Below are 144,179 nucleotides of genomic sequence, written 5' to 3'. Positions count from 1 at the left end.
AGGACACTTGGTGTATAGTTTTATTACATCAATATTTTGATTAAGTTCGATAATGAACACTTTTTGCTCAGAGTAAGCATTGGGATAAGCAATTGGATTGGCCGAGACTTTGGAACTCTCCTTCTAATTGAGGTAGAATGTTCAAACTTGGTGTAGGCGTTCATTAGGTGAATGGCTTGATCTAGTTCAATGATAAACATTGTCTGCTTACGGTGAGCAGAGATAAGCAATCCGATTGGTTGATGCTTTGGGGCACGATAACTTTCGTTATAATTAAGTGAGAGTGATGAAACTCCGATTATAAATTCATTATATCATTACCTTGACTAGGTTCGATGATGAGAATTTTTCTGCTTAGGCTAAGGACAGATAAGCAATTTGATGGTCAAGACTTTGGAACATAACAACTCTGCTTTTAACTGAGGTGAATGTTTAAACTTGATGTAGATGTTCATTAGGTGGATGTCTTGACTGAGTTCAATGATTAACATTTCGAGCTAAAGCTAAGCAGAGCTAGGCAATTTCACTGGTCAATGCTTTAGGACAAGATAACTTTGATTCTATCTGATAGAGAGTAATGAAAGTTAGTGTATAGTTGATAATCGGTTTGATTGCTTGATACTTTTGAAAAAAATAAATGTACGATAAATTATAATGTGTCATCTATTTATTTTGGGATTTCGGCGGGGGACATCAGCCTCACTGTTGGCTTGTTTATCCGATTTTAAAACACGTTTAAATGTTTCACCGTTACACCCTAATGACGGTTGAGTTGGAAAATCTCAAGAAGTCACAATTTTTATCCGATTTTGATGAAATTTTAAATATATCTTTATATCCCAAATATCTCTATCCATTTCGATATTCGCTCATTTCAGGCCATAACTTCCTTGATTATGGCTTCCTTGATTATTCAAGATGGCGACTGGCGAAAGCTGTTCTAAAATATGCTCCAGATAAATCTACCTTAACACGTGTAAACATGTCAACATTGAATGAAATTATTTAAACAAGAGTGACTATGGATATCTGATTGGGATATAATTATCACTGTGAAGGACGTTTATATGGTAAATATTTAGATATTCTCTATCAAACCTATTTTCCTTATGATCAGACGGTTGTCTAAACAGTGAATACGAACTCACTCTGACAAAGACGAGGTCCACAGGCTTTAAAATACTACAGTCGTCACATATAAATTGAAATGGATGTTGAAGATTCAGACAGTATAATAAACTCTTTTATAGATGAAGAATCGCTAAATGAGATCGTAGAAAGAGCTGTTAAATCGGCTGTCAAAGATATGAAAGATGGACTTGTTAAATTGATCAGTGACCGTCTAAATTCCATCACCGATAGGGTAACTGAAGTTGAACTTACGCAAAATAACATCGGACACGATGTCGATAGTTTCCATGAGAGGTTTGAATTAATTGAAAAGTCACTAAAGCAAAAGAACGAAGAATTGTCGTCCCTGAAAAACAAGATGAATAATCTCGAGTATTTGGGGTTAGTGAAAACAATGGTGAAAATTGTATTGAACTTGTAAGAAATATAATGAAAGAAAAACTTTGCATAGACAAGCAGTTGGAAATTGATGTAGCCCACAGAGTAGGAGTGGATCCGAACATTACAGATACAACTAGAAAGCACCCAAATGCAATTATTGTTCATTTTGTTAGAAGAGATGAGTGACTGTTAGTGATTTCAAACAGAAAGAAACTTAAGCATTCAGGCGTGTCTATCTCGGAAGACATGACGTTCACAAATGTTAGACTTTTAGACAAAATTCAAAAACACCCATCCGTTAAAAGCGCATGGTTTTCAAACGGCAAAGTGAGGGCCGAGGGTCACACTGGCAACAAATGCAGAATTGAACTCTTTCCAGAACTTGACCTTCAGCTAGCTAAATTATAAAACCCCATCTTTATTGTATTTAAAAAGGTGCGATTTTGTATTTCAAGTTGTCATGTAATTAAGAGTGTGATCTTTTCTAATTCAAACAACCCTACAGTAAAAGTAGCGGTATAAGTTTTCTTAGTTGATGTTTTGTTATACAAGGACTTTAATGTTGTTACGCTCGTCTTTACTTAAACACCAATCACCTAAACAGATTGGGGTTAGCCTAGGTAACTTTGGTGTAAACATATCTCACGTTACAAATGTCAAAATCAATTGCTGTTTACTCAAATATACCAGTCTTGTAGTTAAACCATAATTTTGAAAACGTCTGCATATCTCATGTATTATGGTTCGTAATATAAGCTATTAATATATTCGCTCCGATCAGGGTATAGTTTATTACGGCTCTTTTACGGGAAATCAACACATCAACGACTTATTACTATTCTATCGCTTTTATTTATTTACTGTCCTGTGTGTAAACTTATACTGTTAATTTATTATGCGATAGAATATTCACTTGATTTTTAAGTTTATTCAAAAGAAAAATCTCTCGAAGACACTATCATAACTTTCGTTTTTTTGGGTTTTTTTTTTTCGATAATTATGATATCTGAAAGTAAAAAAGATCTACTATATGATATTTTCTATGATAGTGACTCCACGTGAGGGATTTACTTCTTCTAAATTATTACTTATTCAAATAGTCGATAAATTGTGAAATACAAATCTTGTATTAAATACATTAATATTAAAGGAGCTGTACCATATTTAACACGGTATCATTTGATACAAACCAAATGGCCGAATGTATACAACACAATTTATAAATGGCAAAATCTTGTGGCTTTGTAATCGATTATCATATTTGTTTTTCTTCAACTTAAATCAATCTGATACGACCCCCTTAAATATCATACAATAACTTACACCAGTATTCAATCATGTATGCATATTGTACACTGTTTAATATCAAATAGAAAATAAATTACAAATCTAGTTCTCACTTAACCAATTTACATAAAATATAACGTCCTCCAGTAAACTTATTACTAGAAATAACCACAATCAACAATATCTTTCAAATATTATTCATCAATAGAAATCCGTAATCATAATATCCTTATACAGTTTACACATGGTTTTTTTCCCAATTCTTTTTTGTTGTTTATTAATTGTGTACTTACTTGGATTTTTTTCTTTTTGTTAGCTTAATTTTTTTTTCCTGTATACATCGACATGGCCCAAAGCACTGACTTACTTGTACATATTTTTGTTTAATGTTTACGTTTACGTTAATTTCCTTTTCCCCCTCTTTGATATCCATTACAAGTTATCAATATCATGCCGCACCACACACATTACATGACCACCCTCGCCATACCTCTCTGCTACAAACTCTAACCCCTTTTCATAGTGCAGTCACTTAAATATGTTGTACAAAAATATGGTGCAGGTGGTCTAATTTTTAGTCTCATAGTTGTCTACCTTCATTTACTTGAAAACGCATCCAGCTTCATATACTTATTTCTCTCCAGCATTTATTACTCATATGTGGAGATATTCATTCAAATCCAGGACCAGGAAAAAATCTGTCCTTAGTTCATTTAAATACCAGAAGTCTTTTAAACACAAGTTAGGTCAACTATCCTGTGAACTAAACGGTCATGATATCCTAACTTTCTCAGAAACATGGTTCGATACTACAACCTCCCCCTCAGATGTTAGTATACGTGGATATCACCCCCTTTGTTAGTGAATAGGGAAGGCTGTAGAGGTGGGGGTGTGGCAGTGTATGTTAAAGAAAGTCTGTTCTTTAAGGCACGCCAAGACCTCAAAATTAATAAACTTGAAGCTGTGTGGATCGAATTCAAACTTAACAGTAATAAGTTTCCTGTGGGCACATTCTATCGCCCTCCTGCAGCAAACACAGAGTATTGGAATCTAATTGAAGAGAGTTTTATCTCTGTGTCTGATCTTACAGATTATAACATCATAATACTGGGTGATTTTAATCAAGATTTCCTTCCATCATCAAGGATAAGTAAGTTACCAAAATAATAAATAGTTTAAACTTAGTTCAGTTAGTCAAGGATCCCACTCGCATTCAGCCAAATTCTTCATCATTAATTGACCTGGCTATTGTTAGTTGCCCTGGCGACATAAAAGAAGTTCAGGTTTTGGAATCTGGTATCAGCGACCATTGTCCTATAGTTCTCCAGCTACATGCCAGTAAACCTCATCCAAGCTGTTTTCTGAGAAAGGTTTGGAGATATGAAGAAATAAATGCTGTGGACTTCAACAATTTCATTGTTTCCTACGACTGGAATTCTTTATTCGAGACTGAATCATGTCCCCATAAGCTTACTGAAAACGTAACTGAAGTTATCTTATCCGGAATTCATCAATTTGTGCCAAATAAAGTCGTAACAGTGAGACAAAGCGATCCCAAATGGATGAATGGAAATATTTGTAGACTTATTCGTTATCGTAACAGGGCCCGTAAAAAAGCTAAAAGATCAAATCTTCCATACGATTGGCTTGAATTCAGACAAAAACGAAACCACTTGATTAGTGAAATACGAAAATCTAAAAGTCAGTATTACTCAAATCTTGATAATAAGATAAACGAAAATAAATTCGGTGATTCAAATTGGTGGTCATTGCTAAAAAATATTTCTTTCAAGAAAGGAAACTCATCAATGGAAATTCCTTCATTAAATTCAAATAATACGATATATTTTGAAAATGCAGAGAAAGCGAACGCTCTAAATGATTTAGACCGGAGGCTCAGCGCGGGGGGGGGGGGGGTGTCCATCAAATGGGCACAAAACCAGACCCAACTTTTCTAGAGTAAACTTTTGCGTAGAATACGACGCCGAGTGGTAATCAGTCCGCCGTTGGGGCGTTTTCGAGATATTCGGGGAAAAAGGTCAAATGGGTTCATTTGCACTGAAAGTGAAGCTGAAATTGATCGAAAGTAATCACACTTTTAATAAAAATGTAAACTTGCTAAATTCACCTTTAGTCTTAGTGAACCTGGAGGTCAAAAGGTGAATTTTACCGTTTTTGCACTAGGAAGATTTACAGTAATAAAATGTCAGCGTAAAATATAAAAACTAAAGCGAAACCTGTTCTAATTAATAATAGGAACATTTAAAATTTATCTTTAGGGGGTCTTAGCACCGAACTTTTACTTTGGAACGTAGAAAATGATCTTGCATAACAGAAACAAAACACTTTGAAACCGGTTTCAAAAATACGTAAAAACGGTCAAATAGAAATCTCTCCGATTTATTTTCACAACGATTGTTATACTTAATGATACTAGTTATCTGAAAAACAATTGAATAGTTTCAGTGTTGGACTCCAGCCTGCAGGCCGCGTGGATTTCCGAGAATCCCAGTCTAGGAAAACCGACGTTAATCTACGATATGAAAACAAATTTTTTATACGTTTTTATGAATTTCGCCGGAACATGGACGCAGATAAAACCGACGAATGCATTGTACATAGTAGTTCACAGGATATATATGTCGTATTTGTAAATGGCAGGTTTTGTGACACGGCCTGCAGGCTGGAGTCCAGCCATGGAACTATTCAATTGTTTTTTTTTCAGACAACTAGTATCATTATGTATAGCATTCGTTGAAAAACTAATTCGGAGAGCTTTTGATTTAACAGTTTTTACATATTTTTGTAACAGGCTCCGAAGCGTTTTGGTTCTGTTATGCAAGATCATTTTCGACATTCCAAAGTAAAACTTCGATGCTAAGATCACCTAAAGATAAATTTTAAATGTTCCTATTATTAATTAGAACAGGTTTCGCTTTAGTTTTTATATTTTACGCTGACATTTATTACTTTAAATCTTCCTAGTGCTAAAACGGAAAATGTGACATTTTGACCTCTGGGGTCACAAAGAACAAAGGTGAATTTAGCAGGTTTACTTTTTTATTGAAAGTGTGATTACTTTCGATCGTTTTTAGCTTATTTTCATGATACAAGAATGACCGCGCATTCATTTTCAGTGCAAATGAACCTATTTGACCTTTGAACCCGAATATCTCAAAAACTCCCCAACGGCGGACTGATTACCACTCGGCATCGTATTCTACGCAAAATTTTACTCTAGAAAATTGGGTCTGGTTTTGTGCCCATTTGATGGAACCCCCCCCCCCCCCCGCGCTGAGCCTCCAGACTAATTATTTCGTCTCGCTGTGTACTGACACGTTTAGTCCACATTCCTTGCCAAATTTATCTCGACGGAAATCAGAAATTTCCAACTTGGTGATCTCGCTAGTTGATGTCGAAGATACACCTCTTTCAGTTAAAAGCAAAAAATCTAGTGGGCCGGACAACATTAACAATTTTATTCTGAAATGTATAGCGCCTTCTTTGAAATATCCTCTTCATCGACTGTTTCAAACACTGTCTGATGCATCTATATATCCGGATTGCTGGAAAAAGGCCAATATTGTCCCTATCTATAAAAAAGATGATATTCACGACTGTTCCAACTACAGACCTATCTCATTGCTAAGCTCTCTGGGTAAAGTCTTTACATGAAAAATCTGGATTCACTTTCTCAGCCAATGCAGGGCTCGAAACCTGACCTCTAGGCCAGTGAGCCAGTGTCTTTCCCACTTAGCGCCATTAGACACAAAAACCGTTAAATAAATGTGGACCTATTATTTTAAATTAAAAATGACAATCTGGTATAAAGAACAGAGAGAGAGAGAGCGCGCGCACGCTAACCATTCAGCCCCCCCCCCCCCGTATAAAGAACAGCAAATATTCATATAAATTACAGTTGGTAAATAAAATTGGTATTTTTTGGGTGAATGTGATTAATAATTAATGTCAATCTATCACCCGCTAGAGAGAGAGAGAGAGACAGAGAGAGAGAGAGAGATATTCACTGTCACAAACTAGGTCATTTCGGGACTAACATATGGTTCAATTTTATTTCAATAATTCGCTTACGCATAGGGGCCTTTAGCAGTGGGAGGAAACCGGATCACCCCAAATAACAAAAAAATATCTTCTTATCAACAAAAATTACAGTGCTAGCTTTAAAATGTGCATTTTAGACTTCTCAACACCCTTAATACTGGTGAAACGAGTCGTAAAACTAGTCCTCACCTCAGGCTTATGTACTGAGGTTCTTTTTGAGCCCTCCATCGGTGAAGTTAAAAGCTGTAGATCTATACAGTCCTAAAAATAGTCCTGTGGCTATTGTTACGACCATCGATTTCTATTACTCCTCTGAATCAATGGATTTCAGGGGGGTTGGATGGCCGAATGGTTAGCCTGTGCGCGCTGTATCATAAGGCCTGTCATTGAGTCAACTGGCGTGGTTTCGAATCCCCGGTTGTACGTGACAAGGAGTAGGGTCGCCTGTCCAATCTCGTGGGTTTTCTCCGGGTCCTCCGGTTTCCTCCCACTGCTAAAGACCCCTACGCGCAAGCGAAATATTGAAATAAAATTAAACCATATGTTAGTCCCGAAATGACCTAGTTTGTGTCGAGTGGACGTTAAACCCCATTTCTCTCTCTCTGTTCTTTATACCAAATTGTCATTTTTAATTTAAAATAATAGGTCCACATTTATTTAACGGTTTTTGTGTCTAATGGCGCTAAGTGGGAAAGACAATGGCTCAGGGCCTGGAGGTCAGGTGTTCGAGCCCTGCATTGGCTGAGAGAGTGCATCCAGATTTTTCATGTGGTTCCCCCTTGTCAGTGATGCAGGATGGAGGGCCTGATATGGACAGCTGTCTAGTCGTTCAGATGGTACGAAAACCCGAGGGCCTGTGTACACATTGGCGTGCACGTAAAAGATCCCTTGACAGTTAGAATTCGATACAAGAGTAGGCCGCTGCTTTGGCAAAATTTCCCTCATAGCACACTGTATGGCATATGCCCGTCTTCATTAGCGCAGTTTGGAGCAGAACAGTAGGACGTTAAATTTCATTTCATTGTGTCTAGACTCTAATGGCCCCTCCAAATTTATTTCCAAGTAATTTGTGAAGTTCCACTTGTAACCAAATCCACTATTATTTCAACTGGTATCACAATAATTTACATGTATATCAATGTTGGATAATATAAGCTTACTGTTTTTTGTATGCCCACATTTTGGAAGTTTCTCACATTTTCATGTGACCGTACCGGTATATCATGTCATCCACCTGACTCGCCCCTGCCTGGACGTCAGTCCAGGGGGGGATCACATGACCCTGGCTCAATAGCCTGGAGGTCGGGTGTTCGGTCCTTTCATTGGCCAAGAAAGTTCATCCAGATTTTCCGGCGTGGTTTCCCCTTGTTAGTGATGCAGGACGGACGGCCTGGCAAGGACAGCTGTCTAGTCATTCGGATGAGACGTAAAACTGGGGTCCTGTGTACACATTGTTGTGCACGTAAAAAATCCCTTGACAGTTGGAATTCGATATAACAGTAGGCCGTATCGCCGCTACCCGGGCAAAAATTCCCTCATAGCACATAATAACAGTCCGATAAATTCTAAACAGGAGGTGTTTATCTCCTAATTGTATGGCGTATGCCCGTCTTCATTAGCCCAGTCAGTCCACAATTTGTTTGTGGGCGCTCGAAAGATCACACTATTATCCGAAATTTTCCAAAGATCTCGGTTCCTTTCGAAATTGGCATGTGTCGGACCACTTTATTGTTTATGGCCACTGATTGCACTGGAAATCACGTTTTTACTTTAGCTGGTGGACTGTCACAATTTTTATCTGGCTGTGATGAAACTTGAGGCTTGAAGTTTATCTTTATAACCGCAAGATCTTTGTTCCTTTCAATGTTTGTGCAAATCAGATGCAACTTCCTGAATTACGGGCCCTGATTGTTAAAGAAAATCATGTTTTTAGATTGTGGACCCTCTCGACGTCACAATTTGTATTCAGTTTAAAAAAACCGTTTTAATCCTGATGAGTTCGAATTTCATGAAAATCGGACCAAAACTGCCCGACAAAAAGGCTGCTCTGTCTACACCAATTGTGTAAAAGTATGTAATACCAAGGTTGTGAACCCTCTAGAAGTCACAATTTTTAACCAATTTTGATAAATCTTGAACTGTATGTGTATAACCCAAAGGTCTTAGTTCCTTTTGACATTTGCTCATATCAGATCGTAATTTTCTGGATAACGGTGTGGCCCCTGATTGAACAAGAAGTAGCGTTTTCAGCTTGTGGTGCCTGTAGAGGTTATAATTTTTATCCAATTGAAAAAAAAGTTTAAATATATCACGGTTACGCACAAATGATGGCGGAGTTCAAATTTTGTGAAAATTGGACTGAAATTACCCGGCAAAATGGCTGCTCCTTGTACACAAATAGTGTAATAGTATGTAGCCTAATACCAAGGTTGTTGTGAACCCTCTGTAAGTTGTAAACTTATTAAAATTTTATGTTTATATCCAAAAGATCTTGGTTCCTTAATTCCTTTTGATGTTGGTGCATATCGGGCCCTCACTTGCTGGTTTATGGTCCCAGATTGTACAAAGATCACTTGCATGTTTTAGCTTGTTCTCTGTCCATCTCTTGCAAAATGTGGGCGTATCTTGCATGGCAACCGCTTGTTATGCTAAATTGTCATTATTAAGGGCGTTGAGTTGAGTAGTCTACAATACGCACTAACTTTTCAACACCAAACTTATTAAGACTTTGCACACTTGTTCCTTGTGTAAAATAACGCAGAGGACACAGTAACAGCCCGACCGTTTGTTGTGTAATAATTGAGGTAGGCTACAAGCGGAAAGAAACATATTATTTATAGCAAACGAGAAGGTTTCCCCGACCTAGATCAGTTCTTGAATAAATCAGAAGGAATTCGCTGTAAGACGCAATTATCCAGGTCTACCATCTATGGCGACTGGAACATGGCTGAATTTCATATATTGATGATCGAAGATTACCATTTTTATACGCCCACATTGAAATGTGGTCGTATATTGTCGTCGCCTCCGTCCGCCCGTCCGTCCGTCCGTCCGTCCGTCGGTCCGGCGTCCACAATTGCTTGTGGACGCTCTAGAGGCTAAAGTTAATATCCGATTGACTTTAAATTTATATACAGTGTTTAAGGCCATGAGATGAAGAAGCCTATTGATTTTCAGCGATTTCCGATAATTACTGCCAGAGTTATGGCCCTTGATCACTTCAAAAAAATCTTGTGGACGCACTAGAGACCAAAGTTAATATCCGATTGACTTTAAATTTATACACAGTGTTTAAGGTCATGAGACGAAGAAGTCTATTCATTTTCAGTGATTTTCGATAATTACTGCCAGAGTTATGGCCCTTGATCGCTTCAAAAAACCTTGTGGATGCTCTAAAGGCTAAAGTTAATATCTGATTGACTTTAAATTTATAAACAGTGTTTGAGGTCACGAGGGGAAGAATCCTATTGATTTTCAAAGATTTCTGATAATTACTGCCAAAGTTATGGCCCTTGATCACTTTGAAAAATCTTGTGGACGCTCTAGAGGCCAAAGTTAATATCCGATTGACTTCAGATTGATACACAGAGTTTATGATCTTGAGACGAACAAGTATATTGATTTTCAATTAATTTTTATGACTTGGAACAGCTAAATCCATGATACAGTATTAAAAGTTTTGTATACAAAACGTTAGCATGGGACAGAACTTTATAAAAACCAAACAAATTCTAATGGTTTTCTGAGTTGTTGCTCTTAATCAGATTTTAGTGTATAATGTTTCATTACCGAAAAAAGTAAAAATATGCGACAACTCTTGTTGACTGCCCGGACGATTTAGCTGCTGTGGGCGTATGTTTCGTTGCCTGGCAACCTATCTTTGAATGTATAAAATGATTTTTAGAGCGGCAGAGTAGTGCACTGAAGTAAATATTTACTTTTACGTCCGAATTGTTGTATTTTAGAACTTGTTGTGGACGTATTCAACGAATCGACCGAAAATCACAAAATATTGTTTGAAGGTAAATAATGAACAAAGATTTTAAAAGACTGCGTTGATATTTTACGTTTTTGGTGTCGAAATGTCGCTTATAACCTCTACTTTCGATCTAATGGGGGGGGGGGGATTACCATTAAATCTATTTGGCATGTATGGTACTAACAGAATTTCCAAGAAATTTTAGAAAACTCATCGTTTTTTGGCATTTCCATGACAAACCGCAGTCTATAGCCCAAAATTGTCCAGTATTTTTTTTTTTTTTGGACTTGCAATTAGCATTATTCATTGTTCATACCAAATTTAATGAAAATCCATGCAGGTTTAACTGAGAAAATTTGACTTTTGTTCTCATCAACCCTCTTTATTGTCCCCCGCCTTCCAAAGAAAGCACGGGACTATTAAAATGGGTTCGTCTGTCTGTCTGTCCGTCACACTTTTTGGAAAACATTAACTCTCCTTCTAAATGAGCTATAATGTTCAAACTTGGTAAAGGTGTTTATTAGGTCAATGCCTTGATGTAGTTCGAAGATGAGCATTTTCTGTTTAGGGTAAGCAGAGATAAGCACTTTGATTGGTTAATGCTTTGGGACATGATAACATTAATTCTAATTAAGTGAGAGTGATGAAATTTGGTGCATAGTTTTATTACTAAGTTCGATATTGAACATTTTCAGCTCAGGGTAAGCAAAGCGATATTATAAGCCATTTGATTGGTCGATACTTTGGAACACAATAACTCTCATTCTAATTTAGCTAGAATGTTCAAACTTGGCGTAGATGTTTATTGGGTGATGGAGTTTGAAGATGGGAATTTTCTGCTTAGGTTAAGCAGAGAAAGCTATTTGATTGGTTGATACTTTGGGACATGATAACTTTAGTTCTAATGAAGAGAGAGTGAGGAAACTTGGTGTATAGTTTTATCACATCAATACCTTGACTAAGTTCGAATGAACATTTTCTGCTCAGGGTAAGCAGAGCATTAAGCAATTTGATTGGTCGAGACTTTGGAACACAATATCTCTCCTTCTAATTGAGGTAGAATGTCCAAACTTGGTTTGGGCGTTCATTAGGTGAATGCCTTGATGGAGTTCAGTGATAAACATTGTCTGCTTACGGTAAGCAGAAATAAGCAATCTTATTGGTTGAATTGATGCTTTGGGGCACGATGACGTTGGTTATAATTAAGTGAGTATAGATTCATCATATCATTACCTTGACTAAGTTCGATGATGAGAATTTTCTACTTAGGCTAAGTAGCGAGAAGGAATTTGATTAGTCAAGACTTTGGAACATAACAACCCTGCTTTTAATTGAGGTACAATGTTTTAACTTGGCGTAGATGTTCATTAGGTGAATGTCTTGATGGAGTTCAATGATTAACATTTCAAGCTAAAGCTAAGCAAAGCTAAGCAATTTCATTGGTCGATGCTTTGGGACAAGATAACTTTGATTCTGTCTGATATTATAGAGTGATGAAACTTAGTGTATAGTTGATAATCAGTTTGATTGCTTGATACTTTTGAAAAATGTGCGATTAATTAATATGTGTCCTCTATTTATTTTGGGATTTCGGTGGGGGACATCAGTATTTTAGACTGCTCAACGCCCTTAATGAAAATGTGTCAAAAATGCCCTTCAAAATCTTGGAGCAAGTTTGGAAGTTGTAACCAATGTACGTAAGTGGTAACTCGTGTTTTACAGGAAATCACTTGCTTGGAAATCGCATTTTGAGGGTCTTTTTTTAACACAGAAACATAACGGTTTTCAGTTAAAAATGACTATTTGGTATTAACTATTATTATCATATCCTGTATTATTGTGGTATTTTGTGCATGTACTACGTTCATGGAGATGTTAGCACATTTGTCTCACGACATTCGCTTCCCCACTGTGGTGTCACAGCTCTCCAGGTAAAATCGCTCAAAACAGACGTTGTGACTCAGCATGCATTGGCATCCATGGGAACCACAGCACGATATTTGGCGATATTGACTCGCTCTGGGGCCATTTTTTGTCGCCATTGCATTGCAGTAAGGATGCAACCTTGTTCTAATATTGGCATTATCGGTCCATAACTTGTGGCATCCGAATAATGGCCCCTTATTAAACGAATCACAATTTCTATCCGATTTTGAGAAAACTGGAAATTATTTATGTTTATAACGAAAAGATCTTGGTTCCTTGCGATAATTAAGCAAGGCAGTATGGATTACCTGGATATTTACCACTGGGTGAATGGAAAATCTTGTTTTTAGCTTTTGGTCTCTCTAAAGGTCACAATTTTTTATACGCCCACATTTTCATGTGGACGTATATTGTCGTCGCCTCTACAGGTTACAATTCTTATCCGATTTTGACGGAACTTGAAATATAGGTTTATCTCCAAAATATCTCGACTACTTTCGATATTGGCATGTATTGGATCGAAACTTCATGGATTATGGCCCCTGTTTGTACGAAAAATCACGTTTTTATCTTGTGGACACTATAGAGGTCACCCAAAGATCTCGGTTCCTTTCGATATTCGCGCATATCGGACTGTAACTTCCTGAATTATGGCCCCTGGTTGTACGAAAAATCGCGTTTTTAGCTTGTGGACCCTATAGAGGTCATGATTTTTATCCGATTTAAAAAAACGTATTATTATATCACCGTTACACAATAAGGATGGCTGAGTTCGAATTTCGTGAAAATTGGCCCAAAATTGACAGACAAAATGGCCGCCGTTCGTTCTCAAATAGCGTTAAGCGAGACTAATTTCAAAACAAGGGCACGTAACCGATCTTTTACTCAAAAGTGTCTGGATGTTATGGACGACATAATTTTAATCCGATTTAAAAAAAAAACCGTATTTTTTTATCACCGTTACATCCTAAGGACGGCTCTGTTCGAGTTTCGTGAAAATCGGCCCAAAACTGACAGATAAAATGGCCGCCCGTCGTTCTCAAATAGCGTAAAAATATGGTATATCAAGGTTGTTGACCCTATAGAGGTCACAATTTTTATCCGATTTGTTGAACCTTGAAATGTAAGTTTATAACCCAAAGATCTCGGTTCCTTTGGATATTCGCTCATTTTGGACCGTAACTTCCTGAATTATGGCCCCTGATTGTACGAAAAGTCGCGTGTTTAGCTTGTGGACCCTATAGAGGTCATGATTTTTATCCGATTTAAAAAAAAAACGTATTATTATATCACCGTTACACCCTAAGGACGGCTGAGTTCGAATTTCATGAAAATCTGCCCAAAATTGACAGACAAAATGGTCGCCGTTCGTTCTCAAATAGCGTAAAAAATATGGTATATCAAGATTGTGGACCCTACAGAGGTCACAATTTTTATCCGATTTTGTTGAAACTTGAAATATAAGTTTATAACCCAAGGATCTCGATTCCTTTCGATATTCGTGCATATCGGACCGTAACTTCCTGAATTATGGCCCCTGATTGTACGAAAAATCAGGTTTTTTGCTTGTGGACCCTATAGAGGTCATAATTTTAATCCGATTTAAAAAAAAAAAAACGTATTATTTTATCACCGTTAAATCCTAAGGACGGCTCTGTTCGAATTTTGTGAAAATCGGCCTAAAACTGACAGACAAAATGGCCGCCTTTCGTTCTCAAATAGCGTAAAAATATGGTATATCAAGGTTGTGGACCCTATAGACGTCATAATTTTTATCTGATTTTGTTTAAACTTGAAATGTAAGTTTATAACCCAAAGATCTCGGTTTCTTTCGATATTCGCACGCAACTTCCTGAATTATGGCCCCTGATTGTACGAAAAATCGCCTTTTTAGCTTGTGGGCCCTATAGAGGTCATAATTTTTATCCGATTTAAAAAACCGTATTATTATATCACCATTACACCCTAAGGATGGTTGAGTTCGAGTTTTGTGAAAATCGGCCCAAAACTGACAGATAAAATGTCCGCCCGTCGTTCTCAAATAGCGTAAAAATATGGTATATCAAGGTTGTGGACCCTATAGACGTCATAATTTTTATCTGATTTTGTTGAAACTTGAAATGTAAGTTTATAACCCAAAGATCTCGGTTCCTTTCGATATTTGTGCATATCGAATTGTAATTTTCTGAATTATTGCCCTTGATTGTAGGAAAAATCACTTCCTTTTAGCCTGGCAGCCACTGGTATAGGACTTCAGATATCGTTCAAACATATTACCATTTTTAGCTTGTGGTACCTCTAGAGATCACAATTTTTGTCCTACTTCATAAATTGTTTAAACATATCACCGTTACACCCAATTACAGTTGAGTTTGAATTTTGTGAAAATCAAACCAAAGCTGTCTGATAAAATGAAACTTGAAATGTATGTTTATAACCCAAAGATCTTGGTTCCTTGCTTGCGCATATCGTATTGCATCTTCCTGATTGTTCGAAAAATCACTTTTGTATTCAATTTTAAAAAAAAAAACATTTAAATATATTATATCACCTTTACATCCTAATGGTAGTTCCATTCAAATTTCTTGAAAATCGGACTGATATACTACATGACGAAATGGACACTGTCTCTGTGTATGCAAATTGTGTAAAAGTATTTTTTTTTATCCGATTTTGATAAAACATGAAATGTATGTGTATAACCCCAAAAAGTATTTTTTTTTTATCCGATTTTGATAAAACATGAAATGTATGTGTATAGTATAACCCCAAAGTATTGGGTCCATTTGGTTATGACCCGTCCCCTGATTGTACAAAAAATCACTTTTGTATTCAATTTTAAAAAAAAAACCATTTAAATATATTATATCACCTTTACATCCTAATGGTAGTTACATTCAAATTTCTTGAAAATCGGACTGATATACTACCTGACGAAATGGACACTGTCTCTGTGTATGCAAATTGTGTAAAAGTATTTTTTTTTATCCGATTTTGATAAAACATGAAATGTATGTGTATAACCCCAAAATATTGGTTCCATTTGGTTATGACCCGTCCCCTGATTGTACAAAAAAATCGTGTTTTTAGCTTGTGGTGCCTCTACATGTAGGTCACAGACCGAAACTGCCCGACAAAATGGCTGCTCCTTGTACACAAATGGTGTAAAAGTATGTTACAATTTTTATCTGATTTTGATAAATCTTTATATGTTTCTATACCAATGATCTTAGTTCCTTTAGTTATTAGTGCATATCGGATTGTGACTTCTGGGATTATAGCCCCTGATTGTGCGAAAAATCGCGTTTTAGGTTATTGGCCTATTGATGGTCAAAAAAATCATAATCTGATTAAGTTTATATTTATCATGCACCCTAAAACACTAACACATGTTTAACTAATCTTAAATTTGATTTCAGAAGCCTGTAGAAAATTACATATAAACAGTACTATTAAAGAGATCAATGATTTCATGGGAGATACCCTCAAATATGCTCAGGTAATCAACTTTTTCATATTTTCAATTTGAGAGAAGAATATTGTTGCCATAAAAGTCAGTCCATCAGTCTGTAAAATTCCAATATTTGTGAAACTTCATTGGGCCAGTGTAAAATTCCAATATTTGTGAAACTTTATTGGGCCAGAGAAAATCATAAGTCCAAAACTTAAACATACATTATGCAAGAGCTAAATCTGATTATTGCAAGTCTTTTTTAGGCTTCAGATGTCATAGAAATTATAATAAAATAAAACCAAGTACGAACAATCCAAACCATTAGACAAAATTCAAAGTCCTAAAAAAAGATCTTTATTTACACAACAAGCACAAAATCAACTCTGTAGACCCACGGATGACTTGGATTCAGCTTGGATTCAAACGGGATTTCGTTGACTGATTTAATTTTAAATGGCGTCGTGAGCGGAGATTAACCGTTACGTTGACGTCATACTCCCGGATCGAGGCTAAATGTTAGAGTGTACGAAGCGAGGCCGCTGTTGAGCGATGCCTTAACAAATGACATCTAAACTATTTAAAGTGCAATAAACTAAACATAGATAATGACAAAATATACAATTCCTGCTGGAGACCGTGTGATGACTAATACAGACGGACAGGTCTTCCGTCTTAATAATATCAATAAAAATATATACCTATAGATCTATCATAATTGTATTATAATATTATGTCCTATATTCAATTGATTTAATGCATGCCCAAAATACAAGTAAGAATGAAAATTTACCCTTTCACTCATTTTGTCCAATTGTTATAAAAATCCAAAAAGGTAAAACACAAATTCGGAAATGATGACAGCAGATTGTGTAGGTAGAGTTAACGCCTGTCAATCAAACGATCGACCATACTAAGAATCGGTGAAGATGGAATTCAATCCCATTTCTAGTCAAAAATTACACTGGTAATAACTATGTTCAGAATAAAGTAATTTGACTGAAATTTTCAATATATTCTTTTTTCATCATCTATTTTTGAACTGTTATAGCAAAAATGGCTATAAAAATCTCCCATAATGTATCTTTAAGTGTGACTCTAGTCCAAAGTTTTGTCTTATCTACGATGAGGAGATCTAAACAGACTTGCGAAAATCTTAGCTGAGAAGTATCCAAAGCATTTATTAGGAATCATAACACATATTCAAATGTTATTGCGGCCATGGTTCTCAGTATTTTTTCGAACATGACTTGCAGAACTGCCGATCAAATGAGGTAAATTTAGGCAATTGATTAGCAATTTCCGGTTTTGATTAGCAATATTTTGGGAAAATTGTGAATAAATGATGTCTCCCTGTTGAATTTGATTAGCAATATTTTGGGAAAATTGTGATTAAATGATGTCTACCTGTTGAATTTACAATATAATGCAAAGTTTTATTTAAGTATAAATATTTCAAAAATTATTATTATAAATATAGTGAAGTGAACAGACGGACAGGGGCCCAGCTATAGCCCCTAAATGGTAGAGTAACTCTCGCTTTTCAGCGGAGGGTCAGGTAGCCAGCCAAAAGGTGGCGAAGAACAACGACTTGTACTTTTTCTTTTCTTTATTATATATTCTCTATTTACAGTGCTCGGCTCTCTCGCGAGCCCTTACTCTCTCTCTCTCCCCTCGAGCTCTCTCTTTCGAGCTCGCTCTCTCTCTTTCGAGCTCGCCCTCTCTCTTTCCAACTCTCTCTCGAGCCGACGCGCCAATCCCACGAGTCCGTCTACTGGTAGGGTGACCCACCATAAATAAATATCTCCATATATCTTGACAATTACGCCACAATATTTATATATGTTGTACTTAATAAGCTATGACCATTAATCACGTATAAATAATAGACTGAAAACTGGTTCCAAGAGTCGTCCATAACATCCAGACACTTTTGAGTAAAAGATAGGTTACGTGCCCTTGTTTTGAAATTAGTCTCGCTTAACCAGTCTATCGACCATTCTACGTCTGATTGACAGGTCGGGATAATCAAGACTACGCTTTTACGAAACATAACAGAAAGCTAGAACAAGAAATTGAATTTAGAAATAAGCACGTTAGGTAGCTCAACAATCGTTTTAAGAACCTTGTAAAAGTAAAATGAAACTACTGCTAGTATCATGTTCCTGTCTAACCCGAGTGATTCAGAGATATTATTTGTACTAAACCAAAAGATGCCGCTCTTAACGGTACAGTTAATGATAAAGCGATTTAAAAAATGAAACGAACGTAATTTCTAAATCTGCTGTAATAACCAAGAAGCTTAATTTTACTGCTATTCAAAATCGTCAACAATAAATTTTTTACGGCTGTAATAGTTGATAGATTTGTAGAGAATTGTACGTGCCATGGCTATTTATAGTATCATACTGTCAGAAAGTTGGTCTCCTCACGGCGAATGTGCACGCTTCAGTGGTAGTCTCGAACTATCAGCGGTGGACTGTATTTCTGTGAGTACATGGGTCACCCTACTACTGGCAAGGTGTTACTGCCACAGACGCATGATGACTTCTGTTCATTTCCCGACTAAACGTACTTTTATAAGCTAGTGAGTCACGTGACAGCTCAACCACGCCTACTACCTGTCAGTCATATGATTTCCGAAGCATGTTATAAATGACAAGTCAAATAAATAGTACATATTAGATAATAATTATGAAATGGAACAATAATTAACTTAGATACATTATGACATTAAAATATTACAACAGAATAATCTATAAATCTTACTACGAGCAGCGGAACTGGCTTCCATTGTATTCGACATGATGTGAGGTTACTAACTAGTTCAAAAAGTGGACATGGATCATAACGGTTCATAACAATAGCTTTCAAAATTTGCCCACTGCTGTCTATACTTGCATTTCTTACAAATACTTTCTTCAAAGCAGTGCCAGTTGATACACTGGTTGTAAACATATTGGAATAGTTTTGATATGATATTTCGGGGGTTGATTGGTACATGTATTTTGGAAATGACATGAAATGTTATGGGGTTTAATGTCCTACTGTTCTGCTCCGAATTGGGCAAATGAAGACAGTTATATTTTGGACACAATAAGCACAACCATATTATGTACTGTCATCCACTCATTAGTTTACTGGATGTTTGTATAGACATTTCATGCCAAAGCTAACTTGCCTCATTTTGACTTGTTTTATAATTACAGAAGAGTTACCTTACAAGATACAAATGATAGTGATGAGTCATAATTATATACTGATTCTTTGATACTGCATGATTATATGCTGATTGTGTGAAACTATATGACAATATATAAACTGATTCTGTGATACTGTATGACAATATATATACTGATTTTGTGGTTCTGAATAGTTCTGATACTGTGATATATGATTGTATACAGATTTTGTGATTCTGATTACTTTGATACTGCATGATTATATACTGGTTCTGTGGTACTATATGATGATTATATACTGGTTCTGTGATACTATATGATGATTATATGTACTGATTCTGTGATACTAGATGATTATATACTTATTCTGTGGTTCTGATTACTGTGATACTGTATGATTATATACTGATTCTGTGATTCCAATTTCAGTGATACTGTATGAGTATAATAAAATTCTGTGATTAAATATGATAATACACTTATACTGTGGTACTGTATGATAAGATAGTGATTAGAGAGATACTATGATAATATACTGATTCTGTGACAATATCTGATAATATACTAATTATGTGATACTTTGTGATTATATACTGATACTGTGATACTTTGTGATTATATACCGATACGCTATGATGATGTACTGATTATCTGATACTTTATGATAATATACTGATTCTGTGAGACTGTGATACTATATGATTATAATACTGATACTATATGATTATAATGCTGATACTGCATGACTATAATACTGATTCTGCATGATTATACATGTATACGGATTCTGTGATACTGTAGTATTATACAATGATGCTGTGATGCACTGATACTGTATGACAATATACGGATTCTGTGATACTATATGATTATATACTGATTCTGTGATTCTGATTACTGTAGGATTATTTACTGTTTCTGTGATATTGATGTATGATTTCTGTGATATTGATTTAGGCCTATACTTTTTAATTTATTGTTATCGTTACTTATTAAATTTATTTTTAAACCAGCGGCTGCCAGGCAGGATACGCCCACATTTTCGAGAGATGGATAGAGAACAAGCTAAAAAAAAGTGATTTTTCCTACAATCAAGGGCCATAATTCAGGAAATTTCAATTCGATATGCGCAAATATCGAAAGGAACCGAGATCTTTGTGTTATAAACTTACATTTCAAGTTTCAACAAAATCGGATAAAAATTGTGACCTCTATAGGGTCCACAACCTTGATATACCATATTTTTACGCTATTTGAGAACGAACGGCGGCCATTTTGTCTGTCAGTTTTGGGTCGATTTTCACGAAATTCGAACTCAGCCGTCCTTAGGGTGTAACGGTGATATAATAATACGTTTTTTTTAAATCGGAATAAAATTATGACCTCTATAGGGTCCACAAGCTAAAAACGCGATTTTTCGTACAATCAGGGGCCATAACTCAGGAAGTTACGGTCCGATATGCGCGAATATCGAAAGGAACCGAGATCTTTGGGTTATAAACTTACATTTCAAGTTTCAACAAAATCGGATTAAAATTGTGACCTCTATAGGGTCCACAAGCTAAAAACGTGATTTTTCGTACAAACAGGGGCCATAATCCATGAAGTTTCGATCCAATACATGCCAATATCGAAAGGAACCAAGGTCTTTTGGAGATAAACCTATATTTCAAGTTTCGTCAAAAGCGATAAGAATTGTGACCTGTTGAGTGTCCACAAACAAATTGTGGACGGACGGAAAGGGCGACGACAATATTTCATGTGGACGTATAAAAAAATTCTGGTTAATATTCATATTTTTGATGATAGAATTAAGCTGACCTTTGAAGAAATGATATTACAGGTTATACTTGAGTTACACGTTATCTGTAACGTTTAGGGGGGGGGGGGTATTTAATGCATGCTATAGACGTTATAGATAACATTTCAGGGGGAGCATTGAACACCTGCTATAGACGTTATCGGTAACGTATTAGCGTGGGGATTTAACATATGCTATTGACGTTACAGAGAACGTTTCATGGGGAGAATTGAACACCTGCTATAGACGTTATCGGTAACGTTTTAGGGTTGGGAATAAAGACGTGCTATTGACGTTATCGGTAATGTTCGGGGGGGGGGGGGTATTTAACACATGCTATAGACGTTATCGACAACGTTTATGGAGGGGGATTTCATGCATGCTGTAGACGTTAGCGGGAACGTTTACGGAGAGGAATTTTACAAATGATGTAGACGTATGTAACGTATTGCGGTTAGAAATTAACACATGCTTTAGACGTTATAGGGAACGTTTACCGAGAGGATTTTAACACCTGCACTAGATGTTATCTGTAACGTTGAAGGAGGGAAATAAAACACATGCTATAGACGTTATCTGAAACCTTACAAGGGAGAGATTTAACACGTTCTCCAGAGGTTATCTGTAACGTTTAGGTTAGGAGAATTTAACACATGTTATTGACGTTATCCGGAACGTTAAAGAGGTGAAGTGTAATACATGCTGTAGACGTTACCGGTACCTTCCCCATAACAGAAAGCGAACCGAAATAAAGGTTTAGATAACGTCCTGGGATCATTTTATGAAAACATTTTTAATCCGTACCACAAGTATATTTTATAACGTTCTTTTAGAAAGTTGGGAGAAAATGTTTCTGAAACGTTCCCGGAACACCAAGGTTCGCTTGACGTGAACCGGGCCGTCTGCTTAACGTATCCGATAACATATGTAAATAACGTGGAGCTGACGACAACAAAACTTTCCTGGCTTACGTCAGATGAACATTCAAAACTAACGTGAAATAACCATAATAACTAATGTTTTCAAAACATTAACATTAATGTTCAGTAAACGTATCCTGTAAAGTTTGTAAAAACGTTAACGTTACGACAACAAAACTTTCCTGGGACACGTGCTACAAACATTCACAACGAACGTGAAATAACAGAATAACTAATATTTTCAAAACGTTAACATTAATGTTCAGTTAACTTTTCCAGTTACGTTTGTAAAAAAACGTTGTCCTTACGACAACAAAACTTTCCTGGCTTACGTCAGATGAACATTCAAAACTAACGTGAAATAATCATAATAACTAATGTTTTCAAAACGTTAACGTTAACGCTTTCAATACGTTAACATTAATGTTCAGTAAACGTATCCTGTAACGTTTGTAAAAACGTTAACGTTACGACAACAAAACTTTCCTGGGTCCGTGAGTTATGGCCCTTGTTTGACTTGGCTGTACCTTTTGAATGCTCTAACGACATATAGAGTTATGGCCCTTGTTTCACTTTGTTGAATCTTGTGAACGCTCTAATGACAACAGTTATCATCCGATCTGTTTGAAATTGATATGCATTATTTAGATTAGTTCAACGAAGAATGCTATTTCAGCAATTTCCGTTAATTACGCCATGAGTTATAGCCCTTGTTTCACTTTGTTGTACCTTGTGAATGCTCTAACGACAAAAGTTATTATCTAATCTGTATGAAATTTATATGTATCGTTTAAATTAGTAAAATGAACAAGCCTATTGAGTTTCAGCAAATTTCCGTAAATTACATCTAGACTTATGGCCCTTGTTTCACTTTGTTGAATCTTGTGAACGCTTGAACGACAAAAGTTATCACCTAATCTGTATGAAATTCATATGCACCATTTAAATAAATGAAATAAAGAAGCCTATTAAATGTCAGCAATTTTCGTCAATTACTTCTAGAGTTCTGACCCTTGTTTTATTTTGTTGAACCTTGTGAACGTTCGAGCGACAAAAGTTATCATCCGATCTGTATGACATTTATATGCATTATTTGAATTAGTGAAACGAAAAATCCTGTCGAATTTCAACAATTTCTGTAGATTACTTCCAAAGTTACGGTCCTTGTTTTAGTTTTTACAATCTTGTGAACCGTCAATCGTTTTACTAATTGAAATAATGCATATAAATTTCATACAGATCGGATAAACTCCATCTATCTCTCTCTGTAGGCGATCCACAGACACACACACACAGTGGCGACGGCAATATACGCCCACATTATGAATGTGAAAGTATAAATACCATAGTAGTGTGGTATAACATGTCATCCCGTAGGATCTGTATGCTAAAATTGATTTTTTTTTTTTGTTGTTTTGCGTTGGTCTTGGACCAAGCTATCCAAAAATGTTGGGGTTCAAATTTTCCGACCCCTTGACCCCCCCACCTGGGAGAGGCAGGATATGCTATTGAAGGAGCAAAGGCTCAACCAGTGTCATATGCTAGTCTGGTTGATACAGCACAGGCTACACCACCCAAAGTTCTATGCCTGTACGTCAAGAGTATGAAGAAAACATAAAAAAAATGTAGAAACTCCCTGGCTTACAAGTGGCATTCACAATGCGAATCGACTCAGAAGCCACAAAAAGTGGTACTGCGTGATAGATTTCTCTAAACTGAAATCGATCCGAGTTTGACACCGGATATTGGTATTTCCAACCGGAAGTCAATAAAAAATACTTCCATTCGCTTGAAGTGTATCATACAAGGGGGCGGCATGATGAAGAAAAACACCCAGAATGAACTTCAGATCCTGAAAATCCTAAGATTATTGGCTGAAATCAATCCGAGTTTGACACCGGAAATTGGTATTTCCCACCGGAAGTCAATGGAAACTACTTCCATTCGCTTTAAGTGTATCATAGATGGGGTCGGCCTGATGAAATAAAAACCATGAAAATCCAAAGATTATTGGCTGAAATCAATCCAAGTTTGACACCGGAAATTGGTATTCCTCACCGGAAGTCAATGAAAACAACTTCCAATCGCTATAAGTGTATCATAAATGGGATCGGCATGATGAAAACACACGATAATGGACTTCAGATCATGAAAATCCAACCATTATTGGCAGAGATAGCCATGTTCTCGTTCAGAGGGGTCCCGATAGGTTGCCAGGCAACGAAACATACGCCCACAGCAGCTAAATCGTCCGGGCAGTCAACAAGAGTTGTCGCATATTTTTACTTTTTTCGGTAATGAAACATTTATAATACACTAAAATCTGATTAAGAGCAACAACTCAGAAAACCATTAGAATTTGTTTGGTTTTTATAAAGTTCTGCCCCATGCTAACGTTTTGTATACAAAACTTTTAATACTGTATCATGAATTTAGCTGTTCCAAGTCTTAAAAATTCATTAAAAATCAATATACTTGTTTGTCTCAAGATCTTAAACTCTGTGTATTGGCAATAATTATCAGAAATCTTTGAAAATCAATAGGATTCTTCGCCTCGTGACCTCAAACACTGTGTATAAATTTAAAGTCAATCAGCAGATATTAACTTTAGCCTTTAGAGCATCCACAAGGTTTTTTGAAGTGATCAAGGGCCATAACTCTGGCAGTAATTATCGAAAATCACTGAAAATGAATAGACTTCTTCGTCTCATGACCTTAAACACTGTGTATAAATTTAAAGTCAATCGGATATTAACTTTACACTCTAGAGCGTCCACAAGATTTTTTGAAGTGATCAAGGGCCATAACTCTGGCAGTAATTATCGGAAATCGCTGAAAATCAATAGGATTCTTCGTCTCATGACCTTAAACACTGTGTATAAATTTAAAATCAATCGGATATTAACTTTGGCCTCTAGAGCGTCCACAAGATTTTTTTAAAGTGATCAAGGGCCATAACTCTGGCAGTAATTATCGAAAATCACTGAAAATGACTAGACTTCTTCGTCTCATGACCTTAAACACTGTGTATAAATTTAAAGTCAATCGGATATTAATTTTAGCCTCTAGAGCGTCCACAAGCAATTGTGGACGCCGGACGGACGGACGGACGGGGGCGACGACAATATACGACCACATTTCAATGTGGGCGTATAAAAATGCCTCTCCCAGAGGGGTCAAGGGGTCAGAAAATTTGAACCCCAACATTTTTGGATAGCTTGGTCCCTAATCAAACCTAAACAACAAAAAAGTCAGTTTTAGCATACAAATCCTACGGGGGCCGTTTTGATGACATGTCATACCACACTATAGTATCTATTGCATTCATAAGGTTTTTGGCAATGGGGAGGCAATCCCGGAACATAGTGTTCATACTCTCATCACCCCAATATTTCCCACCAAATTTTAAAAAGTTTGAAAAAATATAGCTTCTATCCCGTTCCCAAGGTTTTCTGGAACAAAGCTGTGGAACATTGAATTCTTCACACCACATTTGAACCAAATTCGGTAAAAACTATATCCTCTGTCGCTTTCACAAGCGTCTATAAATCTAATTAAAATCCAACAGACCAAACAGCAGCGATGACGTAATACACCCACTCTTAAAAGTGGGTGTATAAATGTGCGCATATAAATCGAAATGCAATATCAAACTAAAATCAGAATATGATGTTATATCAATTATGCATTGTACAAATTCACTTTATAGCACAGAACTACTTCATTGGTCGGGTCTTATAAGAAATACCATTTATTAATACTAATACAACTTATGGTATCATGTTTCTTCTATAAAATTCTGATTGAACATGGCCTATTCTAACATGTTTTCTGTCTCTCTTCTCTAAATGATGATTTAAACGATGTCCATATTCTGTTGATGCTAAACTTGGCACAGCCTTGTCTTTTTCCTACAAAAAATAAAGATGGGTCGCCAGGTAAACCTTACGCCCACAACAGCTAAGTCGTCCGTGAAATGAAATGGGGTTTAACACCCTACTGTTTCTGCTCCGAACTGGGCTAATGAAGACGGGCATACGCCATACAGTTTGCTATGTGGGAAATTTTGCCTGGACAGCGCCACTACGGCCTACTCTTATACTGAATTCCAACAACAGGGGTTGTACTTAAACTAAAGGACAATATTGGTGCCAGTCATTATCATATATGTGATAGAACTGGTTAAACACATTCCAAATATAATTTTAACACAGAAATCATTGCTACGATAGCTGTGGAATCAATGTTTCAACAATCGGAAGTGACGACCGCAAAATTAAAACACGAGTGATTGAAGTGACGGGTGATAACAGGTACATGGGCGAATTTCTGCCCACTAATAATTCCTTCGAAGACCAAACGTTGTTGTGTGAGACTGTGAAAGCATATCTGACAATTCATAAAAAAAATTGACTGTTACTAGATAAGAGAACATGTAAGAAAAATAGAAAAAGTCCGTGCATTACTATGTTTTTATAAGGATAGAATGAATAAACACGCGTGAATGTACGGACTGTTTCTATTTTATTCGTGTTCTCTTATCTAATGACATTCAATTACTTTTTTGAATCGTCATATATACTCTTACAATCTCATATAACAACTTTTGGTCTTCGAAGGAATTATAAGTGGGCATAAATTCGCCCATGTACCTGTTATCACCCGTCACTTCAATCAGTTATATAGAGAGATAACTCGTGTTTTCCTTTTGCGTTCGTCATTTCCGATCGTTGAAGTATTGATTACGCCTCTATCGTAGCAATGATCTCTGTGATAAAATAATATTTGGAATGTGTTTAACCAGTTCTATCAGTTCTATCACATATGTGATAATGACTGGCACCAATATTGCCCTTTAATGGGGGCATTTACAAGACACTAAAAACTGATCAAAAGTAACAACCCATTGAGTAATTATCGAAAATAATTACCATTACCACCCCGATGCCAAAATTGATTACGCAACACATGTGTCAAATGTACCGATAATCAGATAATAAGTTTAGCTGTTTAAGTTATCGGAAACCGTTGAAAATAAATTAAGCTTCGTATCATGTCGTTAACTTTGCATAAATTCGGATTTTTCAAATTGATTGCAGAGTTTATTCTATATAAACAGATATTGCGCAGAAGTAGGCGTCTAATTAAAATAGGCATACTTCAATAATTTCTTTGATAAGAACACAAAATATTCATAAGAACAATATCTTCAAAATCTATGACATACCTACTAACTTGCACATATACCTACTAAGTTGTGGGGTTTTCACAAGGCAATCAAAATATAAATTCACATGAACTTTTTACTGACAGTCACTATAGTCACTATTTGATCAGTACATGAACATTTAAGCGGTGACGTGAAACCGCACACTGTTACATAGCTAGCTATGAGAACGTCGCGAAAAGCGCTGAGATATACTGATGTGTTTGTATTTAGCTACGATTAGGTGCCTTTAGTTTCACCTGGAAAACTTATTTTCTTTATCAATGCAAGTAACAGTATTTTTAAACTATTTAGACTAATTAAACATACCCAGCCCAATATAGTGACACAGATTTCGCTTATCTGCAAACATTCTCATTAAAGTTATTCAAGCGGTGTTTTTAACAAAACTGGATCGCCCATTCATAATTACGATGCATTAGTCATGTGCGACCCACAAAGGTTCCCTACTTGTAGTTTTAAGTCACATATTTTGAGTGGCTGTTGTACACCCTTATTAGCCCTGCCTTCGTGACGTTAAGACGTCAAACCTATTCCGTTTTAAAATGTCGGGCAAAGCCAGTTTTTGACACTTCAATTTAAAAGAGATGATTTGTACCCATGTCAGGTAGGATTATATGCTTAATTGTCGTTGAATGTGGCAGAAATGTAATATATAACAAGAATCAATCGTTGTTTTGAATTTTTTTTTTTTCTAAAGTTTTATTTATTAAAGTCCGATGTGATCCACATTTCATAGTACCATCTCAATCTGAGTGCGCAAGTCTGACAGATGACTGAAAATACTCAGATTCTTGACACAATAGATACAATCCTATGATGGCCATGGATCATGCCGAATTGGATCCACATCTGTTAAAAATTAGATTATTTACCGACAATATATTAACAAAAACTGGGTGTGGCATCGCCCAAGCGGGGCGGATCATGCACCAAAATCAATAGTTGTCGTCATTAGGGTATAAGGAATAAGTATACCAAGTTTCAAGATAATCAATATACCATCTCAATCTGAGTGCGCAAGTCTGACAGATGACTAAAATACTCATAACACAATAGATACAATCCAATGATGGACTCTTGACACGTGTTTTTTGAGATTTCCGAGACAAACGGAGGAATACATTATCATAAAGTGCATCATAATGTATTATGATGGCTGTATGAAGTATAAGATTCGTGCATGTCTGGAACAACTTATGGTAGTTATTATTACATGTGTTTTCTGTAGTCGCGAATATGCTCAATTTGTGTATGCTATCTCCATTCCCATTAGTCCCATCAACTTGGAAATAGCATATTCGTGTTCCGAGTCCCCCAAAACCAATGAAACGACATGTCACCTGTATTTATATTGTTATTGGTATTAAAAGAATACTTTCTTTCGCACTAATTGCTGCGACCATTTTGGATATTAGTTCAACGGTTTGTGAGATGAATAAATAACTGTCGAAAAATGAGTCGTCCAGGGAGTCAACAAAGGTTGTCTCATATTTTTACTTTTGTCAGAAATGAACAGCGGCTGCCAGGCAGAATACGCCCACATTTTGCAAGAGATGATAAAGAACAAGCTAAAAACAAACAGGATTTTTTGTACAATCAGGAGCAATAATCCAGAAAGTTATGGCCTGAAATGTGCAAATATCAAAAGGGACAGAGATCTTTGGGATATAAAGATATGTTTTAAGTTTCATCAAAATCGGATAAAAATTGTGACCTCTAGAGGGTCCACAACCTTCGGATTACACACTTCTACACAATTTGCGTACAAAGAGCGGCCATTTTGTTGGACAGTTTCATTTTGATTTTTCCGAAATACGAATTCAACCTTCATTATGCCAGAATGGTGATGTATTTAAACGGTTTTTAAATTTGGAAAATAATTGTGACCTCTAGAGAAGTTAAGTTTGGGTATCCGCGATTATCAAAAGGAACCAAGATCTGTGGGTTATAAACATGCATTTCAAGTTTCATCAAAATCAGATGAGAATTGTGACCTCCAGAGGGTCCACAACCCTGATGCACAATATTTTGACACTATTTGCGAACGAGGGGCGGCCATTTTGTCAGTTTCGGTCCGATTTTTACGAAATTCGAACTCAACCAATCCCTAGGGTGTAACAGTGATATATTGTAATAATAATAATAATAATAATAATAACTAGACCTGCAAGCAGCACTGAACTGGCTTTCAGGAATCAGACAGGAAGTGTGTCATACAATAGCCCATTTATCGAGTTACCAAACGATACTTTAGATGTTTTGATCCGGTCACACCCGACGGTGTATTTGCCCCACATTTGCGTTCAGACGTTTAAGTTAAACTGGTTTAACGATCCCCGGGGTTTTTAAACCAGTTCAACTTAAGCGTCTGAACGGGCTATTAGAAAAAAAATGACGAAAGGAAGGTGACAAGAACAAACGACTTGAACGAATGCAGGTATCACCTTGAAATTTTCAGGGTACCTAGGTACCAACGTGAAAAGTTGCTCGCCGGAATTTAGTACTCATGGTACCTTTGGTTCCTGTGTAGCGCATGCGCGAAATCAAAACCAGCTAAACTCGAAAACAACCTTGTCGGCACGGAAAACATCAAAGGAGAAATTCGAATTTTTGAAATATTCAAATACCAAACATTCGACCATGATCCAGGCTATCCTGAAATGCAATAATTTCGGTAATAGGAGACACATTCTCTAAGTCACGACCAATTATGTATGTTTTCAAGCCCATTAATGTGAATTTTTCACTATTTTTCATTTTCAATTCAAAATGGCGTCCATCAGTTGACCTAAATCAAAATTCTACTGCCTACATTTTATGGACTTTCCTTCAAGGATTTGGAAAATATAATCCCCTTGTCTGTAAGTAAAATATTAAAAAAGCCTTAGCGATATTTCACATTTCAAGATGGTGGCACTTCCGGTTTGGGCTACAAACTCCATTTTTTGTGTACGAATCAGTAGTGTCGTAACTAGTAAAGAAATACAATTTCAAGGAAATCGGACCTATATTTCGTCGATTTTTTTTAAAACTTTGATCCTTAATTCCATCAAGGGGAGATAATACAGAAAATTTCTAATGACATTTTTCAAGTTGTATTGGTAAGATCTACTTACATACTGAATTTCATGATAATTGTGCAACTATTAAAGAAGTTGTCAAGTTGATTTTAACTTCCCGTTCGAAATCACAGCGACAAATTTTTGAAATTCGAAAATCCGAAATTGCAGATTTGAAGTAAATGATTCAAGGTACTCAAAGAATTTTTTTTTAGTAAAATAGGTCAAAAAGTCACAAAGTTACAGCAATGTAGGTCAAATGCATTCATTCGGATGTGTAAAACGTTTTGAAAACATACCTATTCCAAAGCCACCACCCATTCTTGGGGGGGTAGGTCAAAGTTTCAGAAAGATCCCACGGTTAGATTCTGAAATATAAGATTTGCAGGAAAAACACACACAAAAAAAAAAATAATAATAACTAGATCTGCATAGCAGATATCAAAGCTTTCATATAAACTTCAAAAGATGTTATTAGAATCTATGAATCAACAACCACTCTGACGGAAGATATTCTCTGGGCTAAAAAATCTTTTTTCTCTCAGCTACGAGAGATACGTAGAATTAAACCGGCCCAGAGCCGACCGTGTTGATACGAAGCCGCTTATTTGACATTGACACATAACTGAAGGTGAATAGGCCTACCCGTCCAGTTAATACAATGGGCAATCTCACATCGGTCCACTAAAGAGAGGCACATGCTAGTCGCCCCCTACTTCCCCAAGACATTTAGTCCAAACCTTGACTCTCATACATATAAACCATTTGGTACTACATGTACATGTATTTCGTACTTATATCATATTAAACCCCTCGGCCGCCATGTTGAATCACACAGTATTTAACGTTCTATATCCTAACATCTTTATGAAATCAACGACAAATCTAAACTTGGGCACTCCAACCATTTTTATTTTTACATCATTCAGTTTTTTTTAAATAAGTAATTATATCACAAATTATAGTGAAGACTGGACCACTAAACTAGTTACCCATCAGTTTTTCTTTGTGTTAATGCGTTCTACATTTTCAAAGCAATGATTCTTATAATGTGCGAGCCGCCATGACACCGGCGGATATTATAACTTCGATAGGCGAGAAACTTCAGGTAGCAGTTGGGTTTCATCAAATCATATAATTATGCGGTACGGCTTCACCTTTATTTCAATGGGAATTGGTTTATTATATGTGCAGTGCAGTTTTAGGTCAGTTTATGTGTAAATTAAGGGAGCTATACATAGGCCAGTAACCTTTTTGTAGTCATTTGACTAAAAAAAACTTGCGGAAAGGAACTCCGTAGGACAAGCCACTACTGTGGCAGGAGTAAGGCGGAAGACATCAGTAGTGGAACCATTTCTAAGTTAATCCCGAAGTGCGTTGCTATTGTAAGAATATATAAAATCGGGTTTCCGTTCCGCTTTTTTTTTGCTGTAGTTTGAGTAATGAGTTAGAGCGTATATTTTGTAGTCAAAAAATCATTGCAAATAGAAGACCTCATCTCCACCACCACCAACCTGTAATACACTAGCTAGCTTGTGTATTTCCATATTCCATTTCCGAGAGATAGATAGAGAACACGCGAAATATAAAGTGATTTTTCTTACAATCAGGGACCATAATTCATGAAGTTACGAATCGATATGCGCAAATATCGAAAGGAACCATATCTTTGGGTTATAAACATGCATGTCAAGTTTCATCAAAATCTTTCACTGTGAAAAACCGGGGCTAAGTCATCTGAAATCAAACAAATTTTACAATGTAGGTAGTGAAAACAAAATGTTATGTTAAGCGTTGTTCGAGGGTGGGGTGGGTGCATAAAATTCCAAATGCAAAGGGTTATTTTTCGTGCACGCCAATATGCACACAGGATTTCGATTTTTCGTCCTACCTAAAAAACTGCACGCAAAGTTATTTGTCGGGCCTTCGGTCAAGAACCACAGATAAAGGGAGAGAACGGGGACCTCTGTTTTGCATACCATCCAAGCGACTAGGCACTAATCCTTGTACCATGGACGAGGGGACGGGCGTTTTTCGTCCCATCGAAACGACTAGACACAGATCCTTGCTAGGCCTTCCATACTTCACCACTGCCAACGGGGAACCACTTTGACCTCGGGTTTTCGTACCATCCAAACGACTAGACACTAATCCTTGCAAGGCCTTCCGTTCTGCAGCAAATGAGCCACGCTGGCCTCGTTTTGTCGTAACATACAAACGACTAGACAATGTTTCATAATTTAGTCATGTTCGCGTGGGTGGGTTGGCAGCAGAATTGATATGTACATGATAGTGACACGAGGAGGGGGGGGGGGGAGCGGGGTGTACACAAATCACACAAATCAGAGCTTTGTAATACACGCATATACTTGATATACTAAATACACAAATGGCTGAATTTCGAGACATTTCTGGCACTCTTTTATCACATAATGAGAACACTGCATTAATTTCTATATATCAATAAAATATGCCTCAGACCCAATGTTTATTTTTAAATTTGAATTAGACTCGTAACAAAATATATTTTCTGGCAACAAATAGCATATAAATAAAACTAGATTTACTTTCTGATTATTTTTTTTAAATGAAATCATTCCAGGGCTTTTATTGACATTTCAGAAAATGTAGAGTTGGTCCCATGCACTTGAGGCCAAGGTCCTTGAAGTTGTACAGCTGCACCCGGTGACCGATATTTATTTAACGGGGAATAAGTGATAATTCATATTATAACAGTAAATAATTAAAATATCCCATAGGGATTATAATAATATGTATATCATGTAGGTGTGCATGTAGGTTAAAATTGTGACCTCTGTAAATAGGCCCGTTCCTTGCATTTAGTTTTAGAGTTAAGAGTGCTAAAATTGAGAGAGCGAAATGGGGTTGATCGACCACTCGACACAAACTAGGTCATTTCGGGACTAACGTATGGTTCAATTTTATTTCAATAATTCGCTTGCGCGTAGGGGTCTAGCAGTGGGGGGAAACCGGGTGATCCTGAAAAAATACACAGGTTGGACGGGCGACCTACTCCTTGTCACGTACGGAAAGATACCCCAGCAGTCAAAATAGGTCAAAATAGGCGATTTCGGTTTCTAGTGTCGATGCATCGTTACGGTCAGTTTAAAAAATTGTCTTTTAAGGATAATGTGTATAGTACCAATACCTATCACATACAGGAAGAGGTGATAAAATCTCTTTGCATTTCCAATTTCAAAATTAATTAAAACCAATATTAAATTCCGAAAATCGTTTTTTTGCTAAAACTCTTTTCTTTTTAATGTGATCAAAATGGGGGTAAAGCACAGAGTCAGGGGTGGTAATGGGCGTATTGTGTCCTAATTTCATGGTTTTCGGACAATCGGTGCCGGTGTCACGGCGAAATTCCACTTTTTTCCCCTCATGGAAGCCGTAAATTGACGCAAGGAGTAGGGTCGCCTGTCCAACCTTGTGGGTTTTCTCCGGGTCCTCCGGTTTCCTCCCACTGCTAAAGACCCCTACGCGCAAGCGAATTATTGAAATAAAATTAAACCATATGTTGGTCCCGAAATGACCTAGTTTGTGTCGAGTGGACGTTAAACCCCATTTCTCTCTCTCTCTCTCCGTAAATTGACTTGAGGCCAGTGTCCTTTAAGTTGTACAGCGGCACCAGGTGACCGATATTTATTTAACGGGGAATAAGTGATAATTCATATTATAGCAGTAAATAATTAAAATATTTCATAGGGATTATAATAATATATCATGTCTGGGTATTACAGGGTTAAAACCAATATTAAATTCCGAAAATCGTTTTTTTGCTAAAACTCTTTTTTTTTAATGGGATCAAAATGGGGGTAAAGCACAGAGTCCGGGGTGGTAATGGGCGTATTGTGTCCAAATTTCATGGTTTTCGGACAATCGGTGCCGGTGTCACGGCGAAATTCCACTTTTTTCCCCTCATGGAAGCCGTAAATTGACTTAGAAAAAAAAAAACGACGAAAGGCAGGTGACAAGAACAAACGACTTGAACGAATGCAGGTATCACCTTGAAATTTTCAGGGTGCCTAGGTACCAACGTGAAAAGTTGCTCGCCGGAATTTAGTACTCATGGTACCGTTGGTTCCTGTGTAGCGCATGCGCGAAATCAAAACCAGCTAAACTCGAAAACAACCTTGTCGGCACGGAAAACATCAAAGGAGAAATTCGAATTTTTGAAATATTCAAATACCAAACATTCGACCATGATCCAGGCTATCCTCAAATGTATTAATTTCGGTAATAGGAGACAGATTCTCTAAGCCACGACCAATTGTGTATGTTTTCAAGCCCATAAATGTGGATTTTTCACTAATTTTCATTTTCATTTCAAAATGGCGTCCATCAGTTGACCTAAATCAAAATTCTAAACCGATAGATTTTTAGGCTTTCCTTCAAGCATTCAGAAAATGTAACTCTTATGTCTTTAAGTAAAATATTGCAAAAGCCGTATGGACTTTTCACATTTTGAGATGGTGGCACTTCCGGTTTCCTCGACAAACTCCATATTTTGTGTACTCATCAGTACTGTCTTAGCTAGTACAGAAAAAAAATTTCTAGGCAATCTGACCTATATTTCGACGATTTTTTTGAAAACTGTGATCCTTAATTTCACCAAGGGGAGATAATTTAGAAAATTTCCAAGGACATCATTGAAGTCGCATTGGCAAGATCTACTAACATTCTAACTTTCACGAAAATCGCACAACTATTAAAGAAGTTGTCAAATTGGTAATAACTTCCGGTTCGAAATGACAGCGACGAATTTTCGAAATGCCAAAATCCGAAATTGCAGATTTGAAGTAAATGTTTCAAGATACTCAAAGAAAAAAGAATTAGTAAAATAGGTCAAATAGTCACAGAGTTACAGCATTGTAGGTCAAATGCATTCCTTCGTAAAATTCGGTGATTTCGGATTCGTAAAACGTTTTGAAAATATATTTAATCAACAGCCACCACCCATTTTTGGGGGGATAGGTAAAAGTTTCAGAACGATCCTATGGTTAGATTCTGAGAAATCCGATTTGTGGACAAAACACAAAAAAAAAATAACAATAATAATCTTAACAGAAACAATAAGCTTTCATATGTAATATGAAAGCTTAATAATCTTAACAGAAACAATAAGCTTTCATATGTATACATATGAAAGCTTAATAATAATTTTAGTAATCTCAATAGCCTAATAATATATATTTTTTATAGACCGTTACACACAAATTGTCTCAACCGTCTTTACATGGGCGTACTACACATTGTATATACATAATAATAAATAAATAAAAACTATCAATAATTGGTAAAAAAAATAAAAAAATTAAAGATATACAAATGTATGCCTATAAAAATATTAGATTGACTAGTAGTATTATTGCCTAATTGAATAAATCTGTTTTGAGGTTGGATTTAAACAGGCTGAATTTGGTGAGTGATCTATGTCTTAGTGGCAACTCATTCCAGAGAGTAGGCGCGGCAGTACTGAAGGCGCGATCGCCATACAATTCACTGGTTTGTTTTCCATGTGTTTTGTGGGAAAAGGGTCGCAACTTCACCTCATTACTGCTTCTAGTCCGATAAGATGGAACATGAATACTAATGATATTAGTGAGGTAGCAAGGCGCTGACTCACTATGGCGTATTAACTTGAAAATTATACATGACAGTTTGAAATGAATCCGCTTCTCAACTGGGAGCCAGTGTAGTTCCCGAAGAATGGGCGTCATCTCTGCGTGACGCTCCAGCTTCCTTCGGATTACCAGTCGAGCAGCGGAATTCTGAACATGTTGTAATTTCTTTAACTTGTATTTCTGGAGACCATAAAAAGGACTGTTACAGTAATCCAGTTTTGGTGTCACAAAGCCATGCACCAATTTCTCAGTACTGGCATGGTCTAACAAATGCCGGATTCGCCCTATACGCCACAGCGAGTGAGAAGCCTTGCTACACACACTCTTGATCTGATCATCCATCAGTCCAGCCGAGTCCATCATCACCCCCAAGTCCCGTGCGGAAGCCGATGGCGAAACAAGCACCTCACCAACTCGTACATCAACAGCGACAACCTGCGGACTCGCATTTTTCCTGCACGATGAGAAACGATCAATTTCAGTCTTATCGTCATTGAGTGCAAGTAAGTTTGCACGCATCCAGAGACGAATCTCATCTATACAGGCCTCAATACGACTGGCAGAAATCGAGTCCGTTCGCGAGTCACAAGTGATGTAGAACTGGGTGTCATCAGCGTATATTACGGCATTTAGACCATGGCGGCTGATAATATCCTCGACTGGAGTCATGTATATAATGCAAACAGAACCGGTCCTAGGACCGAGCCCTGGGGAACTCCAAATTCTAGGGGATGGTCCACCGACACCGCCGATCCAACTGACACTCTTTGTGTTCTTCCTCGAAGAAAGGAACTGATCCAATCATAAGCCTGACCACAGACGCCAAAACGTTTACGCAATCTCTTCATGAGGATGTTGTGATCGATGGTGTCGAAGGCAGCAGAAAGATCCAGTAATACCAATATGACATCATGTTGCTTATCAAGAGCAAGCACAACATCGTTCAGGACTCTAAGGAGCACCGTCTCGGTGCTGTGAACCTCTCGATAAGCAGACTGAAATTTGCCATAAAGTCCACCACTGGACAAGTACTGGTGTAAGCGTGAACCAGCGGCTGCCAGGCAGGATACGCCCACATTTTCGAGAGATGGATAGAGAACAAGCTAACAAGAAAGTGATTTTTCCTACAATCAAGGGCCATAATTCAGGAAATTATAATTCGATATGCGCAAATATCGAAAGGAACTGAGATCTTTGTGTTATAAACTTACATTTCAAGTTTCAACAAAATCGGATAAAAATTGTGACCTCTATAGGGTCCACAACCTTGATATACCATATTTTTACGCTATTTGAGAAGGAACGGCAGCCATTTTGTCTGTCAATTTGGGCCGATTTTCACGAAATTCGAACTCAGTCGCCCTTAGGGTGTAAAGGTGATATAATAATAAGTTTTTTTTTAAATCGGATACAAATTATGACCTCTATAGGGTCCACAAGCTAAAAACTCGATTTTTCATACAATCAGGGGCCATAATTCATGAAGTTACGGTCCGATATGCGTGAATATCGAAAGGATCCGAGATCTTTGGGTTATAAACTTACATTTCAAGTTTCAAAAAAATTGGATAAAAATTGTGACCTCTATAGGGTCCACTAGCTAAAAACGTGATTTTTCGTACAATCAGGGGCCATAATCCATGAAGTTTCGATCCGATACATGCCAATATCGAAAGCAGCCGAAATCTTTTGGGGATAAACCTATATTTCAAGTTTCGTCAAAATCGGATAAGAATTGTGACCTGTATAGAGTCCACAAACAATTGTGGACGGACGGACGGACGGACAGGGGCGAAGGCATAATACGTCCACATGAAAATGTGGGCGTATAAAAACCACATTTCTCTAGGAATTTGTCTAGGAAACCACAATTTGACACTGGTCTGTAATTTTTGAGAGTATTGAGATCCAAACCAAGCTTTTTGATCGAATGACGCATTCACTATACGTAGTAACAGAGGGGCCAATATATCACAACAATCCTTCACAAACTGTGTTGGTATTGGATCTAATTCACATGTCTTCGCTGGCATTTTTCGAACAATGGAAATTACCTCATCCAGTGATAAGGGACTTAGTATCATGAGCTCACACTGTGGAATTGAGTCATCAACAATCGGGATGTCATGGTTGCTAAGTTTCGCTCGAATTGCAGCTATTTTCTCAGTGAAAAGGTTCGGAAATGTCTCTGGGAGCATAGAAATCTCAACATTGTTCGGAAGAATACCAGCTGATGTTTTCTTAGAGTCTGAGATACTGTCAACAATATTGAAAAGTTTCTTTGAATCAGCTGCCTAAATTCGATTGCGATGAAATGACGCCTTCGATTCCTCGAGTAGCCTGTTGTAGTTAGCCCGAGCAGCCTTGAACATTTGATGATGAACTTCCAATTTAGTGTCCAAAAATTGACAATCAAGCTTTCTGAGCGCTCGCCGTTCTGCCAACAAATCAGCAGTAAACCATTTTGCTCTGGGATTGTCTATCAGAGTCTTCCTTTTCACTGGAGCGTGTTCATTCATCACATTTGTCATTTCAGAATCATAGGCAGTCGCGAGTGAATTGACATCGACAATGGATTCCACCTACTTTAGTGAATTCACTATTGAGGCCTTCAATGCAGAAGAATCAATTTTCTTCAAAACGCGATGATCCCTGGTCACTTTCAATGGAGGGGGTCGGTGAATAATGGACGTGAAGTGAACTGCGTAATGATCTGAAGTCATTGTGCGATCGGTTACGGAATTTCCAAGCCATGTATCAGATGCACGTGTGAGGACCAAGTCCAATGTTTGGCCTGCTTGGTGCGTGCTCCCGGTCACATGTTGTACGAGGCCGAGCGAAGAAATTAAATCGAGAAACTGCTGAGCTTCAGAACACCGAGCATTGTCCATGTGTAGATTGAAGTCGCCAACAATCAATAGCTGACCCGACGACACTATGATACCTTCCATAAGTTCACCAAATTCTTGTAAGAACGTTGGGACGCCGACCGTGTGTTTTTCTGAATACCCAGGTCTGTAGATGGTTATGGCACGAATCATTGTACATGCAATGATTTGTAGCCGGCTATTGATGAAGTGAAGTCTGCGTCTAGTAGTGCACCATTTTTCTCAGTTATCCAGGACTCAGTTAACAAAAACACGTCAGTTCTATTGGTTATGATAGACGCCGACAATGCACCGATCTTCCCATTCATCGAGTGTGCATTCCATAGTGAAAAGTTCAAACAATGAGTAAGGTTATGTAACGGTTGATAAGGAATCTTAACGAGCGTAGGAATACATGTGGGCTTCGGTTGTATTCTACGGGTAAAAATGTTCACTATCGGACGAATAGGACATTGAAATTTGGAGTAACCGCCTCGCTTACCCCGCGGTCTTTTCCATCTTCTCCGCCTTGTTGATACCAAACCAGTGGAGAGAGAGAGAGAAATGGGGTTTAACGTTCACTCCACACAAACTAGGTCATTTCGGGACAAACATATGGTTTTTAATTTTATTTACATAATTCGTTTGCGCGTAGGGGTCTTTAGCAGTGGGAGGAAACCGGAGGACCCGGAGAAAACCCACGAGGTTGGACAGGCGACCCTACTCATTGCCACGTACAACTGGGGATTCGAAACCACGCCAGTCGACTCAATGGCAGACTTTATGATACAGCGCGCGCACGCTAACCATTCAGCCATCCAACCCCCTTCCCCCCCCCCAGTCCAGATTAAGTCTGATTGAGCAGTCTGAGGAAACAATTTTATTTCCATGTTTGGATTTACCACCTCTAGTTCCTCTAAAGGGTCTAAGCAGATTAAGGTCATGTAGCACAGATTGATTGACATATTTTTTTAGAGAATTTAAAAGACTGTCTCTTTAAATTCAAAAAGTTGTTGACGTGAGTACGAAATCATTTCATAGTTCAGGAAAAGCTCACTACATTGCTGAAGATGGCTCACATAACACTCAAAACAGTTCACATGATAGTGACCAACAGGCAAATTGTAACTAAAAATAGCACAGATTATCCCATTTATGATAAAGTTTACAATCCAAAATTTAAAAAACATCACAACACCAAAATTACAAAATTAGGAGACACACAATTTTCACAGTTTGGTCCAGATATCCTTATATTGATTTCATACAAATTTCACAAAAAAAGTAATTATACATAAAATTTTGAAAAAAAACAGTCAGAGCAAAAATAACACAGCTGCAGCCAACCAGGGCGCAGTAATAACTTGTAACGGTTTTTTAAATCGGATAAAAATTATGACCTCTATAGGGTCAACAAGCTAAAAACACGATTTTTCGTATAATCAGAGGCCATAATTCAGGAAGTTACAGTTTGATATGCGCGAATATCGAAAGGAACCGAGATCTTTGGGTTATAAACTTACATTTCAAGTTTACACAAAATCGGATAAAAATTGTGACCTCTATAGGGTCCACAACCTTGATATACCATATTTTTACGCTATTTGAGAACGAACGGCAGCCATTTTGTCTGTCAGTTTTGGGTCGATTTTCACGAAATTCGAACTCAGCCGTCCTTAGGGTGTAAAGGTGATATAATAATACATTTTTTTTAAATCGGAATAAAATTATGACCTCTATAAGGTCCACAAGCTTAAAACGCGATTTTTCGTACAAACAGGGGCCATAATTCAGGAAGTTACAGTCCGATATGCGCGAATATCGAAAGGAACCGAGATCTTTTGGTTATAAACTTACATTTCAAGTTTAAACAAAATCGGATAAAAATTGTGACCTCTATGGGGTCCACAACCTTGATATACCATATTTTTACGCTATTTGAGAACGAACGGCGGTTATTTTGTCTGTCAATTTTGGGTCGATTTTCACAAAATTCGAACTCAGCCGTCCTTAGGGTGTAACGGTGATATAATAATACTTTTTTTTAAATAGGATCAAAATTATGACTTCTATAGGGTCCACAAGCTAAAACCGTGATTTTCGTACAATCAGCGACCATAATTCAGGAAGTTACGGTCCGATATGCGCGAATATCGAAAGGAACCGAGATCTTTGAATTATCAACTTACATTTCAAGTTTCAACAAAATCGGATAAAAATTGTGACCTCTATAGGGTCCACAACCTTGATATACCATATTCTTACGCTATTTGAGAACGAACGGCGGCCATTTTGTCTGTCAATTTTGGGCCGATTTTCACGAAATTCGGACTCAGCCGTCCTTAGGGTGTAACGGTGATATAATAATACGTTTTTTTAAATCGGATAAAAATTGTGACCTCTACGGGGTCCACAAGCTAAAAAACCTGATTTTTCGTACAATCAGGGGCCAGAAATCAGGAAGTTATGGTCCGATATGCGCGAATATCGAAAGGAACTGAGATCTGTGGGTTATAAACATACATGTCAAGTTTAAACCAAATCGGATAAAAATTGTGACCTCTACAGTGTTCACAAGCTAAAAACGTGATTTTTCGTACAACCAGGGGCCATAATCCATGAAGTTACAGTCCGATACATGCCAATCTCGAAAGTAACCGAGATCTTAGGGTGATAAACCTATATTTCAAGTTTCATTGGAATCGGATAAAAATTGTGACCCGTAGACTGTTCACAAACAATTGTGGACGGACGGACGGAAGGACAGTAGCGACGACAATATACGTCCACATGAAAATGTGGGCGTATAAAAACATTTACAACACAGTAAAATCTGATTACGAGTAACAACCCATTTGGCTCCTAGTTTTGTACTATTCTAACATTCAGCTTACAAACAATTTAATATCAACTGCCATAATCATCGGAAATCCTTGAGAATTGGTAGGTTTCTTTGTCTCATGACCTTAAACACTGTATAAATATAAAGTCAATCGGATATTAACTTTAACCTCTAAAGCGTCCACCCGATTTTTCAAAGCGATCAAGGGCCATAATTCTGGCAGTAATTACCGGAAATAGTTGAAAATCAATAGGATTCTTCGTTTCATGAACTTAAACACTAATGCTTATTTCTGATTCACACAACTCTTTTGTGCTCATAATTTCAGCTTACATATAATGTTTCAATAAAAGTAGTGAAAATATAAGTACTCTCTTCTTTCTTAACCATTAGTTATCATTCCAAATTGAATCCATACAGTACAGATATCAAAACATGTGCCATATAAATATAAATGTAAACTAGGACTGCGAAGCAGTAATGACGGGTTTCACCGGTGCCCAGTTACCCTTCAACATATGTCACTTCCGGTACCGATGAAACCATTAAACAGGTTTCCATATAAGCATTGCACACATCAAATAAAATGTACACAGAATCAACCAAATCCAGCAATATCAATTCATTGTATACATTTGTTAGTGATCCTGACAAAATTACATTACTTCCGGTGATAATAAAAATATTAAATTAGTTTTATGATATCAGAAATGGCATAAGGCATCACAATGACATGGTGAAAAATTTTATGTAAATCGAATAATAATTGCCACTTTCATAGACCAGTGACTTGTAGAAATCGTCTATTTCTCTGCAACCGTACAAGATTGGAATCAAATATCAAAATTTTAAAAACATTACAAATCAGACTCATTTGAATAAAATATCTGTTTTAAAGGCTACAAATACAGTTTTTGCCAAAATGACGTTACTTTTATGGACCAAAAACCTTCAAAAGTTACCTGTTGAAAATCATCTATTTCTCCGCACTTGAACAAGGTAGAAACCATTTTGTGATATCTATATGATCGTATGGGTTCATGCTATTAGTTCATTTGAATCAAATATCAAAATTAAAAAAAAAAATAACAAATACGACTCATTTGAAAAAATTATTTGTTTCGAAGGCTATAAATACAGTTTTTGCCCAAATTACGTCATTTCCGGTGACACTGAAAATGTTAAATTGGTTTGACCTAGTTAAAATTGAAATTACACATCAAATGGTGTCACTTTTATGAAAATCCAATAATAATTGACTCTTTTACAGGCAAAGTAGCGTAAATAGTGACTCATGCAAAATTGTCCATTTCTCGGCAACTGCTCATATTACAAACTAATTTTCACATACATTCTCTTCGTATGGATTATTGCTACAAGTTTATGAAAGTTGCGAAGAAATATTTTAAAATATGAAAAGCCTGAATGGGTTGTAAATAGCTCATTTTCTCACCTTTTTTCACCTTTAAATCGAAATGACCCGAAAACGAAATCGAAATTAAAAAAACTGAGCCCTATGTTTTCTGCGCCTTTACAGAGCACACCACACTTTCAATCATACCAGATTTGAAAAAAATAATATTTGCTTTCAAAAAGTGGTACCGAACTGTCAAATTTACGCCACTTCCGTTGCCGAAAGGCAACTTTACCAGTAACAAAAAAATGACATTTTGGACCACGGAGCATATGAACTTTGTTTTATACAAATCGAACAATAAATAATTAATCCAGGACTGAAAAACTAAATTAGCCAATGGGGGGGGGGGGGGCCAAGGAAAAATACGGTGACAAAAAATGTTGCCATTTATGGTCAAATCAGATGACTCTTGAACCCTGGGTAAAATACCACATAAAAATATTCATTAATAAAAAAGTTTTTCGTAAAAATTTAAATGTTCAAACTTTGGCGTCTAATATCTCCGAAGATTCGTCGAAAATAAAAAAATCTAAAGAACTGTAGCTATGTGCCTTGTCTCCGGCTATGTCAAATGTATCAAACATTACAATCCGACAATTATTGATAACATTACGGCAAAATTTCAAAAAACGACAACTTCGGTGATTTCGGACATTTCGCATTGTCACAGAACGTTAGAAATAGCTTTATAATTTAAGTCAACCCCACTTTCCAGGTAAAACCGAAGACATCGAATCGATCCGACAAATAGTTTCTGAGATATACACTATACTCAAATGGAAAAATAATAATAATAAGAAGAAGAATAATAACAAGACCTGCAAGCAGCACTGAACCGGCTTTCAGGAATCAGACAGGAAGTGTGTCATACAATAGCCCATTCATCGAGCTACCAAATGATACTTTAGGTGTTTTGATCAGGTCACACCCGACGGTGAAATCACGAATTTTGCAAGAGCACAGATTTTTACTGGGTTTTTTTTAAAAATCGAATATTTTTTCGACTACTTCCGATTTACGGATCATTGTCGGGATTGATTTAACACGTTGCATGGGAACTTCATTTCCTGTACTAGAAGTTTCATAAAGATTTTGGACAGTTTTTAAAAGAAAAGAAAATCAGAAGATATTTAACGATATTTAGCAAATAATCGGTAGTCTGATGCCAATGTGTTATCTCCCTTATACCATTAGAAAGAGGATAGAACGATTTTTCGACTTTTTTTCAAAGATTGTGGCCCTTTTTGGACCATTTATACTATATTGAGGCTTTTAAATTTGGATTCACACCCAAGGCCACCGTTAGGACTCTAAGTAACAGAAGTTTAAGAAAGGAAACAAGAGACGTTTCGGGATGAAAGCATCTGAATAGTCCCCAAAAATGAAAATACCAGATTTTCAGCGTCATACGATCGTCCATTGTTCGGGCTATCCAATGACGCTTTACTTGTTTTGATTCGGTGAAATCTGGCGAAGTAATCCCTTTTTTCGCAAGATCACCATTTTTTTTACATTTTATGTTGGGTTTTTTTCAACATATCAGATATTTTTTCGACTACTTCCGGTTTTTGGATCATTGTCGGGATAGCTTTAACAAGTTGTTTGGTTACATAACCTTCTGTACAAGAAGTTTCAGAAAAATCCATTCAGCTGTTTTCCAAAGAAAGAAAAATAGAAGAGCATTTTCAGTAATTTAAAGATTTTTCAACTTTTTTCCAAGATTGAGTCTCTTTTTGGACCACTTATATTATTTCAATGCTTTTGTTTCTGGACTCACGCCATAGTCCATCGATAGGACTCTGAGTAAAAAAATTTAAGAAAAATCGTAGTTGTCGTTTTCGAGAAAAATCGCGTCTCAAAATGCTCAAAAACGGAAAATACTAGATTTTCGGCGTACCATAATTTATTTTCTAGCCATCTAATTCGTATCATTCAGATGTCATATGATAATCTATTAATGGGGCTATCCAGCGACACTTTAGTTCTTTTGGTCCGCTAACATCTAATGGAGAAATTAAGTTTTTGCAAGAGCGCTATTTTTTTTAAACCTTTTTCTTCATTTTTTTAATACTTCCGGTATGGAGATTATTGTCGGGATAGTTTTAATAACCGGATTGGCTTATAAAATAGCCACAGGGCTATGCAATGATATATTACATTGTCTGATCAGATAAAATGACCCTGGGAAATCCTATGTTCAATAGTGCCAAAAATGCAAAAACGACAATATATCGAAAATTAAATTTAAATATTTCAATACATATTATACATGTTAGAATCGTAATTAGGTCAGCTATCTGAATGTATAACTTTTTTTTCCAAAATTTCACGAATTTTCAACTTTTTTCGATTTTCAGTACGTTATTTTACCTATTCCAGACATTTCAATGTCTTATTGGATGGATTCATGCACACGACTACCGGAGGGACTCTCGATAGGGAAAGTTTAAGAAAAATCCTTGGAGTAGTTTTCGAGATACAGGCGTCCAAAAACGCTCCAAATCAGAAAATACTTGATTTTCAGCATGTTTTATTTTGCTGCCCTCTCCTAGGATTCGTGTGAAATTGGTTGATATCGGTTGGAGAAATCATGTTTTTTCGACCACTTCCGGTTTAAGGATCCTTGTCGAAATAGCTTTATGAGTTGGTTTTGGACTATAACTTCATGTTCCAGAAGTTTCAGAAACGTCGATTCGGACGTAAAACTCACAAAATGGGCAGAAAATTGGAAAAAATTCGAAAAATAAAGGGTGATGACTCTGAATGAAAGTTATATTACTGGAATCGGATTGCCTTCAGGTATCCAAAAATATAGGTCAAATTTGAAAATTTTGAAAAATTACAAAAATTGTCTCCTAAACAACGTAATTTCAAATTTCGAAAGACAAAAGCCATAGATGAATGTTCGAAATTGAAAAATATGAGATAGCCATTGTCTCGGAAAAGATTCAGGGTTTCCAAAAATGTGAATTGTTTTAAAATAGGTAAAGAATTGGCGAAACCACGGTCGATTTTTGATTTATTGCTACCGTTCAAAATTCGGCCACTTCCGGTCTGCGCAAAAGTTTCAAAAATACTTTATCAAGTAACCACCACATGGTTTCAGGAGAGAAAATTGAACCCCAAATCGATATCTGTTTTCGATCATGGAGAAATAGACTCTCCCGGTAAATAATAATAATAACTAGACCTGCATGGCAGTGCTGAATCGGTTTTCAGGCAACAGACCCAAAGAAAGCATACGAAAGTCCATTCACTGGGCTATCGAACGATACTTTAGCTCTTTTGATCTGGTAATATCCATCGGAGAAATCGCGTTTTTGGCATAAATCTTCATTTTTATGCATTTTTTCAAAATATCGGATATCTTATCGACTACGTCCGGTTTACGTATCCATTTCGGGATAGTTTTAAAACGTGGCGTTGGCATTTAACTTCCTGTACCAGTAGATTCAGAAACATGAATAGAGCAATTTTGAACAAAAAGAAAAATAAAAGAGCATTTTCAGTAATTTAACGATTTTTCATTTTTTTTTTTTAAAGTTTGGGACTCTTTTTGGACCATTTATATCATTTCAAGTCTTTTACATTTGGATGCACACCCTAGACCACAACTCGCTAACCTCTAGGTCCAATAGTCAATCCCCATATTAGTTGAAAAAATATCAGATTTTCCAGCTTGGTTCTTCCCTTGTGAAAAGTGTAAGGATGATGGATGACCTGACAAAGGACAACATATAGTCAGAGGGGATGAGAATTCTAGGTCCTATGTACGCATTTGCTTGCACGTAACACAACCCAAAACAATTGGAATAGTAAATAAGTACCCTATAGCGCGCTGTCCAGGCAAAAATCCTTCATACCACAATTTTCTAAATTGATTATCTATTTCTGGTAATGTGCACCACTATGATGCAATTTTCTACCTAAGCAGCTGTGGGAGTGCTAGTCACATATTTTAAGGAAAGGTGGGGGGTGGATGACCAAATGGTTAACGCGTCCGCATTCCATCATGAAGTCTATCATTGAATCGATTGGTGTGGATTATACATGACAATGACTAGGGCCTGTCCATCCTCCTGGGTTTCCTCCCACTGTCACGAAGTCAAAGTGCTGTGGATTCCAGAACCCTGCTGTACGTGACCAGGGCATAGGGTCATCTGGTTTCCTCCCACTGCTAAAGACCCCAACGCACAAGCATATTATTGAAATGAAGTTTAACCATAAGTTATGCCCAAAATGACCTATTTTGTGTCGATGGATGTTAAACCACATTTCTTCGCCAGCCAAGTCGGTATAAGAAATAGATTTTCACGATTAGCTATTATACACGTGAAATAACAAGGGTCTGTAATTGCATCAAGTCGCGTAGTCTCCGACACCCACAACCCCCTAATCTTCAACGTACAGGAGGGGTTTTAGACTTTTGTCAATATTTCACGAAAAGTTCCCTTGCCCATGCTTAACCGGGAGTTTTTTTGTTTTGTTTTTTTAAATGGTTGATTATCCAATATATTTGGATGCAGAAGACTATTAATTTCTCCAATGTTGAATCACTGGTGTTCTACATGCAGTAGCCCATTCTCTATATTTTGTCGAGAACTTCCCTTTACAGCACAGCTACTATGACATTATGGGATCATCAGAGTGAATTTCAATTCACTGATATTCATAGCAGACTGGGGACAGAATATAATGACCATATTAGTGCAAAAACAAAACAAAGCTTCTTGACTTGTTGTATTCTTACGCCATAAAAGTCTCAAACCAGGCAGAAAATAGAAATTCAATACCTCTTCATCAATTCTACACCCAAGTGTCAATACAGATAGGCAATCAAAATGGCAAAAAAGAAACAAGACGGACACCAAATCAGGCAGAACATGGACATTCAATACCTCTTCATCAATTCTACACGAAAATGTCAATACAGATAGGCAAACAATATGCCATAAAAGGAGGGAGAAAAATATATCTAAAAATAACCGGCACTACCGAGATATGCAAAATTAAAAGTGTTCTACATCCATCTAGCCACATCAGCTACCAAACGATAATTTAGTTGTTTTGATCCAATGACACCCGACGGAGAAATCTCGATTTTCGCCAAAGTACCAATCTTTTACTGTTTGTTTCCTCAAAATATCGGTTATTTAACGATATTTAGCAAATAATTGCTAGTCTGACCCATCTTGTTAGGAGTAGTTACCTCCCTTATACCGTTACAATATTTTTTTCAAAGATTGGGACCCTTTTTTGACCGTTTATGCTATATTGACCCTTTTAGAGTTGCATTCACACCCTAAACCACCGTTAGGACCCTAAGTAACCGAAGTTTAAGAAACAAATTTAGAGTAATTTTCGTGATAAAAGCGTCTGAATAGGCTCTAAAAAGGAAAATTCTAGATTTTCAGCGTCCCATAATCTATTGCCTTACGCATCGAATTTGTATCATTTGGATGTCATAAGAACGTCCATTATTCGGGCTATCCAATGAGACTTTATTTGTTTTAGATTCGGTGAAATCCAAAGGTGAAATCACGTTTTTGGCAAAAAATCTTGATTTTTTTTGCATTTTTTTTTCATAATATCGGATATTTTTCGACTACTTCCTGTTTTTGGATCCTTGTCGGGATAGCTTTAACAAGTTGTTTAGATATTTAACTTTCTGTGCCAGAAATGTTAGAAACATCCATTTAGTAGTTTTCAAAAAAAAGATAAATAAAAGAGCATTTTCAATAATTTCACTATTTTTCAACTTTTTTCAAATATTGAGGCCATTTTTGGACCACCTATATTATTTCAATGCTTTTATTTTTGGATTCACACCCTAGACCACCGATAGGACTCTGATTAAGAAAAGTTTAAGAAAAATCGTTGGCGTCGTTTTCGAGAAAAAGGCGTCTCAGAATGCACCAAAACGGAAACTACTAGATTTTCCCCGTACCATAATTTATTTTCTAACCATCGAATTCATATCATTTAGATGTCATAAGATAGTCTATTCATGGGACTATCCGACGACACTTTAATTGTTTTGGTCCGCTAATATCTGACGGAGAATTCGATTTTTTTAACAAGAGCGCCATTTTTAAAAAAAAAAAATTTTTACCTTTTTTTTTAGTTTTTTAAACTACTTCCGTTATACGAATCATTGTCGGGTAGTTTTAACATCCGGTTTTGGACCTTGAATGGGCAAAGGGCTTTATAATGATATACTAAATTAACCGATCAGATAAAATCCCCCTGAGAAATCCTATGTTTAGAAGTGCCAAAAATGAAAAAATGACTACATATTATACATGGCTAGAATCGCTATTAGGTCAGGTTTGTCAATTAATAACTTTTTTTTTGAAAATCTGTTAAAATAAACAAATAATAGAGAATTTTCCAAAATTTCACGATTTTTCGACTTTTTTCAATTTTTAGTCCCTTTGTTATCCTATTCCAGACGTTTCTAATTCTTATTGGATGGTTTCATGCACAAGACTACAGACAGGACTCTCGATAGAGAAAGTTTAAGAAAAATCCTTAGAGCAGTTTTCGAGATAAAGGCGTCCAAATCAGAAAATACTTGATTTTCAGCGTGCCTGGTCATAGTATCCTTATAAATTTGGTATCATACGACAGTCCAATCATCGTGCTACCCAACGATACATTAATTTGTTTAATCCGTTGAAATTGGACGGAGAAATCAAGTTTTTCCCTAAAGCACCCATTTTTTGGTTTTTTTTCAAAATATCGAGCATTATTTCGACTACTTCCGGGTTACGGATCGTTGTTGAAATTGCTTTATCCAACGGTCTGACAATATGGCTTTACGATCCTGGAGTTTCAGAAAGATCTATTGATGCTTTCAAAAAATATAAGGGTTGGAAAATGGGCAGAAAATTCGAAAAAAAATCTAAAAATAAAGGGCGATAACTCGGAATGAAACTTATATTACTGGAATCGGAAGGACTTAGGAATCCAAAAATATAGTTCAAATTTGAAAATTTGGAAAAATAACAAAAATTTTGTCTTAAAAACGTGTTTTCAATATTCGAACGAAAAAAGTCATAGACGAATGTTCGAAATTGAAAAATGTGATAGCCATTATCTGGGAAAAGATTCAGGGTTTCAGAAAATGTCATTTGTTTAAAAATAGGTAAAGAATTGACGAAACAACGGCCGATTTTCAATTCCGGGAAAAAGTCCAATGTTCGGTCACTTCCGGTATGCGCAAAAGTTTGAAAAATAGTTTATCCAGTAGCCACCACATGGTTTCCCCGATAGAAAACTTGGTTCCAGATCAATATCTGTTTCCGATCATGGAGAAATAGGCTCCCGCGGAAAAATAATAATAATAATAATAATAATTTTAGTAAAAACAATAGTCTTTCAGACAAAAGTCTGAAAGCCTAATAACTAGATCTGCTAAGCAGATATTTAAGCTTTCATATTCACAATCACTTCCTGTTACATGTCAAGGGTCATATAAAGAATCTCAACAAGATAAAAAAAACCAATTAAAATCGGTCAACCAGCGGCTGCCAGGCAGGATACGCCCACATTTCCGACAGATGGATAGAGAACAAGCTAACAAGAAAGTGATTTTTCCTACAATCAAGGGCCATAATTCAGGAAATTACAATTCGATATGCGCATATATCGAAAGGAACAGAACGAACGGCAGCCATTTTGTCTGTCAATTTTGGGCCGTGATATAACGGTGATATAATAATACGGTTTTTTAAATCGGATAAAAATTATGACCTCTATAGGATCCACAAGCTAAAAACGCAATTTTTCGTACAATCAGGGGCCATAATTCAGGAAGTTACGGTCTGATATGCACGAATATCGAAAGGAACCGAGATCTTTGAGTTATAAACTTACATTTCAAGTTTCAACAAAATCGGATAAAAATTGTGACCTCTATAGGTTCCACAACCTTGATATACCATATTCTTACGCTATTTGGGAACGAACGGCGGCTATTTTGTCTGTCAATTTTGGGCCGATTTTCACGAAATTCGAACTCAGTCAATTTTAGGGTGTAACGGTGATATAATAGAACGGTTTTTTAAATCGTACAATCAGGGGCCATAATTCAGGAAGTTATAAACTTACATTTCAAGTTACAACAAAATCGGATAAAAATTGTGACCTCTACAGGGTCCACAAGCTAAAAACGTGATTTTTCGTACAAACAGGGGCCATAATCCATGAAGTTTCGATCCGATACATGCCAATATCGAAAGCAGACGCGAGATCTTTTGGGGATAAACCTATATTTCAAGTTTCGTCGAAATCGGATAAGAATTGTGACCTGTAGAGAGTCCACAAACAATTGTGGACGGACGGACAGGGGCGACGGCATAATACGTCCACATGAAAATGTGGGCGTATAAAAACTCGCGAAGTTAATGCGATTTTTCACTCGTAAACAACTCTGTCGGCACGAAAAACGACAAAGGCAAAATTGTAAAATTTTCAAATACCATAAATTGGACCCTGATCCCGGCTATCCAGAATGTATTCATTTTTAAAATAGGAAAAGTATTCTCCAAATTACGGCCTATTGTTTTCATTTTCATGTCCGTTATCGTCGATTTTTAACTTTTTCTCATATTCAGTTCAAAATGGTTTCCATCAATTGACCTAGATCAAAATTCAAATCCGATAGATTTTTAGACATTGCTTCAAGGATTCAGAAAATGTAACTCCCATGTCTGTATTAAAATATTGCAAAACCCTTATGGATTTTTCACGTTTTAAGATGGTGGCACTTCCGGTTCAATCGGCAGACTTCATATTTTGTGTACAAATCAATACTGTCTAAGCTAGTACAGAAAAAAAATATTCAAGGCAATCCGACCTATATTTCGTCGATTTTTTTTGAAAACTTTGATCCTTAAGTTCATCAAGAGGAGATAATTTTAAAAAATTCTAATGACATCTTTCAAGTCCCATCGGTAAGATCTACTTACATACTAAATTTCATGAAAATCGTGCAACTATTAAAGAAGTTTTCAAGTTGGTTTCAACTTCCGGTTCGAAATCACAGAGACGAATTTTCGAAATTCGAAATTCCGAAATTGCAGATTTGAGGTAAATGTTTCAATGTACTCAAAGAAAAAAAATAGTAAAATAGGTCAAATAGTCAGAAAGTTACAGCAATGTAGGTCAAATGCATTCGTAAGATGGTGGTACTTCCGGTTCAATCGGCAGACTTCATATTTTGTGTACACATCAGTACTTTCTTAGCTAGTACAGAAAAAAAAATTCAAGGCAATCTGACCTATATTTCGTCGATTTATTTTAAAAATTTGATCCTTAATTTCATCAAGGGGAGATAATTTAGAACATTTCTAATGAATTTTTTCAAGTCGCATCGATAAGATCTACTTACATACTAAATTTAATAAAAATCGTGCAACTATTAAAGAAGTTGTCAAGTTGGTCTCAACTTTCGGTTCGAAATCCCAGCGATTTGAAGTAAATGTTTCAAGGTACTCAAAGAAAAAAGAATTAGTAAAATTTAACCTCTAGAGCGTCCACAAGATTTTTTGAAGTGATCAAGGGCCATAAATCTGACAGTAATTATCGGAAATCGCTGAAAATCAATAGCCTTCTTCGTCTCATGACCTTAAACACTCTATAAATTTAAAGTCGATCGGATACTAAATTTAGCCTCTAGAGCACCCACAAGATTTTTTTAAGTGATCAAGGGCCATAACTCTGACTGTAATTATCGGAAATCGCTGAAAATCAATAGGCTTCTTCGTCTCATGACCTTAAACAATGTGTATAAATTTAAAGTAATCGCATACTAACTTTACCCGGCTGGACGGGGGCGACGACAATATACGACCACATTTAAATGTTGGCGTATAAAAAATTAACCGCATGCATATAATATTTAATGTATGATAAAGTCAAAATAGGCGATTTCGGTTTTTAGTGTTGCGGTCATTTTTTAAAAAAAATGTCTTTTAAGGATAATGTGTATAGTACTAATAGCAATCACATACGGAAGAGGCGATAAGATCCCTTTGCATTTGCAATTTCAAAATTAATTTAAATTCCGAAAATCTTTTTTTTTTTTTTTGCTGAAACTCTTTTTTTTTTAATCGGATCAAAATGGGCGTATTGTGTCCAAATTTCATGGTTTTCGGACAATCGGTGCCGGTGTCGTAGCGAAATTCCACTTTTTTCGCCCTAATTGAAGCCGTAAATGGCGGAAGAGGCCGAACGGCAGGAACCGTGTGAAGAACAAACGACCTGAACGAATGCAGGTATCGCCTTGAATTTACCAGGGCACAAAGGTAACAACGTGAAAAGTTCCTCGCCGGAATTTGGTAGTCATGGTCCCTTTGGTTCCAGCGTGGCGCATGCGCGAATTCAAAAGAAATTACGGTCGATTTTGGGATTTTAGGTATATTTCGGAGTGGTTTAGTAAGAGACGGTGAGTCGCCAAAATAGGCGATTTCGGATTTTAGTGTCGCAAACATCGTTGTGGTCATTTTAAAAAATTGTCTTTTAAGGATAATGTGTATAATACTAATACCTATCACATACGAAAGAGGCGATAAAATCCCTTTGCATTTACAATTTCAAAATTAATTAAAACTAATATTAAATTCCGAAAATCATTTTTTTTTTTTTTTTGCTAAAACTCTTTTTTTTTTAATCGGATCAAAATGGGAGTAAAGTACAGAATCTGGGGTGGGAATAGCCGTATTGTGTCCAAATTTCATGGTTCTCGGACAATCGGTTCCGGTTCCCGTGTCGTGGCGAAATTCCCCCTTTTTCCCCTTCCGGAAGCCGTATCTGGACTTAAAAAAAAATGAGAACGGCAGCCGACCTGGAGCCGTGCCAGGAACAAACGACTTGAAGGAATGCAGGTATCGCCTTGATATTTTCAGGGCACCTAGGTACCAACGGGGAAAGTTCCTAGCCGGAATTTGGTAGACATGGTACCTTTGGTTCCAGTGTTGCGCATGCGCGAAGTCAAAAGCAGCTAAATATGTTTGTTATGAAGGGATTTTTTTACAAAATGGACCTAACTCTTCGAAACCTATCGTCTAAAAATTGTCTCCAAATTAAAACCGAACACCTAGTTCCATCTCTATTTTCTTGTTTTACTTTATGTACCCCCGGAAAAATGGCCACCGCTCGCCCCCCATGGGTCGGGCCCTAAAATTTCTTGTTTGGAATTGTGCTTGGGACCATAAGCCAGATACCCGGTGAGTTTCAAGTTGGTGTGCACGATAGTAGGGTTGTGACGCGCATGCGCGGGGCTACACTCGAAAACAACCTTGTCGGCACGGAAAACACAGAAAGGCGAAATTCGAATTTTTGAAATATTCAAATACCAAACATTCGACCCGTATCCCGGCTATCCTGAAATGTATTAATTTCAGAAATAGGAGACGTATTGAACATACTATGCCCTATGGTGTTTGTTTAGAAGACCGTAAATGTCGATTTTTCGCTATTTTGCCTATTCACTTCAAAATGGTGGCCATCAGTTGACCAAAATCAAAATTCTGCTCTGAACGTTTTTCAGGTATTCCTTCGGGGATTCAGAAAATATAACTCCCATGTCTGTAAGTGCAATATCGCAAAATTTATTAGGACTTTTCACGTTTCAAGACGGTGGCATTTCCGGTTCGATCGACAAACTCGATATTTTGTATATGAATTGGTAATTACTTGTCTAGTATCAAAAAAGAACAATTAGGTCATTCTGACCTATATTTCGATGATTTTTTTTGAAAATTTTGATCCTTAATTTCATTAAGGGGAGATAATTTAGCAAATTTCTAATAATATTTTTGAAGTCGGATCGGTAAGATCTACTTACATGCTAAATTTCATGAAAATCGTACAACTATTAAAGAAGTTGTCAAATTGGTCATAAATACCGGTTCGAAATCACAGCGACGAATTTTCGAAATTCGAAAATCTGAACCTGCAGATTTGAAGTAATTGTCTCAAGGTACTCAAAGAAAAAAGATTTAGTAAAATAGGTCAAATAATCACAAAGTTACAGCATTGTAGGTCAAATGCATTTGTTCGTAAAATTCGGTGATTTCGGATTCGTAAAACGTTTTGAAAATATATTTAATCAACAGCCAACACCCATTTTTGGAGGGATAGATAAAAGTTTCAGAAAGATCCTATGGTTAGATTCTGAGAAATCCGATTTGCGGACAAAACACACACACACAAAAAAAATAATAATAACTAGATCTGCTAAGCAGATATTAAAGCTCTCATATTCACAATCACTTCCTGTTACATGTCAAGGGTCATATAAAGAATCTCAACAAGATAAAAAAAAACAATTAAATTCGGTCAAAAACTCGCGAAGTTAATGCGATTTTTCACTCGTAAACAACTCTGTCGGCACGAAAAACGACAAAGGCAAAATTCAAAATTGTTACATTTTCAAATACCATAAATTGGACCCTGATCCAGGTTATCCAGAGGTGTATTAATTTTCGAAATAGGAGAAGTATTCTCCAAACTACTGCCTATTGTTTTCATTTTCATGTCCGTTATCGTCGATTTTTCACTTTTTCTCATATTCAGTTCAAAATGGTTTCCATCAATTGACCTAGATCAAAATTCAAATCCGATAGATTTTTAGCATTCGCATTCCTTCAAGGATTCAGAAAATGTAACTCCCATGTCTGTAAGTAAAATATTGCAAAAGCCTTATGGATTTTTCACGTTTTAAGATGGTGGCACTTCCGGTTCAATCGGCAGACATCATATTTTGTGTACACATCAATACTGTCTAAGCTAGTACAGAAAAAAAATTCAAGGCAATCTGACCTATATTTCGTTTATTTTTTTTAAAACTTTGATCCTTAATTTCATCAAGAGGAGATAATTTAGAAAATTTCTAATGACATCTGTCAAGTCGCATCGGTAAGATCTACTTACATACTAAATTTCATGAAAATCGAGCAACTATTAAAGAAGTTGTCAAGTTGGTTTCAACTTCCGGTTCGAAATCACAGCGACGAATTTTCGAAATTCGAAAATCCGAAATTGCAGATTTGAAGTAAATGTTTCAATGTACTCAAAGAAAAAAAAATAGTAAAATAGTCCAAATAGTCACAAAGTTACAGCAATGTAGGTCAAATGCATTCGTAAGAAGGTGGCACTTCCGGTTAAATCGGCAAACTTCATATTTTGTGTACACATCAGTACTTTCTTAGCTAGTACAGAAAAAAAAATTCAAGGCAATCTGACCTATATTTCATTGATTTATTTTAAAGTGCACATAAGATGGGTTTGGGAAATTTACGATACGTGTAGCCAATTGTTACTATATCAACTTTACGGCAAGTTCACGTCAATCTGATTGAAATTAATTCAGTTACCTTCACTCAAAGTCGTAAAAATAGACCTCCGGTAAAAACGACTTTGCCAATTATCGAAAACACTCTTAATCCCCTCACAGTGACCGAATGCATATTCAGAATGTTTATTCCTTAATTACCTATATACAGCCGGCCTGTGTATTCATTAACGCTTGACTGATTCCTTAATCCCCATAATTAAATAAAACAATTGACTACGGAATAATTTGTTTTGTAATTCATTTTAATTTAAGATCCAATTTAGAATTTGTTTCATAATGTATGGTCACTCTCTTTTCTCACGACAGCAATTTTAATACCCTCTAACATCGTGTGCAGTCCAATCGATCCGAGATACATATTCGTCAAAAGAGAATTGTGGTTCTAATTTCCCCGAGTAAAAGAGTACAGGAGTAAAAAGATGTGGTCATGCAAAATGTATCATATAAGTCAAACATGATTGAAAAGCGATTTGTAAATGACGATCCGGCGGATTTGACTTCGTACGGCGGATTTGACTTCATTACTCTGCAATAGACCGTAAAAATGAAATACGAAACAATATCTCAATATACGTTAGAATTAACAGTAGAAATAAATTTTGTTGGTAACCATCTAAATGGAATAACAGACAGATTGAGAGGGGTCACCTAACTATCTTTGTGTATTATGGCAAGTAGTGTCGTTAATTGTTAGCAGTAATTGTTAGTGGGATTAAGAATGCTGATTAGGTAATTATCTTTTTCACGCCGGCCAGATCAAAGACATCACTCTAGGTGGAACGTGTGCGTAGTACCCACGAATGAACTAATGGTAGAATCGTACACACACATATTAATTGTATAAAATAATTAAGTTTTACTCAACAGTTGTTTATAATTATTATTTACCCAATAATTATTGCTCACCGGTGTTTTTGTAATCAAGTAGCCGCGTATTATTTGTTGACTGGCGTTTAAACAACATTTAATTGACTTGATATGAAATCTGAATATAAATTATTCGAGGGATAAACTTTTGTGATACGATTTAGGTTATCTTCTTTATAATAAAAGTATTTTACAATTGCATTGACAGTTTAATCACTCACCAAACGGCATCAGGAACTCTGCGTATGATCAAGTGTATTTGATATTCATGTCCGTGAATCCCACGCAATTTTCGCGCCAAAGTTTAACCTCAGTTACTACGCCCGTAGTGCATGGAACCGTACATGGCAATAAGATTCCCAGCGTTGATTGGCTGAGAAATGAGGGCGATCTATGCATGGTCATCGGAAAATTCCATATTCGCTGTGAATTTCAATGTACTCAAAGAAAAAAGATTTAGTAAAATAGGTCAAATAGTCACAAAGTTACAGCATTGTAGGTCAAATGCATTCGTTCGTAAAATTCGGTGATTTCGGATTCGTAAAACGTTTTGAAAATATATTTAATCAACAGCCACCACCCATTTTTGGGGGGATAGGTAAAAATTTCATAAAGATCCTATGGTTAGATTCTGAGAAATCCGATTTGTGGATAAAACACACAAAAAAAAAATAATAATAATAATAATAATAATCTTAACAGAAACAATAAGCTTTCATATGAAATATGAAAGCTTAACTAGATCTGCTACTGTCCCATGCAGATATGAAAGCTTTCATACTCATCGTCACGTGACATGGATTATATCAAGTATCTTAAAAGGAAAAGGAACAACAAAAAATAATTATCAAAATCGGTGAAAAGGTCGCGAAGTTACAAGTCTAAATATAGTGAGAAACATTGCACCCGGGCAACAAAATAATCTGGAAACTAAAGGGAAATAACTGAGACTTGGATTGCTGTAATCGGAATGACTTTCCGTTCCAGAAGTTTCAGAAAAATGGATCAAGCCGTTTAAAAACGGGACGGATGAGAACATGAAACGAAAATGGCGGGAAAGAACTAAAAAGGGGCAGGAAAATATCAAAAAAATAAATGAAATAACTTTGAACGGAACTAATACTTTTTAAATCAGATTGACCTTAGCTGTTCGAATATTTAGTTTAAATTTGTAAATTTTGAAAATTAAAGGTATAAATTGTCCTGCAAACAACTTTGTCGGCACATAAAAGGTCAAAGGCGAAATACGAAATTTTGAAAATTTTCAAACACCAAAAAATCGATCTTGATCCCGAGCTATCCTGAAATGCATTAATTTCAGAAATAATAGACGCATTGTACATATCACGGCCTATTGTATTTATTTTCACATCTGTTCAAGTGGATTTTTCACTGTTCTTCATATTCAATTCCAAATGGAGACCATCAGTTGACCCAAATCAAAATTCTGTTCTGAACGTTTTTTAGGCATTCCTTCAAGGATTCAGAAAATGTAATTCCCAGGTCAGTAAGTATAATATCGCGAAAATTTTTTCCTTTTAATATATGATAAATATTATCGCGGCGCAGCCAACCGCTGGAAATTCCAGAGATTTTGACCAACGGAAGGATGCCTCAGCAGTCAAAAAAAGTCGAAATAGGCGATTTCGGTTTTTAGTGTTGCGGTCATTTTAAAAAAAATTGTCTTCTTAGGATAATGTGTATAGTACTAACACCTATCACTTACGGAAGAGGCGATAAGATCCCTTTACATTTGCAATGTCAAAATTAATTAAAACAAAATTTAAATTCCGAAAATCGTTTTTTTTTTGGTAAACTCTTTTTTTTTTAATCGGATCAAAATGGGAGTAAAGCACAGAGTCCGGGTGGTAATGGACGTATTGTGTCCAAATTTCATGGTTTTCGGACAATCGGTGCCTGTGTCGTAGCGAAATTCCAATTTTTTCCCACTTACAGAATCCGTAAATTGACGAACGGCAGGAACCGTGTCAAGAACAAACGACATGAACGAATGCATGTATCGCCTTGAAATTTTCGGGGCATCTAGGTACCAACGTGAAAAGTTCCTAGCCGGAATTTGGTAGTCATGGTACCTTTGGTTCCAGTGTGGCGCATGCGCGAATTCAAACGAAGTTGTGGTGGATTTTGGGTGAATTTCGGAGTGGATTGGTGTGGTCGGGTGGATCCGCGAGGTCGGGTGGACCTAAGATGGCGGCCATAATACATGAACAAGCGTTCATGAATTTTTGCGACCGGGGTTGATTTTCAATGCACAAGCATCGTTCCAGTGGTCCGATTACCTTCAAATTTGCACAGAACGTACCTTGGGATTCTAGCTATCACATATTAAAAATAGAAGAGTGTGGAATTTCGAGAACGTTGAAAATAAATTCGAAACCCACCCCCACCCATCAAAGTTTTTTTCCTTAAAAAATTGCCGTATTTTATCGAATTTTTATTGTTCTTGATATCTGAGCATTTTCTCCTTTTAATATGTGATAAATATCATCGCGGCGCAGCCAACCGCTAGAAATTCCAGAGATTTTGACCACCGGAAGGATGTCTCAGCAGTCAAAAAATGTCAAAATAGGCGATTTCGGATTTCAGTGTCGCAAACATCGTTGCGGTCATTTTAAAAAATTGTCTTTTAAGAATAATGTGTATAGTACTAATACCTATCACATACGAAAGAGTCCATAAAATCCCTTTGCATTTGCAATTTCAAAATTAATTAAAACTAATATTAAATTCCGAAAATAGTTTTTTTTTTTTGCTAAAACTCTTTTTTTTAATCGGATCAAAATGGGAGTAAAGTACAGAATCCGGGGTTGTAATAGGCGTATTGTGTCCAAGTTTCATGGTTCTTGGACAATCCGTTCCGGTGTCGTGGCGAAATTCCCCCTTTTTCCCCTTACGGAAGCCGATTATCAAAATCGGTGAAAAAGTCGCGAAGTTACAAGTCTAAATATAGTGAGAAACATTGCACCCGGCAACAAAATAATCTGAAAACTAAAGGGAAATAACTGAGACTTGGATTGTTGTAATCGGAATGACTTTCCGTTCCAAAAGTTTCAGAAAAATGGATCAAGCCGTTTAAAAACGGGACGGATAAGAACATGAAACGAAAATGGAGGGAAAGAACAAAAAAGTGGCAGGAAAATATCAAAAAAATAAATGAAATAACTTTGAACGGAACTAATAACGGAACTAATATTTTTTAAATCAGATTGACCTGAGCTGTTCGAATATTTAGGTTAAATTTGTAAATTTTGAAGGCAATTTGTAAATTAAAGGCATTAATTGTCCTGCAAACAACTTTGTCGGTACGTAAAAGGTCAAAGGCGAAATACGAAATTTTGAAAATTTCCAAACACCAAAAAATCGATCTTGATCCCGAGCTATCCTGAAATGCATTAATTTCAGAAATAAGAGACGCATTGAACATATTACGGCCTGTTGTGTTTATTTTCATGTCTGTTCAAGTGGATTTTTCACTGTTCTTCATATTCAATTCCAAATGGAGACCATCAGTTGACCGAAAATCTTTTCTTATTTTTTTTACTAAAACTTTTTTTTAATTGGATCAAAAGGGGAGTAAGGCACAAAGTCCGGGGTGGTAATGGGCGTATTGTGTCCAAATTTCATGGTTTTCGGACAATCGGTGCCGGTGTCGTGGCGAAATTCCACTTTTTTCGCACTTACTGAAGCCGTAAATGGCGGAAAAATCCGAACGACAGGAACCGTGTGAAGATCAAACGACCTGAACGAATGCAGGTATCGCCTTGAATTTTTTAGGGCACCTAGGTACCAACGTGAAAAGTTCCTAGCCGGAATTTGGTAGTCATGGTACCTTTGGTTACAGCGTGGCGCATGCGCGAAGTCAAAAGAAATTAAGGTCGATTTTGGGATTTTGGATATATTTCGGAGTGGTTTGGTAAGGGACGGTGGATCGGGGACCCAGATGGATCTAAGATGGCGGTCATAATACAATATTATAATAACGTTGAAGAATGAGCAAATTTTCGCGACCGGGGTTGATTTGCTCTGCCCAGGCAACGTTCCGGTGGTCCGATTGCCTTCAAATTTGCACAGAATCTTGGGATTCTAGCTATCACATATTAAAAATAAAAGAGTGTGGAATTCCGAAAACGTTGAATATAAATTCGAAACCCACCCCCACCCATCAAAGTTTTTTTCCTTAAAAAATTGCCGTATTTTATCGAATTTTTATTGTTCTTGATATCTGAGCATTTTCTCCTTTTAATATGTGATAAATATCATCGCGGCGCAGCCAACCGCTAGACATTCCAGACATTTGGACCACCGGAAGGATGCCTCAGCAGTCAAAAAAGGACAAAATAGGCGATTTCGGTTTCTAGTGTCGATACATCTTTGCGGTCATTTTAAAAAATTGTCTTTTAAGGATAATGTGTATAGTACTAATACCTATCACATACGGAAGAGGCGATAAAATCTCTTTGCATATGCAATTTCAAAATTAATTAAAACCAATATTAAATTCCGAAAATCGTTTTTTTTACTAAAACTCTTTTTTTAATGGGATCAAAATGGGGGTAAAGCACAGAGTCCGGGGTGGTAATTGGCGTATTGTGTCCAAATTTCATGGTTTTCGGACAATCGCCGAAATTCCACTTTTTTCCCCTTATGGAAGACGTAAATTGAAATATTCAAATACCAAACATTCGACCATGAGCCAGGCTATCCTGAAATGTATTAATTTCGGTAATAGGAGACAGATTCTTTAAGCCACGACCAATTGTGTATGTTTACCAGCCCATTTATGTGGATATTTCACTATTTTTCATATTCAATTCAAAATGGTGACCATCATTTGGACTAAATCAAAATTCTGCTCTGAACATTTTTAGGCATTCCTTTAAGGATTCAGAAAATGTAACTCCCATGTCTGTAAGTAAAATATCGCAAAAGCAAACTAATTTTTCACGTTTCAAGATGGTGGCACTTCCGGAATGAGCTACAAACTCCATTTTCTGTGAACGAATCAGTAGTGTCGTAGCTAGTACAGAAAAAACATTTTTCAAGGGGAGATAATTTAGAAAATTTCTAATAACGTCTTTCAAGTCGCATCGGTAAGATCTACTTACATAATAAATTTCATGAAAATTGTACAACTATTAAAGAAGTTGTCAAAGTGGTCATAAATAACGGTTCGAAATCACAGCGACGAATTTTCGAAATTCGAAAATCTGAATCTGCAGATTTGAAGTAATTGTCTCAAGGTACTCAAAGAAAAAAGATTTAGTAAAATAGGTCAAATAGTGACAGCATTGTAGGTCAAATTCATTCGTTCGTAAAATTCGGTGACTTCGGATTCGTAAAACGTTTTGAAAATATATTTAATCAACAGCCACCAACTATTTTTGGGGGGATAGGTAAAAGTTTCAGAAAGATCCTATGGTTAGATTCTGAGAAATCCGATTTGTGGATAAAACACAAAAAAAAAAAAAAAAAATAAGAATAATAATAATCTTAACAGAAACAAGAAGATTTCATATGAAATATGAAAGCTTAATAATCTTAACAGAAACAATAAGCTTTCATATAATAATAATTTTAGTAAAAACAATTGTCTTTCAGACAAAAGTCTGAAAGCCTAATAATAATTTTAGTAAAAACAGTAGTCTTTCAGACAAAGGTCTGAAAGCCTAATAATAATAATTTTAGTAAAAAGAATAGTCTTTCAGACAAAAGTCTGAACGCCTAATAACTAGATCTGCTACTGTCCCATGCAGATATGAAAGCTTTCATATTCATCGCCACGTGACATGGATTATATCAAGTATCTTAAAAGAAAAAAGAACAAAAAATAATTATCAAAATCGGTGAAAAAGTCGAGAAGTTACAAGTCTAAATATAGTGAGAAACATTGCACCCGGGCAACAAAATAATCTGGAAACTAAAGGGAAATAACTGAGACTTGGATTGCTGTAATCGGAATGACTTTCCATTCCAGAAGTTTCAGAAAAATGGATCAAGCCGTTTAAAAACGGGACGGATAAGAACATGAAACGAAAATGGCGGGAAAGAACAAAAAAGTGGCAGGAAAATATCAAAAAAATAAATGAAATAACTTTGAACGGAACTAATATTTTTTTGAATCAGATTGACCTTAGCTGTTCGAATATTTAGGTTAAATTTGTAAATTTTGAAAATTAAAGGCATAAATTGTCCTGCAAACAACATTGTCGGCACATAAAAGGTCAAAAGGCGAAATACGAAATTTTGAAAATTTTCAAACACCAAAAAATCGATCTTGATCCCGAGCTATCCTGAAATGCATTAATTTCAGAAATAATAGACGCATTGAACATATAAGACCTATTGTGTTTATTTTCACGTCTGTTCAAGTGGATTTTTCACTGTTCTCCATATTCAATTCCAAATGGAGACCATCAGTTGACCGAAATCAAAAATCTGTTCTGAACGTTTTTTAAGCATTCCTTCAAGGATTCAGAAAATGTAACTACCATGTCAGTAAGTATAATATCGCGAAATTCTTTTCCTTTTAATATATGATAAATATTATCGCGGCGCACCCAACCGCTGGAAATTCCAGAGATTTTGACCAACGGAAGGATGCCTCAGCAGTCAAAAAAAAAGGCAAAATAGTCGATTTCGGTTTTTAGTGTTGCGGCCATTCTAAAAAATTGTCTTGTAAGGATAATGTGTATAGTACTAACACCTATCACTTACGGAAGAGGCGATAAGATCCCTTTACATTTGCAATGTCAAAATTAATTAAAACAAAATTTAAATTCCGAAAATCGTTTTTTTTTTTGTTGCTAAAACTCTTTTTTTTGATCAGATCAAACTGGGAGTAAAGCTCAGAGTCCGGGGTGGTAATGGGCGTACTGTGTCCAAATTTCACGGTTTTCGGACAATCGTAGCGAAATACCAATTTTTTCCCCTTACACAATCCGTAAATTGACGAACGGCAGGAACCGTGTCAAGAACAAACGACATGAACGAATGCATGTATCGCCTTGAAATTTTCAGGGCACCTAGGTACCAACGTGAAAAGTTCCTAGCCGGAATTTGCTAGTCATGGTGCATTTGGTTCCAGCGTGGCGCATGCGCGAAGTCAAGCGAAGTTGTGGTGGATTTTGGGTGAATTTCGGAGTGGTTTGGAGTAGTCGGGTGGATCCGCGAGGTCGGGTGGACCTAAGATCGCGGCCATAATACATGAACAAGCGTTCAAGAATTTTTGCGACCGGGGTTGATTTTTAATGCACAGGCATCGTTCCAGTGGTCCGATTACCTTCACATTAGCACAGAATGTACCTTGGGATTCTAGCTATCACATATTAAAAATAGAAGAGTGTGGAATTTCGAGAACGTTGAAAATAAATTCGAAGCCCACCCCCACCCATCAATGTTTCTTTTGCTTAAAAAATTGCCGTATTTTATCGAATTTTTATTGTTCTTGATATCTGAGCATTTTCTCCTTTTAATATGTGATAAATATCATCGCGGCGCAACCAATCGCTAGAAATTCTAGCTAGAGATTTTGACCACCGGGAGGATGCCTCAGCAGTCAAAATAGGTCAAAATAGGCCATTTCGGATTTTAGTGTCGCAAACATCTTTGAGGTCATTTTAAAAAATTGTCCTTTAAGGATAATATGTATAGTACTAATACCTATCACATACGAAAGAGGCGATAAAATCACTTTGCATTTGCAATTTCAAAATTAATTAAAACTAATATTAAATTCCGAAAATTGTTTTTTTTTTTTTTTTTTTGCTAAAACTCTTTTTTTTTAATCGGATCAAAATGGGAGTAAATTACAGAATCCGGGGTGGTAATAGGCGTATTGTGTCCAAATTTCATGGTTCTCGGACAATCCGTTCCGGTGTCGTGGCGAAATTCCCAATTCCCTCTTTTTCCCCTTACCTGCAAGCAGCACTGAACCGGCTTTCAGGAATCAGACAGGAAGTGTGTCATACAATAGCCAATTTATCGAGCTACCAAACGATACTTTAGATGTTTTGATCCGGTCACACCCGACGGTGAAATCCCGATTGTTGCAAGAGCACCGATTTTTTAACTGTGTTTTTTTTTTTAAATAACGAATATTTTTTTGACTACTTCCTGTCTACGGATCATTATCGGGATAGATTTAACAAGTGGTATGGGAACTTAACTTCCTGTACCAGAAGTTTCAGAAAGATCCATTGGACAGTTTTACCTCCCTTATACCATTAGAAGCAGATTTCTAGATATAACGATTTTTCGACTTTTTTTCAAAGATTGTGGCCCTTTTGTTTAAATTTGGATTCACACCATAGACCACCGTTAGGACACTAAGTAACATAAGTTTAAGAAAGGAAATAAGAGAAGTTTTCGAAATAAAAGCGTCTGAATAGGACCAAAAAGGAAAATAATAGATTTTCAGCGTTCCATTATATATTGCCTAACCCGCCAATTTTTACCATTTAGATGTCATAAGATCGTACATTATTCGAACTATCCAATGACATTTTAGTTGCTTTGATTCGGTGAAATCTGGCGTAGTAATCACTTTTTTTCGCAAGATCACCATTTTTTTACTTTTTTTTTCTTAAAAATATCGGAAATTTTTTCGACTACTTCCGGTTTTTGGATCATTGTCGGGATAGCTTTAACAAGTTGTTTGGTTAACTTACCTTCTGTACAAGAAGTTTCAGAATAATCCATTCAGCTGGTTTCCAAAGAAAGAAAATTAGAAGAACATTTTCAGTAATCTAAGGATTTTTCAACTTTTTTCCAAGATTGAGGCTCTTTTTGGACAACTTATGTTATTTCAATGCTTTTTTTTTGGACTCACGCCATAGCCTACCCAGTTTAAGAAAAAACGTAGTTGTTGTGTTTGAGAAAAAGGCCTCTCAAAATGCTCCAAAATGGAAAATACTAGATTTTCGGGGTACCATAATTTATTTTCGAGCCATCTAAATCGTATCATTCAAATGTCATATGATAGTCCATTAATGGGGCTATCCAGCGACACTTTAGTTCTTTTGGTCCGCTAAGATCTGATGGAGAAATCAAGTTTTTCGCACAAGCGCTAATTTTTTTAAACCTTCTTCATTTTTTGAATACTTCCGGTATGGAGATTATTGTCGGGATAGTTTTAATAACCAATTTGGGCAATTAGATAGCCACAGGGCTCTGTAATGATATATTACATTATCTGATCAGATAAAATGGCCCTGAGAAATCCTATGTTCAAAAGTTCCAAAAATTCAAAAATCTCAAAATATCGAAAATTAAATTTCAATAACTCAATACATCGTTAGAATCGTAATTAGGTCAGATATCTGAATGTATAACCCTTTCGTAAAAATCTGAATAAATAATAAAATAAAATTTCACGAATTTTCGACTTTTTTCGATTTTCAGTCCCTTTTTTATCCTATACCAGACATTTCAAAGTCTTATCGGATGGTTTCATGCACAAGACTATCGAATGGACTCTCGATAGAGAAAGTTAAAAAAAAATTGTAGGTTACGTTTTTGAGATAAAGGCGTCCAAAAACGCTCCAAATCAGAAAATACTTGATTTTCAGCTTGTCATATTTTGCTGCTTGGTCATAGTATCCGTATAAATTGGGCATCATACGACAGTCCATTCCTCGGGCCACTCAACGAAAGCTTAATTCGTTTAATCCATTGATATTGGACGGAGAAGTCGAGTTTTTCCCCCTAAACACCCATTTTTGCGTTTTTTTTTAAATATCTACCATTATTTCGACTACTTCCGGTTTCCGGATCGTTGTTGAAATTGCTTTACCAACCGGTCTGACTATATAGCTTTATATCCCAGTAGTTTCAGAAACATCAATAATGGGCAGAAAATTAGAAAAATAAAGAGCGATAACTCTGAAAGAAACTTATATTATTGGAATCGGATAGACCTCAGGTATCCAAAAATGTAGGTCAAATTTGAAAATTTTGCAGAATAACAAAAATTGTCTCGTAAACAACGTATTTTCAAAATTCGAACGACAAAAGCCATAGATGAATGTTCGAAATTGAAAAAGGTGAGATAGCCATTATCTCGGAAAAGATTCGGGGTTTCCGACAATGTCATTAGTTTGAAAATAGGTAAAGAATTGAAGAAACCACGGCCGATTTTCAATTCCGCAAAAAAGTTTCAGAAGTTTCAAAATTGTTTTATCAAGTAGCCACCACATGGTTTCCTGATAGAAAATTTGGTTCCATATCGATATCTGTTTTCGATCATGGAGAAATAGGCTCCCACGGGAAAAAAAAAAATAATAATAATTTTAGTAAAAACAAGTCTTTCAGACAAAAGTCTAAAAGCCTAATATATTTTAGTAAAAACAATAGTCTGAAAGCCTAATAATAATATTAATCTTAGTAATAACAATAGTCTTTCACCGAAGGTGAAAGCCTAATAATAATAAGAAGAAGAACTAGACTTGCTTGCAAGACCGAAGGCTTTCACCGTAGCCAAGGCGTCACACGGTCACCAGATGCATGACAAAGGCTATCTCCAACACTCCCCCACCCCCAAAATAAAAGCACGCATTTTCATAACTCAGATATTGACATGTTCTTTGCATGCGCATTACGATGGAAGGAAAGTGAAAAATATAGTTGAACAATTCACAACATGTTTTTCGAAAATCGGTTGGGAATTGACATAATTAGGGCCGATTTTCAATTTTCGTGCACGTTAAAGATTTACATCACTTTCGGTCTGTTCACAACTTTAGCAATAGTTATAAATAATAACTGTTAAAAACATGGGAAAAATCAATATTCAGAATTCTACCTGTTACAGTGTCAGAGATGTACACGAATTGGAAAAGGAATTAAAAAAAAAAGTTTTTCATATGGGAACAAAAAAAGTGTCATGTATCAGATAACTAACCAGAACCTAAGTGACACTTATCAACGTTAGTTTCATCTTGTCAAAGAAGAAAGGCGACTTCCTTATAAATAGCTGCATCTGATCGCTCCATTTTCAATGGTATAAAATGATGTTGTCATGAAGAGATAAAACATGCGACATTAATTTCAGGGGAAACTATTACATAGTAAAATGACATATTTTGACTGTAGAATCGTCAACTCCATATTTTGGTTACCAGTAAAACACTTATACATAAACTATTGTCACTGTAAAAAAAAAAGGCTCTATCGCTTTATACGTTGATAATATGTGCCGATTTTATCCACTCCTATGGCCGAATGGATAGCACGTGCGCGCGTCATTGAGTCAACTGGCGTGGTTTCGAATCCCCGGTTATACGGGACAAGGAGTAGGGTCGCCTGTCCAATCTCGTTGGTTTTATCCGGGTCCTCCGGTTTCCTCCCATTGCTTAAGTCTAAAGACCCCTACGCGGAAGCGAATTATTGAAATAAAATTAAACCATATGTTAGTCTCGAAATGACCTAGTTTGTGTCGAGTGGACGTTAAACTCTCTCTCTCTCTCTCTCTCTCTCTCTCTCTCCCTCCCTCTCTATCACCTCTTAGAGTTTCTGAGATCTACGCGAAATGGAAAAAGAACAGTTTCGCGAAATGGAAAAAGAACAGTTTCGCGAAATGCACGAAAAGCAATGTCGTGGTCCACACCAAAGTTATGGTAAAAGCTGTAATCGCAATAGATATCAATATCAAAGTAAAATGAAATGGGGTTTAACGTCTAACTGTTCTGCTCGGAATGGACCATGAGGAAAGTTCGCCCGTACAGCGACGCTAGCCTACACTTATATACAATTCCAACTGCCAAGGGATCTTTTACAGTCACACCAATTTGTACACGGGACTTCGGAATCGCGTTCATGTCAGCTATTCAAATATGTAACTGGTTCAAAAATTAATTGAATATTCAATGAAATATCGCCAATTTTCTGGCTTCGTGCACGTTAAAGATTTGACGTCACTAACATATACAAATATAATATTAATTACAGATAGAGTCCATGTTGAAACAACGTCATGCCTTTAATCTCAGGTGCAATATTCGATACTACTGTACGATACTACTGCAAACACTTAACAAATTGGGCTTGCTTATAAACAGCGCGAGCCGTCGATTTCTGTCTTGATGATTACGGTTATAAGATAATTTTGACAAAGAAGAACCAATATTAATTCAAAGACTAATTATTACACACAGCAATTAACTACTTTTGTTACAGGGTCACTAATCCCATATTTTGGATAGACGAACACACTCATAGTTAAAGTAATTGCTGTTACAGGGTCACTAATCCCATATTTGGGATAGAAGAACACACTCATAGTTAAAGTAATTTTAGTTCAAATTTCGTCACTGTGAAAGAAAAAAAAACACTCTTGAATCGGCTCTATACGTTGATATAACGTACAGATTGTATCCCCCCCCCCCCCCTTATGTTTCGCTTAAAAATGAAAGGTGCCGTGTTCAATTTTCCATCCCTTTGTTCTCCTATTGTACAATGGTTTTATGTATAACAGTACCGATAGGCCTCTCTGTAGAAGTAGTTCCAAAAAAATATTATGTTGACTTTTCGAGAAATAGACCTTTAAAAATGCTCCAAATCGTAAAAATACGACGTTTTCGATTTTCAATCTCTTTTTTCGGCTGCCCCTGAAATTTCAAACCAGCGGCTGCCAGGCAGGATATGCCCACATTTTCGAGAGATGGATAGACAACAAGCTAACAAGAAAGTGATTTTTCCTACTATCAAGGGCCATAATTCAGGAAATTATGATTCAATATGCGCGAATATCAAAAGGAACTGAGATCTTTGTGTTATAAACTTACATAAAGCTAAAAAGAAAGTGATTTTTCCTACAATCAAGGGCCATAATTCAGGAAATTACAATTCGATATGCGCAAATATCGAAAGGAACCAAAATCTTTGGGTTATAAACTTACATTTCAAGTTTCAACAAAATCGGACAAAAATTGTGACCTCTATAGGGTCCACAACCTTGATATACCATATTTTTAAGCTATTTGAGAACGAGGGGCGGCCATTTTGTCTGTCAGTTTTGGGCGGATTTTCACGAAATTCAAACTTGGCCGTCCTTAGGGTGTAACGGTGATATAATAATACATTTTTTTTAAATCGGATAAAAATTATGACCTCTATAGGGTCCACAAGCTAAAAACGCGATTTTTCGTACAATCAGGGGCCATAATTCAGGAAGTTTCCGTCCGATATGCGCGAATATCGAAAGGAACCGAGATCTTTAGGTTATAAACTTATATTTCAAGTTTCAACAAAATCGGATAAAAATTGTGACCTATATAGGGTCCACAACCTTGAAATACCATATTTTTACGCTATTTTGTCTGTCAATTTTGAGCAGATTTTCACGAAATTTTAACTCCGTTGTCCTTATGGTGTAACGGTGATATAATAATACATTTTTTTAAATCGGATAAAAATTTTGACCTCAATAGGATCCACAAGCTAAAAACGCGATTTTTCGTACAATCAGGGGCCATAATTCAGGAAGTTACGGTCCGATATGCGCGATTCAACAAAATCGGATAAAAATTGTGACCTCTATAGGGTCCACAAGCCAAAAACGTGATTTTTCGTACAAACAGGGGCCATAATCCATGAAGTTTCGATCCGATACATGCCAATATCGAAAGCAGCCGAGATCTTTTGGAGATACACCTATATTTCAAGTTTCGTTAAAATCGGATAAGAATTGTGATCTGTAGAGTGTCCACAAACAAATTGTGGACGGACGTCCGGACGGACAGGGGCGACGGCATAATACGTCCACATGAAAATGTGGGCGTATAAAAATGATATAGTAGTTTCACACAACAGACAACGCGTTAGTCTCTCGATTGATAAAGTTTTAAAAAAATCATTGGCGGCGTTTCAGAGAAACATGCGTCCAAAGTTGCTCGAAATCGTAGAAAGTTACTTTTCAAAGTCACATAACTTTTTGAATCTTGGATAGAAACTTGTCGCTTAAGTACCAACTGATAGACAATTCAATGGGCTATTACACGATATAAAACTTTAACTAATCGGTAAACACACAATTGATACATCGCATTTTCCGCACAGGCACCTATTTTTCAGAATTTTGTCAAAGTTTGGACACTTTTCTTGACCACTTCCGGTGATTAGAGGATTTTCATTTATAGTTTAAGCACTAGATTCCTCCTTTGACTTCATAGTCCTGAAGTTTCAGAAAAATCGTTGGAGCCGTTTTAGAGTTATTAAATTTTGACTAAAAATCGCAAAAAATCGACCAAAATCAAAATCAGAATTTCAAAACAAAACTTATATCGTTGGAATCGGATAGACAGCAGCTATTCAAAAATGTAATCAGAATTTAAAAATTTCAAGAAATAAAAATTTTAGAAAATTTTCTAATTTACACCAAAAAAATCAATACGACAAAGTTTTGAACTGCTATCTGCTCAGGAATGTCTCCAGGTATCCAAAAATGTAAAAAGGAGAAAAATCGGTTAAGAATTAACAGAATTATGGCCGATTTTTGTGCACATTAAAGATTTGAGGCATTTCCGCTAATCGCACAAATTTCGTTTTACATTTAAGCACTAACCACCACCCATTTTCCAGAGAGAAAACCAAAATTCAGATCTCTATCTCTTATAGTTGCTGAGAAATAGGCTCCCCCAATAACAAATATATAACTAGACTTGCTGGCAAAACTGGAGGCTTTCACGGTAGCCAAGGCGTCACACGGTCGCCAGATGCATGACAAAGACTATTCCCACCACTCCCCCAATCCCCCAAATAAAAACACAAATTTGCATAACTCAGCTATTGACATGTTATTTGCATGCGCATTACGATAGAAGGAAAATGAAAAATATAGTTGAACAATTCACAACATGATAATCTTAGATTTGTAGAATCGGGCATGTAATCGAAAACTCAACATTCCAAGAAATAACAATTTCTTATCTTAGATTGGTAGAATCGGACAGACGCCGACAATCCAAATATGTAATGGAAAACTCAACATTCCAAGAAATAACAATTTTAGTAAATTTTCAAGAAAAAATGAGAACGACATGGTAGCTCACTTCGGCTGTTATCGCAACCGCAATATCCCCGGCTGTACAAAAATATAACTTTTTCGAAAATCGGTTGGGAATTGACATAATTAGGGCCGATTTTCAATTTTCGTGCACGTTAAAGATTTACATCACTTTCGGTCTGTTCACAACTTTCGTAATAGTTATAAGTAATAACTGTTAAAAACATGGGAAAAATCAATATTCAGAATTCTACCTGTTACTGTTTAAGAGATCTACACGAATTGGAAAAGGAATTAAAAAAACCAACAGTTTTTCGAATGGGACAAAAGGAGTGTCATGTCTCAGATAACACAGCCTAAGTCATACATATCGACGTTAGTTTCACCTTGTCAAAGAAGAAAGGCGACTTATTTATAAATAGCTGCATCGGATCGCTCTATTTTCAATGGTATCAAGTGATGACGTCATGTACAGATAAAACCCGAGACATTAATTTCAGGGCAAACTATTACATAGTCAAATGACATATTTTGACTCTTGATTTATCAACTCCATATTTTGGTTAACAGTAAAACACTTATACATCAACTATTGTTGCTGTAAAAAAAGCTCTATCGATTATATAAATATGTTTTATACGTTGATAATATACTATTCAAAAAAAGTAGGGGATATTTGATTTTGGGGGCATAATACTAAAATATGCAAATGACTACGAAAAAAGTCACTATAGAACCTAACAGAAGAAACATTTCCAGTTACATGTGACGCCCAAACGCACCAATAGCTACCGCATGGAATGCAGGTGATGCTTGGGATCATCATGGGGGTCCAACCCAAGATTTGCACGACTCTGACTTTGAATGTTACAGTCATTGTGGCATTGAATTCCAGGATGGAAACATCAGTTTAATTGTTTTAGTGACCAGAAAACAAATTTTGATATGCGTCGGCTTACCCAAAATGAAAGGTTACGTGCCCTTGGCATGCTACAGATCGGCACAACACAGGCGGTTGTGGCGCGGACGATGAATGTTTCTCAGTCTGTCATAAGCAGGCTATGGTCCAGATACCGTGATACACAATCTGTACAGGACAGACCACGCTCAGGTCGACCAAGGGCGACAACTCAAGCCCAGGATCGATTTATCCGTACCTTGGCCTTGAGAAATCGTGTCATCACAGCAAATCAGATCAGCGCTCGTCTTCAAACAGACACTGGTGTGAGAGTGAGTGGCCAGACGATTCGGAATCGACTGCATAGGGGTCACCTTCGCGCCCGACGTCCTCGCGTGATCCCTTGTTTGAGAGATCATCACATTCAGGCAAGACGTCGTTGGTGTAGGGATCGTCAACACTGGGATAATCGACGCTGGAGCAATGTGATGTTTTCAGATGAGTCAAGGTTCACTGTTGATTTTTTGGACAGACGTAGGAGGGTGTGGCGTCGTCGAAACGAGCGCTTCCAAGACGTTAACGTCATCAGACATGATCGATTTGGGGGTGGTTCTGTTATGGTGTGGGGAGGCATCACTGTTGCTGGAAGAACGGCTTTACATGTTGTTGCAGGGCGTGTTACAGGCCAGTACTACCGGGACAACATCTTGGCAGTCCATGTTGTGCCGTTCGCACGACGTCATGGCCGCCGTTTCATCTTCCAGGATGACAACGCAAGATGTCACAGGGCCAGGATCGTTACAGGTTACCTCCAACAACAGAACATCACCACATTACCTTGGCCAGCACTGAGTCCCGACCTCTCCCCCATCGAGCATGTCTGGGACATGCTTGGACAGAGGTTACGTCAACGTCAACAACGTCCTGTCAATGTCCAAGAACTTGCTGCTGCGTTGCAACAGGAATGGGACAATCTGGACCAAAATGACCTTAGACGTCTCATTAGGAGTATGCCACGTCGGATCAATGCTTGTTTGGCAAACAGAGGAGGATTTACCCGTTACTGACTTGGTTGTGATGCTGTGGTAACTTTGCTGTTTGACCCCGGGTATCATTTTACCCTTATAATGGTCAGTCTGTGCCTTACTTAGTCGAACGATCATTTGGAATAAATCGATGAATGTGAACTTCATTTCATTTTGTCATTTGTTTCTTCGTCAGTTTCATTAGGTGACTTTAATAACACTTAAAAATCAAATATCCCCTACTTTTTTTTAATAGTATACGTACCGATTTTATCCACTTCTACTGCAAAATACGCATTTTGGTTGTTCAAAGTTTTCATACACACGAATACCGGTTAAAGTCTCTACACAGTCTTCGTGCACGTTAAAGATTTACATCATTTCCGATCTGCTCACAATAGTTACAAGTGTTAACTGTGGTTTCGAATCGCTGGTTATACGTGACAAGGAGTCGGGTCGCCTGTCCTATCTCGTGGGTTTTCTTCAGGTCCTCCGGTTTCCTCCCATTGCTAAAGTCTAAAGACCCCTACGCGCGAATTATTGAAATAAAATTAAACCATATGTTAGTCCCGAATCGACGTTAAACCACATTTCTCTCTCGCTCTCTATCACTTTTTACAGTTTCTGAGATCTACGCGAAATGGAAAAAGAACAGTTTCACGAAATGGACGAAAAGCAATGTCTTGGTCCACACCTAAGTTATGGTAAAAACTGAAATCGCAATAGATATTAATATTAAATGCAATGAAATAGGGTTTAACGTCTAACTGTTCTGCTCGGAACGGACCATGAGGAAAGTTTTGCAAGTACAGCGGCGCTAGTCTACTCGTATATACAATTCCAACTGCCAAGGGATCTTTTACAGTCACACCAGTGTGTACACGGGACTTCCGAATCGCGTTCATGTCAGATACTCAAATATGTAACTGGTTCAAAAATTGATTGAATATTCAATGAAATATCGCCAATTTTCTGGTTTCGTGCCCGATAAAGATTAGACGTCACTAACATAAAAATTTAATATTAATAACAATTAGAGCCCATGTTGAAACAACGTTATGTCTTTTATCTCAACTGCAATATTCGATACTACTGTACAATACTACTACAAACACATAACAAATTGGGCTTGCTTATAAACAGGGCTTGCTTATAAACAGCGCGAGCCGTCGATTTCTGTCTAGATGATTACGGTTATAAGATAATTTTGACAAAGAAGCAACAATATTAATTCAAAGACTAATTATTACACGCAGCAATTAACTACTTCTGTTACAGGGTAACTAAATCCATATTTTGGATAAAAGAACACACTCATAGTTGAAATAATTTTAGTACAAATTTCGTCACTGTGAAAAAAAAAACACTCTTGAATCGGCTCAATACGTTGAGAAAACGTACAGATTGTATCCCCCCTTATGTTTCGCTTAACAATGAAAGATGCCGTGTTCAATTTTCGATCCCTTTGTTATCCTACTCCTGAAATTCGGAACTCTAGAAGCACCAGTGACAGATATTAGAACACCCTTAGTTCAAATATTGAAACTTTGAAAAATAGCTCTCTATATTATACGTATGCAGAACGTTCCGATTATGACCATTTCGGACTTTTGTCGATATACAGTGCCATTTGTTTGGCCACTCTTGATACTTTTGACCGTTGTACGGTGGTTTTATACGGGGGGGGGGGGGTAACACGCGTGCGCTGTATCATACGGTCTGTCATTGAGTCAACTGGCGGGGTTTCGATTCCCCGGTTGTACATGACAAGGAGTAGGGTCGCCTGTCCAACCTCGTGGGTTTTCTCCGGGTCCTCTGGTTTTCTCCCACTGCTAAAGACCCCTACGCGCAAGCAAATTATTGAAATAAAAAAAATTAAACCATATGTTAGTCCCGAAATGACCTAGTTTGTGTCGAGTGGACGTTAAACCCAATTTCTTTCGCTCTCTTTTCATACACAGATATATCAATTAGGCTCTCTATAGAAGGAGTTCCCCAAAAAATATTAGGTTGCCTTTTTGAGAAAAAGACTTCTAAACATGCTCGTACAGCGGCGCTAGTCTACTTTTATACACCAATGTGTACACGGGACTTCGGAATCGCGTTCATGTCAGCTACTCAAATATTAATTGGTTCAAAAATTGATTGAATATTCAATGAAATATCGCCAATTTTCTGGTTTCGTGCACGTTAAAGATTTGACGTCACTAACATATAAAAATTTAATATTAATTACAAATAGAGTCCATGCTCAAACAACGTCATGCCTTCTATCATAGGTGCAATATTCGATACTACTATACGATACTATAGCAACCTCTTAACAAATTGGACTTGCCTATAAACAGCGCGAGCCGTCGATTTCTGTCCAGACGATTACCGTTATAAGATAATTTTGACAAAGAAGCATCAATATTAATTCAAAGACTAATTATTACACACAGCAATCAACTATACTCAGCCAAATTAAAAACTTGACACTCGGGATTTTTGGGACTAGATTTTTAATATTTGGTTTAAGGCAACTATTTTAGTGTTATGTTGTGCACAGACGACCTTGACATCAACAGAAAGCAAAAATACGTCTCGCCGAAAGTCCTTGACATTGATAACGTTCGTGATGTCACAGTACCCCCCCAAAATGAAATTCACAATCGGAATAAAGTGTTTAGTAACGGTTGTGGCCTCATCTAGCGTCTCGTACTGCCACACAACGTCTTCTCATGGATCTCAGAACATTAGTAAACACTACCCGAGGAAGACGTCGCCACTGCTCAGCAAGAGCATGTTGAAGGTCCTGAAACGTCAGTGGTGGATTCACTTGCTGACGAACACGTCGACCCAGTTCGTCCAAGATGTGTTCAATAAGATTAAGGTCGGGGCTAAGCGACGGCCAATCCAGGACTTGGACACCGGCATTTCTTAAAAAATTCTGGGTAGCAATTGCTGTATGGGGTCGAGCATTGTCTTGTTAAAACGTTAGTCCAGGCCCATGTCTCTGCATAAACGGAAGAAGAACAGGTTGCAAAATCTGATCCCTGTACTGGACAGCATTTAAGTTCCCTTGGACAACAAGAGGAGAACGTCCATGTGCACAAAAAGAACCCCAAACCATGACGCTGCCGCCACCAAATCGGTCAACTTCGCTGACGCATACTTGAGCGTAACGTTCACCTCGTCTGCGGTACACTCGGACCCTGCCATCGGCAAATCTCAAAGTGAATCTAGATTCGTCACTAAAGACAACCGAATTCCACTGTCTTTGAGTAAATCTTATGTGTCTTGTGGCCCACACAAGTCGGTTACGGCGATGAAGAGGTGTCAATATTGGTCCATTATAGGGCCCCCGAGCTCGAAGACCAGCAGCCTGCAAGCGATTTCGAACAGTTTGTGCAGTTACCCTTCCACCAAACATCTCTCTACTTGTGGAGGTTGCAGTGACAAATCTGTTTCTAAGATGACGTAATCGTATTGCTTGATCTTCCTGGAGTGACGTCACACGTGGCGCTCCCGCTCTTGGGCGGTCGGCAATAGTTCCAGTTTGAAGCACTCTCATTCTAAGATTAATTATTGTCTGGCGTGAACAATTAAAGGCTCTTGCAACAGTGACCACAGACTGACCAGCATAGAGCCTACCTATAGCACGTAGACGTTCTACATTTGAAAGGCGCGGCATTTTCTAACAAAGATGAAAATATCAATTTTAATTTGTTTTTCCAGTTCAAGTTACGTGTGCGTGTTCAGTTTAAGCAAACTTGCATCGATTGACCTCACGAGTTTGTGTTTGCACCTGTTTTTCAGGTTTTTCTTCTTTATATGCTCAAAAGTCAGGTGATCCACGTGACTTTACAATTTTATGAAATTAAAGGCTTCTTACTACTTACTATCGTTAGAAACACTTCAAAATTTATTTGACTTACCAGTAAAAAAAAATTGTTGAAATTCATCAGTGTCAAGTTTTTAATTTGGCTGAGTATATTTCTGTTACAGGGTTATTTTGGATAGAAGAAAACAGTCATAGTTGAAATAATTTTAGTTCAAATATCGTCACTGTGAAAGAAAAAGAGCACTCTTGAATAGGCTCTATACGTTGACAAAACGTACATACTGTAGACCTTTCCACCCTCACTGCTTGTTTCGCTTAACAATGAAGCTGCCGTTTTCAATTTTCGACCCCTTTGTTCTCCTACTCCTGATATTTGGAACTGTTGTACAATAGTTTCATACATAACACTACGAATAAGAGTCTCTGTACAAAAATGGTCCAAATCGTAAAAATACGACGTTTTCTATTTTCGATTTCTTTTTTCGGATACCCTTGACAATTAAAAAAATGATATAATGGTTTCACACAACAGACTACAAATTAGACTCTCGATTGACAAAGTTTAAAAAAAAAAAATAGGCGTGGTCTTCGAGAAAATGGCGTCTAAAGTTGCTCGAAATCGTAAAAAAACTTACTTTTCAAAGTCCTATAACTTTTTCAATTCTTGATAGAAACTTGTCGCTTTAGTACCATCAGATAGACAATTCAATGGGCTATTAAACGATATAAAACTTTAACTATTTGGCAAACACACAATGAATACATCGCATTTTCCGCAAAGGCACCCATTTTTCAGAATTTTGTCGAAGTTTGGATACCTTTCTTGACTACTTCCGGTGATTAGAGGATTTTCATTTACAGTTCATGGACTGGTTTGGTCCTTGGACTTCATATTCCTGAAGTTTCAGAAAATACGTTGGAGCCGTTTTTGAGTTATTAAATTTTGACTAAAACTCGTAAAAATCGCAAATAATCGACCGAAATCAATATCCGAATTTCAAAACAAAACTTATATCGCGGAAATCGGAATGATGTCAGCTATACAAAAATGTAATCAAAGTTTCAAAATTCCAAGAAATAAAAAATTTAGAAAATTTAGAAAATTTTCCAATTTTCGGCCAAAAAATGAAAGCGACAAAGTTTCTAAATTCGACGTTTTTGAACTGCTATCAGCTCAGAAATGTCTCCAGCTATCCAAAAATGTAAATATGAGAACAATAGGTTGAGAATTAGCAGAATTGTGGGGGATTTTCAATTTGCGTGCACGTTAAAGATTTGAGGCTTTTCCGCTATGCGCACAAATTTCGTTTTACATTTAAGCACTAGCCACCACCCAGTTTCCCGAAAGAAAACCAACCTTCAGACCTCTATCTCTTATAGTTGCTGAGAAATAGGCTCCCCCAATAAAAAATATATAATAAGAAGAATAATCTTAGTAATAACAATAGTCTTTCACCGAAGGTGGAAGCCTAATAATAATATTAATCTTAGTAATAACAATAATCTTTCACCGAAGGTGAAAGCCTAACTAGATCTGCTACTGTCCCATGCAGATATGAAAGCTTTCATATTCATGGTCACGTGACATGGAAGTTACAAGTCTAAATATAGTGAGAAACATTGCACCCGGGAAACAAAATAATCTGGAAACTAAAGGGAAATAACTGAGACTTGGATTGCTGTAATCGGAATGACTTTCCGTTCCAGAAGTTTCAGAAAAATGGATCAAGCCGTTTAAAAACGGGACGGATGAGAACATGAAACGAAAATGGCGGGAAAGAACTAAAAAGGGGAAGGAAAATATCAAAAAAATAAATGAAATAACTTTGAACGGAACTAAAATTTTTTGAATCAGATTAACCTGAGCTGTTCGAATATTTAGGTTAAATTAGTAAATTTTGAAAATTAAAGGCATAAATTGTCCTGCAAACAACTTTGTCGGCACAAAAAAGGTCAAAAGGCGAAATACGAAATTTTGAAAATTTTCAAACACCAAAAAATCGATCTTGATCCCGAGCTATCCTGAAATGCATTAATTTCAGAAATAATAGACGCATTGAACATATTACGGCCTATTGTGTTTATTTTTACGTCAGCTCAAGTGGATTTTTCACTGTTCTCCATATTCAATTCCAAATGGAGACCATCAGTTGACCGAAATCAAAATTTTGTTTCCTTTTAATATATGATAAATATTATCGCGGCGCAGCCAACCGCTGGAAATTCCAGAGATTTTGACCACCGGAAGGATGCCTCAGCAGTCAAAAAATGTCAAAATAGTCGATTTCGGTTTTTTTTAGTGTTACGGTCATTTTAAAAAATTGTCTTGTAAGGATAATGTGTATAGTCCTAATACCTATCACACACGGAAGAGGCGATCAGATCCCTTTACATTTGCAATGTCAAAATTAATTAAAACAAAATTTAAATTCTGAAAATCGTTTTTTTTTGTTTTTTTTTTTGCTAAAAATCGTTTTGTTTTTTTTAATCGGATCAAAATGGGAGTAAAGCACAGAGTCCGGGGTGGTAATGGGCGTACTGTGTCCAAATTTCATGGTTTTCGGACAATCGGTGCCGGTGTCGTAGCGAAATTCCAATTTTTTCCCACTTACAGAATCCGTAAATTGACGAACGGCAGGAACCGTGTCAAGAACAAACGACATGAACGAATGCATGTATCGCCTTGAAATTTTCAGGGCACCTAGGTACCAACGTGAAAAGTTCTTAGCCGGAATTTGGTAGTCATGGTACCTTTGGTTCCAGCGTGGCGCATGCGCGAAGTCAAACGAAGTTGTGGTGGATTTGGGGTGAATTTCGGAGTGGTTTGGTGTGGTCGGGTGGATCCGTTAGGTTGGGTAGACCTAAGATGGCGGCCATAATACATGAAAAAGTGTTCATGAATTTTTGCGACAGGGGTTGATTTTCAATGCACAGGCATCGTTCCAGTGGTCCGATTACCTTCAGATTTGCACAGAATGTACTTTGGTATTCTAGCTATCACATATTAAAAATAGAAGAGTGTGGAATTTCGAGAACGTTGAAAATAAATTAGAAGCCCCCCCCCACCCATCAATGTTTTTTTTACTTAAAAAATTGACGTATTTTATCGATTTTTTATTGTTCTTGATATCTGAGCATTTTTTCCTTTTAATATCTGATAAATATCATCGCGGCGCAGTCAACCACTAGAAATTCCAGAGATTTTGACCGCCGGAAGGATGCTTCAGCAGTCAAAAAAGGTCAAAATAGGCGATTTCGGATTTTTGTGTCGCAAACATCGTTGCGGTCATTTTAAAAAATTGTCTTTTAAGGATAATGTGTATAGTACTAATACCTTTCACATACGAAAGAGGCGATAAAATCCCTTTGCATTTGCAATTTCAAAATGAATTAAAACTAATATTAAATTCCGAAAATCGTTTTTTTTTTTTTTTTTTGCTAAAACTCTTTTTTTAATCGGATCAAAATGGGAGTAAAGTACAGAATCCGGGGTGGTAATTGGCGTATTGTGTCCAAATTTCATGGTTTTCGGACAATCCGTTCCGGTGTCGTGGCGAAATTCCTCCTTTTTCCCCTTACGGAAGCCGTATCTGGACTTCAAAAAAAATGAAAACGGCAGCCGACCTGGAGCCGTGCCAAGAACAAACGACTTGAAGGAATGCAGGTATCGCCAAGAAATTTTCAGGGCACCTAGGTACCAACGTGAAAAGTTACTAGCCGGAATTTGGTAGACATGGTACCTTTGGTTCCATTGTGCGCATGCGCGAATTCAAAAGCAGCTAAATATGTTTGTTATGAAGGGATTTCCGACCTCGGCGCATCCAAAAATTGTCTCCAAATTAAAATCGAACACCTAATTCCATCTCTATTTTCTTGTTTTACTTTATGTACCCCCGGGAAAATGGCCACCGCTCGCCCCCCATGGGTCGGGCCCTAATATTTCTTGTTTGGAATTGTGCTTGGGACCATAAGCCAGATACCCGGTGAGTTTCAAGTTGGTGTGCACGATAGTAGGGTTGTGACGCGCATGCGCGGGCCTACACTCGAAAACAACCTTGTCGGCACGGAAAATATCAAAGGCGAAATTCGAATTTTTGAAATATTCAAATACCAAACATTCGACTCGTATCCCGGCTACCCTGTAATGTATTAATTTCAGAAATAGGAGACGTATTGAACATACTATGCCCTATTGTGTTTGTTTAGAAGACCGTAAATGTCGATTTTTCGCTATTTTTCATATTCACTTGTGGATAAAACACACACAAAAAAAATAATAACTAGACTTGCTTGCACGACTGAAGGCTTTCACCCTAGCCAAGGCGTCACACGGTCACCAGATACATGACAAAGACTATCCCCGCCACTCCCCCCACCCCCCAAATAAAATCACATACTTGCATAACTCAGATATTGACACGTTCTTTGCATGCGCATTACGATAGAAGGGAATTGAAAAATATAGCTCAACAATTCACATCATGATAATCCTAGATCGGTAGAATCGAACAGATGCCGACAATCCAAATATGTAATCGAAAACCCAAAATGGCGGCCATCAGTTGACCTAAATCAAAATTCTGCTCTGAACGTTTTTTAGGCATTCCTTTAGGGATTCAGAAAATATAACTCCCATGTCTGTAAGTGCAATATCGCAAAAGTTATTAGGACTTTTCACGTTTCAAGATGGTGGCATTTCCGGTTCGATCGACAAACTCCATATTTTGTATACGAATCAGTAATTACTTGTCTAGTATCGAAAAAAAAAAATTAGGTCATTCTGACCTATATTTCGATGATTTTTTTTGAAAATTTTGATTCTTAATTTCATTAAGGGGAGATAATTTAGCAAATTTCTAATCATATTTTTGAAGTCGCATCGGTAAGATCTACTTACATGCTAAAATTCATGAAAATCGTACAACTATTAAAGAAGTTGTCATATTGGTCATAAATACCGGTTCGAAATCACAGCGACGGATTTTCGAATTTGCAGATTTGAAGTAATTGTCTCAAGGTACTCAAAGAAAAAAGATTTAGTAAAATAAGTCAAATTGTCACAAAGTTACAGCATTGTAGGTCAAATGCATTTGTTCGTAAAATTCGGTGATTTCGGATTCGTAAAACGTTTTGAAAATATATTTAATGAACAGCCACCACCCATTTTTGGGGGGATAGGTAAAAGTTTCAGAAAGATCCTATGGTTAGATTCTTAGAAATCCGATTTGTGGATAAAACACTCAAACAAAAAAAATAATAACTAGACTTGCTTGCAAGACTGAAGGCTTTCACCCTAGCCAAGGCGTCACACGGTCACCAGATACATGACTAAGACTATCCCCGCCACCCCCCCCCCCCAAATAAAATCACATACTTGCATAACTCAGATATTGACATGTTCTTTGCATGCGCATTACGATAGAAGGGAATTGAAAAATATAGCTCAACAATTCACATCATGAAATCCTAGATCGGTAGAATCGAACAGATGCCGACAATCCAAATATGTAATCGAAAACTCAAAATTCTAAGAAATAACAATATTAGTAAATTTTCAAATTTTGAAGAAAAAATGAGAACGACACGATATCTCACTTCGGCCGTTATCGCATCCGCAATATCTCCAGCTGTAGAAAAATATAACTTTTTCGAAAATCGGTTGTTATCGCATCCGCAATATCCCCGGCTGTACAAAAATATAACTTTTTCGAAAATCGGTTGGGAATTGACATAATTAGGGCCGATTTTCAATTTTCGTGCACGTTAAAGATTTACTTCACTTCGGATCTGTTCATAACTTTCGAGATAGTTATAAGTACTAACAGTTTAAAACATGTGAAAATCAATATTCAGAACTCTACATGTCACAGTTTCAATCTACACGAATTAGAAAAGGAATAAACAAAACAGTTTTCCGAATGGGACAAAAAAGGAATCTTAGGTCTAAGATAACTACCAAAACCTAAAACATACTTACCAGCATTAGATTTTCATTTTTGATGAGAAGAAGGCGACTTCCTTATAAATAGCCGCATCGAATTCCTTTATTTTCAATGGTATCAAGTGATGACGTCATGTAGACAAATGACCTCACACATAAATTCTACGACTAAATGTTATTTACTAAAATAACTTATTTTCAGTCTAGAAGGACCAATTCTGTATTTTGGTTGACAGTAAAATACCCTTAGTTCAAATATTGCCACTTTAAAAAAAAAAAAGGTCTCTATATATGCTTTATACGTATGCAAAACGTTCCGATTATGACCATTTCGGACATTTGTCGATATACAGTGCCATTTGTTTGGCCACTCTTGATACTTTTGACCGTTATACGGTGGTTTCATACACAAATATATCAATTAGGCTCTCTATTGAAGGAGTTCCCCAAAAATATATTAGATTGCCTTTTTGAGAAAAAGACCTCTAAACATGCTTGTACAGCGGCGCTAGTCTACTCTTATATAGAATTCCAACTGCCAAGGATCTTTTACGGTCACACCAATTTGTACACGGGACTTCGGAATCGCGTTCATGTCAGCTACTCAAATATGTAACTGGTTCAAAAATTGATTGAATATTCAATGAAATATCACCAATTTTCTGGTTTCGTGCACGTAAAAGATTTGACGTCACTAACATATAAAAATTTAATAATAATTGCAGATAGAGTCCATGCTCAAACAACGTCATGCCTTTATCAGCGGTGCAACATTCGATACTTCTGTACGATACTACTGCATACACTTAACAAATTGGATTTGCTTATAAACAGCGCGAATTCACAGACTAATTATTACACATTGCAATCAACTATTTCTGCTACATGGTCACTAAACCCATATTTTGGATAGAAGTAAACACTCATAGTTGAAATAATTTTAATTCAAAATATCGTCAATGTGAAAGAAAAAAAAAACAATCTTGAACAGGCTCTATACGTTTTCAATATTCGATCCCTCTTTTCTCCTACTCCTGATATTTGGGACTGTTGTACAATCGTTTTATGTATAACACTACCGATAGGCCTCTCTGTAGAAGAAGTTCCAAAAAAGAATTAACTTTTCGAGAAATAGGCCTCTAAAAATGCTCAAAATCGTAAAAATACGACGTTTTCGATTTTCGATCTCTTTTTTCGGCTACCCCTGACATTTCAAAAAATGCTACAGTGGTTTCACAAAACAGAGTACCCATTAGCCTCTCGATTGAGAAAGTTTTTAAAAAATCGTTCGGGGCGTTTCCGGGAAACATGCGTCCAAAGTTGCTCGAAATCGTAAAAAACGTTACTTTTCAACGTCACACAACTTTTTAAATTTTTGATAGAAACATGCCGCTTTAGTACCATCCGATAGACAATTCAATTGGCTATTAAACGATATAAAACTTTAACTAATCGACAAGAACACAATTGATACATCGCATTTTCCGCACAGGCACCCATTTTTCACAATTTTGTCAAAGTTTGGATACCTTTCTTGACTACTTCCGGTGATTAGAGGATTTTTATTTATAGTTCATGGACTGGTTTGGTCCTTCGACTTCATATTCCTGAAGTTTCAGAAAAATCGTTGGAGCCATTTTAAAAAAATAAGAACTCTACGATTTGACCAAAATGTTAAAAAAGAGAAAAATCAAAGTTAACATTTCAGAACAAAACTTATATTGTTTGGATCGGATTGATGTCAGCCATCCAAAAATATAACTGAAATTTCAAAATTCCCAAAAGTAAAAATTTTAGAAAATTTTACAATTTTCACCAAAGAAATGAAAGCGACCAAGTTTTCAAATTCAACGTTTTTCAACTGCTGTCTGCTCAGCAATGTCTTCGGCTATCCAAAAATGTAACTATCTGAAAAGTAGGTCAAGAATTAAAATAATTCTGGCCGATTTTCCATTTCAGTGCAGGGTGTGTTTCAAAACCTCCGTTTCAGTGTAGAACGGAAATTGATAGGAAAAATGATAATAAAAATTAGTGTAATTATATGACAGTTGTTTGTATTGTACACAGATGTGTATTTAGTCAAGTAGTTTATACTTATACCTAGATTAAATTCCAAACCCCAAATTTAACACAGATATGGACAGATGTATGACAGTGTGGGACGGAATCGATCAAATCGACTAATTCCAACTGGCTAATTATAAAGACAAATTCTATCAAAACTTTAATAACATCTTTAATCATTTTGGCATAAAATAAAGCTTAAATAAATGTAGATAACATATAAACATAGTTTGAAAACCTAAAATTAATTTTTTTTGCAAAATCAAGAAAAATGTAATGGTGTAGGACGGAAAATATGAAGGTGTGGGACGGACAGTAAATGTTACCAAAAAAGCAAGATTTTAATTTAAGTCTAAAAACTTATTTTATAGTCTCTTAAGGGCTTATTGCTTTTAACACATAGTTTAATTCTAAAAAATATTTAAAAACTTGTAAAATATTCATATATACGGTTTTTTTCCGTCCCACACTATAACAATTGTCCATCCTACACTTTCACTTAAAACAACATATTTTACAAAGAGACTAGATATGTAATAATCCCTAGTCCTTAAAATTATATTGGGGCATTGAAAAAAGATTGAAAAATTTACAAATTTTCTCACTAAAAAGCCAATTTTCATAACATAATGACAAACAGTCTAAAAGTTCCAAGATTCATCAGACTGTGCCCGTAAATTTTTTCATCCATGTCGGATGATTATTGAAAAGTTTTAATTTTAACATTAAATTAACTCTAATATATCAATATATAAGTTATTATTTATCCAGCTCTTATTTTAATTGAAATCTTTTAATACAGTAGATCCTTAATTTAAAAGTTCATCGAAAAATTGTTTAATAATTTTAAATTCTTTTTCATCTATTTTAAGTTTGTCGTTTCGACTTTGGGAAATTGGTGTTGGTATATTTTGTAACCTATAAAAGACTTGATTATGACTCACTTCAAAAATTTCTGTTTCGTGCTTAAAATTATTTAAATTTATACCAGTTTGCTGCAGAAAATCCATTTGTATACATTTAGAAACCTTAGTAACAATACCCAAATACCAATACGAGTATTGTTTCAAAAAAACGCAGCACCAATCTCCCGTTGTTATATTCTTAACTTTTAGTTCTGTACTTGGAGTAGTATGACATTCCTCTACATCCATTTCAACATTGATTTTATTGTTGTAATCAATTTCAATAAAAGGTGTTCCCTTTTAACTGTTCCAATGTCAGAAAATTTAAAGAAATTTAATTTGAAACCATGGATATTTTCAATTCTTTCAATGAATCGGACCATTCGCGTTCCTGGCACATTAGGAATGTCAGCACCTTCTGTTGGATCTGCTGACATACTATCAGTATTAATATAAATGACATTTATACCCTTTATGATACTGTCAGCATACTCTGCAAATTGTTTAGCAGATGTTATAATAACTTTTTTTGCAAAGACATGTCTATACACCATGTTTTTTTACACAACCCCCTATTCCATCAACAGAACCTTTACCATGATGACTCTCAAAGTAATTCCAATAAATCTTATATTTGCTTGGATATTTTGTTAACAAATGAAAACAGAACTTGCTTTTAAATTGAGCTGCACAACCATCTGACCAAATATTAATAGTATCAAAAAAATGTTTATTAGAAACATAGTTAATTAAATAATTATTCAAAAAAAATGCTAAACCCCTTGAATGATCTAATTCTGAAGTAACTATAATGCAAAATTTAAATTTTTTGTCACTGACTCAATAGTATCCTTATAATACACATTGCATGTGTATAATGAAAATGATTGTTGGCCAAAATAGGCACTTTGAATGGCATTTTGTTGTTGATTCGCATAGTTTTCACTGAAATCTACGTGAATTAAAATTTCATTTTGTTTTAAATTTTCTTTTTGTGAGTTAAAGGACTTGTGCTGGTTACATTTTCTGAAATAATGAAGTTTAGCAGCATCAATTGTTTGCTTTAGTACTTCCATGAACTCATTGACTGGTGATAGTATTAATGATTTTTCAGGATATTTACCAGCAGTTATCCATTTGTAATACGAAATATCATCTTGGGTGGAAAGATCGCTTAAATCTACCGCAGGGCACTCATCACATTGTGCAGCTGCAAAATTTTCATCGTAAACATCACAAGAATAAAGCTCTAAAATATCCTTAATGGTTGGGTTAATAGAAAATATCTGTTTCATTTCTGGACAGTGTTTAATAATTGCATCAATTAATAATTCTAAATTTTCACATGTGTCACATAAGCATGATAATTGTGGGATTTGAGATTGAAATTTCAAGTGTTTTTGAGTTTTACAAAATCTATGCAGTGTTGTCAATTTTATATGTTCCCCAAATTTATTTTTGTAGTCTAGTAAATCTTCAGAGTCATCTGCCACTGTTACCCCATTCAAAATGTCTTTTAGCTCTCTTAAGTTCCATAACAGATAACGTTTTGGTTTGTATAAACTGTTACGATCAGCATCTTTGCCAATGTATATCTGGTCTTTTCTTCCTGGTAATGTATAGGATATATCTTCCCTCTCTAAAAATGATAACAGAAAATCACGCTTTTCAGTTGATAAAACAACAGGTCTTCCTTCCTCCAACTTTATGTTCATATTTTCTTCTTAAATCCAATAGAACTCTGTTTTTTTAGCAGGAGATAAAGATTTAACTAAGTTACTAATTACGCAAGTTTGTTTTAGAGGGTCTTTTGGAAGAGCACCTTTAACATGCTTTACAGAGCGGCATAACGATTGTTTTGTAGAAAATGGATTTTCAAGAACTTGAGAGGTTTCTTTAGGTTGGTGGTTTGAGGACGTTGGTGTATTTGGAGTAACAGCAACTTCTTTTAACTTACTTTCATCCCTCTTAAAATTTTTTCTATCGCAATCTTTTCTCTTCTGCTCGTTATAGGCCTCTGAATTTTCTTTTAGTTTCTCTCTTTGTTTTCTCTTTCTTTCTGCCTCTTTAAATCTACATAATTCCTTATTTTTTTCTCTGTATCTTTTACACTTTTCCTTATTTGAGAGTGGCATTGTATTTTTTAAATAAATTGCAAACCTAACTTTAACCTTCAGGATACAGAAAAGGTGATGCAATGCAATTCTAGTCCCATCTAGTGTCAAAAGTGAGTGAGAGTTACCCCCCTTATGATGGTGTGGGACGGAAATTTTTCTGGTGTGGGACGGAATAACTTTTTAATTGGGCATAGGTTTTTAAATTACAAGTTGTTTTCAAAGAACAAGTGTCCACTACTTTTATTGATTTATTCATTGATAGTTTGGTATACTTTAGTTTTTTTTATAAAATTAATTATAGGAAATATAAAACTTTTTGTAAGCAAAAAAGTGTGGGACGGAAATTTTGAAATAAAATTGAAAAACAATAACAGTTAAAAGGAATTTAAAAGAAAACTTATATAAATATTTGATTAGTTGACTGTTAGTAAAGCATAAACAAGTTTCAGATAATTTCAATTTTTAACATAATTTAAGTGACAACAATGTAATCTTTTCCGTCCCACACCATAGAATTTCACAACAAACGACACATTTTGTTAAAATTTAAAATTTATTAAAATCTGACCAGAAAAAAAATTATAGGCAATGAAAGGCAAGATATTTAGGTTCATTAAAAATACAAATTTATTTAGCTTCATAAATATTATTTTTTCATTCTGTATGGTTACCGGTTTTGAAACACACCCTGCATCTTAAAGATTCTACAAAAGCCCGACATTCTGGTAATTTCGTTTTACATTTAAGCACTAATACATGAAACAGTTAATTTGATTCCAGAGTTTCGAAACATTCGTTCAAATAGTTTCTGAGATTTAGGCTCCCCCATATGAGTTAAACGTATAATGCGTTTTGTAATTGGTTTTGCATAACTCAGATATTGACATGTTCTTTGCATGCGCATTACGATAGAAGGGAATCGAAAAATAAAGTTGATCTACGCGAAATGGAAAAAGAACAGTTTCGCGAAATGGACGAAAAGCAATAACGTGGTCCACACCGAAGTTATGGTAAAAACTGAAATCGCAATAGATATTAATATCAAAGTAAAATGAAATGGGGTTTAACACCATTCTGCTCTGAATGGACCATGAGGAAAGTTTCGAACGTACAGCGGCGCTAGCCTACTCTTATATACAATTCCAATTGCCAAGGGATCTTTTACGGTCACACCAATGTGTACGCGGGACTTCGGAATCGCGTTCATGTCAGCTACTGAAATATGTAACTGGTTCAAAAATTAAATATCGCCAATTTACTGGTTTTGTCCACGTTAAAGATTTGACGTCAATAACATGTAAAAGCTAACTATTAATAACAGATAGAGTCCAGGATCAAACAACTGAAGCAATCAAGAGCCAGGATGTTCGCGACTACTTTGTTTTTTTTATATTTACTGATACTATCATATTTCATTATTTGTTAGCGTAGGACATTGTCATTTATATATATATTAAACATGTATTATATGTCTTATCGTAGAAGTCTATAGTGTTATGTTCTTTCGTAACCATTTGTTTAAATACCTTAATTGTTTGTACCTTTCTAACCAGGGTAGGGGATCACGTGGCTAAGTGGGTAAGACGCTAGCTCGCTAGCCTGGAGGTCGGGTGTTCGATCCCTGCATTGGCCGAGAAAGTTCATCCAGATTTTCCGGCGTGGTTCTCCCTTGTCAGTGATGCAGGACGGAGGGGCTGACAAGGAAAGCTGTCTAGTCGTTCGGATGGGACGAAAAACCGAGGTCCCGTGTACACATTGGCGTGCACGTAAAAGATCCCTTGGCAGTTGGAATTCGATATAAGAGTAGGCCGTAGTGCCGCTGCCCGGGCAAAATTTCCCTCATAGCACACTGTATGGCGTATGCCCGTCTTCATTAGCCCAGGTTAGGAGCAGAACAGTAGGACGTTAAACTCCATTTCATTTCATTTCATTTCTAACCAGGGTAATTATATAACTGTTAAATTAAACAATGGATAACTCCTACCTCTTAAAATGATTTATATAATTAGTAAATAATTATTATTATCTAATGATTCTTGTTTTGTGACATATATAGTGTAACCAATATATACATTGTACTTTTATAATCAATATGATACTGTGTATTAGTCATGTTTATGTTGTTATGATTTGAATTTCTTCATGCAATATTTGTAAATCGCCAGTAGGAATAAATGTCTCTTATATAGATACATTATGCTGGCTGGAAGTTGCACGGTAGGCTAACATTTGGGACTGCGGTCAAAGGTCAGCGATGAACTCGCTGATCTCGACATGCTACGTTCCGATGGCACAGAAGCTCCTTTAAAGCTTATTTCTGTTTTAGCGTGCGCTGTATCATACGGTCTGTCATTGAGTCAACTGGCGGGGTTTCGATTCCCGGTTGTACGTGACAAGGAGTAGGGTCACCTGTCCAACCTCATGGATTTCCTCCGGTTTCCTCCCACTGCTAAAGACCCCTACGCGCAAGCGATTTATTGAAATAAAAAAAATTAAACCATATGTTAGTCCCGAAATGACCTAGTTTGTGTCGAGTGGACGTTAAACCCCATTTCTCTCTCTCTCTCTCTTTTCATTCACATATATATCAATTAGGCTCTCTATAGAAGGAGTTCCCCAAAAAATATTAAATTGCCTTTTTGAGAAAAAGACCTCTAAACATGCTCGTACAGCGGCGATAGTCTTCTTTTATATAGAATTCCAACCGCCAACGGATCTTTTACGGTCACACCAATGTGTACACGGGACTTCGGAATCGCGTTCATGTCTGCTACTCAAATATGTAACTGGTTCAAAAATTGATTGAATATTCAATGAAATATCGCCAATTTTCTGGTTTCGTGCACGTTAAAGATTTGACGTCACTAATAAAAATTTAATATTAATTACAGATAGAGTCCATGCTCAAACAACGTCATGCCTTTTATCATAGGTGCAATAATCGATACTACTGTACGATACTACTGCAACCGCTTAACAAATTGGACTTTCTTATAAACAGCGCGAGCCGTCGATTTCTGTCCAGATGATTACCGGTATCAGATAATTTTGACAAAGAAGCAACAATATTAATTCAAAGACTAATTATTACACACAGCAATCAACTATTTCTGTTACAGGGTCACTAAACCCATATTTTGGATAGAAGAAAACACTCATAGTTGAAATAATTTCAGTTCAAATATCATCACTGATAAAAGCACTCTTGAATAGGCTCTATACGTTGACAAAACGTATAGATTGTATCCCCCCCTTATGTTTCGCTTAACAATGAAAGGTGCCGTGTTCAATTTTCGATCCCTTTGTTCTGCTACTCCTGAAATTTGGAACCGTTGTACAATGGTACACTACTGATAGGCCTCTCTGTAGAAGAAGTTCCAAAAAAATATTATGTTGACTTTTCGAGAAATAGACCTCTAAAAATGCTCCAAATCGTAAAAATACGACGTTTTCGATTTTCGATCTCTTTTTTCGGCTACCCCTGACATTTCAAAAAATGATACAGTGGTTTCACACATGGACTAGTTTGGTCCTTCGACTTCATATTCCTGAAGTTTCAGAAAAATCATTGGAGTTGTTATAAAAAAAAATAAGAACTCTACGATTTGACCAAAATGCGAAAAAAAGTGAAAAATTAAATTTAAACTTTCAGAAGAAAACTTATATTGTTGGAATTGAATTGATGTCAGCTATCCAAAAATATAACTGAAATTTCAAAATTCCCCAAATTAAAATTTTTTAGAAAATTTAGAAAATTTTCCATTTTTCACCAAAAAAATGAGAGCGACAAAGTTTCTAAATTCCACAGTTTTGAACTGCTATCTGCTTGGAAATGTCTCCCGCTATCCGAAAATGTACATATCTCAAAAATCGATTGAGAAATAACAGAGTTATGGTCGATTATCAATTTTCGTGCACGTTAAAGATTTGACTCATTTCCGCCATGCGCACAAATTTCGAAATAGCATTAAGCAGTAGCTGCACACTACTTTTCTGACAGAAAATCAAATTTCAAACCTCTATCTCTTATAGTTGCTGAGATCTAGCTTCCCCCAATAAAAAAAATAATAATATTAATCTTAGTAATAACAATAGTCTTTCACCGAAGGAGAAAGCCTAATAATATTAATCTTAACAGAAACAAGATGAAAGCTTAATAAGAATAATAATAATCTTAACAGAAACAATAAGCTTTCATATGAAATATGAAAGCTTAATAATAATAATTTAAGTAAAAACAATAAGCTTTCATATGAAATATGAAAGCTTAATAATAATAATTTAAGTAAAAACAATAGTCTTTCAGACAAAAGTCTGAAAGCCTAATAATATTAATCTTAACAGAAACAATAAGCTTTCATATGAAATATGAAAGCTTAACAATATTAATCTTAACAGAAACAATAAGCTTTCATATGAAATATGAAAGCTCAATAACTTTAGTAAAAACAATAGTCTTTCAGACGAAAGCCTAACTAAAACTGCGAAGCAGTAATGACGGGTTTCACCGGTGCCACGTTACCCTTGAACTTATGTCACTTCCGGTATCAATGAAACCGTTTAAACAGATTTCCACATAAGCATTCAACAAATAAACGCAGAATCAACCAAATATAGCAATATCAATTGCATCTATACATTTGTTACCATCTGTTACATATGTCAAAAAAGTGATCCTGACAAAATTTGTTACTAATTACCGATAAGTTAGCTAACTTTATAATGGGAAATTAAAATGGGAAAAAAATCTGTAAAAGTCATCCTGACCTAATTGGTTTTTTCTCATCAAGGGAAGATGCTAGAAGCCATTTTTGGACATCTATATTATGATCGTATTGATCCAATCTATATGTCCATTGGAATCAAATATCATAATGCTAAACGAATAATAAATATCACTAACTTCAAAAAAATATTTGTTTTGAAAGCCAAAAATAAAGTTTTTGTCCAAATGACATTACTTCCAGTGATAATGAAAATGTTAAATTAGTTTTATGAAATCATGGCATAAGGCATCACATGGTAGAAATTGTATGAAAATTGAAAAATATTTTTCAATATCATTGACCAAAAACCTTGTAAAGTGACTTGAAGAAAATCGTCTATTTCTCTGCAACCGTACAAGTTAGAAACGTTTTTATGGTATCTGTATGATCGTATGGGTTCATTCTATTTGTTGATTGGAATCAAATATCATAATTTTAAAAACATTACAGATCAGACTCATTTGAATAAAATATCTGGGTTTTTTCAGGCTAAAAATACAGTTTTTCCCAAAATGACGTTACTTCCAGTGATAATGAAAATCTTAAATTACTTGACTGAAATCGTAAATGGAATTACGTATCACATGGTGAAAATTTTATGAAAATAGAATAATAATTGACACTTTTATGGACCAAAAACCTTGAAAAGTTACCTGTAGAAAATCGTCTATTTCTCCGCAACTGAACAAGTTAGAAACAATTTTATGATATATGACCGTATGAATTTTATCAATATGTTAAGTTAAACCAAAAGTTAAAAATATTAATACATATTAAATAATTCTTGGTTGAAAAAAATATTGATTTTGAAAGTTAAAAATGCAGTTTTTCACAAAATGGCGTCACTTCCGGTGTCAATTTTTAATTGTAATCAATTTGATATGATGCATACTTGCTTTTTGAATCAAATGAGGTCACTTTTATCAAAATCCAATAATTATTGACTATTTTAAAGGCAAAATAACGAAAACAAAATTGCCATTTCTAGGCAACTGCTTATATTACAAACTAATTTTAACATACATTTTCTTCGTATGGATTATTGCTACAAGTTTATAAAAGTTACGTAGAAATATTTTAAAATCTGAAAAGCCTGAATGGGTTGTAAATAGGTCAATTTTACACCTTTTTTCACCTCTTAATCGAATTTGCTCGAAAATGAAATCGAAATTTAAAAAAAATGAGATCACACTTTTTTGCGCCTTTAAAGGGCACACTCTTTTGGTTATATCAGTTTTAAAAAAAATAATATTTGATTTCGAAAAATGGTACCTAACTGTCAAAATTGTAGTTTTTGGTAAAATTACGCCACTTCCGGTGCCGACAGATAACTCTATCGGTAACAAAAACCAGCGGCTGCCAGGCAGGATACGCCCACATTTTCGAGAGATGGATAGACAACAAGCTAAAAAGAAAGTGATTTTTCCTACAATCAAGGGCGATAATTCAGAAAATTACAATTCGATATGCGCAAATATGGAAATGAACTGAGATCTTTGGGTTATAAACTTACATTTCAAGTTTCAACAAAATCGGATAAAAATTGTGACCTCTATAGGGTCCACAACCTTGATATACCATATTTTTTACGCTATTTGAGAACGAGGTGCGGCCATTTTGTTTGTCAATTTTGGGCTGATTTTCACGAAATTCGAACTCAGCCGGCCTTAGGGTGTAACGGTGATATAATAATATGTTGTTTTTTTAAATTGGATAAAAATTATGACTTCTATAGGACCTACAACCTAAAAACGCGATTTTTCGTACAATCAGGGGCCATAATTCAGGAAGTTACGTTCCGATATGCTTGAATGTCCAAAAGAACCAAGATCTTTGGGTTATAAACTCACATTTCAAGTTTCAACAAAATCGGATAAAAATTATGACCTCTATAGGGTCCACAACATTGATATACCATATTTTTACCCTATTTGAGAACGAAGGGCGGCCATTTTGTCTGTCAGTTTTAAGCCGATTTTCACGAAATTCGAACTCAGCCGGCCTTAGGGTGTAACGGTGATATAATAATACGTTTTCTTTAAAATCGGATAAAAATTATGACCTCTATAGGGTCCACAAGCTAAAAACGCGATTTTTCGTACAATCAGGGGCCATAATTCAGGAAGTTACGTTTCGATATGCGCGAATATCGAAAGGAACCGAGATCTGAGGGTTATAAACTTATATTTCAAGTTTCAACAAAATCGGATAAACATTGTGACCTCTATAGGGTCCACAACCTTGATATACCATATTTTTTACGCTATTTGAGAACGAGGTGCGGCCATTTTGTTTGTCAGTTTTGGGCCGATTTTCACGAAATTCGAACTCAGCCGTCCTTAGGGTGTAACGGTGATATAATAATAATTTTTACGGTTTTTTTTAATTGGATAAAAATTATGACCTCTATAGGGTCCACAAGCTAAAACGCGATTTTTCGTACAATCAGGGGCCATAATTCAGGAAGTTACGTTCCGATATGCGCGAATATCGAAAGGAACCGAGATCTTTGGGTTATAAGCATACATTTCAAGTTTAAACCAAATCGGATAAAAATTGTGACCTCTACAGTGTTCACAAGCTAAAAACGTGATTTTTCGTACAATAAGGGGCCATAATCCATGAAGTTACAATCCGATACATGCCAATATTGAAAGGAACCGAGATCTTAGGGTGATAAACCTATATTTCAAGTTTCATTGAAATCGGATAAAAATTGTGACCTGTAGACTGTTCAAAAATGACAATTGAGACAACGGAGCATATGAACTTTGTTTTATACAAATCGAACAATAAATAATTAATCTAGAACTGAAAAACTGAATTAGCCAATGGCGGCCAAGGAAAATTACGGAGATAAAAAAAATCACATTTTTGCCCAAGTCATATGACTCTTTAATTCTGTGTAAAACACGACTAAAAATATTCATAAATAAAAAAGTTATTTGTAAAAATTTAAATTTTCTAAATTTGGCGCCTAATATCTGCAAGATTTGCCGAAAACCAAAAATCAACAGTAGCGTAGGTATGTTCCCTGTCTCCTGCTAATGTCAAAATGTATCGAAAGTTAAAATCCAACGATTATTGTTAAAATTACTGCAATTGTGCAATATTTTTAAAAACGATAACTTCGGTGATTTCGGACATTTCGCATTGTCGTAAAAAGTTCAAAATAGTTTTATTCTCTAAGTCACATCCACTTTCCCAGTAAAACCGAAGAAATCGAAACGATGCGACAAGCAGTTGCTGAGATCTAATCAAAATGGAATTTGAATAATAATAATAATCTTAACAAAAACAATAGTGTTTCACACAAGCTACGCAGTGTGAAACCCTAATAATTTTAACAAAAACAATAGTGTTTCACACAAGCTACGCAGTGTGAAACCCTAATAATAATAATAATAACTAGATCTGCATAGCAGATATTAAAGCTTTCATATAAACTTCAAAAGGGGTTATTAGAATCTATGAATCAACAACCACTCTGACGGAAGATATTCTCTGGGCTAAAAAATCTTTTTTCTCTCAGCTACGAGAGATACGTAGAATTAAACCGGCCCAGAGCCGACCGTGTTGATACGAAGCCGCTTATTTGACATTGACACATAACTGAAGGTGAATAGGCCTACCCGTCCAGTTAATACAATGGGCAATCTCACATCGGTCCACTAAAGAGAGGCACATGCTAGTCGCCCCCTACTTCCCCAAGACATTTAGTCCAAACCTTGACTCTCATACATATAAACCATTTGGTACTACATGTACATGTATTTCGTACTTATATCATATTAAACCCCTCGGCCGCCATGTTGAATCACACAGTATTTAACGTTCTATATCCTAACATCTTTATGAAATCAACGACAAATCTAAACTTGGGCACTCCAACCATTTTTATTTTTACATCATTCAGTTTTTTTTAAATAAGTAATTCTATCACAAATTATAGTGAAGACTGGACCACACTAAACTAGTTACCCATCAGTTTTTCTTTGTGTTAATGCGTTCTACATTTTCAAAGCAATGATTCTTATAATGTGCGAGCCGCCATGACACCGGCGGATATTATAACTTCGATAGGCGAGAAACTTCAGGTAGCAATTGGGTTTCATCAAATCATATAATTATGCGGTACGGCTTCACCTTTATTTCAATGGGAATTGGTTTATTATATGTGCAGTGCAGTTTTAGGTCAGTTTATGTGTAAATTAAGGGAGCTATACGAGTATCTTGAAACATTTACTTCAAATCTGCAATTTCGGATTTGGGCATTTCGAAAATTCGTCGCTGTCATTTCGAACCGGAAGTTATTACCAATTTGACAACTTCTTTAATAGTTGTGCGATTTTCGTGAAATTTAGAATGTTAGTAGATCTTGCCAATGCGACTTCAATGATGTCCTTGGAATTTTTCTAAATTATCTCCCCTTGGTGAAATTAAGGATCAAAGTTTTCAAAAAAATCGACGAAATATAGGTCAGATTGCCTTGATAATTTTTTTCTGTACTAGCTAAGACTGTACTGATGAGTACACAAAATATGGAGTTTGTCGAGCAAACCGGAAGTGCAACCATCTCAAAATGTGAAAAGTCCATACGGCTTTTGCAATGTTTTACTTAAAGACATAAGAGTTACATTTTCTGAATGCTTGAAGGAAAGCCTAAAAATCTATCGGTTTAGAATTTTGATTTAGGTCAACTGATGGACGCCATTTTGAAATGAAAATGAAAATTAGTGAAAAATCCACATTTATGGGCTTGAAAACATACACAATTGGTCGTGGCTTAGAGAATCTGTCTCCTATTACCGAAATTAATACATTTGAGGATAGCCTGGATCATGGTCGAATGTTTGGTATTTGAATATTTCAAAAATTCGAATTTCTCCTTTGATGTTTTCCGTGCCGACAAGGTTGTTTTCGAGTTTAGCTGGTTTTGATTTCGCGCATGCGCTACACAGGAACCAACGGTACCATGAGTACTAAATTCCGACGAGCAACTTTTCACGTTGGTACCTAGGCACCCTGAAAATTTCAAGGTGATACCTGCATTCGTTCAAGTCGTTTGTTCTTGTCACCTGCCTTTCGTCGTTTTTTTTTTCTAAGTCAATTTACGGCTTCCATGAGGGGAAAAAAGTGGAATTTCGCCGTGACACCGGCACCGATTGTCCGAAAACCATGAAATTTGGACACAATACGCCCATTACCACCCCGGACTCTGTGCTTTACCCCCATTTTGATCCCATTAAAAAAAAAGAGTTTTAGCAAAAAAACGATTTTCGGAATTTAATATTGGTTTTAACCCTGTAATACCCAGACATGATAAATTATTATAATCCCTATGAAATATTTTAATTATTTACTGCTATAATATGAATTATCACTTATTCCCCGTTAAATAAATATCGGTCACCTGGTGCCGCTGTACAACTTAAAGGACACTGGCCTCAAGTCAATTTACGGAGAGAGAGAGAGAGAGAGAGAGAAATGGGGTTTAACGTCCACTCGACACAAACTAGGTCATTTCGGGACCAACATATGGTTTAATTTTATTTCAATAATTCGCTTGCGCGTAGGGGTCTTTAGCAGTGGGAGGAAACCGGAGGACCCGGAGAAAACCCACAAGGTTGGACAGGCGACCCTACTCCTTGCGTCAATTTACGGCTTCCATGAGGGGAAAAAAGTGGAATTTCGCCGTGACACCGGCACCGATTGTCCGAAAACCATGAAATTAGGACACAATACGCCCATTACCACCCCTGACTCTGTGCTTTACCCCCATTTTGATCACATTAAAAAGAAAAGAGTTTTAGCAAAAAAACGATTTTCGGAATTTAATATTGGTTTTAATTAATTTTGAAATTGGAAATGCAAAGAGATTTTATCGCCTCTTCCGTATGTGATAGGTATTGGTACTATACACATTATCCTTAAAAGACAATTTTTTAAACTGACCGTAACGATGCATCGACACTAGAAACCGAAATCGCCTATTTTGACCTATTTTGACTGCTGGGGTATCTTTCCGTACGTGACAAGGAGTAGGTCGCCCGTCCAACCTGTGTATTTTTTCAGGATCACCCGGTTTCCACCCACTGCTAGACCCCTACGCGCAAGCGAATTATTGAAATAAAATTGAACCATACGTTAGTCCCGAAATGACCTAGTTTGTGTCGAGTGGTCGATCAACCCCATTTCGCTCTCTCAATTTTAGCACTCCTAACTCTAAAACTAAATGCAAGGAACGGGCCTATTTACAGAGGTCACAATTTTAACCTACATGCACACCTACATGATATACATATTATTATAATCCCTATGGGATATTTTAATTATTTACTGTTATAATATGAATTATCACTTATTCCCCGTTAAATAAATATCGGTCACCGGGTGCAGCTGTACAACTTCAAGGACCTTGGGCCTCAAGTGCATGGGACCAACTCTCTACATTTTCTGAAATGTCAATAAAAGCCCTGGAATGATTTCATTTTAAAAAAATAATCAGAAAGTAAATCTAGTTTTATTTATATGCTATTTGTTGCCAGAAAATATATTTTGTTACGAGTCTAATTCAAATTTAAAAATAAACAATGGGTCTGAGGCATATTTTATTGATATATAGAAATTAATGCAGTGTTCTCATTATGTGATAAAAGAGTGCCAGAAATGTCTCGAAATTCAGCCATTTGTGTATTTAGTATATCAAGTATATGCGTGTATTACAAAGCTCTGATTTGTGTGATTTGTGTACACCCCGCCCCCCCCCCCCCCTCCTCGTGTCACTTTCATGTACATATCAATTCTTCTGCCAACCCACCCACGCGAACATGACTAATTTATGAAACATTGTCTAGTCGTTTGTATGTTACGACAAAACGAGGCCAGCGTGGCTCATTTGCTGCAGAACGGAAGGCCTTGCAAGGATTAGTGTCTAGTCGTTTGGATGGTACGAAAACCCGAGGTCAAAGTGGTTCCCCGTTGGCAGTGGTGAAGTATGGAAGGCCAATATGCACACAGGATTTCGATTTTTCGTCCTACCTAAAAAACTGCACGCAAAGTTAGTTGTCGGGCCTTCGGTCAAGAACCACAGACAAAGGGAGAGAACGGGGACCTCTGTTTTGCATACCATCCAAGCGACTAGGCACTAATCCTTGTACCATGGACGAGGGGACGGGCGTTTTTCGTCCCATCGAAACGACTAGACACAGATCCTTGCTAGGCCTTCCATACGGAAAGATACCCCAGCAGTCAAAATAGGTCAAAATAGGCGATTTCGGTTTCTAGTGTCGATGCATCGTTACGGTCAGTTTAAAAAATTGTCTTTTAAGGATAATGTGTATAGTACCAATACCTATCACATACGGAAGAGGCGATAAAATCTCTTTGCATTTCCAATTTCAAAATTAATTAAAACCAATATTAAATTCCGAAAATCGTTTTTTTGCTAAAACTCTTTTCTTTTTAATGTGCTCAAAATGGGGGTAAAGCACAGAGTCAGGGGTGGTAATGGGCGTATTGTGTCCTAATTTCATGGTTTTCGGACAATCGGTGCCGGTGTCACGGCGAAATTCCACTTTTTTCCCCTCATGGAAGCCGTAAATTGACGCAAGGAGTAGGGTCGCCTGTCCAACCTTGTGGGTTTTCTCCGGGTCCTCCGGTTTCCTCCCACTGCTAAAGACCCCTACGCGCAAGCGAATTATTGAAATAAAATTAAACCATATGTTGGTCCCGAAATGACCTAGTTTGTGTCGAGTGGACGTTAAACCCCATTTCTCTCTCTCTCTCTCTCTCTCTCCGTAAATTGACTTGAGGCCAGTGTCCTTTAAGTTGTACAGCGGCACCAGGTGACCGATATTTATTTAACGGGGAATAAGTGATAATTCATATTATAGCAGTAAATAATTAAAATATTTCATAGGGATTATAATAATATATCATGTCTGGGTATTACAGGGTTAAAACCAATATTAAATTCCGAAAATCGTTTTTTTGCTAAAACTCTTTTTTTTTAATGGGATCAAAATGGGGGTAAAGCACAGAGTCCGGGGTGGTAATGGGCGTATTGTGTCCAAATTTCATGGTTTTCGGACAATCGGTGCCGGTGTCACGGCGAAATTCCACTTTTTTCCCCTCATGGAAGCCGTAAATTGACTTAGAAAAAAAAAACGACGAAAGGCAGGTGACAAGAACAAACGACTTGAACGAATGCAGGTATCACCTTGAAATTTTCAGGGTGCCTAGGTACCAACGTGAAAAGTTGCTCGCCGGAATTTAGTACTCATGGTACCGTTGGTTCCTGTGTAGCGCATGCGCGAAATCAAAACCAGCTAAACTCGAAAACAACCTTGTCGGCACGGAAAACATCAAAGGAGAAATTCGAATTTTTGAAATATTCAAATACCAAACATTCGACCATGATCCAGGCTATCCTCAAATGTATTAATTTCGGTAATAGGAGACAGATTCTCTAAGCCACGACCAATTGTGTATGTTTTCAAGCCCATAAATGTGGATTTTTCACTAATTTTCATTTTCATTTCAAAATGGCGTCCATCAGTTGACCTAAATCAAAATTCTAAACCGATAGATTTTTAGGCTTTCCTTCAAGCATTCAGAAAATGTAACTCTTATGTCTTTAAGTAAAACATTGCAAAAGCCGTATGGACTTTTCACATTTTGAGATGGTTGCACTTCCGGTTTGCTCGACAAACTCCATATTTTGTGTACTCATCAGTACTGTCTTAGCTAGTACAGAAAAAAAATTTCAAGGCAATCTGACCTATATTTCGTCGATTTTTTTGAAAACTTTGATCCTTAATTTCACCAAGGGGAGATAATTTAGAAAAATTCCAAGGACATCATTGAAGTCGCATTGGCAAGATCTACTAACATTCTAAATTTCACGAAAATCGCACAACTATTAAAGAAGTTGTCAAATTGGTAATAACTTCCGGTTCGAAATGACAGCGACGAATTTTCGAAATGCCAAAATCCGAAATTGCAGATTTGAAGTAAATGTTTCAAGATACTCAAAGAAAAAAGAATTAGTAAAATAGGTCAAATAGTCACAGAGTTACAGCATTGTAGGTCAAATGCATTCCTTCGTAAAATTCGGTGATTTCGGATTCGTAAAACGTTTTGAAAATATATTTAATCAACAGCCACCACCCATTTTTGGGGGGATAGGTAAAAGTTTCAGAACGATCCTATGGTTAGATTCTGAGAAATCCGATTTGTGGACAAAACACAAAAAAAAAATAACAATAATAATCTTAACAGAAACAATAAGCTTTCATATGTAATATGAAAGCTTAATAATAATAATAATTTTAGTAAAAACAATAGTCTTTCAGACAAAAGTCTGAAAGACTATTGTATTTACTAAAATTATTAAAGTTTAATAATAATAATTTTAGTAAAAACAATAGTCTTTCAGACGAAAGTCTGAAAGCCTAATAATTTTAGCTAAGCAGATATGAAAGCTTTCATATTCACAATCACTTCCTGTCACACGTCAAGGGTCATATAAAAAAAACAATTAAAATCGGTCAAAAACTCGCGAAGTTAATGCGATTTTTCACTCGTAAACAACTCTGTCGGCACGAAAAACGTCAAAGGCAAAATTTGAAATTGTGACATTTTCAAATACCATAAATTGGACCCTGATCCCGCCTATCCAGAAATGTATTCATTTTCGAAATAGGAGACGTATCTTCTAAACTACGGCCTTTTGTTTTCATTTTCATTTCCGTTATCGTCGATTTTTAACTTTTTCTCCTATTCTGTTCAAAATGGTGACAATCAATTGACCTAAATCAAAATTTTAATCAGATAGATTTTTAGGGATTCCTTCAAGGATTCAGAAAATGTAACTCCCATTTCTAGCCGTAAATTGACGAACGGCAGGAACCGTGTCAAGAACAAACGACCTGAACGAATACAGGTATTGCCTTGAAATGTTTAGGGCACCTAGGTACCAACGTGAAAAGTTCGTCGCCGTAATTTGGTAGTCATGATACCTTTGGTTCCAGTATGGCGCATGCGCGAAGTCAAAAGAAGTTGCGGTGGATTTTGGGTGGATATCGGAGTGGTTTTGTGAATTCGGGTGGATCCGTGAGGTCGGTGGATCTAAGATGGCGGCCATAATACAATAACAAGTGTTGAAGAATTTTAGCAACCGGGTTGATTTTCATTGCACAGGCATCGTTCCGTTGGTCCGATTGCCTTCAAATTGGCACAGAATGTACCTTGGGATTCTAACTATCACATATTAAAAATAGAAGAGTGTGGGATTCCGAGAACGTTAAAAATAAATTCGAAGCCCACCCCCACCATCAATGTTTTTTTTCCTTTAAAAATTGCCATCTTTTATAGATTTTTTATTGTTCTTGATATCTGAGCATTTTCTGCTTTTAATATGTGATAAATATCATCGCGGCGCAGTCAACCGCTAGAAATTCCAGAGATTTTGACCACCGGAAGGATGCCTCAGTAGTCAAAAAAGGTCAAAATAGACGATTTCGGATTTTAATGTCGCAAACATCGTTCCGGTTATTTTAAAAAATTGTCTTTTAAGGATAATGTGTATAGTACTAATACCTATCACATACGGAAGAGGCGATAAAATCCCTTTGCATTTGCAATTTCAAAATTAATTAAAACTAATATTAAATTCCGAAAATCGTTTTTTTTTTTTTTTTTTTTGCTAAAACTCTTCTTTTTTTAATCGTATCAAAATGGGAGTAAAGCACAGAGTCCGGGATGGCAATGGGCGTATTGTGTCCAAATGTCATGGTTTTCGGACAATCGGTACCGGTGTCGTGGCGAAATTCGACTTTTTTCCCCTTATAGAAGCCGTAATTGGAACGTGCCAAGAACAAACGACTTGAACAAATGCAGGCATCGCCTTGAAATTTTCAGGGCACCTAGGTACCAACGTGAAAAGTTCCTCGCCGGAATTTGGTACTCATGCTACCTTTGGTTCCAGCGTAGCGCATGCACAAAGTCAAAAGCAGCTAAATACGTTGTTATGGTGGATTTTTTTTAAAGAAAATGGTCTTATCTCTTCGAAACTTCGGCTACCCCCCCCCCCCCCATTACGACCTCGGGGCATCCAAAAATGGTCTCAAAATTAAAATCGAACACCTAGTTCCATCTCTATTTTTTGTTTAACTTTATGTACCCCCGGAAAAATGGCCACCGCTTGCCACCAACCCCCATGGGTCGGGCCCTAAAATTTATTTTTGGGAATTGTGCTTTGGACCATAGGCCAGGTACCCGGTGAGCGTCAAGTTGGTGTGCACAAAAGTAGGGATGTGACGCGCATGCGCTACACTCGAAAATATCCTTGTCGGTACGGAAAACATCAGATGCGAAATTTTTGAAATATTCAAATACCAAACATTCGACGATGAGCCAGGCTATCCTGAAATGTATTAATTTCGGTAATAGCCTTAGCAATATTTCACATTTCAAGATGGTGGCACTTCCGGATTGGGCTACAAACTCCATTTTTCGTGAACGAATCAGTAGTGTCGTAGCTAGTATAGAAAAAAATTTTAAAGGCATCTGACCTATATTTCGTCGTTTTTTTTTAAAACTTTGATCCTTAATTTCATCAAGGGGAGATAATTTAGAAAATTTCTAATGACATTTTTCAAGTCGCATCGGCAAGATCTACTTACATACTAAATTTCATGAAAATCGTGCCACTATTAAAGAAGTTGTCAAGTGATCTCAACTTCCGGTTCAAAATCACCGCGACGAATTTTCGAAATTCGAAAATCTGAAATTGCAGATTTGAAGTAAATGTTTCAAGGTACCCAAAGAAAAAAGAATTAGTAAAATAGGTCAAATAGTTACAAAGTTATAGCAATGTAGGTCAAATGAATTCATTCGTAAAATTCGGTGATTTCGGATTCGAAAAACGATTTGAAAATATATTTAATCAACGTTCGCACCCCATTTTTGGGGGGGTAAGTCAAAGTTTCAGAAAGATCCTATGGCTAGATGCTGAGAAATCCGATTTGCAGAAAATACACACAAAAAAAAATAATAATATTAATCTTAACACAAACAATAAGCTTTCGTAATACATATGAAAGCTTAATAATAATCTTAACAAAAACAATAAGCTTTCATATGTAATACATATGAAAGCTTAATAATAATAATTTTACTAATCTCAATAGGCTACGCAGTGTGAAACCCTAATAACATAACAATACACATTGCGCCGTTTTTCTGGTTGATACGTCCGTTCAGTTGTCATTTACACAATACAGCAGTTAACTTGCATAAATTTATTATTTCCCCTTAAATATTAATAAATAATTTATAAATAAAGGAAAAGTCACAATTTAACTGATACTAATCACTTATTAAACCAGTGGCTGCGATGCAAGATACGCCCACAATTTGCAAGAGATGGATAGAGACAAGCTAAAAAAACAAAACAAAACACATTCTTTCATACAATCAGGCAGTAGTAGCGGATTATCAGTGAGGCTGATGATGCTGCAGCCTCAGGCCCAAAGATTTTGTCTGATACGATTAAAAACGCATAGACAATGAATGTTAGGGGGGTGGGGTTTAGGCCCAACGGGAATCAACATAGGCCCTGACCTGAAATTAATTAGGCCCACGCCATTTTAAATAGGCCCTAGTGTTTGGAGATCTGATCTTATTTTTTAAACGTAGGTCTACAATGTACGTTAAATCCTTGTAAGTTTTCGGTTATGTCTTGCATAATATATTTTATCCACGTGAAGTCATTTATGGGCATATAAAGTTACATTACCAATATCAAACGACTTTGGCTTAGTATAGTCTAAGACGTCATACTAGTTATGACGCAATTGTAGGCCCCTGGATAACCTCAGTAACGAATCTCGTTTTTAATGTTAGCTTACTACCTTGGCTCTAACTTTAAAAACTAAATAGGCCCTCCAGCAACTGCCACCTCAGGCCTTGGTGGAGCTTAATCTGCCACTGCAATCAGGGGCCATAATCCAAGAAGTTATGGTCTGAAATGCACGAATATCGAAAGGTACTGAGATCTTTGGGATATAAAGATATATTTTAAGTTTCATCAAAATCTTCGTATTACATACTTGTACACAATTTGCATGCAAAAAGTGGCCATCTCGTCCGGCAGTTTTGGTTCGATTTTCACGAAATTCGAAGTCGACCATCATTAGGGTGTACATGGATTTTAAATCGGATAAAAATTGTGACCTCTAGAGGAACCACAAACTAAAAACGTGATCTTTCGTACAATCAGGGGCCATAATTCAGGAAGTTACGATCCGATGTGCGTGATTATCGAAAGGAACCAAGATCTTTGGGTTATAAACATGCATTTCAAGCTTCATAAAAATAAGGTTAAAATTGTGAACTCTAGAGTGTCCACAAGTTAAAAATGTGACTTTTTGTACAATCAGGGGCCATAATTCAGGAAGTTACGATCCGATATGTGTGATTATTGAAAGGAACCAAGATCTTTGGGTTACTTATAAACATGCATTTCAAGTTTCATCGAAATCAGGTTAAAATTGTGACCTCTTAGAGTGTCCACAAGTTAAAAACGTGATTTTTCATACAATCAAGGGCCAAAAACCATAAAGTATGGTCCGATACATACCATTATCGAAAGGAACCGAGATCTTTGGGAGATAGACCTATATTTCCTATATTTCAAGTTTCGCCAAAATCGGATAAAAATTGTGTGACGGACGGACAGGGGCGACGACAATATACATCCACATGAAAATGTGGGCATATAAAATGTGTGTGTGTGTGTTAGTTGTATTTTACGTCCGCTTCCACCGAGGTGATATCGCAGACAAATGGCATATAAAAACCTACCAGAAATTTATATAGTTAATGATTTCACACTCTACTGACTTCGGTTCCAGTTACCGATGCAGATCAAAGATCACCCAGATAGTAAACGGTAGCCCCAATAGTGACGTTTTGTTAATTAGTCACGCGTTTGCCAGTTTCTCCCGCACACGCCTGACTAGTGATATGTTCTGATTAACTCACGTTTGTTTAATTACTCACGTTATTTTTACATATTGACACAAGTAAGGAATACTAACCACTTAACTTTAATATCCACCTTATGATTATTACTGGCCATTTATAAGCATACTGACGTACATTGCAAATACAGACAGGTTTAATCGACTACTGACAACACGTATATTTCTCACGAGTTTCCATGAATAGTAACCACAATTTACTTATTCTACATGATTTGAGGATATTCTAACACAGATGCCAGTTAGTAAAAGCTCAGAGATCAGTTCTACACACTATGCATCCAGCAGTGTTAAATACTGTGTATAAATTTAAAGTCAATCGGATAGAGTGTCCACAAGATTTTTCTAAGTGATCAAGGGCCATAACTCCTACTGTTCTGCTCCTATACTGGGCTAATGAAGACGGGCATACGTCATACAGTGTGCTATGATGGAAATTTTGCCCGGGCAGCGGCACTATCGCCTACTCTTATATCGGATTCCAGCTGCCAAGGGATCTTTTACGTGCATTCCAATTTATACACGGGACCTCGTTTTTTCGTCTCATCTGAAGGACTAGACAGCTGTCCTTGTCAGGCCCTCCGTTCTGCACCACTGACAAGGGGGAACCATGTCGGAAAATCCAGATGGACTTTCTCGGCCAATGCAGGGATCGAACAACCGACCTCCAGGCTAGCGAGCCAGCGTCTTAACCACCTAGCCACCGTGGCTCCTCATAACTCTGGTAGTAATTATCAGAAATCGTTGAAAATCAATAGGATTTGTCTGGTGACCTTAAAGACTGTGTATACATTTAAAGTCAATCAGATATCAACTTTAGCTTCTAGAGCGTCCACAAGATTTGTAAAAGTGATCAAGGACCATAACCCTGGCAGTAACTACCAGAAATCGTTGAAAATCAACAGGTCTCTTCGTCTCATGGCCATAAATTTAAAGCGAATCAGATATTAACTTTAGCCTTTAGAGCGTCCATAAGTAATTCTGGACGCCGGACCGACAGACGGGGCGACGTCAATATATGTGCACATAGAAGTGTGGGCATATCAAAAAGTCTGGTTACTAGTAGCATAAGGATAAAACATAAATCAACTTACTTCATCATTTACATGTAATCCTTGCGACTTAGCATGTTCTCTGTCATCACGATGTAATTTGTTATTATAACCCTCTGGGTATTTAAACAGTCTGTCATATGTGGATCCTGGTCTTTTCATCTGATCCGAATTAAACATGAAAAAAAGTATCAAAATTGTACTTTGGCTAGATGAAGCTGGTGGGTTTGGTGTCCTAATCAAACTGGTTTGTAGTTGATCCTACTCTTGATATTATTGAAAATAATAAAAACTTGATTTGATATTTGTTTATTTGGTGCAGGTTTATCTTGTAGATTTTTGTTTTGCATGTAGTGCGGTCCTCCTGCACTTACTATTAAAGCCTTTCCACTTTGTGCCACAATTTCGAGAACATAATACAAATTTCAAACAATTACATGGTGAATCCAAAAATGCACAGTTGCTACTGACTTGGTCAGATAAATTTGCTTAAGGCTAACAGTAACATTGCCTTTAATTGTAAAAATTTGACCCCCTTTAACATTTGGAGCCCGATAAGGGACTACAACATTTGAAGCCTAATAAGGTGTACAATGTTTGGAGTCCGGTAATGGTTTATGGTATACAGAAAAAAAACAGTACTGGTGTATATTGATAAATCATCTCAACACAACAGTGAGCTCATTTGTGTTGTTTCATATGTGGATTATTATATGATATCTATATAAGATTCGTTACAATTCATTTGATTTTCATATATATATATATATATATATATATATATATATATATATATAGAAAAATGAGGTTTTTAGAAAGGAAAAACTAATTTCATCTTAGCTAGCGCTTTCACCCACTACGGGGATCATCAGGCATGTAAAATCTCAGGACATGTCTATTGGACAATAACACCCCTCTAAATGCGAAACAGGAGGTGTTTATCGACATTGTAACATGCTATTTTTTAGAATTTTTAAAGAACTTATTTTATTGTGTCAACTTCAAAATTCATCTTACTGCAAACCGGTTTTAGTGATGTAAAAACCAAAGAAATCAATTTTGACGTAATGAAAACGTCGTGACGTAGCGGGTTAACTGGCTGCTCATGTTAGATTTGGCTCGCTTATCGTCTGGTCGCTATAGTAGCCGTATGAGTATAGACATACAAAAAAACCTAAAATTCTCACTTCATTTTTTTAAAAGTAGTGCATGTAGTGCGGTCCTCCTGCACTTACTATTAAAGCCTTTCCACTTTGTGCCACAATTTCGAGAACATAATACAAATTTCAAACAATTACATGGTGAATCCAAAAATGCACAGTTGCTACTGACTTGGTCAGATAAATTTGCTTAAGGCTAACAGTAACATTGCCTTTAATTGTAAAAATTTGACCCCCTTTAACATTTGGAGCCCGATAAGGGACTACAACATTTGAAGCCTAATAAGGTGTACAATGTTTGGAGTCCGGTAATGGTTTATGGTATACAGAAAAAAAACAGTACTGGTGTATATTGATAAATCATCTCAACACAACAGTGAGCTCATTTGTGTTGTTTCATATGTGGATTATTATATGATATCTATATAAGATTCGTTACAATTCATTTGATTTTCATATATATATATATATATATATAAAAATGAGGTTTTTAGAAAGGAAAAACTAATTTCATCTTAGCTAGCGCTTTCACCCACTACGGGGATCATCAGGCATGTAAAATCTCAGGACATGTCTATTGGACAATAACACCCCTCTAAATGCGAAACAGGAGGTGTTTATCGACATTGTAACATGCTATTTTTTAGAATTTTTAAAGAACTTATTTTATTGTGTCAACTTCAAAATTCATCTTACTGCAAACCGGTTTTAGTGATGTAAAAACCAAAGAAATCAATTTTGACGTAATGAAAACGTCGTGACGTAGCGGGTTAACTGGCTGCTCATGTTAGATTTGGCTCGCTTATCGTCTGGTCGCTATAGTAGCCGTATGAGTATAGACATACAAAAAAACCTAAAATTCTCACTTCATTTTTTTAAAAGTAGTTTTTGAAACAAAATTTATGTTTCTGTAATAGATTTTTGAATATTTTGTTGTTTGTAGCTGTTACCTGACAAGGGGGTTGGCGTTTCAAGTTCATCTTCGGGCATATCTCCAAATATTTCATCTAATGTACCGAGATCAAAATTGATTGTCTCCATTGTGGTTATCGCCATTAAAGTAGTACGCATAATATTAATACGCATGGATTTTTCTAATTTAGAGGGGTGTTATTGTCCAATAGACAGTGTCTAATCGTCCAATCAAAACGCAAGATTCACCCTTAAGCATGTTACAATGTGTTGCTAATGGTATAGCGTTAACAATGGCAAAGGACGTGATTCATGGCGTCATACGCAGTAAATGTAACGTCAACATGATTTCATGTTAGTTACAGTTTAATTAAGGGGTATATCCTTAATAAAGAATCGTTCTTTGATTTTCCTCAGCTCTTCATTCTCTGTGCGCATTTTGTATATAGGACAGATTGTGAACTGGGGATTGCAATTCTTTGCGCATTCATCTATATGTGCGCTAAGGGGTATACATCTATAATATGGGGTTTTAATTTGTTGTTTATGTACTCGGACTCTTGCTCTCAATACATCCCCCGTTTGACCAATATATTCTTCGCCACAACCAGCGCATGTTATTACATATTAGGTTTCTAGAGGCGCAAGACATATTTTCCATTATTATGAATTTTGAGTTATTCCTAAAGGTGAATGAATTTACCGCCAAAATGTATGAACATGTGCCGCAATTCGGCCTATTACATTTCGTGATACTTCCATTTAACACAGGTTTTTGATCAATAAAGTGCGCTTTTGGTAACAGTTGTTTCAGATTTTTGCTCTGCCGTTTACTGTTTATCATTTTAGTACCTTTCAGAGTATGTTTAAGTTTTGGACATGTGTCTAGCGCCTGTACATAGTTTCTCACATTTGGATAAACATTTGGGTTGTAGGGGTTGAATATAATTATAATAGGTAAAACTGCCAAATTGTTTTCTTGTTCCCTTTGTTTTAGAAGATCTTCTCGGTTAAAAGAACGGGCCTTTCTTTTAGCATCCAAAATGATATTATCAGGATACCCTCTGGCTTTTAATAGTTTCTCTAATTCTCTCAGTCTTAAGTCTAGAATAGTGGGGTCTGATACTATGGTACATATTCTACGGGCTAGTGAATATGGAATGCTATTTTTAATATGGCGTGGATGGCAGGATCTGTAGTCTAAATACTGTTTGGAATCTGTAGGTTTATAGTAGATATCAGTTTCTATTTGTTCTGGCTTTATAGTTACCATTACATCTAAGAATGGTAACTTTTCATTGCTATCTTCCATTGTAAATGATAGACTTGGATGTAAGTTTTGAAGTATATTATGTAGGTCTTTCAAGGAATCATTATCTTGAGTCTACAATATAAAACAGTCATCCAAAAATCTTTTCCAAAGTGTTGGCCAACCTTACGGTGTCCTTTTTCCATACCTTTTGTGTCCATCGGCCACTGGGACCGGGCCTTTAACTGGCTTAAAAGGCTTGTAGTGTAAGGCTGATAGCCTAAAGGAATCATAACCCTAACTTTTGCATCATCACCATCTGGCCTTAACCATGTTTCGGTAAGAAGAGGATATCATATTCATTTTCAAAAATTGGGCATTCCATAACCTAAACTTCAGAAGTCAAATCTGTTTAATAGGACTGTGATCACAGTGCATTCCATAATCTAAACTTCAGAAGTGAAATCTGTTTAATAGGACTGTGATCACAGTGAACCGAGTTAGTTTTAAACTGATTAACAGACTGATTTTTTTCTCCTACCACCTTTCTTTCCACGCTTGGTTGGTTTGTCCATGTTTAGACCAAGTTGTTTGATCAAATTGAAAACTTGATTATCCAGTCTGGAGTGACTTAGTTTTGAACTTAGACTGATATCGAACAAAATGTTTACATGTGTTCATCTTTAAATGTAAACAGAGGGTTGTGTTGTCCATCAACCATATAAGTGATAATCACTCACTAGACACATAATAAAGAATTATGGACGAACGGACAGACAGACAGACAACATGTATTTCAAGTTTCATCAAAATCAGATCAAAATAAGGGGGCTCTAGAAGGTCCACAACCTTGATATACCATATTTTTACACTGTTTGCATTCGAGGGACGTCCATTTTGTCCGGCAGTTTTGGTCCGATTCGAACTCAACCGCCATTAAGGTTTAACAGTGATATATTCAAATGTTGTTTTTTTTAAATCAGAATAAAATTGTGACCTCCATAGGGTCCACAAGCTAAAAAACGTGATTTTTCGTACAATCAGGGGCCATAATTCAGGAAGGTACGGTCCAATGTGCGCAAATATCGAAAGGAACCAAGATCTTTGGGTTATAAACTTATATTTTAAATTTTTTAAAAATCAGATAAACATAGGTTGCCAGGCAACGAAACATACACCCACAGCAGCTGAATCGTCTGGGCAGTCAACAAGAGTTGTCAAATATTTTTACTTTTTTCAGTAATTAAACATTTATGATACACTAAAATCTGAAGTCAATCGGATGATAACATAAGCCTCTAGAACGTCACAAGATATTTCTAAGTGATCATCTCATGACCTTAAACACTGTGTATACATTTAAAGTCAATCGGATATTAACTTTAGCCTCTAGAACGTACACAAGATTTTTCAAAGTGATCATGGGCCATGACCTTAAACACTGTGTATAAATTTAAAGTCAATTGGATATTATCTTTAGCCTCTAGAGTGTCCACAAGTTTTTTTTAACTCCAATGCTGCAAATAAGATCTTACTCCAAGCTAGTAAATCTCTAATTCGTGAACGTGTTACTGTTACTTTAATCTATGTTGATGGTTTCAGTTCACTATGAATTTTGTATATATTGACCTCAAGTTTACTAAATGTCATTGTGCTTGATAACGATAAGAGGATACTTGTTGAAACGTCGTGCTTTTAGAATAAAACTAGTGATTGTATCCCATAAAAACTGTGTTCTGTTAATGTGTTTCCGATCGCTAAATGCCACTTAAAGATTAATACCAACTTTGACAAGTCCTCACACCTTTACTATACGTAGCAAAAAGACCAAACTCACACAGTTTGTAGATGAGTTAGTGCTGTTACCCCAAAATTAATTGCAGATAATTCTGGAAAATGAGATCTGTATACGGACTGGATATCAAAGCCTATCTAAATTCCCCTTTTTTCATCAAGCAAAGTTTGACGCCCTATAGCTACTTCTTAATTCATGGGGTGGGTTTCAAAAATTTATGCTCACGTGAACAAGCAACCTTCCAACATTTGATACAAAAAATAAAACTGACCGGAATCGATGTGACAAAAACTAGGTAAAACAAACAATAACCCATTAAATTAACCTGTAATTTCCCTATTTTGGAGATAATTGACTGTAGTAGATAAAAAAAAAACCTAACAATTTTTTTTTTTTTTTCATTCATATGGTGTCTACTACCAGCCCTAATATATATTAGTATCTGTTTTATAAAAACGTCTTGAAAAAAATACTTTAAAAGGCCTGTAATCGTTCATGATTCATCTGGCGCCGACGGGAATTGGCTTCCGCAGTTGTCCACAAGCTTCCATTGGAGTATCGACGTGCTCAATGAAATGACCTTAACAAAACATATCCATTACTCTCAAATAGACATTATTTTAAATAAAATAATCCAAACAAAAATGAAAAATTCAACTAAAAGTGAGATTCGAACCACCAACCGCATGATTTCCCCCGACTAACCCCCTCACCGAGTTGCTTATCCCAGGTCCCCAAGGTCCATGTCGCGGGCGCTGTTCAGGGGGATTGCCTAGGGCCTCTCATTCCTTATTCTAAATTCGGCCCTGAAGGTGTAGCTGACGGCGCTCGAGAGCCGTTGCTACCATGCTACACTGTTCAACGTCGCCCACTTTAGTCCAGGCAATATAGCATATAACCTAGGACTAATTGCAAAAGTTTTCATTTTGCGATTTTTTATCTCTAATAACATCATAAATAAACATACTAAAAATATAGATCGAAATATTTAGTGGAAGTTAGTTAAAAATAGGTCTCAGATTACTAACAAAATGCGAGTTTGCTGCTGGCCCCGGGAGACCTCCATACCAATCAAGGGAGACTACTCAACGTACGCTGAAGAGCGATCGGCCTTAACGCCGTCAACGCTGACAACAGTTATGAGGATTTTCCGGAAATAGCACCCTTATACATGGTAAGTAGATACGTTTTATGTCGTAAATATGCGTTGATGTAACTGTGAAAACAATTGGGATAAAATAGTGAAATCATGCGAATTTCATGATACGTAATCGCACGCATTTTGAATCACGTCTGCTGACGGCAATAACATCATTCTACACCTATTAAACACGGAAGAAGCTGAAAATAGTTGAAAATGTTTATGAAATTGTTGTTTATGTAAAAGAATATTACATATGTGTCAAAATGTCATCAAAAGATCATTAATATGTACACGTCCGTTTTTCTGTGAAAAAAAGTATGAAAACCCATTTGGGCCAAAATTGTAAATACAAATGTATGTGACAAAAGCCGCATTTCGGAGATTCTTGTGTACTTTAGGCTTTTAAATGAGGCAGTATCATTTTTTATTTAATATTTTACAATAGCTATGTTCACTATATGTTCTTATCAGATATAACATATCATTTTGCATGCGAAAATCATATTTTAAAAAACATCAAAACTCTTTTAGAAAAAGTATGACATGGTTTATTTATGGTATATATTTTAGAAAATATTTTTCTTATATCTTGATTAATTACTTTTTTTTTTATAATGATGATAACCGATAGCTTTGGAAATAAATGTTAGTGTTGCTATATTTATAATTTTGTTAATTCCACAATATATAGAAATCATTATGTAAACTATAAACATATAATGTTTTGATGAATTTATTGTCATTAGTTTCTAAACTCAAGTACTTACCTTTATTCTTTATAATTTCAGATTGAATGGTGTGATGGAAGAGTGCACGTTTTGTAAAAGATCCTTGTCAGGTGAAGAACCAACGGTTACCTTAACAGCCAAAGGATGTGAAGGAATACACATAGCAAACGAAGAGAGGCAAACTAACATACAAACTGTTCCCGGCCAGCATGTACATACAAAATGTAGGCGTGAGTTTGTTAATCCAAACCTGGTAAAAAGCAAAGAGGCAATATCTTGAAGATTTAGAACTGCAGATAAATACACAGTGTGCTCTAAGATCAGATGGAAGCCACTTTGACTATAAGAACATGTGTCTTTTCTGTGGTTGCAGAGACGTGTATGATGCTAAGAAATAGGAGAATCGGCTAATTACAGTGAGGACAATGGACTTTCAAGCAAAAATAAGCAACATCTGTAACAGTCATCAATGATTGGTCAAAGGCTGTGCAAGATCGCATCTCTGTTGTTGGAGATTTGTCAGCAGCTGATGCTGTGTGCCAATGTGATTCTTGAGAATGAAAGAGGCAGTGCTGACATAAAGGGCATGGTTATTCGCCTTGGAGGGTTCCACATTCTCATGAGTTTCCTAGGATGCATTGGACATCTGATGAGAGGATCAGGACTTTGTGAACTACTCGAGCTTGTGTATGCTGCCAATACAGTAACTCACATGATAACAGGTAAAGCAGTTGCAAGAGCTATTCGTGGACACATGCTGATTGATGCTGCTCTGAACACTATGTTGTGCTCAAAGGCCATGAGCGCACAACACACAGAACAAAGTGATTCTGCAGAACCCGAACACAACAACCATGTATGCAGTCCAGACATCACGAAGCTTTCTCAACTTATGGAACAAACATTATCTGCCAATATTTCCTCAGAAGAACTTGATAACAATGCAGATCTAAATGAAGTTCATACTAAACTTGAAGAGTTGAAGACATCATTCCGAGATCAGAAGACACCTAAGTTGTGGATCCAGTATCTCACAATGCTTGACTTACTACGCAAGTTCATGAAAGGGGAAAGAATGGGAGATTGGTCTCTGCACCTGCAATGTCTTCACGACATGTTACCATTCTTTGCGTCATTTGGACACAACCTGTATTTGAAGTCTGTCTATCTCTACCTCCAGAAAATGTCAAGATTAGAGGAAGAGCACCCATCAGTCTATCAACAATTCTGCAGTGGAAAACATGTTGTTCGAAGATCAGACAGGGCATGGGCAGGTCTCTCTGTGGATCTTATTATAGAACAGTGTCTCATGCGCAGTATCAAAACAACTGGTGGTTTGACAAGAGGGCGAGGATTCACAGAAGCACAGAGACTCATATGGGTCATGTCTACTCCAGCTTGTGCCAAGGTGAACCGTTCAATGCAAGAACTGACTGAAGTTGTATATACAACCAGTGACCAACATAAAGAATGCACGAATGCCAGAATCACCAAGGACATGGAAGATGCCGGTATCATTCTGAAACACCTGACTGATATGGATCCCTATGGAGCAGATTCGACTCTAAGAAGTATTGCCACCGGCGTTGTTGCTCATCCTACAGTCAATATCTATGATGCGAAGTCAGTTGGTGATAAGATAGTTCAGTCCATGCACGGTGCACATGTCTCAAGAATGGACTAGAGTGTTCCATGGCTTGTGGTGATTGAAAAGGAGTTTGTGACAACTGTTCTGTCTTTCCCTCCGATGTTATGGAGGAAGATGTCTCTTCTCTAAATCGTGTACGTGTGTCTATTTAGAGCAAAGAAGACATTTAAAGACTATATAGATCATGTATTCTATTGAAATATGTGAACTATTCAATTGTGATAAATGATATGCTTTGACAGCGGATTCCGGTTATCAGTCATTATCTGATTCACTGTTCTGACTGGGTAAAAAACATTAAATATTATATAGTATATATCAAGAATGTATCTTCAATAATCTTAAAGGGGCTGTAGCACTTTTACTGATTGAAATAAAGTGATCACTCGAAATATTAAAGAAATGTGTACTGTGATGTTTAACCCTTTAAAATAATATATATTGCAGAAACTTATTTATAAACGGTAAATATATTTAATGAAAAATAATGAGCTACAGCCCTTCAAAGACTTGATATAATTAAGCAATTTATTAATTATTTGGTTTACTAATGAATATTTTAATTTGTAATCTGATATGAATGACAACAATAGTGTATCTAGCACTGCATAATAATTATAAATTTGTAATTTCAGACAAAAATATGTATTTTCAGAAAAAATATGTATTTTCAGAAAAAATATGTATTTTCAGAAAAAATATGTATTTTCAGAAAAAATATGTATTTTCAGAAAAAATATGTATTTTCAGAAAAAAAAAATGTAATTTCAGAAGAAACAAGCCAACAGTGAGGCTGATGTCCCCCGCTGAAATCCCAAAATAAATAGATGACATATTAATTAATCGCACATTTATTTTTTTCAAAAGTATCGAGCAATCAAACTATACACTAAGTTTCATCATTCTCTATCTGATAGAATCACGATTATCTTGTCCCAAAGCATGCAGTCATCACTCTCACTTAATTAGAATTAAAGTTATCATGTCCCAAAGCATCAACCAATCAGATTGCTTATCTCTGTTTACCATAAGCAAACAATGTTCATCAACGAACTCCATCAAGGCATTCACCTAATGAACGGCTACACCAAGTTTGAACATTCTACCTCAATTAGAAGGAGAGTTATTGAGTTCCAAAGTCTCGACCAATCAAATTGCGTATCGCTCTGCTTACCCTGAGCAGAAAATGCTCATTATCAAACTTAGTCAAGGTATTACTGTAATGAAACTATACACCAAGTTTCATCAATCTCACTTAATTAGAACTAAAGTTATCGTGTCCCAAAGCATCAACCAATCAAATTGCTTATCTCTGCTTACCCTAAGCGGAAAATGCTCATCTTCGAACTCCATCAAGGCATTGACCTAATCAACACATACACCAAGTTTGAACATTCTAGCTCAATTAGGAAGAGAGTTATCGTGCCCCAAAGTATCAACCAATCAAATTGCTTATCTCTGCTTACCCTAAGCGGAAAATGCTCATCTTCGAACTCCATCAAGGCATTGACCTAATAAACACATACACCAAGTTTGAACATTCTAGCTCAATTAAAAGTTATCGTGTCCCAAAGCATCAACCAATCAAATTGCTTATCTCTGCTTACCCTAAGCGGAAAATGCTCATCTTCGAACTCCATCAAGGCATTGACCTAATCAACACATACACCAAGTTTGAACATTCTAGCCCAATTAGGAAGAGAGTTATCGTGTCCCAAAGCATCAATCAATCAAATTGCTTATCTCTGCTCATCTTCGAACTCCATCAAGGCATTGACCTAATAAACACATACACCAAGTTTGAACATTCTAGCTCAATTAGGAAGAGAGTTATTGTGTCCCAAAAAGTGTGACGGACAGACAGACAGACAGACGGACAGACAGACAGACGGACGAACCCATTTTAATAGTCCCCTGCTTTCTTCGAAAGGCGGGGGACAAAAAAATTAAATTATTGAATTCAAATGTTGTTCTAAAACTTAAAATAGCTTTCTTTAGTTATTTCCCTAGGTTTAATGGTCAAATACAAACAAATATTCATGTAAAACCTGTTGCGACATAAAAGTGTGTTCACGAATTTGGTCAAAATACGTCCAAAATAGGATGGGGGGTACCTGTCTTTGAGCGTATAATATAATATGTTCCACTAATTATATTTTTCTATATTTTGGATATGATACGGTACAAATATTTATCTTCAAAATAAGCCTACTTTAGTTACTTTTGCAATTTGTCCTAGGTTAACCCTAATTTGGCCCTAGATTGCCTGGACTACTTCGACACAAGGCTGCGTTGACGTTAAAATTTAAGCTTCCACATTTCTGTATTGTAGAAATCAGTGGATGTGTCCAAAAATGAATAGTGGAAACATGCTCTGAAATTGAACATTTTGTAGCCATTTTTGGTGACCTGTTGGAAAATGAAACCTTAAAGAGACAATAAAACAAACATGTTAAAGGGACAATACGACAATATGGTACAAATGATGGCTATGGATATGATGAAAACGTATACAAGTCAAATATTGTATTTCTCTAATGAAATTTGCAAAAAAATTTATCACAACAGCTTATTTTTAGCACTTTTCAATAAGCTCTATATTTTAAGTATGTTGCATTCCGGTCATTTTTTTACACCTATTGATACTATGTGCTTAGCACTTCAAAAACATCCGATGAAATTCTGCTTGCGACCATGAAAGAAAAAGTTAAAGTGTATCCTTTTCTGTACTACACGGACAATGTGAATATGGTACCCTGAAAGAAGTCTCCAAAAAATTAGTAGGGACTGATTTTTTTTTTTTCAAATTAGTGCTGGGTTGGAAGTCGACTACCCGCTTTATCAGACAGGGTCAAAATTAGAAGGTCGCTTTTGCACTATAGAATGCAATCTGTGCTTAAAAATGGTGATAAATACACATGTGAAAACCAAAATTTTACCCAGAAAATGACAATTTCCAGTACAGTCCTTTATAGCGACATCAGGTTGTAACCACTTCAGCATGTCACTTCTTGCCCCTAGGGGGTGTCATATCATAAGTTTAATCAAAAACTTCCGACCCCCCATCTTAGCACCTTTAGCGATTTTTGTCTGGTCTTCTCGCGAATTAAAATTAATAATATTATCTCTCAAATGACCAAAACTGCTAATCAAAAGTTGATTTGATTAGCAAAATTTATTAAGATAGGTTGCCAGGCAACGAAACATACGCCCACAGCAACTAAAATGTCCGAGCAGTCGACAAGGGTTGTTGCATATTTATTCCTTAGTAGGTAATTGGGGGCCTTTATAAGACAGTTCCATACAGATCAGATTATAATTTTTGCCATTTGAGGGTTCACAAGGGTCTACAAACTGAAACAAGGGTCTCAACTCCGGAAGCAATCTACAGAAATTGTTGAAATTTGACAGACTTTTTCGTTTTACTAATTTATATAATGCATATAAATTTCATACTGATCAGATGATCACTTTTGTCATTCAAACGTTCACAAGGTTCACAATCGCCATAACTCTAGAAATTATTGAGGGAAATTGCTGAAATTCAATAGACCTCTGTTTCACAAATTTAAATGATGCATATAAATTTCATACATATCGGATGATAACTTTCATCAATCGAGCATTAACAAGGTTGAACAAAGTGAAACAAGGGCCATAACTCTAGAAGTAATAAATGGAAATTGCTGAAATTCAATCGAATTCTTCTCTTTACTAATTTAAACGATGCATGCAAATTTCATACAGATCGGCAGATAACTTTTGATGGTAGAGCGTTGACAAGGTTCAATAAAGTGAAACAAGGGTCATAACTCTAGACATAATAAACAGAAATTGCTGAAATTCAATAGGCTATTTCGTTTCACTAACTTTAATAATGCATATAAATTTCAGAAAGATCGGATGATAACTTTTGGCGGTAGACCGTCCACAAGGTTCAATAAAGTGAACCAAGGGCTATAACTCTAGATGTAATGAACAGAAATTATTCAATTTAAATAGCCTTATTCGTTTCACTAATTTAAATCATGCATATAAATTTCACAAAGGTTGGGTGATGACTTTTGGTGTTAGAGCGTTCACAAGGTTCAATAAAGTGAAACAAGGGCCATAACTCTAGACATAATGAACAGAAATTATTGAAATTCAATAGGCTTCTTCGTTTCACTAATTTAAATAATGCATATAAATTTTGGATAGATAGGATGATAACTTTTGGCATTCACAAGGTTAAACAAACTGAAACAATGGCCATAACTCTAGAAGTAATAAACGGAAATTGCTGGAATTCAATAAGCTTCCTCGTTTCCCTAATTTAAGTGAACCAAGGGCTATAACTCTAGACGTAATAAACAGAAATTATTCAAATTAAATAGCCTTCTTCGTTTCACTAATTTAAATCATGCATATAAGTTTCACAAAGATCAGATGTTAACTTTTGGCATTAGAGCGTTCACAAGGTTCAACAAAGTGAAACAAGGGCCGTAACTCTAGACATAATTAACATAAATTATTGAAATTAAATAGGCTTCTTCATCTCACTAATAACAACATATATCAATTTTAAAACAATTTGTTGATAACTTTTGGTGTTAGAGCGTTCACAAGAAATTGTGGATGATGGACGTACCAACGGACTGACGGACGGATGGACGCTAGGATCAACAGACGGACGGACGAGAGCGACGGCAATATACGTCCACATTTCTATGTGGCCGTATAAAAACTGTTTGGCACATATTAACTTTGTTTTATACAAATCGAACAATAAATAATTAATCTAGGACCGAAAAACTGAATTAGCTAATGGCAGCTAACACAAATTACGGAGACAAAAATTGTTCACATTTTTGCTCAAGTCAGATAACCCTTTATTCCTATGCAAATTACCATCAAAAAATATTCATAAATAAAAAAGTTTTTTTTGTAAAAATTTAAATCGGATATTAACTTAAGCCTCTAGAGTGTCCACAAGATTTTTCAAAGTGATCAAGGGCCATAACTCTGGCAGTAATTATTGGAAATCGGTGAAAATCAATAGGCTTCTTCATACAAATGAATCAATTAAACAGATTTCCACATAAACATTGCACACGTGTTATAAAATAAACGCAGAATAAACAGGTTGTTAGAATCTATTTCCCAAGACTTTGAAGTTTTATGAACCAATTAGGCTAATAAAAACACACTCCGTCGTATTCCCTATATAAATGCCTTTATTATATTACTAATTCTATATCTGGTGAATAACGAACAACAAAACAGCTCGTTGATCAATACTGAACAACAAACTGACTCGTTCGTTATTCGCCAATGTGAAATAGCTCGTTAATAGGATAGAAAGACAAAATTTTTCCCAAGATTTTGATATGTTATAAATCAGGATTCTTAATCTATTTTTAAATGAACAGGGCACGGGTAGGCCTAAAGGATAGTCGTCTTTTCAACAACAAGCATGTTAGGCGAAAGACCGAAGAGATTTATCGTTCAAGTTCGTTGCAACAACCTCTGTGGGAGATTTTAATTTTTTAAATTACACGTCTCTTTGTACTCACTTAAAAACCATGATCTCCACACATTCGGCATGTGCCAGTATTTAATAATTCTTTTTTAAAAATGGAATTCTTTAGGAATACACGCGAAGTTTGTTGCCGAGTGCCATTTTGGCCAATCAAAATAAAGAAAACGTTTAGCCCCGATCCTTCAATCATGGCGTATTATAGTCAATAAGGACACATTTTTCTGGCATTCTGACCAGAAAAATGAAGTGCCTTATTCATCAGAATGCAACACAGCCCTGCAAGTTACTGGTTTTTAACGGCCACACCTGGAGGCATTTTGTGGAATATTCAAAACAGTGGCAGACTTTGGATGGAGAAGAAAAAAACATTGCAATCACGTATTGAGATGTGTTCGAAGGTATGTTTGTATGTTATTATTAGTTATTTTATTATTATTATTTTCTTAGTCTTAGTATTTAAATTTTTTCTAGGCTGTGAGTGTTCACGTTGGTTGTTGTTAAGAAATATATAAAGTACTTGTTCACAATACATGGTATCACGAAAACCAGTGGTGGGCAAACTTTCAAGTTTTAAAACAAAACTGAAGCCTAAACTGGTGAAGAGCAAAACATTTTTATGAAACATAACTAACAAATTACATTAGTCATTAATTACAATGTCAAGGGTTATGAAATATCATTTTCAATAAAGTAATATTAGAAATATGGAGTACAGCACATAATATTTAAAATTACATTCTTATTAGAATCATTTTAGTCAGGTTCGATGGAACTTTGTCAAATTTATATTCCGTCGGTGATTGGTCTAAAACAAAACCTGCCGTCTTGTGGGAGCATAGTTTGGAATAGCCTTTACAGAAATATAAAGGCAATTAGTCTAAGCCGTAAAAAGATCTGCAAAGATTATTGATCCTACAGGCGGAAATGCTATTTAAATAAGCAATTTTAGATTTTGATTTCATTTAGAGATTGCATTGCTCAAAAAAAAATTCACACATGTGACATACAATTATGTTTTTTCTATCATATTTCCTATTTTCTTTAGGAACAAAGGAAGAAGATTCAAAGGTGAATCAAAAAGATGTTCCTGTTCCTGCTCTTTCCTGTACAGATCTATGTGGATGTAAAGACTGTCAAAATTCCACACCTACACCCACAGAGATGGCTATGGATGATAATGATGATGATGATCATCATGATGATGAAGAAGAATGTTGAATGTAAAAACTATATATTGTTACAAAGATAATAATCAATACATTCTCAATAAAAAAAAATATATATATTTATTTTCATTATTACATCAACAAATATTTGTTTTAAAAGTATTATTATTTTTTCCTTTTCTTTAAAATGATTTTCTATCCCCAATTCTTTGTACACCTTTAACCTGGCATTACTAAAATTAAAGCAATATATGGGGGCATGGATTTTATCCTCAGTTGAATGCTACATTCTCACATAGTTTATAACTCTTACATCAGGGTTTTTTTTGTGTCTGTTCCTTATGATCGGCTGAAGTTTAGTGATTTTTTTTTTCTCTTAATTTCTGATATTTTTAAAATCAAGTTATTCCATCGGATTATAATTTTGTTTTATCTTATAGTAAAACTAATGTTTTAAATCTGTATCATTAGTCGAGTTTAAATTTTGAACAGTTTTACAATTCAATCAAGCAATCTTTGTTAATATTGAACCTATCATTGAGCTCGCTATAACATATATTAACCATAACAAATTCATTATGCATATTTTGTACACTTTAGTCCATGAATGATTTAGTATAATTATAAAATCAAAATCAACATGTTTTATTAAATTTTAAAATGACTTTGTATATATGTTTTTACATACCTATTGTATGCCGATTCAAGCCTATAAATTCATATCTTATCAACAGAGCTTGTACATACTGTTTTTTTCCATATTCATTTTCATTAAAATCAGAACTTTTGTCAATTAAAGTCATTACAGTAATATTTAAAGGAGCTAAATCGCTAACACTTGAGACCTAGAAATTGACAAAAGTGGGTCACAACGCATATAATACTGTAGTATGAATGTATATAAACTGATTTACATTCAATGGTTTCCGTTTTTACTCCAATTTCAAATCATCTATGTTCGGCGAAATAAGCCAGCAGTCTCAAGCGAGTGCAAATTTCTAGTGTCTGGTTATTCCAGTCTATTTACGCCGATTGATTTGGTGCAATGGGTCTAGCCTCGTCCCTCGAGTCTCTTGATACAACTGGGGCTGAAGCGCATTATGGTACACGATTCATGTACAAATGGTAAAATGTTTATTTTGTCTTAAATATTGGATATCAAAAGCCCATCTTTTTCCGGTAAGATCACAATGAATATTGATTTAATTTGACAAATAAATCGTGTTTTCAATGTTGAAGATTTTGGATGATATTGAGTTAGAGACTTAGCTACTTTAATGTTTAAATTTTGAACTACATGTATTAAAAATCTTAACTATTTCTTTCTATATCAGACATGTGCAGCATACATATTTATTTTAGTCTATTATGGTACATTTTTTCTCAGTTGTTTGATGTTAATTATCAATGAATTAGTGTATGTGTAGTGTGTACATGTGTGTGTGAGTGTATGTAATATATATATATATATGTGTATATTTATGTATTTGATTTATTATTGTAATTTCATTATGTTTTGATTGTAATATTTATATCTGTTTGTATTTTTTTTTTTTTTTTTTTTGGAGAGTGGGGTTGCCTGCTCTATAATCCAATTATTTTTAATAAATAATGTTAAAAAAAATAATTTATTTTTAAAACTCCCATAGACCGCTCCTTTGAGCAAGACCAAGTAGTCTATATATATTTTTTAAAATAGGGGAATGGACAAACAAGGGGCATTTTAGCCAGTTGTTAGAACACAACCTGTATTATACCTATGCATTAATTTCAAAAAGTCATAATTTAGCAAACACAAATAACTGTCCACAAAACATCAGTTAATTGTTATTACATTGTCAAACCTTATTAGGGGTGCTTTTGTGGGTATATTGATATTAAAAGGTATTTCCAACCTTATATGGAGGGTTCAGGGATTAAGCAGTGTATGAGGGGGGGGGGGAGTGCTGGGCCTTGCCTTTGATTTATGCATAGTTATATTATTTGGATGCTACAGTGTCGACTTTATTAGAGATGAGGAAGGGTGGGCTTAGGGGATCTATTCTAACCAGTTAATATTAGGGTGAACTCGACAATGCAAAGTATGTATGTCTACACACGCAAAGACTACAGTAGGAAGAGGGCCTCTAATAAAATATAGCTTCACACACCTTGATTGATTTTGATATTTGGCAATTATCTATATTTATATTCGATTATATATAGGACTATATCATTGCTATCAAACAACATTTCCAACCCTTCTCAAATTATCTTAATACTCGGAGCTGTGGTGGGACGTTAAACACGATGCATGCAAAAATTAATTCCACAGTGTCGTGTAGGCCTACTTTCTTAAGAATAATAAATTGATTCATCACATTTACACAGGCTACACAGGAGAGAGGACAAGCCCGTCAGTTATTACCGACAGCGGCTTCACGGGGGTTAGAGGGGTAAAGCTTGTCTGGCACCGGCGAAAACTTTCCGTCTGATGGGGTGGAGGGTCCGAAAACACGGCACATGTGACATAAACGCCAAGTGGTAAGCAGCTGTCAGTTGGACACTCTCCCCAATGAGTCATCGCTGACCTAAATCTTTCACATTTATGCACTTATTACATTTTAGCTGACACCGGTAAATACCAGTATTAATAGTGCGCACTTTCTTTTCATTAGAAATATGATTTACAACGAGCTTGGCTAAAAAAAATCGACCTAATTATATTATAGCAAAACAACGACATTGATCTATTAAATTCTCCTTAAGGTCACGTGTATTTACTGTTATTCGCTATTTACTAGATTTTCATTGGCTGAAAGCTTGCCGTCTCACTACTTTTATTATTGCGAGGACAAAAAATGCTGTCGTTTAGATTATTTGTTTAAAACATTTCTGGCACATAAATTGGAGTGTGGCAGTTTTGTTTACTATACATTAGGGTTATTTCTCGAGAAATAAATATTAAAACTTTCCACAGCGGTGAGTTGCAACGACTTTTGAAAACTAAGCTAGTTAGAACTTCCCAGTCCTCCGCCTATGTTAGTTTATTCATACTCTATTCACGACAGTAATTGCATAATTCATTAATTGCATAACATATTCGGGATAATAATAGCTGAAACTCTGAATAAACAAGACCTTTTAATTGCATACTTGTATTCATACATCGCTATAATATCGACATTTATAATAGTCATATTATATTATTATTTCAGCAACTTGCATTGCATATTCCTACTTTTGCTTTCATCCAACTAAACTGAAGTTATAAATTAGTAAAAACTACAAGTGCATACTAATGGTTTTTAAATTATTTTATTTGTAAGCACATGTTAATATATTATAAAAATAACAAAGTATATAAGTATATAAATAACAAAGTAGCAAAAATCAGTTTCCGTGTATAGTCGGAACTCGAAAATATGCTGTACGTGCGAATGGTCACATTGCCCTCACTGGATATTAAAGAAATAAATTCACCACAACAATTAAAATCACGATATAATTTTTTTGCCATTTCATGTCCCTGCTGTTATAATATAAACCAATTAGGCTCATAAAAACCCATTCCCAGCTTATTTCCTATAAAAGTGTCTTTATTATATTACTAATTCCATATCTGGTGAATAAGGAACAACAAACCAGCTCGTTCGTTATTCGCGAATACTGAATAACAAACTGAGAAAGACGGGTTGTTGGAATCTATCCTAAACAGCAAAAAACCCCAAAAAACGTCAGTACAATTTCAAAATCAGAGAGGCACTTTAATCATATCATTCTAGAAACCGACTTACTGAATGGATCAAAGCAATTCTTTGTGAACAGTATGTTGACACATAAGTGATTAATTCATCCCAATTCCAAGACATTACAAGAAGATGTAGAGTCTGTACACAGTCTATACATCAGTATCTGGTGTGTCCACTGTGAGTGTCACTAACAGCAGCGCAGCGTCTGTACATGGTGTGGACGAGACGATTGATGAACGCCATTGGCACCTGGAACCACACTCTCAGAAAAGCCTGGCGCAATCCACCGGTTGTGTTTGGTCCCGGTACGATGTATTAAGTCTCCTCTGAATTTCATTCCCAAAAATGTTCAATCGGGTTTAAGTCCGGACTAAAGGCTGGCCAGTGCATAATGTTGACATCGTTCTGCTGTAGAAAATCCTGAGTAACTATGGCGGTGTGGGCACGAGCGTTATCATGCTAGAAAACGTCGTTACGATGACGTGCAAAATGTGGTATGACGTCGGGTCTGAGAGGTTGATTGATGTAGCGCACTGCTGTGATGCCGCCTCCTCTCCCTGGATCAAGATTTTGGAACACCACAGGACCCAGTTGCCAGTTCTGGTGTTGTTGGGCAAACTGTAGACGTTCATGTCGATTGCGAGGGGTAAGGATCCGTCCACGGTAAGGTCTACGACAATGGATGTTCTCTCTGGTGAGACGTTGGCGCACTGTATCGGCACTGTGTGTTCCCACTATCTGACACCGCTGTGTGAAGGTATTCTGCTAGTGCTGTCACACAACATGGCGATCTTGTCACCTTGTGGTAACCCTTGGTCTACCAGTTCGGGAGCGATAATCCCTGGTGTTGGTAGGCCAAATACATTGCTGAAGCCTGTAGATGGTCCGAACACTGACCTGGAAGCGATTGGCAATGGCTTGGGTAGTTTGGTTAGCGTCGATTCTTCCAATCGCCTGGTTCCTCTGAGCTGCCGTGAGTCGTGGCATGCTGCTGACATAGTGTGAATGATTCAACCAGGTATGGGGGTGCATTTTATAGGGCTGGTTCCAGTGAACAGCACGTGCAGCATAAGTTACATGAAAATGATGGAGAACACATTACCATCTCAGAACTTAGGTTGCATTTTTGAGAACATTTCCTGGGTTCAATTCTGTGTTTGGGAAGAAGCCTTATTGCTCAGGTCAAGTTGGAGATGTGGTCACAAATATATAACTAGACTTGCTTGCAAGACTGAAGGCTTTCACCGTGCCAAGGCGTCACACGATCGCCAGATGCATGACAAAAGACTTTCCTCACCACTCCCCCACCCCCCAAAAAAACAACCCAATACACTAACATAACTCAGATATTGACACGTTCTTTGTATTCGCATTGCGATAGAGAAGGTAATTGAAAAATAGAGTTGAACAATTCACATCATGATAATCCTAGATCGGTAGAATCCAACAGACGCCGCCAATACAAATATGTAAGCGAAAACTCAAAATTCCAAGAAATAACAAATTTAGTAAATTTTCAAATTTTGAAGAAAAAATGAGAACGACATGGTATTTCAATTCGGCCGTTATCGCATCCGCAATATCCCAAGCTGTACAAAAATATAACTTTTTCGAAAATCGGTTGGGAATTCACATAATTAGGGCCGGTTTTCAATTTTCGTGCACGTTAAAGATTTACACAACTTACGGTCTGTCCACAACTTTCGCAATAGTTATAAGTAATAATTGTTAAAAACAAGGGAAAAATCAATTTTCAGAACACTATCTGTTAGTTTCAGAGATCTACACGAATTGTAAATGGAATAAAAAAAACAACAAAAAACAGTTTTCCGAATGGTACAAAAACAGTCTTTTAGTCTCAGATAACAAATAAAACCCAAAATCATAATTACCAACCTCAACTTTCCTTTATACTAAGAAAGGGGCGACTTTCTTATAAATAGCTGCAGCAGGGAGCTTTATTTTAAATGGTATAAAGAGATGATGTCATGTACACAAAAAACTGGGATATTAATTTCAGGAGCAACTGTTTTTTACTGATATGAAATATTTTCACTCTAGAAGCACCAGTGCCAGATATTGGTTAACAGTAGAACACGCTTAGTTCAAATATTGCCACTTAGAAAAACAGCTCTCCATATTATACGTATGCAGAACGTTCCGATTATGACCCTACCGGACTTTTGTCGATATACAGTGCCATTTGTTTGGCCACTCTTGATACTTTTGACCGTTGTACGGTGGTTTCATACCGGAGGGGGGGGGGGGACACGCGCGCGCGTTGTATCATAAAGTCTGTCATTGAGTCGACTGGCGTGGTTTCGAATCCCCGGTTGTACGTGACAAGGAGTAGGGTCGCCTGTCCAACATCGTGGGTTTTCTCCGGGTCCTCCGGTTTCCTCCCACCAACAAAGACCCCTACGCGCAAGGGAATTATTGAAATAAAATTAAACCATATGTTAGTCCCGAAATGACCTAGTTTATGTCAAGTGGACGTTAAACCCCATTTCTCTCTCACTCTCTCTAATTGTTCATACCTTTCTAACCAGGGTGGGGGGTTGGATGGCTGAGTGGTTAGCGTGAGCGCGTTGTATCATAAAGTCTATCATTGAGTCGGCTGGCGTGGTTTCAACCCACTGCTAAAGACCCCTACGCGGAAGCGAATTATAGAAATAAAATTAAACCATATGTTAGTCCCGAAATGACCTAGTTTGTGTCGAGTGGACGTTAAACCCCATTTCTCTCTCTCTCTCTCTAACCAGGGTAATTATATAACTGTTAAATTAAACAATGGATAACTCCTACCTCTTAAATGATTTATATAATTAGTAAATAATTATTATTATCTAATGATTGTTGTTTTGTGACATATATAGTATAACCAATATATACATTATACTTTTATAATCAATATGATACTGTGCATTAGTCGTGTTTATGTTCTTATGATTTGAATTTGTTCATGCAATATTTGTAAATCGCCAGTAGGAATAAATGTTTCTTATATAGATACATTATGCTGGCTGGAATTTGCACGGTAGGCTACAGCCTTTGGTACTGCGCTGTATCATACGGTCTGTCATTGAGTCAACTGGCTAGGTTTCGATTCCCCGGTTATCTCCGGTTTCCTCCAACTGCTAAAGACCCCTACGCGCAAGCGAATTATTGAAATAAAAAAAAGTAAACCATATGTTAGTCCCGAAATGATCTCTAAACATGCTCATACAGCGGCGCTAGTCTTCTTTTATATAGAATTCCAACCGCCAAGGGATCTTTTACGTCACACCAATGTGTACACGAGACTTCGGAATCGCGTTCATGTCAGCTACTCAAATATGTAACTGGTTCAAAAATTGATTGAATATTCAATGAAATATCGCCAATTTTCTGGTTTCGTGCACGTTAAAGATTTGACGTCACTAATTAAAATTTAGTATCAATTACAGATAGAGTCCATGCTCAAACAACGTCATGCCTTTATCACAGGTGCAATATTCGATACTACTGTACGATACTACTGCAAACGCTTAATAAATTGGACTTTCTTATAAACAGCGCGAGCCGTCGATTTCTGTCCAGATGATTACCGGTATAAGATAATTTTGACACAGAAGCAACAATATTAATTCAAAGGCTAATTATTACACACAGCAATCAACAATTTCTGTTACAGGGTCACTAAACCCATATTTTGGAAAGAAGAAAACACTCATAGTTGAAATAATTTCAGTTCAAATATCATCACTCTTGAATAGGCTCTATACGTTGACAAAACGTACAGATTGTATCCCCCACTTATGTTTCGCTTAACAATGAAAGGTGCCGTGTTCAATTTTCGGTCCCTTTGTTCTGCTACTCCTAAAATTTGGGACTATTGTACAATCGTTTTATGTATAACACTACCTACCGATAGGCCTCTCTGTAGAAGAAGTTTCAAAAAAGAATTATGTTGTCTTTTCGAGAAATAGAAATCGTAAAAATACGACGTTTTCGATTTTCGATCTCTTTTTTCGGCTACCCCTGACATTTCAGTGGTTTCACAAAACAGAGTACCCATTAGCCTCTCGATTGAGAAAGTTTTTAAAAAATCGTTGGGAGACTTTCCGAGAAACATGCATACAAAGTTGCTCGAAATCGTAAAAAACGTTACTTTTCAAAGTCACATAACTTTTTAAATTTTTGATAGAAACATGCCGCTTTAGTACCATCCGATAGACAATTCAATTGGCTATTAAACGATATAAAACTTTAACTAATCGACAAGAACACAATTGATATATCGCATTTTCCGCACAGACACCCATTTTTCACAATTTTGTCAAAGTTTGGATACCTTTCTTGACTACCTTGGATACCTTTCATGTACTTCATATATCTGAAGTTTCAGAAAAATCGTTGGAGCCGTTTTAAAAAAATAAGAACTCTACGATTTGACCAAAATGCGAAAAAAAGTGAAAAATCAAAGTTAACATTTCAGAACAAAACTTATATTGTTGGAATCGGATTGATGTCAGCTATCCCAAAATATAACTGAAATTTCAAAATTCCCCAAAATAAAAATTTTCGAAAATTTTGAAAATTTTCCATTATTTACCAAAAAAATGAGAGCGACAAAGTTTCAAAATTCCACAGTTTTGAACTGCTATTTGCTCAGAAATGTCTCCAGCTATCCAAAAATATAAATATCTAAAGAATCCATTGAGAATTAAGAGAATAATGGCCGATTTTCAATTTTCGTGCACTTTAAAGATTTGACACATTTCCACTATGCGCACAAATTTCGAAATAGCTTTAAGCAGTAGCTGCACACCACTTTTCCGATAGAAAATCAAACTTCAAACCTCTATCTCTTATAGTTGCTGAGATCTAGCTTCCCCCAATTAAAAAAAATAATAATCTTAGTAATAACAATAGTCTTTCACCGAAGGGGAAAGCCTAATAAGAATAATCTTAGTAATAACAATAGTCTTTCACCGAAGGTGAAAGCCTAATAAAAACATTTGGCAAGTTTTATGCAATGTTTCTATTCAGAGTAACATCCCAACCAGACACTTCTTTTCCTGTTTAGTATATTTCTCAAGACTTTGACGCGTTATAAACCAATTAGGCTCATAAAAAAAAACACTCAAGCGTATTCCATATAAAATTGTCTTTATTATATTACTAATTCCATATCTGGTGAATAACAAATAAGAAACTAGCTTGTTGTTCGTTGTTCGCCAATATGAAACTGCTTGTTGCTCGGGTAGAAAGACAGGTTGCTAGAATCTATTTCCCAAGACTTCAAAGTTTTATGAAACAATTATCAGAAATTATTGAAAATAGAGAGAGAGAGAGAGAAAAATGGGGTTTAACGTCCACCCGACACATACTAGGTCATTAGGGGTCTTTAGCAGTGGAAGGAAACCGAAGGACCCGGAGAAAACCAACAAGGTTGGACAGGCGATCCTACTCCTTGCCACATACAACCGAGGATTTGAAACCACGTCAGTTGACTCAATGACAGACGTTATGATACAGCGCGCACGTGCTAACCATTCGGCCATCCAACCCCCTTCATTGAAAATAAATAGGCTTCTTCGTCTCAAGACCTTTAACACTGTGTATAAATTTAAAGTCATTCGCGGATATTAACTTTAGCGTCTAGAGCGTCCACAGGATTTTACAAAGTAATTATCGGAAATCGGTGAAAATGAATAAGCTTCTTCGTCTCATGACCTTAAACACTGTGCATAATTTTAAAGTCTATCGGATATTAACTTTAGCCTCTAGAGCATCCACAAGCAATTATGGACGCTGGGGGGGACGGACAGACGGTGGACGACAATATACAACCACATTTCAATGTGGGCATATAAAAATTGGTTGCAACCTACTAAATCTCTTAAATAACCAGCGGCTGCCAGGCAGGATACGCCCACATTTTTGAGAGATGGATAGAGAACAAGCTAAAAAGAAAATGATTTTTCCTACAATCAAGGGCCATAATTCATGAAGTTACAATTCGATATGCGCAAATATCGAAAGGAACCAAGATCAACATACATTTCAAGTTTCATCAAAATCGAATTAAAACTGCGACCTCTATAGGGTCCACAACCTTGACATATACCATATTTTTACACTATTCGCGTACAAGAGGCGGCCATTTTGTCCGGCAATTTAAGTCCGATTTTCACGAAATTCGAATTCAACCTTCATTACGGTGCAACGGTGATATAATCAAACGTTTTTTTAAATTGGATAATAATTGTGACCTTCAGAGGGACCACAAGCTAAAAAAGGCGATTTTGCGTAAAATCTGGGGCCATAATTCAGGAAGTTACGATCCAATATGCGACAATATCGAAAGGAACCAAGATCTTTAGGTTATAAACATGCTTTTCAGGTTTCATCAAAATCAAATTAAAATTGTGACCCATACAGGGTCCACAACCTTGATTTACCCTATTTTTACACTATTCGCGTACAAACGGCGGCCATTTTGTCCGGCAATTTTGGTCCGATTTTCCTCAAATTCGAACTGAACCTTCCTTAGGGTGTAACAGTGATATAATAATACGTTTTTTTAAATCGGATAAAAATTATGACCTATATAGGGTCCACAAGCTAAAAACACGATTTTTCGTATAATCTGGGGCCATAATTCAGGAAGTTACAATCAGATATGCGACAATATCGAAAGGAACCAAGATCTTTAGGTTACAAACATGCATTTCAAGTTTCATCAAAATCGAATTAAAATTGTGACCCATAAAGGGTCCACAACCTTGATTTACCCTATTTTTACACTATTCGTGTACAAACGGCGGCCATTTTGTCCAGCAATTTTGGTTCGATTTTCCCCAAATTAGAACTCAACCTTCCTTAGGGTGTAATGGTGATATAATAATACAGTTTTTTAAATCGGATAAAAATTATGACCTATATAAGGTCCACAAGCTAAAAACCTGATTTTTCGTATAATCAGGGGCCATAATTCAGGAAGCTACAATCCGATATGCGACAATATCGAAAGGAACCAAGATCTTTAGTTTATAAACATGCATTTCAAGTTTCATCAAAATTGAATTAAAACTGTGACCCATACAGGGTCCACAACCTTGATTTACCATATTTTTACACTATTCGCGTACAAATGGCGGTCATTTTGTCCGGCAATTTTGGTCTGATTTTCACGAAATTCGAACTCAACCTTCCTTAGGATGTAATGGTGATATAATTATACGTTTTTTTAAATCAGATAAAAATTATGACCTCTATAGGGTCCACAAGCTAAAAACTTACATGTCAAGTTTCAACAAAATCGGATAAAAATTGTGACCTCTAGAGGGTCCACAAGCTAAAAACATGATTTTTCGTACAAACAGGGGCCATAATCCATGAAGTTTCGATCCGATACATGCCAATATCGAAAGCAGCCGAGATCTTTTGGGGATAAACCTATATTTCAAGTTTTGTCAAAATCGGACAAGAATTGTGACCTGTAGAGAGTCATGGGCGACGACAATATACGTCCACATGAAAATATGGGCGTATAAAAATATATGAATTCTTCTTTTTGACTTCTAACAAGTTGCTTCTTTTTCTCTAAATGCATTTATTTTTCAATCGCAAAATTCTACTTGAAAATAGTGTTGAATTATTATAAATTTGTGTTAGATGTGGCCAGAAATGATTCCTACTGGCAACAAAGAAGAATCCCTGTTAAAAAGGGTCAGTGAGGATTCCAAAATAGACTTAAAAAAGAAGTGAGGAAAGCAGTATTTTCATATTGCAGCTATATAGGGACGGATAGGAACAGTCAGCGGACAGCGTCTGATCAGAGACCATTCCTCTAAAGGAACTACAGTCTATAGTAGCCAGTTGTATTATACATCCCAAACTGGCAAGGACAGGTATTTTGGAATCAAAACATTTTACTGTTGAGCCTGGTGTAACGGTGATATAATAATACTTTTTTTTAAATCGGATAAAAATTATGACCTCTATAGGGTTCACAAGCTAAAAACGTGATTTTTTCGTACAATCAGGGGCCATAATTCAGTAAGTTACGTTCCGATATGCGCAAATATCGAAAGGAACCGAGATCTTTGGGTTGTAAATTTACATTTCAAGTTTCATCAAAATAGGATTAAAATCATGACCTCTATAGGGTCCACAACCTTGATCTACCATATTTTTAGGCTATTTGAGAACGAAGGGCAGCCATTTTGTCTGTCAGTTTTGGGCCGATTTTCACGAAATTCGAACTTGGCCGTCCTTATGGTGTAACGGTGATATAATAATACGTTTTTTTAAATCGGATAAAAATTATGACCTCCATAGGGTCCACAAGCTAAAAACATGATTTTTCGTACAATCAGGGGCCATAATTTAGGAAGTTACGGTCCCATATGCGCGAATATCAAAAGGAACCAAGATCTTTGGGTTATAAACTTACATTTCAAGTTTCAACAAAATCGGATAAAAATTGTGACCTCTATAGGGTCCACAACCTTGATATATCATATTCTTACGCTATTTGAGAACGAAGGGTGGCGATTTTGTTTGTCAATTTTGGGCTGATTTTCACGAAATTCGATCTCGGCCATCCTTAGGGTGTAACGGTGATAAAATAAAACAATTTTTTAAATCGGATAAACATTATGACCTCTATAGGGTCCACAAGCTAAAAACGTGATTTTTCGTACAATCAGGGGCCATAATTCAGGAAGTTACGGTCCGATATGCGCGATTATCGAAAGGAACTGAGATCTTTGGGTTATAAACTTACATTTCAAGTTTCAACAAAATCGGATAAAAATTGTGACCTCTGTAGGGTCCACAACCTTGATATACCATATTTTTACGCTATTTGAGAACAAAGGGCAGCCATTTTGTCTGTCAGTTTTGGGCCGATTTTCACGAAATTCGAACTTAGCCGTCCTTATGGTGTAACGGTGATATAATAATATGTTTTGGGGCTGATTTTCACGAAATTCGAACTCAGCCGGCCTTAAGGTGTAACGGTGATATAATAATACGTTTTTTTTAAATTGGATAAAAATTATGACCTCTATAGGACCCACAAGCTAAAAACAAGATTTTTTGTACAATCAGGGGCCATAATTCAGGACGTTATGGTCCGATATGCTTGAATGTCCAAAAGAACCAAGATCTTTGGGTTATAAACTCCCATTTCAAGTTTCAACAAAATCGGATAAAAATTATGACCTCTATAGGGTCCACAACCTTGATATACCATATTCTTACGCTATTTGAGAACGAAGGGCGGCCATTTTGTCTGTCAATTTTGGGCCGATTTTCACGAAATTCGAACTTAGCCGTCCTTATGGTGTAACGGGGATATAATAATATGTTTTTTTAAATCAGATAAAAATTATGACCTCTGTATGGTCCACAAGCTGAAAACGCAATTTTTCATACAATCAGGGGCCATAATTCAGGAAGTTAAGTTCTGATATGCGCGAATATCGAAATGAACCGAGGTCTTTGGGTTATAAGGACACATTTCAAGTTTAAACCAAATCGGATAAAAATTGTGACCTCTACAGTGTTCACAAGCTAAACGTGATTTTTCGTACAATCAGGGGCCATAATCCATGAAGTTACTGTCCAATACATGCCAAAATCGAAATGAACGAAGATCTTAGGGTGATAAACCTATATTTCAAGTTTCATTGAAATCGGATAAAAATTATGACCTGTAGAGTGTTCACAAACAATTGTGGACGGATGGACAGGGGTGACAACAATATACATCCACATGAAAATGTGGGCGTATAAAAAGACAAATGTATTTAAGATGATTCATTAGTTGGAGACACAACTTAGGGAACCTATTACTAGTTGGAAGTCTGATTTATAGGAAATTATAAGTTGATTAATTGTTGCTGTTATTTACTCCTGAAATAAAGTGCATTCCAAGAATCTCTATTCATTTCCGATACTTAGAGAACACACGTCGCGAGATACATTCCCTGAAAGTCGCACAGTGTTATACAGAACCCCTATACATTAAACATGGTATCAAACTACACACTATACTAGACACTATGCATCATTGCATCTCTATAATTAATACTGATAAGTTAAAAATCTAATTCTAGACATTTGGCCCTAATCAAAGATCTCCTTACTGACAGACATAAAAAATCACAGTTTCAAATCTTAAAGTGACATTAAACTATACACAATTTGAAGACTGACACTTGTCTGTCATCTGAAATATTAACAAGAGTGGAGACATTTGGTATCATTTATTATCCATGCCAAAATCTATCCTTTACAATGGTAGCTTTTGTGTTTGCAACTGACCTTAATAGTTCAGTGACCGCCCTAGACATTCGCCAATTCGCCAATGGCGACAATTATTTTTATTGGCGAATAAAGTGATGATACTGGCGAAAAATTTGGCGAATGAATTTTAGAGAGTGTTATTTCGTAAATCTGCTAATATTAAACTTGAAATCGTCTCGTTAAACGCTTCTTTCGATCGACTCGATGGAGTGTCTATTTTTAGTACATTAATTACTCTAGTCTCAATCTTACAAGTCGCAAATCAGTCAATGTTACAATATTACGCATTAATACGACCGAAAGATCGAGTCTGGAGACTATAAAACACAGTTACGCCCCTTTTGTGTGGCACTGCGTTGTTTACATTCGCTTCACTACAAGTTTTCTTTACTTACGCAGCAAATAAATAAAACGCACATTAATGACAACTAATACTAGTAAACCCAAAATAAGGATAGATTCCTTTTTCCTTCCTACGACTACTGTTAGTCCAGAATCTACTTCCGTGAGTGAGCGTGTCATCTCGGACGCAAGTCCTTCGTTGGCTTCATCAACATGTGGACAAAAATTAGACCTTTAACCGAGACCGTCGAGCTGACCCTCAATGACCTCATGCTTATAAAAATGGATGGACCAGACATAAATTTCAAATCAGCGGTGTCTTAAAAAGAATCGTCGTGTCTTTTCTGTTATGACGATGAAGTAAATTAAATCATGTGACTGTGAAGTACGTCCTATAAACATTTTTTTGTTATCTGCATTCATTCTCTCAATAATGTGAACTTTTGCATGAACAAGGAGATAAAATAATATTCTTGTGTACTATATATAGAGGATATTTGTCGTTTTAGAGTGAATAACATATTTTATTTCATCGAGAAGCAAGAAAACTTATATTTTCACGAATGCGTAGCATGAGTGAAAACATAAACGTTTTCTTGCTTAGAGATGAAATAAAATATGTTATTCACGACAAAACGACAAATGTTCTATTTATTTTATGATTTTACAATCATTTTAGGTAAAAACAACTAGCCAGTGGAATAACACTTTTATTTCACTGATAAAACGCGATATTCCACTACTGATCATAAAATAAAAGTACATATTAAACATTTATTTTGTCCGCGATATCACCTCGGTGGAAGCGGACGTAAAATACAACAAACACACACACACATTTATTTTCATTTTTAATTAACAAACATATGAATAAAAATGATATAAAATATTTGGCTAAAACTTTCTGAATTGGCTAATAAAATTTTGAATTGGCTAAAAATTTGGCTAAAGGTTTTAAGAGTCTAGGGCGGTCACTGATAGTTCTTGTCAAATTCTGTAGAATGAACAAACATACATGTACAAACAAACATTTATAGGTTATACAAAGTGAAACAGGGCCCATAGCTTCAAGTTCAATTTCCTAACTTAGATTACACATATAAATGCAAATCCATACAGATCGGTTTATAAATCAGGTTGTCAGACCATTCATAGGAGAATAGAAGGCCATAGTTCTTGAAGTTATTTAAAGAAGTTGTTAAAATTGAATATTTTTCATTGTTTCACTAATTAAAAGATACATTATGGGAGATTTGATAGAGCTGGCAGTTCTCACTATGTAATAGTTATAGATAGGTTGCCAGGCAACGAAACATATGCCCACAGCAGCTATATCGTCCGGGCAGTCAACAAGAGTTGTCGCATATTTTTACTTTTTTCGGTAATGAAACTTTATAATACATTAAAATCTGATTAAGAGTAACAACTCATTAAGTAATTATCAGAAAACAATTAGAATTTGTTTGGTTTTTATAAAGTTTGGGCCCATGCTAACGTTTAGTATACGAAACTTTTAACATCATGGATTTAGCTGTTCAAGTCATAAAGATTCATTGAAAATCAATATACTTGTTCGTCTCAAGACCTTAAACTCTGTGTATCAATCTGAAGTCAATCGGATGATAACTTTAGCCTCTAGAGCGTCACAAGATTTTTCAAAGTGATCAAGGGCCATAACTTTGGCAGTAATTATCGGAAATCGCTGAAAATCAATAGGCGTCTTCATCTCATGACCTTAAACATTTATGGAACAATGGGATGAACCTGCTATAAAATGTTGTTTGTAGGGACTTCACAGGACTGCAAATATCCTAGGCCTAACTACTAACATCTAATTTATTTGCAGTGGCTATTGTTACGACGAGTCGTAAAAATAGTCCTCAGGCTATTGTTACGATGATGCTTTCAGAGCCCTCCATCGGCAAAATTTAGGTTAGGGTTAACCTAGCTGCAATTTTTAGCCGTGATAATTCTTATTTACGGCTGCAATTGATAAACTATTTGAGGCTTTGAGCAACTAAAATTAGGTTCAATTGCAAAATTTTCAACACATATCTTCACAGTTGGCACGGAAATAAGTAATTATGTTACAAATAGTGAAGAGTGGAACACTGAAATCATAATCTTATCTTACCAAACAGTTTTTCGGGTGAAATGACACCCCGTCATTCTGGTTTGACAGCCATTTTAAACTGAACAGTGTTATTGGAAATTAAGGAAGTTATAGGCCAGTAACTTTTTTTTAGTCAATTGACTACAAAGGAAGTCCTTAGACGGTCCACTACTGTACTGTGGCTGGAGCAAGACGGAAGACATCAGTAGTGGAACCATTTCTAGGGTTAACCCTAACCCCAACCCTAGTCAGGCCCGGATCCAGGATTTTGTCGAGGGGGGGCGGCATACATTGGAGCAAAGGGTAATCATCAGAGTGCCACATGCATTGCATTAGTGGCGTGGGCTGGGGGAGGGGGCACAGACCCCTGGATCCGGGCCTGTAGTGAAGTTGAAATCCATTGATTCAGAGGAGTAATAGAAATCGATGGTCGTAACAATAGCCACAGGACTATTTTTACGACTATTCAGTTTTTAATTTTAACTTCGCCGATGGAGGGCTCTAAAAGCATACTGGTAACAATAGCTTGAGGACTATTTTTATGACTCGTCATAACAATAGCCACTGCGTAATTTATTTTCAATGTTAAAACAACTTTTTGCCAGGTACAAAAATAAAAGTTGACTCATCTGAGTCATCATGATTATTATTAGGCCTCTACCATTATAGAATCAATAATTAACCATATTTGACTGTATCAACAAAAATAACTTTGGTTACACCTTTAGAAAGCAATTAAGTTGCCACAATTTACATACCCTTTCGTCAATGTTCTGACCCGGAGTCTGAGGAGTATTGAAATAGGTTCTTTCTGGGGGATCACTTCTGATTTTTGGAACAAAAGCATAGGATGAAATCTCGCAAGGTCTACCACTGAGTCTAAAAGTATTTCTTTCTCCTGTGTGGACTTCAATATAATCACCCATTTCTTTAGACAGGTGTTGAATCGTTTGTACGTTGAGTTAACTGTTCCTTGATTGTAGACCCAGTCTAGTACTAGTAGGAGTCTCTAGGCCACCGTTGTCAGGCAGACATTTGTTTTGTTATTAATAGTAGGCCTAATAAATAGTATTGCGGCACGTCGAATTACCCAATAACACCTAATAACACCCAATAACTGTCCAATAACACCCAATAACTCCAAAATAACATCCAATAACTCCAATTTGTTGACTTTGGAAATACAAAATAACAATTTAGTTGAATTTAAGAAGCCTCGCTGTTTTGTGCCCAAATCGGGGTTTCACGCTCACTCGCCTGAAGGGAGATAACTCGTGTATGTGATTTTTGTTGACAAGAAATTAATGTGTGCTTTCATTGCACTCTCTTGAACAATCGAATAAAAAATGTGGCAGTTTCAGATGGTCCCTGGTGTGTGATTACCGTTTGGCGCATGCGCAGTTGTAAGAGTCACCTCACACCGTTACAGACGCGGTGTGCATTGACTCCTCGTGATAGAATTTCCCCTAAGATGTTCTTACGGTAAAATCAATATATTATAGACTATTATATATTTACAATATTACCACTAAGAGAGGATGCAAATTGACGATCTTTATTATTATTATTTAGTTTATATACCCGTCCACAATGCGAACATTCTCTCTTGTATTTGAGCTGTCTACATGCATGTTTGAATGTACGTGTGGGATGGTGTAATAAATCTATATTTATGTTAAAGAAATCGGAATAAGAAATTCCATACTTTTATATTTGTGTTAAATGAAGCCACGAAATATCAAAGGCCTTAATCTTCCCTTGGAGGTGAATTAATTGATAATTTCAAGCCAATCATCAATTTGTATGGTTTCCACTGATTGTACGTGTGTAGAACGACTAATCACTAAAAAAAAACAAACGGCAACAAATAACGAACAAAGTATCAATTTCAAGCCAATCAACTTAGATCCGTTGATCGTGTAACTACTGATCGCTAAAACAACAGCTAATCACGTCAACAAGTATTTTATTAATGACAAAACTCTAATCAAGTACATGATATATTTTTTCCTGTACTGACCAGTGTTCAGGAACCAACTCATACTGCAGGAAGTATATATAGTTTCGTTGTTAAGGCAAACATCAGTTTCGGACATGCGCAAGTGCCCAGGAGAAAACACACACCAGGAGTCAACTCAAACTATCACACCGGGCGGTATTCAATGGTCACTGAAAGCCTATTGAGATTACTAAAATTATTATTATTAGACTATTGTTATTACTAAGATTAATATTATTAAGCTTTCATATTACATATGAAAGCTTATTGTTTCTGTTAAGATTATTATTGTTATTTTTTTTTTGTGTTTTGTCCACAAATCGGATTTCTCAGAATCTAACCATAGGATCGTTCTGAAACTTTTACCTATCCCCCCAAAAATTGGTGGTGGCTGTTGATTAAATATATTTTCAAAACGTTTTACGAATCCGAAATCACCGAATTTTACGAAGGAATGCATTTGACCTACAATGCTGTAACTCTGTGACTATTTGACCTATTTTACTAATTCTTTTTTCTTTGAGTATCTTGAAACATTTACTTCAAATCTGCAATTTCGGATTTTTTCATTTCGAAAATTCTTCGCTGTCATTTCGAACCGGAAGTTATTACCAATTTGACAACTTCTTTAATAGTTGTGCGATTTTCGTGAAATTTAGAATGTTAGTAGATCTTGCCAATGCGACTTCAATGATGTCCTTGGAAATTTTCTAAATTATCTCCCCTTGGTGAAATTAAGGATCAAAGTTTTCAAAAAAAATCGTCGAAATATAGGTCAGAATGACCTAAAAAAAAAATTCGATACTAGACAAGTAATTACTGATTCGTACACAAAATATGGAGTTTGTCGATCGAACCGGAAGTGCCACCATCTTTAAACGTGAAAAATCAAAAAGGCTTTTTTGCTATTTTACTTACAGACTCGGGCGTCATATTTTCGGAATCCTGGAAGGAATACCTAAAAATCTATCGGATCAGAATTTTGATTTCGGTCACGTGATGGTCACCATTTTGAATTGAAAATGAAAAATAGAAGCAATTTGAAGGGCCGGGACTTTGGAACACAAGAACTCTCCTTCTAATTAAGCTAGAATGTTCAAACTTGGTGTAGGCGTTCACTAGGTCAATGTCATGATTGAGTTCAAAGATGAGCATTTTTTGCCTAGGGTAAGCAGAGATAAGCAAGCTGATTTGTTGATTCTTTAGGGCACGATGACATTGGTTATAATGAATGGAGGGCGATGAAACTCTTGTCAATCGAGAGGCTAATAGCTGGCCTGTTGTGTGAAATCATT

The 144,179-nt window shown here is 36.2% G+C and overlaps 1 long non-coding RNA gene across 3 annotated transcripts; it reads right to left on the bottom strand.

Annotated features, from left to right (window-relative positions):
- Window positions 1–25,844: 25,844 nt before the first annotated feature.
- LOC126816913 (uncharacterized) lies at window positions 25,845–142,230 on the bottom strand. Of its 3 annotated transcripts, XR_008787430.1 has the most exons (5): window positions 141,976–142,218; window positions 141,644–141,943; window positions 109,117–109,236; window positions 30,709–30,777; window positions 25,845–26,031 (listed from the first exon to the last, which is right to left on the bottom strand). It is a non-coding gene; the product is annotated as an uncharacterized LOC126816913 (long non-coding RNA). The 3 variants fall into 3 exon arrangements; XR_008787429.1 differs by having other exon boundaries at window positions 141,644–142,230; XR_007678652.2 differs by lacking the exon at window positions 30,709–30,777 and having other exon boundaries at window positions 26,011–26,031; window positions 141,644–142,215.
- Between the last annotated feature and the right edge of the window lie 1,949 nt (window positions 142,231–144,179).

The sequence above is a fragment of the Patella vulgata genome, chromosome 3, assembly GCF_932274485.2.
Source record: "Patella vulgata chromosome 3, xgPatVulg1.2, whole genome shotgun sequence".
NCBI classification, from domain to species: Eukaryota; Metazoa; Mollusca; class Gastropoda; family Patellidae; genus Patella; species Patella vulgata.
The sequence above is the reverse complement of the archived record's forward strand: the minus strand, read 5'-3'. Positions and strand labels throughout refer to the sequence as shown.